At 47.9% G+C, this 142697-nt stretch overlaps 1 protein-coding gene and 2 long non-coding RNA genes across 5 annotated transcripts; 2 read left to right on the top strand and 1 right to left on the bottom strand.

Annotated features, from left to right (window-relative positions):
- Positions 1 to 53287: 53287 nt before the first annotated feature.
- On the top strand, positions 53288 to 142433 carry Igsf3 (immunoglobulin superfamily member 3). 3 transcript variants are annotated; one of them, XM_078027083.1, is made up of 12 exons: positions 53288 to 53446; positions 54127 to 54792; positions 102110 to 102487; positions 105022 to 105432; positions 110311 to 110700; positions 112133 to 112189; positions 114581 to 114982; positions 118122 to 118526; positions 128973 to 129383; positions 132195 to 132602; positions 136947 to 137432; positions 139289 to 142433. In XM_078027083.1, the coding sequence occupies exons 2-12, from the start codon at positions 54750 to 54752 to the stop codon at positions 139537 to 139539; spliced, it is 3642 nt and encodes a 1213-aa protein (XP_077883209.1). In that variant the 5' UTR covers positions 53288 to 53446; positions 54127 to 54749; the 3' UTR covers positions 139540 to 142433. The 3 variants fall into 3 exon arrangements, with proteins under 3 accessions (XP_077883209.1, XP_077883208.1, XP_077883210.1); XM_078027082.1 differs by having other exon boundaries at positions 112130 to 112189; XM_078027084.1 differs by lacking the exon at positions 112133 to 112189.
- LOC144368282 (uncharacterized) lies at positions 90466 to 93791 on the top strand. Its single transcript, XR_013428087.1, has 2 exons — positions 90466 to 91878; positions 93238 to 93791. It is a non-coding gene; the product is annotated as an uncharacterized LOC144368282 (long non-coding RNA).
- On the bottom strand, positions 127838 to 128976 carry LOC144368283 (uncharacterized). Its single transcript, XR_013428088.1, has 2 exons — positions 128823 to 128976; positions 127838 to 128262 (listed from the first exon to the last, which is right to left on the bottom strand). It is a non-coding gene; the product is annotated as an uncharacterized LOC144368283 (long non-coding RNA).
- Positions 142434 to 142697: the final 264 nt, after the last annotated feature.

Below are 142697 nucleotides of genomic sequence, written 5' to 3'. Positions count from 1 at the left end.
ACCTGTCTGTGGAAGTGGGCAGTGACCAGAGAAAGCCGAGGGGTATAGGGGCTCTGCCACAGTCACAGCACAAGAACAGCCTGGTTGGAGTGCCACTGGACCAAACCCACCTGGACCCACCACTTCTGCTGCAGGATGCTTCTGCCCAGCGGGATGAATTCCAAACCACGGCTGCTTCTTTGACTCCAAGAGCAAAACCATCCAGTTGGCAAAGCTCAAGTTTTGTGTGCTGATGTCCAGCTGCTGGAGGACATGGACAGTATTAATCTTCAGAGACTTCAGATTATTAGGAAAATTCCCCCAAAGACATGAAGAGACTCACCTACTGGTCAGCCCCCCAGGTAAAAAATGTCTACCATGGTTGTTACATGTTTTTCATGAGAAGAAAACTGGTAGAATTTAATTGGTGATGGAAAAACTTGTTTTTAAACATGGGATCCATGGAAGAAAAAAATAAATAAAGCATTGGCTCCATTAAAAAAAAAAAAAAAAGACCAGAATAGATGATCAAATGATCTCTTTTGTCTTCCTGGCTTCAGCGCCCCCTGCAGGCAGGGTGGAGAAACAAGGACTGATTTTTCTCAAAAGTCTTTCATGCAATTTATGCCTTAATAACCTGGAATTGTAGAATTAATCACTGCTCAGGAATAATTAGCTCACGACTGCTACATGAAGAGAAAACAACACGATTTACACCTTAACCATGCAATGGAGGTTGCTTTTACATAAAATAAATGAGGAGGGCAGACCCAGGCTGGTCTGGAAGTTTCCTGGTGTTCACAGCCTAGAGCTCTTTATTTTTTTTCCTGCTTTGTCATCCTTAGTAGTAGTACAAGGCTCCCACCCTCAAGGACACCTTCTCAAAGCTGCCAGATCTCCAGCCATCACGTTTTCATCCCAGATAGGAAGTCAGGAGAAAAGTGAACGGACAAAAGGCAAAAGGGCACATATCAACTGTGTGGCCCTTATAAAGGATCCCACAAAGTCTGGAAACCCACATTCAGATTTCCCAATGTTGGCAAACATCTTACTGACCATCCCTACCTATAAGACAGCCTGGAAAATGGTCATTTTGCAAGGCACAATGCTCTCTCATGCCGTTCTCCCAACTGCTCCATGATGCAGGTGCAGTGGGGTCCATCTGTAATGCCAGATTCGTGGGACCCCAATAGACCTCCAGGAGTGGAATCTGATGCAATCACCCAGGAGTCTTTATTGCAAGCTCGAGCCTGGACTCACAACCGTTCCTGATGCAGTGGTCCCAGGGAGTGAGTCCTGGTCCTTTGTTCAGTGAGATTTTATAGGTTTTGGGGGATACTCTATGTGTCACAACATCACACAGCAAATCATTCCACACCACGGGAAAGTCAAACAACTCTTAACATTGATAGCACATTCACTTGCGGGAATAAGTTGGGGATGGGTGATTGGTTAGTACAAGAGGGGAGTTCCTTTGAACTGATTGGTTTAAATTTCGAGGGGTGTACATGCTGAACTACATGATTTCCCAACATGTTATCAACCACCATAAACTACTGGCATCCCAGGTATTTTCCCTGTCTCATTCTGATTAGTGGTTGCTAGGGGGTTGCTACGGGTCCTCACCTAGCCTAACTGAGTCAGGGACACCTGGCTCCGCAGACCTCTCCTGTTATTTCCAGACAAACAACTAGCAGGGTGGGTATGTGCCTAGGAGGGCTCTGTGGATTTTTCCAAGGACGAGGGTCACGCCCCCTTCCTTGAACAGGCTTTGCTCTGAGGTAGAGGCTGGTTTCTCAAAAATGGAGTCACATCGGGCTGGGGATGTGGCTCAAGTGGTAGCTTGCTCCCCTGGCATGCGTGCGGCCCAGGTTTGATCCTCAGCACCACATACAAACAAAGATGTTGTGCCAGGCGATAACTAAAAATAACTAAAAATAAATGTTAAAATTTTCTCTCTCTCTCTCTCTACCTCTCTCTCTTTAAAAAAAAAAAAATTGGAGTCACATCAGTTTCTCACATCCTGAAACTGAGAGGCCGAGGATTTCCAGCAATAAGTAACTCTCGTGGTCACAGTTTGTAGGTAGAATCCAGGGTGGAGGCCCAGGACTGTCTGACTCCTGAGCTGAGCCTCCAGCCTCCTGCAGCTGCACCATCCTACACAGAGTCATTGGCCACAGGTAACTATGAACATTTAGACCCAAATTAATTGAGGTGAAATTAATGAAAAATTCAGCTCCTTGGCCTTCCGTAGCCTCATGGCAGTTACCATAATGAACAGCAAAGATGGAGAAGGTCACCAACGCTGCCAAACGTTCTGTCGGCCAACACTGTGACAAGGTGGGGAGACGGTCTTGTTGAGAGCCACAGCCGAGTTGGGATGGCGCCCGGCATTTTGCCAGAAGGCGTGGTTGAGAGGTGATGGCCAGCGAGCCATTAAGATGATGATAATTAAGTTAAGCTGTGTATAATTGCTGTGACTGGATGATGCTGGATTGAAACAGGCTGTGCTTTCAGTTGTATATAGACCCCTGCTGTCCGGCAATAGGGCGGCTCCTGTGCCCGCTACTTTTGAGTTCTCATGGAAATTCCCGTTGAGTTCCCCTTGAGTTCTTGCGGAGCCCTGTGGAAGGCTGAGAGCATGTGGAGTGCTGGTGAGAGTTTGGGCAATAAAGGAGTTCCTGTTTGAACCAACAAGTACCTCGTGGCGGCTTGGTTATTTGTGCTCAGCCAGACTGCGGCACAGTCTCTTCATTCTCTGGCCTCATGTTCTGTTTTCCAGGCGCCATGTCTTGTTCTACCACCAGCCCCAGCTTGCAAAGAGAGGGAAGGAATTCTGAAAAGGAAAGTACTGATGAAATTTGAAAGCAGCAGCTTGTGATAGTTCTGCTGCTGTGATGCTGTTATGGTTTAGATGTGAGGTGTCCCCCAAAAGCTCATGTGTGAGACAATTCAAGAAGGCTAAGAGGAGACATGATTGGGTCTGGTCAGCCTTAACCCAATCATTGATACCTCCATAGGGATTAAGGAGTGGTGACAGACGGGCATTGGGGGCGTGGCTTTGGTGTATCTATTTGGTATCTGGCAAGTGGAGATCCTCCCTCTCTGCTTCCTGATCATCAGGCGAGCCACTTCTCTCCACCACACTCATCCACCAGGATGTTCTGCCTCGACTGCCAAGGAATGGAGCCAGCTGTCTATGGACTGAGACCTCTGCAACTGTGAGCCCTCAAATAAACTTTTCCCCCTATAAAGTTGTTCTTGTCAGGTCTTTTGGTCATAGCAGCAAAAAAGCTGACTGAAACAGATACTTTTAGCTTCAGGGCAGGGGCCACCAGGGAGGGCAGCCTACCCAGTTGTAGGGCCAAGATGCCTCCTGGTGTTTGCAGTCAGCTCAGCTCAGGGTGAATCCTAAACCAGCTGAATTCCTCAACATGAAGGCACCAGCCCTCTTATCTTTCAATTCCTTTCTTTAGGTCTTATTCTCTCATTGTCCCATTTCGGTACATGCCAAATGTGTTTCAGTTTAAACCTGCTCTTTTAAAAGGTCGCAAGGCCCCAGCTGCTGCGAAGTCGATTTTTAAAAACACATTTGCATCTTTTCTCAGTTGCTGCCTTAATTACACATAATAAAGGTATTTAGTTATAGAAGAATAGCTGATGAGCCTGGAGTATAATGAAAAGGTCTTGCCAAGAGCCATTTCCTTTGTCAAGAGAGAACTTGCTCCCAGACAGGAGGAAGCTGTGATTCATTCTTATGCCACAAGTGTTTTCTATAAGAAAATTGGTTCCTTGGGAGTGGATATCATGCAAACTTGAAGCAGTGACAACATTCAGAGTTCTCGGTCATCTTCTTCAACCACCTCCAAGCCTTGGCTAGAAGTATGTCCTGAGAGAAGACCTTGGGGCTGTTTAGACAGAGACCAGCAACCTTCGCGGAGTGTGAACTTCCTGTTTTTATAAATAAAGTTTTATTGGAATGCATCCGTGCTCATCCATTTACATTTTTTTTCTATGACTACTTTTGCATTTCAAGAGCACAGTCGTGGGCTGGGGTTGTGGCTCAGCGGTAGAGCGCTTGCCTAGCACGTGCAAGGCCCTGGGTTTGATCCTCAGCACATAAAAATAAATAAAAAGAGCACAGTCGTGTTTTTGGCAGACACCATATGGGCTGCAAAATCTAAAATGCTCATCATCTGACCCTTTGTAGACAAAGCATGCCAGCCCCTGGCTTAGCAGTCAGGAGTGGGAAAGATAGGGGGGTCTCAGCCCTGTCCATTGTGCATCTGTGTGACAGGGCTTGAGTTGGCCACCAGCAGCCACCAGCAGCTCCATGCATGACAGTCCTCTCCCCTTCCTGCTCACCTCAGTCTCCTTTTGGCCTCATGCAGGCTACTCTCACCATGGCTGGAGGGCCCCATTGAAACCTAGGCCATTTCACGTCCCTCCATTGCTCAAAGCATTCAAGTGTGGCCACGTCCCCAAGTCTCACCAATGAACCGTAACAAGACGTCACGCTCATGGGGGTGAGGAGAGTCTTAAAGTGTCTTAGTCTTAGAGTGTTTTCTTTACTCCCCACTTTCCCACTTACTGGAAAAGACTTCAGGTTGCTTGGAAATGGGGAAGCTACCCAATAGAAGGCATTTGGGTCTCTGGACAATGTAACACTGGGCCGAAGCATGAGCAAAGAAGTAAACATTCACTCAACAAGCTTTATTGGGAAGCTTTGGGCTTTGTCCACAATTATTTTTACTCTGACCCACGCAATACCTTTGCACATGCTGTTTTCTTTGCCTAGAAAGTTCTTCCCCAAATATCAGTGTGACTCTTCCCTTTAGATCTATGTTCTAATGTCATATTGGAGTCTGGACGGGTGGCTCAGTGGTAGAGCACTTGCCCAGCACACGTGACGTCCTGGGTTCCATCCCCAGCACTGCAAAACAAAAGCCTAAAGAAACTCCGATACATTTTACCTAAGAGGCTTTCCCACGCTGCCCCAAATAAAATAATCACGGACCCCAGCATCCCCATCTGCCTTGCACTCTTGATTTCTTGACAGCACACATCATATGACATGGGCTGAACTTAACAGCTGATGGCCCAGGTGCCCAAGTTGTTTGCTGCCTTTCTCTCTCTGTTAGCAGGTAGGTTCCGTGGAGACCCAAGCTCGTCCAGCCTGCTTCCCTCAGTCCCCGCCATGAGGCGTGGTGGCTGGTGTGATGGATGAATGAGTGAATGAGCAGCCTGGAGATTCTTTCTAGGCATAAACACAGGGACCCGTGGGAAAAAATAACAATGGTGGGGAGGAGAGAAGAAGACGGAATGACACAAGAGGGATGATTATTTTTTGCAATTTTTAATAGTAATTATTATTTGATGCTGGAGACAATATGTACCACGGGCACAGGGCACCGGGCCCTGCCCTCAGGTGCTCCTTGGTGGATGGGAAGATAAGTGGGAACAGGTGGCATCTCATGAGAGAACTGGTGCGTCACAGGGAGCCCCAGGTGCTCTGAAGCTCAGGGGTGGATCTCAAGATGAACGTGAGGGGTCAGGGGTGCCAAAGGTGACCCCCAGGAGGGGTTGACTGGAGAAGAATCTAAAGGGGAGTTCTTGGCCTAAGCAAGAGCCGGTGACACACTACGGCCTGGGGGGTGAGTAGCGTGGGTGCACCGTGAACTGAGGGGCAGGAGGGAGTGGCGGGGCAGAAAGGCCTGTGCAGCCCTGGTCATGAACAGACTTGCCGGTTATGCTAAGGAACTTGAACTGTATCCTGGCAGCAATGGGCACCGTGCAAGGGAGGTCTAAGCAGGCCCGTGGCCTAATCACATGTGCGATTTATGAATCTCTTTCTGGCAGCAGCTTGTAAACCAGGTTGCACGGAGGTGAGATTAGAGGCCAGGAGAGGCAAAACCAGAAAGTGGTGCGCCCAGGGGGGGTCCCAGACAGACCTCAGCCCCTGACTGCTGGAGGACAACGTGAACTACGTGGACAGGGGCTAGCCAGCGGAAGCCTGGGGAGCTGTTTGCACTTTCTTCTCCGGGTACCAGGTGAGGGCGTGGAGCCTTCAAGGTAGAGCTCCGGAAGGCAGTGGTGTCCAGCTGTGAGCCTTGAAACTCTGTGCTCCGTGTTCTGTCTGCTCTCACATTCCAGAAGGGACGGTGGCACACCCGTGCTGCTACAAGCTGGTGCTTTTGACCGTGCCTAAAAACTTGGGTCCAGTTGAAATGGAGGTTGCTTGGGAAGCCCCAACATCAGGTGTGTCCATTGTCAGCTAAGTGTTGAGGGGATTAGCATCTAAGAGGGGACCAGAGAGGGGACATTTAAGGTGTGAGTGCAACAGCATTTCAGATGATTGGGGTTAGCATTCTCCAGTTAGGAAAGGCCAAGGAAGGTGGGGAGATGTTGGCAGTGGACGTTTGTAGCTACCCATATGTTAGCAGTAGATCTTTCAAGATTCTTGGTTTGCTCTAGATACTTGGTAGCTTCCTCGTGGCACGGTCCACACAGCAGCAGAACCCTCGATACTTTCCTTTCCATCATCCCCCACCCACTCACCCACCTGTGGCGCACTTGCTGAGGATTCTGGGTATGAATGGGAGGGAGGGTAGACTGATGTCTCTCAGGGTGTGCAGAAAATGCTCAGAGCAGAGTCACAGGTGAACTGTAGGGGTCTGGCTTTCAGCAATGCATGGTGAAAACTGGAAGAAGATCAAGACAGCCCTTGTTTTTCATGTGGTTGGTGCAAAGCCACCGTGCTATGAAAGAACATCTTGCAATCATAGAACCTACAGGAGTCTAGAGGGATCGAGGGAGAAGTCCAAGGGGGTGGATGTGTGAGAGAGGCTGGAAGCAGATGAGACACAGAGAGACACAGCCTGATAAGCCAGATCAAGGAGCCCGAGACAGAGGGTGTTATTGCCCACGACTGGCTTTTACAGGCTCTCTGTGGCTCTTGTTATATGAGTGGCAAGGAGGTTTGATGTAGAAGCTTAGAAGGACCAGGCAAGCCAGGTTGTTGAGTGGGATGGACAGAAGGAGACTGGCCTTCACTTCCAGCCACATGTGTGGCATGGACCACAGGGCCTGTGTCACTGGCTCTTCTGATTTGTGGAGAGAAGTAGAAGAGCCAGACTTATGTGATAGCTCCTCCTATCAGTCTGGTTTTTTTTTTTGTTTTTTTTTTTTTGAGGCTGTGACAAGAAACAGCCCCCAAAATCGGTTTATACACACAAAGGTTCATTTCTGATCCTACTACGCATTGGCAACTGTGGTTCTGCTCTGCCGGTCTTCTCGCTCCAGGATTCAGGCTGAAGAGGAGACACAGTGTTGGACATGCCTTCTCATGGCAGGAGGGAAAGAGGACTCAGACCCACACGATGTCTCTCCCAGCCAAGCCACTCTTCCCAGATGCCACATTCGATTCATAGGGCCAGTCACCTGGCCAAGCCAGAGTAAGGGGGAAGGTGGAGCACTCCTGACTCTTACCCAGCTGGGAGGCATTGACACTCATATGCCCCCTGGTGGGAAAGCAGGGGACACCTGGGGACAAGAGTACAACCTCGGATTCAAGGAATCAGAGGTGCCGTGAGCAATCTCACACTCTCCTTGAAACACACGTATGGTCTCAGAATCCCCTGAGTATAATAGTCTTTTCAAAAAAGGGGAAAATGGTGATTTTACCTTAGTATTATGAATTATCTATACTGGCTCCTAGCAATCACTACTTCCTTTTGTAGGTACCCATAAATCCCCTTTCAAATAATGCATTTACGAATATGCTGCAAAATGTATGCAGTCTGCCTTCCTGTATTTTGAGAACCCACCTGCTTTCATTTTTGCACTCTCTTTGCCTGGATCTAGTCTTACTTGGAAGGACTGTTGATCACAGTCCCTCCAGGATTACTGGCAGAACTCAGCAACCACATGTGTGAGATCTCTTTGTACCCAAGAAACTTGACCTCACTTCCAAAAGCAGGAAGATCTTTTCTATCTCTCAAGCTAGTCCTTAAATTGGATGTGTCCTGGGCCTTATCATTTTCTTGCGGGAACAGCATGGGTTGCATCTAAAAAAAACTGCCATTCAAAACGGCATCAATCTTTGTTCAGAAGGAAGGCAGTATCTTAAATCCATCCAGACAGTACCCTGGGGTCACACTTCATGGGTCTTTTTGTTTATGCACATACATAAAACATGAAGAAAGTGCCCAGTGTGCTCTTTGGAAGACTTATAAAGTCATCTTTAATCTGGAAGGCAATTTCACATTTGGAAGATAAACGTTTTGTTTTGGTAGTGTGTGTGTTTTTTGTAAATGTTTGAGCCTTGGCTACATTCTGTGATTCTCTTGCATTCCAAGAAGGGGAGAGAGATTTTTAACTCTGTAGGAATGTAGTGAATTACAGTGTTTGCTTGTTCTTGCAGAGTCAAGATGGCTTTTACCTGAGCAATTGTTTGCAAGACCCAAGAGCCCAGAGGACTGTGGAAGGACGGCGTTCAGGCAGAATGTTCGCCTCTTTCCGGAAGAAGGTCGATAAAAGAGAAATAAGGACACTGGGAGCAGTGTAACTGGGAGGGGCCGTTTCTGTCCTTTGTGCGGCGTTATTGAAGACTCATGAATCCAAAGCCCTCGGGACTATTGTGTTCTGATGAGACTGTTGTGTTGGGTGCCACAGAATGAGGTCACAGGCTAAGCTGAGAACTGGGTTTTCCTGGGGGAATGGTCCCATCACCAATCACCGGAGAGCAGCAGGTGCTTCGGCAGGAGAACCATAGAACCACATCTCGGAAAAAGAGGCCTGAGATCTCTTTGCAATGAGGTGAGGCAGGGGCTCTATGCAGAGGGGCCTTTGCCTTGAGGGAACTTGCCATTGGCTACTTGTGTTGGTTCATGTCACACGGTGGCAGGATGAGAGCCCTGGATAGAGACACTGTCGCCTGTACATGGAACGAAGGCACTTGGCCAAGGGTGTACCAGCAAACCATGTGTCCAAGTCCAGGATCACATCCACACTGGTGAGACCTGGCCCTGCGGAGAGCTAGGCATACCTTTTTCTTTACACAAGGACCCCACCTATTAACCAAATCTGCCACCATAGGGACGTGCCCACCAAGTAGGATCTCCTTCTAATGCACCTGCCGATGTGAGGGGTTGGGGAACAGGATGCATACTTCCATTTTGACAGCCCAGTGAAACTCTTATGGCCATGACGGAAGAAGTCACCTTCTACATGCAAAACCCTGGGTCCACTTAAGGGAGGTGCTTTTGTGTAGCGGATACAAAGAAATTCCTAAACCTGACTCTGAAGATCCTCTGATTTGCAACCTTTTAGCTGTTGTTAGTTATTCTCTGTTTTCTTCTTCTTTTACTTTTGAAGGTTTAATAGAGAGAGCTCCTGGATCTGCCAGGAACTGCTTCTGGTGATAGGTAAGTGGGGAGGGGGTGGGCAGACAAAAATCCCTGCCCCCCCCCAGCAGCTTGTGTTCAGGGGGAAGGATCAGCTAACCTCAGTTGTACCCTGGGCTAGAATGGGAAGACAGTGGACCCAGCATCTCTCTTCCCAAGTTTCAGCTGACCTGGCAGCACTAAAGCCACCAGCTGTGGCCTGAGGAGGGCCAGTCTCCTAGCTTTATTAGTAGTGAGGGAAGATTCGGGGTGGCGGAGACACATTCAGAGCCTGACACCCTGGAAGAACCCCTGGAATATCTGAGGAGTGCTTGGAGGGGGTTAAATCTTACTGGGTCATTTAAGTATGTAATGGGTGTTTAACATCTGCTCATAGCAATTATCTATGGCTTCAGTTCCCCCGAGAGACATTAAATCTGCCTTTTCCAGTGTGAAAATCAGTCTTCTGGATGGAGAATTTGCAAGTAAAGCGCAGTAAAAGGAAACTTCTTTCTTGCTACCACCTGCCAAGGAAATGCGACGAATCCCATCAGCCAGCCTCCTCTTCCTCTTAAGCCGAACCCTTATGGAGACTGTCTGCTAGGGGAGTCCTCCTAACTCTTCCTTACGCCCTTCCTAAAACTTGTTTTCCAAATGGTGCAGGGCCCTCCTCTGGTCAAGCCCTGGATGTCACCAACTTCACAAAGGCCAGCTCTTCTTGGGTCCCCGTCACTTCCATTTTTGCAGAGCGGAACGCGCAGAGTGATCTCAGCCCTTCTCGTGTCTTTCTTTCAGCGATGAAGGATGAAGCTGTCAGCAGGAGGAGAACTTACCAGACACCCCGTGTCTAGGAGAATGAGATTCCCAGCTATCACCACTCTATCTTGCTGCCGTGCCAGCATGGACAGATGTGTCATCAGAAGGGATGCTCATGCCTCGGAGCCCCGAGGGCAGAGCCACCGGGTTGAGGACAAGCAGGAAGATAAATGACGGCTCTGTGGCCAACGACCATCTGGTGAAGTTCCAGGAGGGCTTGCAACCATGCGCCCCAGCTGACCTGGCTTCAGGTGGCTGGCACCTGCTCCTGGGTGCCTCCCTCGACCTGTGTCTGTCTTCTCTCTCCAGATTTGACTCACTCATGTCACCTGACTTCTGCTCTTTGGTTGACCTTAAACTAGTATTTCTCTGCTCTTGAATCATCAGTTTTGCTTCTACACAGTCCCTGTCCCCAGACGTGTCTTGCTTGGCTGCCCGCCACTCGGATCAGCCAATTGATGCTGCCTGGACCTTGGTTTTCTAAGCTCCCTGACCTCACTCCCAGTAACCTCGATGTCACTCCAGCCCGCACGGCATGCGGTCTGTGACACTTCTCAGGAACGTGTTTCTGTGTCTTACAGCTAACAGCACGACCTAATATTCCTGCCACAGTCTCATCTCCTTTCTCTCCTGACCTTGTCCTCCTGGTTACTCTGTCTTCCACCTCATGGTGTGGATTTCAGTGCAAGGGTTCTCATCTGACACATGGTCTCTCTTCTACCATCTCCGTCTTTTGATAAAGAATACTCCTTATTGCTGCCTCTGACCCCACCACCACTCAGTGAAACCGGCATGGCCACCTGGGTCTTCCACAGCTAAAACCTCGAGGTCACTTTGTTTGAGTAGCTGAACTCTGTGCCCTGGGGTACAATATCCAAGAGGCGGGTTTTTATTCTCCCTGGTTATTTTGTTCTGTGAATGATCAGACATTTCCTCCATCTATTTGTGGTTTGCAGGTTTTGGTATTTTCTATAATTTGGCTCCCTTTGGTTGGTACATGGTTTAGGACAGTTTGAGCTTTTTAAAAAAATGACAGAAAAGCTGGATGTGGTGGCACATGCCTGTAATCCCAGAGACTCAGGAGGCTGAGGCAGGACAATTACAAGGGGCCAGCCTCAGCCACTTCGAGAGGCCCCTAAACAATATAGTGAGACCTTGTCTCTAAAAAAAAAAAAAAAAATGTAAAAGGGTTGGGGTTGTAGCTCAGAGGTGAACTTCCCCTGGGTTCAATCCCTGGTACCAAAATAAAAATAAATAAATCAAAATAGCCACACACACACAAAAAAAAAACAAAGACAGAAATACAATTCTAACAAGCTCCTGCAACAGAGAGATTTGTGGACTCATGAAACCATCCCTAGAAGTGCTGGAACAGGTTTGGGCATCAGTGAGGACTAGCACCATAACCTGGAGGCTCCCTCCCAGGCACGTCCTCACCCCTCTCCCCTGCTCTCTACAGGGCAGCTCTGTGCTCTCCCACTGGCTCTGCTCTCAAGGTTAAAACAAGGGCACCAGCCGCTCCACCTGCACAAGCTCCAGTTTCACCATCCAACAGGCCAAGACTTGCTTCTCAGTTCCTGGCACCATTGGAGACATTGGTGTCTTGAGGGACTGGGTCATCTCTGAGATTAAGAGGAAAATGGAAGAAGCACTTATAGAACCTCAATACCAGACAGGGTGAGAAAATGTCCCTTAAGGAGTGGATGCCTGGTGTCAAAACAGGAGGGGATATTGGTGCATAGTAAATGTCACCTATAGATAGGACTGAGTGTGTTCTGCCTCAAACCATCCCTCCTCGGTTCCTCTCTAAGTCCTCTTCCCCAAACTGAGAGATGTCTTCTAGCCCACAATTCTACCTTGGCAACTTGGCTATGAAGAGGTAAACCTCAAGGGACAGATTTTTCTGGATAAAATGTGGCGGAGCGGACATTGACCACAGTGGTGATGGGAAGGGAAGTGGGAGGAGGATCAGATGACATCGCCATTTTCATGCCAGCTCCTCAGACCTAGACCAAGTTTCCAGCAACGTTTTCACCGGCATCAATTTCACTTGAGCTAACTCAAGCTGGACCTTCCCTATCACGCAGAGTGGACCCTGGCCATAGACAGAAGTGGTTAGTGCTGAAGCAATGGTACTAGAGCCAGAGGTTTGAATGCAGCAGATCCCCCTGGATATATCACAAAGAACCCAATGTGTAGGACAGAGCAGAGCAGAGCTGCTGTAGTTGAAGCCCCTCATGCCCCCCTCCACGGATACCCTGGGCTCAGTAGATTCAATGTAAAAGCAATAACAGAAGAGACAACTATGTTACATTCTCCATAATTTACTTTGAAATGTTTCAGCTTTGGTGGTAGGATTTTTTTCTTTTGTTATGAGTTATTTAGATTTCCCTGCATGCAGAGGACAGTCACTTGCTGTAATTGGAAATGCATACCCCAGGGATGCTTAGGTCACATTTACCCCAAAAGCAGAACTGTAGAGGCCAGTCTGAGTCCTTTAGCTTCTCCAATCACCAGTAGAATCTTGTTAACTGTCGTAATGGATGTTAGAATTTTTTCCCACTGGTGATGTGAGTGTTGGTCAAGGTAAGCAGATTAAATAAAATATTATAAACAGGGCTCCCCACCCTCACAGGAACAAGACATGAGAATCCAGCCTGTGTTCCCCACCACACACACACACACACACACACACACACACACACACACACACACTGCTTGCTTGGATTCCTAAACAATACTGAGTGCAGGGGATGGAGAGCACTTGTTTGCTTAACTTTGACCAGGTGGGCAGCAGAATCTTCCCCTTAGAATATGCCACACAATGCCCTGTCAGACCACACAGAGCTGCATCCACATTGAGATTTCACAGCAGATTTTATAATTGTTCTTCTGCCTGCTTGATGATAGATGTTTGTTATATGAGTCAGAATTTCAACAGAATTTAATCTGACACTTGTCTTTGCTGAGACCTGATAGTCAGGTTAGGAAGGGTAAAAACTGACCATCCAACTTTCTGGGGCCTTACTTATATATCTCGAGAAAAAAAATTATTTAAAATTGCAAACATAAAATAGGCATAAAAGTGAATATTCATGCAAAATGAGAAAATCATGACAGATTTCAAATTTTTTTTAAAAGAGAGAGCTGAGAGAGAGAGAGAGACAGAGAGAATTTTTTTTTATATTTATTTTTTAGTTTTCAGCAGACACAACATCTTTGTATGTGGTGCTGAGGATCGAACCCGGGCCGCACGCATGCCAGGCGAGCGCACTACCGCTTGAGCCACATCCCCAGCCTACAGATTTCAAATTTCAAAAAGTTAATCAATGCCACAAAAAGGCACAGATATTATCAAATTTTTATTAGTTAATGGTTGACATGGCTCTAAATAAATATTCTTACAGTTTTGGGCTGTGCACCCTTTGATGCCTTCTTCATGTGACAACTGTCTTATAATAATTTCTGTAAAGAGAATAAACTAATTTAGGCTTACTCAAACTTGGTTGATCAAAAATTTTTTTGCTATCAATTTTTAAAATTCATGCAACTTTGGTAGTCAAGTTTACTATATCTAGTCCTTCCACAGGTTTGGGCCCTCTGCACAGAAAAAATCCTGATAAGTTTACTTCTGCATAATCTCTTCAAAAAGAAACACAAGCATGGAATATTTATAATTGTACAAGCTGCATATCTAGTTCTGACAGAATATCATTTTCTAGGAATTGAAGAGAACTGAATCCTCCACTTACCATTTGATATGTCTCGATTAAAAGACAGTTCCACAGATTAGTTTCTGTCTTTGCACAATTAAAATCTTGTTTCTCTTCCTCTACCTACATATACCCAATGCTGTGTGGCATGGAAGAGGGCCACGTTGCACAGACCCTAAGGGTCCTGAATCTCTCCATCATGTCCCTAGGTAAGCTTGCCCATTGAATTGTAGGAATAGTCCTGCAAGGGACAGCTAGGTAATTATACAAGGAAATGCCTGCAAATCACATAAATACCTCCCACCAAGAGGCTGGGGCTGTAGCTCAGCGGTAGACCATTGTCTAGCGTGTGTGAGGAGTTGGGTTCAATCACTGCAAAAACAAAACAAACAAACAAAAAGAGACCATTGTCATTCAGCTTCGTTTGTTTCATGGTACATTTCCTCAGCACTAAACTTCTATTGAGGGTCACCAATATTTATCTAATTGAGAACAGCCTAATTGGCTTAGGTAGATTTGCAACAAAGGGAATAAATAGAAGACTGGCTTTTCCCATTTCTAAACTCTTGCTTATGATCATCCGCAAAAGTTAGATATTCAAAAAAGAAGCCAAACATTTTTACAAAACTGCATGGCCCAAAGCAAAATTTAATGTAGTAAAACTAAGCACTCAACACAACAAAGGATGGATGAATGAAGAGGATTAATGACAGGAGGGTTTCAGGAAAATGGGAGTTTTAAGAGAGCATTTGTAACAGGTGAGGTATGGAAAGAAAGAGAAAGGCATGAGAGGTCTAAATATTCTGACCAGCATAAAATTGTGTATAGGGAACAAACTAAAGTTGACTAGGCGAGAATGTTCATGAAAGAGAGCAAGAAAATTAAATTTTAATAGGACTATTTCATAATGGAGTAACCAACCGGTACACGACCAGTTCACCAACTGTCAACAACTAGAAAAAGTGCACACGAGGAGTGAATGTTATTTGCAGGTGGTGAGTAACAGGCGTTTCAGAACTGAGGTTCCTAAGAGAAGAGAGGTGAGCCCTGCCATAGCCCTGGCCTTTACTTCAATGCTTTTTCTGCACCGAGATGCATGAAAGGGGAATCCAAGCAGAGTAAGGCATTTCATGAGCTAAAGAGGCAGAGAGGAGAATTTTGGAGGCTGAGGCCACTGGAACTTGTCAGGCAGAGCACCAGAGTGGAAGAGCAGCACTAAAAGAACTCCAAAATCCGCAGAGGACTCCCTTGGATCCTTAGCCCAATAATAAGATGCACATGTTTGAGGCGAAGCTCCCTAAGCCCAGGGAAATTATAAGAAAGAAAGAAAGAAAGAAGGACCATAGGAAGATATAAGCTGAACAACTACCAGAGCTTGTTCAGAGTCAGAAGATGAATATTGAGTCCACACCAGGCAGGATGGAAAACCTCAAAGAGATCAAGCTGATCTGAAATTAAATGGACTTTGTACCAGAACAAAATGCAATAATCTTTAAAGGGATAAAAGAATATTTAGACTAAGGATGTAACACTCACAATATCTAGCACCCAATCAAAATAATTAAATATGCCCAAAACAAGAAATCTAACCCATAATGAAAAGGGAAATCAGTCAATAGAAGCAGATCTAGAAATGACAAAGATGAAAATTAGCAGAGGAGGACTCTAAAACAATCATTATAAATGTGCTCAGTAAATTAAGGGGAAAACATGACCATAATGAACAAGGACATGAAAATTATTAAAGGAAACAAATAAACCATCTGGAGCTAAAAACAACAAGCAAGCAAAAAAACCTGCAATCTGAAATGAGAAACCACTAGTCAGGCTCAACAGATTACACATTACTGAAGATCAGTCCATTTGAAGTAAAATACAAAATATTTTAATTAAAGCACATGGTGGGAAGAGAATTAAGCAGATTAAAAAAAATAAACAAAATAAATGAACAGAGTCTTCGTGGCCTATGGGACAGAATTAACAGAAGGAAAGGAGAGACATGAGGTTCAGTAGCCCCCCCAAAAAATAGCATATAAAACAAAGAATATGATCTTACAAATTTAGTAAAAAAGATAAACTCAACAGATGTAAGAAGCTCAATGAACCTTAAGCACAATAAACTCCATAGAAACTATACAAGAAAGGGAAAAGGAAAGTAAGCTTTTACAAGAAAGGGAAAAGGAAAGTAAGCTTTCACATTATATGTAAAGTGGTATGATGCTTAAAGAAAATCCATGATAAGTTAAAGACACATTCTGTAAATCCTTGAAAACACTCTTTTGACAATTGGACCATATATGAATATAATGATGGGAATAAAATAAAATACTAAGAAGTTTTCAATCCCAAAACATAAAGAGAAAGAGGAAAGTAAGCAAAAAATAGGACAAACATTAATTGACTTAACATAGCCATATTAATAATCACATTAAATATAAATGGACTAATTTGTCTATTAAAAGGCAGACTCTGTTATACTTGGTAGAAAGAAAGACACAACTATATGCTTTCTGTAAGATTTATTCTTTTAATGTAAGGATACCCTCTGTTGTTTAGGCATGGCTTGTCCCCACCAAAAGTTATGTTGAAATTTGATCTCTGGTTTCACCGGGTTAGGAGTTGGTAGGGTCTTTAAGAGGTAAATAGTTCACAGAGGCTCCACTACCGTGAAGTAATTAATGTCATTCTCATGAAAGTGGGTTTCGAAGTCATGAGAGTGAGTTATTATGAGGAGAGTTCACAGTCCTTGGCTCACTCTCTTGCTTCTTCTCTCTATCTATGTCATCTTTCTCACATGAACTGCCATGTGAGAATCTTTCTGCCATGAGGTTTTCATCAGAAGCCAAGCAGATAACAGTAAAATGCTTTTGGACTGTCAGACCTGTGAGTTAAATAAACCTTTTTTCTCAGGTATTTTGTTATAATGCTAGAAAATGAACTAAGAAGATACCATACAGATAAAAAAGTAAAAATTTAAAAAGAAGCTGGGCAGGGCACCGTGGTGCATGTCTATAATCCCAGTGGTTCGGAAGGCTGAGGCAGGAAGATCATGAGTTGGAAGTCAGCCTCAGGAAAAGTGAGGTGCTAAGCAACTCAATGAGACCCTGTCTCTAAAAATAAAATACAAAATAGGGCTAGGAATGTGGTTCAGTGGTCAAGTGACTCTGAGTTCAACTGTGGTTCAAAAAAAAAAAAAAAAAAAAACAAGAAGCTGGGCACATCACATGCCCCAAATCCTAATTGGGAGCCTGAGGCAGGAAGATTGAGAGTTCAAGGCCTGCCTGGCCTACTCAAAAAGTAAAAAGAAAAGAAGTTTTGGGTGTGGCTCAGTGGTAGAGCACTTGTCTAGCATGCACAAGGCCCTGGCAACACACACAGACACATACACAAATATTGTAAAAAAAGGGCGGGGGCATAGGTCAGTGATAGAGCACTTCCTTAGCATGTGTAAGTCTTGAGTTCAATCCCAAGTAGTAGGGAAAAAAGATACATCAGGCAGATACTAGTTATAAGAAAGCAAGAATGTGTACTCTGAGATCAGATGAAGTAGATTTTGGGACAAGAGTATTTTCATGCATAAAGAGGAATATTTCATCACAACAAAAAGATGAACTCATCAAGAATTCCTGCCATATTCAGTGAGTATACACTTAGCAACAAAGAGTCCAAGTACCTGAAGAAAAACAGATGGACTGAAAAGAGGAACACACAAATACTAAAATACAGCTGGACGTTGCAACATTTTTTATGGCAGAAATTGGCAGAAATCAAAGAGACAGAAAATCACTAATGGAACCAAGTGTTTGAATGACATGACCAACCCAACAATCCTAATTGATATTTCTAGAGCATTCCACACAGCAACTGCAAAATACACACTCTTTTCAAATGCACGCACAGCTTCTCTTAGAGGACACAGAAGAGCACATGCTGGGTCATAAATCAAGATTCAATAAGTTTTCAAATCACACAGATCAGAGTCCTTGACCAGACTTACATTGGAATTAAATTAGAAATGAGTAAAAAAAATTCTGTAAAATCCACAAATATTTGAAAATTAAGCAACACTTCTAAATAGCCTATGGGCCAAATTAAGATATATTTTGGGAAATTAGAAAACATGTTGTCTTAAATTATACGGCAGATGGCTAGATATATAGATTAAAAAAATATGTGGAGACACATAAAGTGGTGCCTAGAGGGAAATTTGTAACTTTAATGCTAACATTAGAAAAAGAAGAAAAATCAATGATCTAAGCTTCTCCCTGATGAAACTAGAATAAAACTAGTAAGTCAAACCTCAAGTAAATAGAAGAAAGGAAAATAGAAGAAAGGAAAAAAGCGAATCTATGTGATAGAAAACAAGGAAGCAATAAAGAAAACTCGTAAACCTGGAAGTTCATCTTTTGAAAAAAAAAAGGATAATGAAACCAATAAACTTCTAGCAAGATGGATGAAGATTAAAAAAGCAAAAACTCAAAAATAAATGTCAATAATAAAATAAAGGCCATCACTACAACTCTTACTGGCATCAGAAACTCATAATGAAAGTTAGGAACCATGTTATGCCAAGAAATCCTAGATGAAACAGAAGCTTCCTTTCAATACAAAAAGAATCAAAGCTGACATAAGAAGAAATAGAAAATCTGAATAAGTGTGATGTATTGAGGAAACTGGAGTCAGAGTGTGAAATCTTCTGGAAAAGCAAACTCAAGGCCCAGATGGGTTAAAAAAATGTATTTTGTTGAACATTAAAGAAAGAAAAAGTACCAATCTCAATCAACATCTTTCAGGATTCCATTGTGTATATATGCCACATTTTTTTTTTTGAAAAATGGAACAGCTCCCAACTAATTTTATGAGGTCGTCATTACTGTCATATGAAGACCAGACAAAGATGTCAGTTACAGACTAACATTCCCCATGAACACAGATCAACAATCCTTGACAAAATCTTACCAAATAGAATCCAGTGATTTAATGGAAGTGCCACTACATCAGGATGGAATGAAGTCTACTCCAAGAATGGTTCATCTAACATTTGAAAATCAATCAACGCAATTCCACACATTAAAAGAAAACAATATGGTCATTTAAATCAACGCAGAAAAAATCATTTGGTGAAATTCAATGCCCAGTCATGTTTTTTTAAAAAATGCACCAAACTAGGAATAAAAGAATACTGTCTAACCTCATAAAGAATCTATGAAAAACCCGAACAAAATCTTCTTCCCTCCTTTCCTTCCATCCCTCTTTCTTCCTTTATTCTTTTTAGTTTTATAGGAATTACAGGAAATAAAATGTATCATAATTTTTGTTTTGGAGCTTACATCTATAGCATTACCAAGGACAGTCTAGCCTTTTGCCTAGATGGTGAGTATGCTTGTGTGGAGAGATCACATGACATGAATCCCAGTACCAATAAAACCAAGAAATTTTGGTCAAATACACTGAAGGAGCGAATGAAGTGTCTTTCTATTCTTGCTATAGAAAATATTTAAAAGTCATTGGTTTAGAAACTGGCTGTCAATGAGCCAACAGTCAAAATGTGAAGGAAAAAATATTATAGAGGAATATTAATAAAAATTTAATAAAAACTATTTTCTTTTTTTTTTAACATTTCCCCCTTTTGTTTAATTTAAATAAGGACCATAGTGGTTTTTACAGAAACACCATAAATAACCTGCTACAAACAGAAAGGGAGGATACAAAATGTCACAATATTAAGCCACTTGATGGCTCCATGCAAGAAGCCCTTGGAAAAATTATACCAGCAATGACACCATTTGCAAAGATACCAAGTTACAATTTGTTGCAAATTAGTTTGTTGTCTCAGTCCAGATAAAGCAGTGTCTCAATAGATTAACTCACAGTCCAGGTAAATCACAGTCCAGGTAAGTTCTGCAGGCAGCTAGCTTAAATCACAGTCCAGGTAAGTTCTGCAGGCAGCTAGCTTGATCTGAAGTCGAAGTCTCGTCCGGTTCTCAGCCGAAGTTTCGAAGTTTCGTCTGGTTTTCAGCAACACTGGAAATTCTTTCATCCTTGTTTTCACCGGCACTGGGACGAAGGCGGGAACTCTGCAACGCTGGCTAAAGAAAATCCTGTAGTATTCCACTAAGAAAACAACCTTCTGAACAATTTAGTACATTATCTCAAGGTTTTCTACATTTGAAATAAGCCTTAATAGTGCTCATTACTCATTAGCTTCCAGGTGTGGGAGAACCATTGTAGTTTAGTTATTGGCATTGAAAATGACCAAACTTCAGGGACGCTGGTAGCCTCTTTTGCCGGCCATAGCGTCCAGGGCAGCCCCAGATGGCCCTGGAGAGAGTCCGGGAGCGTCCAGGACTCAAACTGCCACCGGGCACAGGGAGCAAGAGCCTGCGGGACTGTGTCTCCGGGTCAGGTCTAGATTTGGGCTCCCAGCAGTGGAAGAGCCAGCTGCCGCCTCTTGGAAAGTACTTGCTGCACCGTGATTCACTCCTGCACGTGGCAGCTGCTGCACTGATTCACGCACCCTCCGGCAACGAAAAGTATTTAGTAATAGCCTTTCGCTGCAACTTTTTTTCTGATAATCCTTCCTCCTCTGAACTTTCTTCTTCTTTTTCTTTCTGACTAGAGTTCCTGGGCTTTTATCAACACATGCCCTAACTATTCTTGGTTCCACTGGGGTGTCTCTTTCCTTTATCAATTTACTTCTCACCCCTTCCATATTTTCATCACAAAGACAATACAACATTTGAAGACAAAACAAGACACAAACATACTGTATCAATCTTCTCCATTTTCTTGAAATGGTCATTTTTCCTCTCGCCCTATCTGCCTAGGGACGAGCAGATTGCTCCCGTCCTATCTATGGACAGGCAGCTTTTTTTCGTCACTTATCCCCGAGTGTCCCGGGGCTCCCCATACGGGCCACCATCTGCCAGAGGGTGACGAACAACTTGTGTAGATGGATACAGCAGGAGAGGGAGCCCAAAAACTATTTTCTTAATAAAAACCTATTTTCTGTATTTCATGATGTTTGTGATATTTGTCATCTCTTTCAGATTTGAATTTCCTGTTACTCTAAAATAATACCCATACTATGTTAATTTTTGCTTTTGTAGCAAAATTTCCAAAACTATGTAGCCTCAGAGTCCACAAACCCTAGAACTACTTGGGGAATAAGAATAAAAACAGGACTGGGACTATAGCTCAGGGGTAGAGCACTTGCCTAGCACATGTGAGGCACTGGGTTTAATTCTCAGACCACATAAAAATAAATAAATAAATAAATAAATAAATAAATAAATAAATAAATAAAGGTATTGTGTCCATCTACAACTAAGAATTTTTTTTTTAAAAAAAAGAAGCAACTGGAGTAAAAATGAAGTCATAAGAACATGTTTAATGAAATAAATAAATGTGTTCCATTTGCGTAAAATGAATCAAAATGCATTCTGCTGTCATGTATAACTAATTAGAACAAATAAAAAATATTTTCTAATAAGACTCTCATAGCATAAGAATTAAAACCAAGTATCAATAAATGAGATGGAATCAATCTAAAAAGTTTTTTCTCAGCAAAAGAAACTATCTGTGAGGTGAATAGAGAGCCTACAAATTTTTACCCTTCACATATCAGATAGATCACTAATCTCTAGGGTATATAAAGAACTCAAAAAGCTAAACACCTAAAAAGCAAATAACCCAATCAACAAATGGGCCAAGGACACTTCTCAGAAGAGGACATACAATCAATCAACAAATATATGAGAAAATGCTCACCATCTCTAGCAATCAGAAAAATGCAAATTAAAACCACTGTTGCAATGCAAAAATAAATAAATAAAAATAAATAAATAAATAAAACTACTGTACGATATTATCTCACTCCAGTCAGAATGGCAGCTATTATGAAGACAAACAACAACAAGTGTTGGCGAGGATTTGGGGAAAAGGGTACACTCATACACTGCTGGTGGGACTGCAAATTGGTGCAGCCAATTTGGAAAGCAGTATGGAGATTCCTTGGAAATCTGGGAATAGAACCACCATTTGACCCAGCTATTCCTCTCCTCGAACTATACCCAAAGGACTTAAAAACAGCATACTACAGGGACACAGCCACATCAATGTTTATAGTAGCACAATTCACAATAGCTAAACTGTGGAGCCAACCTAGATGCCCTTCAGTAGATGAATGGATAAAGAAAATGTGATGTATATACACAATGGAATATTACTCAGCAATAAAAAAGAACAAAATCATGGCATTTGCAGGTAAATGGATGGCGTTGGAGAAGATAATGCTAAGTGAAGTTAGCCAATGCCAGGAAAAAAAAGAAATGGTGAATGTTTTCTTTGATATAAGGAGGTTGACTCTTAGTGGGGTAGAGAGGGAGAGCATGGGAGGAGTAGATGAATTCTATATAGGGAAGTGGGGTGGGAGGGAATGGGAGGGGGCAGGGGATTAGCAAGGATGGTGGAATGTGATGGACATCATTATACAAAGTACCTGTATGAAGACACAAATTGGGTGTCAACCTACTTTATATACAAAAGAGATATGAAAAATTTTGGTATATATGTTGTATTAAGAATTGTGATGTATTCCACTGCTGTCATGTATTTTTAAAAATCAATAAAATATTAAAAAATTTCATAAAAAGAACATGTTTAATAAAATAGTAACTGATATTTTAATATTTTAAATAATATTTTAATCCCAATATTAAAAAGTGGTAAACTTTTGATAATGCATAACAAAAAAATCCTATTGTTTGTCCATTTTCTTAAATTTTTAAGAAAAGCAAATTTCTGTGTCTGTATTGCTAATTATATCTGTATCGTTCATATGTAGATTTGAACACTCTGTTTAACACTGAAAAACTTTCCCATCAATATGGAGATGATGTTGAGAATGTTTACTATTTCCTTCCATTTACCATTGTAATGGTGTCCCAGCCACTGAACTGTGACATGAAAAAATAAATAAATAAACAAATAAGACATTACAAAAATAAATAAAGACTTATAGATTGGGCAAAAAGAAGCTTTTTTTTTTTAAATTCACACAGGACAACATTGTGTACTTACAAAATACTAACAAATTTACCCAAAAATGGATGTTTCATGAATAAATGTCTTTAGCAAGATTACAGATACAAGATCAATCTACAAAATCAATCGAATTTCTGTACACTGGCAACAAACAAGAGGAAAATAAATTTTAAAATGCCATTTACAATAGCATTAAAACATAACATACAGTACATTGGAATGAATTTAACAAAGCATGCATAAGACCTCTATGCTAAAAATGACCAAAAAAAAAAAAACTGCTGAAAGAAATTAAAGAGAACTTCAAAATGGGGAGATATTCCATGCTTGTGAATTGGAAGACTCATCATGGTGTGCTCCAAACAGATCTATAGATTCAATGTGTTCCCAGTAGATGTCTCAGCAGGCTTTTTTAAAAACTATTATTATGCAGAACTAAAATTTATAAGAAATGCAAAGAAACCTATGATAGCCAAAACAATTTTGATTAAAATGTTCAAAATTAGTCTGATTCCAAGACTAACTTTAAAGCTATAGCAATCTAAGTGTTTGTAACTGCCTTCTCACCTTAATGGCAGAGCTGAGCAGTTAGCAAAGAACCATGTGGCCCACAAGGTCTGAAATATTTAGTATCTCACCTTTTTACAGAAGAGTTTGCTGACCCCTATGATAAATGATGCTTGTACTTAAGAAACACTCCTACAATTAATTCCTGGTCCACTTTCTCTCCTACTCACTGTAGCATAATGGAAGGCAGGTTAAGTGAAAGTAATTTTAGAAATCATTTTAATCCCTTATAATTTATTCAAAAATTTAAATTGTTCATAAATGAGGGCACTTTACAATTAATAATATGTTACCAGCAATATCTCCTTTACAACTGCTCAGCAAGCCATGGTTGAAAACTGGTCCTACTAGGATGAAGATAATCACATGTTAAATTTGTATAGTGTGTAAATATGTAAATAATGCATTGTGTCACTTGACCTATTTTGTGAATGAGGAGGCTCCTTGGTAAGGGCATCTATTAGAGCCTGCTAGAAATGGGGAGGGCATAGTTAGGAAATGTGGACCAATGGAGCAGTAGGATGAGTAGCTGCATCCTGGTAATGGATTGGCTAGACACAATGAAGACAAGAAAGTAGTGAAAAAATAATTCTAAAGGTTGTTGAGCCTGGGATTTTAGACACAGTTACCTTTGACTGGTGAGAAAAATTCAGAAAAAAAAATATTGATTTAGTCATCAAAAGCAGAAAGTCTCTGAGCTCCATCTGCAATTGCTTAAAGCAGTACTTTTCAAACTAATGAACTCTAAAATTACCTAGTTACGTTAGTCCATTTTGTGCAGCTAAGACAAAATACCTGATGCTGGGTAATATATAAAGGAAAAAAGCTCACAATTCTGGTAGCTGGAAAGCCCATGATGTTGGTGTCTGGCTATGTCACCACACAGCGGAGAAATGGCGAGAGAATTCTCTGTATACAGAAAATAAAAGTGTCAGCAAGAAAGCCAGGGACTGGGGGAAGGCACAGCTTACTCCTTCATAATAACCCATTCTCTTGGAAACTAATCCACTTCTATGAGAACTGCATTAATCCCTTCCAAGGGTGGTGCCTCCATGATCTAATTATCTCTTTAAGTTCCCATCACCTCAGTATCTTTAGGACCAAGCTTCAGGCACATGCATCTGCGGAGAGTGGGATGTCCAAACCATAGCACTAGCCGTTTCAAATTCTAGTTCAGTAGTTTTGAGGATGAGACCTCAGATTCTGCATTTCCAAAAAGTTCCCAGGTGACTCTGATATGATTAACTCAAGAACCACACTTTAAGTAGAAAGGTATTAAAAGTGACTATTGGAAATCCAAGTGTAGACTTCCTCTAGAAGTTAAGGGAAGGTGGTCTCTTGAAGAGACTATTAGGGCCCTTCCTTGTAGAGAGAAGAGTCTGCTTCTTGGCCATCACGTGCTTCCTGCCATGACGTACTGCTTCCCCACAGGCCCCAGATCAACAGGCCAGCTGACCACAAACCGGAGCCACTGAAATCAGGAACAAAATAAACCTTCCCTCCTTATAAGTTGATTGTCCTCACGCATTTCACTAACAGCAATGGAAAGCCGACTAACACAAGGCAAGACGGCAAAGAGTCTGCAATCAAGGGGATTTCCAATGTGGAGAAGGATCCAGAACAATCAAAGAGACGGGGAAAAAAGCTGCCAGAAAAAAAAAAGGAGACCAGAATCCAGGGTCATTAAGAGATCCTCGGGCATCCTGAGTTTCAAGGATGAGCTCACTGAATTCAACATGCAGCCCATTTGTCACACCAGCTCCCCTGGCCCCTCATCATTGCCACATTTGACCTCTCTCCCACTCTCTGTAGGCAGCAGTAACTGGGTGGTATGCAGAGTTTCCAGAGCTCCTCTGCTAGAAAGGCCTCTGTTATGGTTTTAAATCAGGAATCGCCCCCCAAAACTCATGTGTTTGGTGATGGGCTTTTAGGAAAAAAATAGATCATGAGGGCTCCAGTCTCATGGATGGATCCATCTATTTTGATGGACCAATACTTGGAATAAATTATTTGGGAGGTTGACAGAAAACTAACAGGTGGGGTGTGGGGGGTGGCCCTAGAAGAGTTTATCTTCTCCCTGCCCTCCTCCTCCTCCTCCTCCCTCCTTCCTCCTCTTCCTCCTCCTCCTCTTCCTCCTCCTCCTCTTCCTCCTCCTCCTGTCCTCCTCCTCCTCCTCCTCTTCCTCCTCCTCTTCTCCTCCTCCTCCTCCTCTTCTCCTCCTCCTCCTCTCCTCCTCCCCTTCCTCCTCCTCCTCTTCCTCCTCCTCCTCCTCCTCCTGTCCCTTCCTCCTCCTCCTCCTCTTCCTCCTCCTCCTTCTCCTCCCTCCTCCTCCTCTTCTCCTCCCTCCTCCTCTCCTCCTCCCCTTCCTTCCTCCCCTCCTCTCTCCTCCTCCTCCTCCTCCGGTCCTCCTCCTCCTCCCCTTCTCCTCCTCTCCTCTCCTCCTCCTCCTCCTCCTTCTCCTCCTCCTCCTCCTCCTCTCCTCCTCCTCCTCTCTTCTCCTCCTCCTCCTCTTCTCCTCCTCCTCCTCCTCTTCCTCCTCCTCCTCTTTCTCCTCCTCTCCTCCTCCTCCTCCTCTCTCTCCCTCCTCCTCCTCCTCCTCCTCCTCCCCTTCCTCCTCCTCTTCTCCTCCTCCTCCTCTTCCTCCTCCTCTTCTCCTCCTCCTCCTCTTCCCTCCTCCTCCTCTCCTCCTCCTCCTCTTCTCCTCTTCCTCCTTTTCTCCTCCTCCTCCTCTTCTCCTCTTCCTCCTTTTCTCCTCCTCCTCCTCTTCTCCTCCTCCTCCCTCCTCTTCCTCCTCTCCTCCTCCTCCTCTTCCTCCTCTCCTCCTCCTCCTCTTCCTCCCCTCCTCCTCCTCTCCTCCTCCTCCTCCTCCTCCTCTTCTCCTCCTCCTCCTCCTCCTCTCCCTCCTCTTCCTCCTCTCCTCCTCCTCCTCTTCCTCCCCTCCTCCTCCTCTCCTCCTCCTCCTCCTCTCCTCCTCCTCCTCCTCCTCTCCTCCTCTTCCTCCTCTCCTCCTCCTCCTCTTCCTCCCCTCCTCCTCCTCTCCTCCTCTCCTCCTCTCCTCCTCCTCCTTCCTCCTCTCCTCCTCTTCCTCCTCCTCTCCTCCTCTTCCTCCTCCTCTCTCCTCCTCCTCCTCTTCCTCCTCCTCTTCTCCTCCTCCTCCTCTTCTCCTCTTCCTCTTTTTCTCCTCCTCTTCCTCTTCTCCTCTTCCTCCTTTTCTCCTCCTCCTCCTCCTCTTCTCCTCCTCCTCCTCTTCCTCCTCTTCTCCTCTTCCTCCCCTCCTCCTCCTCCTCTTCCTCCTCTCCTCCTCCTCCTCTTCCTCCCCTCCTCCTCCTCTCCTCCTCCTCCTCCTCTTCCTTCCCTCCTCCTCCTCCTCCTCTCCTCCTCCTCCTCTTCCTTCCCTCCTCCTCCTCCTCCTCCTCTCCTGCTCCTCCTCTTCTCCTCCTCCCCCTCCTCCTCCTCTCCTCCTCTTCCTCCCCTCCTCCTCCTTCTCCTCTCCTCCTCCTCCTCCTCCTCCTCCTCCTCTTCCTTCTCCTCCTCCTCCTCTCTCCTCCTCCTCCTCCTCCTCCTCCTCCTCCTCCTCCTCCTCCTCCTCCTCCCCTCCTCCTCCTCCTCCCTCTGCCTCCTGGTTGCTGTAAGTGGGGTGGCCTTCCTCTTCCACCCATGATATTCTACCTCACCTCAGGCCACAGCAACGAAGTCAGCTGACCAATGACTGAAAACTCTGAAACCTGTGAACCAAAATAAATCTTTCACCTTTTATGTTGTTCTTGTCGGGTATCTTGGTCACAGCCATGAAAAGCTGACGAGTACACCCTGCCTTCCCCTATGAGACAACCTGGAGAGCTACCACGTCTTAATAGGACCCTGGGCCTTCCCCCTGCTGTCGACTGACCCAGGCGTAGGCAGCCGGTCCCAGCTGAGCCCAACAGATCTCTTCCCTGGGGTCCTTCCAAGTAGCACTACATAGTGGCACAAGTTGTCAGGTGCGAAATCTGCCAGTTATTGGCAATGATGTCAGAAACCGGCACAGAGATAAATTAAAGACAGGTGATGGAAGAGAGCCCTGGCAGCGGTCCAGGCCTTGTCCCAGCTGTTTCCCAGCTCAGCTACATCCCTTCCTTTCCCATGATTTGGTGATTCAACCCTCCCTTCCCTGACCCAGAAAATTCCCCCTATTGCCTAAGAGAGTTTAAGTCACTTGCCACAGAACCCTGACTAATACCTGGCAAACCGCTTCCCAGCACAGTTTCTCTTCTGTGCGACCTTCCCTGGAGCCTCTGCACCCTGGTGACTGTAGCCTTCCCCAGCCACGTATTGCCTGGATGACACCAGGCCAAAACCAGTTGGTGGCAAGGCCCATAAACCCCAATGTGGGTCTTGGAGGGTGTTAATGTGTCACCGAACACCCATGTACCAAATCCATGTGCTCATGGCAACAGCCGAAAAGAGGCCACAGAGTCTAATCTTTGGCACACTGGGGCCTCCACTGGCAGATTGTTAAGACCCTGGGGGCCAAACTTAATTTGCATAGCTATTTGCAATGCACGATTTCTTTTTATTCATTTAGGCTAAATTAAATTCATTTTGGAATTCTCAAAGTCATTGTTTGTTGACTTCTTCCCCTTACTTCACATTCTAGGTATATATATCCCTCAAACGGAAAGCCACTTCCATCTCTAGTTCCCTGGATGCCTCACATCCAAGGTGAGGTTTTTGCTCTCCACACTCTCCACAGTTCTTTTAGAGCAGCCAAATAAATTAACTCCTTAACTGCTAGGAAATTACCAAAGCAAAAAAAAAAAAAATTAAATCTGTTGTTATGCAGAGTGCAAATATTGTTAGAATGTCCCTTTCTCTCTCCTCCACCTTCAACACACACACACACATACACACACATGCACGCATTCATGCACACACACATACATGCATGCATTCATGCTCACACACACACACATGCACGCATTCATGCACACACACACATACATGCATGCATTCATGCACACACACACACATACATGCATGCACTCATGCACACACACACATACATGCATGCACTCATGCACACACACACACACACACACACACACACACACACACACACACACACGCCAGGCCTAGCTACACATGAGAAGCCCACCCCACCACCCTTTCTGCAGGCATTCGTAAGCTGTCACTCTGAGGAAGACAGCAGCTGTGTTATTCTATGATTTATAGAACAGATTTGCATTTCCTTGCCTTTGAAGCTTGCCTATAATCTGCCACATAAATATTTGAAAGACAGGATGGTGGAAACAGACCTAAGCAGCTTAATCGAACACTTGGCAGGTAGAGGACTTGGGCTGGTGTTCATTTCAAACACCCCCATGGCCCCGGGCCTCTCAGGGTCTGTGTACAAAATTGAAATGCAATGTTTAAACCCAATCCTCCAGTCAGAAATCCCACTTGAAGGGCAAGCCGGCAGAATGCCCGCCGGAAAACAGGTTTGTGTTTCATGTCTGGTCTCTTGGGCCGAAAGCCTGGCTGGCTTCCTCACTCTCTGCACCAAAAAAAGTGGGGAGCAGAGAGCACAAGGCACTCCAGATGCCCCCAGTGTACTCAGGGGTGACCTGAGCTCTGCCTGCCCCGTAGCCACCTGTCCCTGAGACTGATTGAGCTCTGGCTGCCCCCAGAGCACCAGAAGTCCTCACAGGGAAGCAGAGAAGCCTTGGATTCTTACATCCCCATTCAGCTTCTCAAAAATGTGGCACAGAAAACACTTCCAAAGTCCTTATAGGCTCCTGGGTAGCCACAATCACAGTGCTCTTTAGCCAACGGCGAGCTCTAGATCCTGCTCTAAAACACCCATCTGGGCTGGTTCAACCTCATTATTCATCTGTAGTATATTAATTCTGTGAATATGCTACAGAATAAGTAGAAAGTGGGAAATTATGCCCTTCTTGGATTCAGTAATTATGTATTGATATCCCCTTCTATGCTTAAAGAGGGCGTGACTAAGGTGTCTTCATCCTAAAGATAAACCAAGAACGCCACTTATGGCCTAGGTCCCTCATCAGGGGTCATACAAGGTGGGGGATGTGGTGGACAGAGGAGGAGGATGTGTCCTTAATCTCAACACCTTTCATAAGCTCAGAAGGACTCAGCCACTCTGTGGGCAACCAGACCTACCTCCCAGCCCCTGGATGCCAGCCAACCCTGGCACCCTGAAATACTGCCACACGGGGGGCCTCTTCCTTAGACTGCCCTTGCAGGGTGCCGAGAGCAGAAGTCCAGGAAGACCAAGCAGTGTGCAGGCGTGAGAAAGACATCTCGAGGGATTTCTGGGGAAACGGTGTGGGGAGAGGTGTGGGATGCACTGAGCAGGTTGGAATCCAAAGGCAGGGAACCAAGGAGAGGGTCCCGATGTTGATGTGGCCTCGCTGGGACCCTCCATGAGCTAAATTCATTTTCCAAACACTTCAGAGGAAAACGAGATTTATAAATCTATCGATAGACATGGTGACCCAGGCCTGAAGTCCAAGTTCCCTTGGCACTCAGTCTGCCAATCAAGCCTAGGCCCATCCAGGAAATAAGTTGCCAAGATCTGGTATAGTTGACGACAGTCCTCAGACCCTAACTAACCGAGCTGTGACGCGTGGCAGCAATGTTGTCCTACCTCCAGTTGAAGCAGAAGCCACTGGGACCACTCTGTCACAACAGAGAAGCTGGGAGGCTTATAAGACCATGGCAGGAGGTGTCGACACCCACCTTACACCAGTATTTTTTATATTTCCAGGTAGATGTGGCCCAAGAAATTGCTACACAAAGTAGGCAGTGCCCAAGAAGCCTTGACCTGTTCCTGGGTTCATTGTCAGAACCACGATGGTTTTTCCCTCCCCTCCCTTCCCAGGGCTGAGCCCATTGTTCTGTGGGTTCACAGCTGTGCCCCTGCCCTGGGTGGAGCTGCAAGTCTGGGCAGGAGAGGCTCAGGAAGCTAGAGTTGTGATCTGTTTCCAGCCTGGGGCAGGAGCAGGGCTGAGTGCCAGAAGCAACTTTTGATCAATCGTTAGGCGTGCAGTCTTTGCTCCAACCACACCAACCACCATGATTCCTGCCTCAGGGCCTTTGAACTTATATTCTGCCTGCCTGGAAAACTCTGCCTCTTGATCTTCAACTGACTTGATGCTCTCTCCTACTCCATTAAATATTACCTTCCCAGAAAGACCTTCGGCAACCACTTCTGGAATAGTCCCTGATCACTCTCTGCTATGCTACACCGTGGATTTCCTTTTTGATGCTTATAGCAATCTGTATTAATCAGCTTTCTGTCACTACAACAAAATACCTGAGATAATCCACTTAAAAAGAAGAAAGGTTTATTTTGGTCATGGTTTCAGAGGTTTCAATCCTTGACCAATTGTCCTCATTGCTTTAGACCTGTGATGAGGCAGTATATCAAAGCAGGGAGTGTAGGCAAAACTATTCACCTCATGGCCAGGACATGAAAGAGAAAGAGACCAGGATCTCACAGTCCTCTTCAAAGACCCACTCCCTCCCCAAAATGCCAAGCTGGGGACTAAGTCTTTTAACACTTTGGCCTCTGGGGGACATTCTGGGTCCAAATCACAGGGCAACCTATAATTATCTTGTTTATTTGTTTACATGTTCACTGTCTCTATTCCCAGGGAAGGTAAGCTCCTGCAGAGAGACGTCTTGTCTCTCTTGTTCACAGTTGTATGAGCCCAAAGCCTGGGACATGGTGGGTCCTTAAGAAGTATCTGTGGAAGGAACAAAAAGTGGGTGAATGCACACAGCAGGAGTCACAAGGTCGCTTCTCCAGAACTCCTTGACTCCCGGGCTCTTCCTCACCTAACAGAACCCCAGTGTGCTTCAGTACCATGTCCTACTCCTGGAACATGTGTCACCAAGCTGCTCACCATCTTCCCTTTCCTGGTGCTCATAACTGATCCCAGAAAGGAACCGTGACTTACTTCATTCTGGCCAGAACAATGAGCAGAAGTCTACTGGGCAGGGTGGAGCTTCTGAAGGAGGTTCCCCCCTTCGTGGAAGGAGAAAGCCATCATGGCCACTGATCTACACACCCTGCTTACCCAGCTGTGCCCAGCGCCTCCTTGAGGAGTTACCAGGAGGAAAAACGCAACCTGCTAAAGACAGCGAGGCTGCAGATATGAAGTGACTGGGTCCTCTGTGATGTTCTGAAGAACTGAACTCACCATCCCTGGAGCATGGGGACCTCTGCTGTGGAGCAAAACACATTTTCTTGTTTTTAAGCCATGGTGAGTTGCAACTTCTGTTATAGCCACAGGCATTGGAACCATAGAGATTATGGTATACGCGGTCCCCTGTGGCTGTCACTGGTCTGATAGACTGAAGCCCTGGCTTTTATCCCCTAGGTGTAATGTCAGATAGATATGAATTCATGAACCAGCTCCTTCTTTACTTCATTCTTGTATCCGACAGACTTTACTGAAAACCTGTGTCTTGGGCACTGCACTATAAAGAGGAATTGGAAACGGGAGGTCCCTCCTTGAAGGATCCCGGTGTTCCGGGGGAGGAAAACGTGGAAACAGACCGAGAATCCAGAGTGGCCACACTGCAATCGCGGGGTTCTACATGTGTCACGGCAGCAGCCGAGAGCAAGAGGAGCCGGTGCCCACCAGCAGGTGGGAGGTGACTGAGCTGGTTTCTCAAAGGAGGTTGTATCCGATCTGAGTCTTGAATGAAAAATAAGAACTTCCCAGGTGGACAAGCTGGCCAAGAGTCTCTCAGGAAGAGGGGACAACAATGTTCGATGTCCCAGAGTCGACAGGACCACATTTGAAGCACCTATGATGAGCGGGACATTGTGCCAAGTGACTTCACCTACACCCCCCACAATCCTTATGATACTGTTGACCCCATTTATAACACTGAAACCGAGGCTCCAAAGGCTCAAGTGACTTGTCTCAGGTCGAAAGAGCCAGAAAGTGGCAGAACCAGACTTAGAGCCCAGGCAGTCTGCTCTGCAGCCCGGGCTTTTCCTATGGCCCGGCACTCCCAGGCAAGCGGACCATGCTGAGAAGCACAGGCTTGCAGACTGAATCAGTGACCTATGCAACAAAGGAGCACACACCTCTGTGGGCAGGAGGGAGAAGGGTGAGAAGACAGGTAGGAAAAGGTGTGTCCTGGGAGAGGGAGTGTGGAGATGAGTGAGTGACGAGGGCAGTGGGCGGAGAAGAGATGGTGCAGGTGACCTGAAAAGACGTCTCTCTTCCACCACGTCTATTGCAGATTGAACGAGTCTACTCAGGGCTGCCATCTCCTAGCCTTTCCCTTTTCAATCACCTTGACGGTTAAATATCATCTTAAAAAAAATGTATCAGCTCACAAATTTTTTTGTTCACCTACCTGCTACGACTATCATCCAGATGGCAAAATAAATAGAATCCACTGGTAGTTACAACTAGCCTCCCTGACATGGTAACTGGCCTTGGGCTCACAGGGGCTCAGCTTTGCAAAGACAGCCTTAATAGATGAACCGGCAGATGAAACAAAGGGTTGGTGTCCGGGCACCACGGGGCACTGCAAGTTGGCCCCCCTAGATCCTGCAGACACCCTTGGTCTGCAAGCTCTCCTTTTCAGGAAATGGTGGGGCGGGACGACGACAGACACCCATCATCATAATAAAATAACAGTACCAGCTAATTTCCTGAGGCTTCCATCTCAGCGGGGAAGGATATAATATTGCAAGCCAGCAGAAGCCAAGCAAGTGGTGATACAGTAGTTCTGTTTTACATTACATTAAATGTTACTATTTCTGAAGGGAATATCTGCGGAGCGCTGGTGTAACCCATAGCAACCAGCTAATAAATTGTAACTTACACTGGCTCAGCTTATTGTAGGGGTGGAGAACAGCAAAGGAAAAAATAAAAAAGGCAAATGTTGGCAAAAAAAAATGCCACATTTTTTTTCCCCCCTCTCACCACCCCACCTCCTCACGCACACTCTACAAACACAGGCTGTGTCAGCCTTCTCTAGCAAAATTACTTAAGGTGAAGTGGGACAATTAGCAGCCGAGGGTTTAGAATTCTTGACCTTTGTGTTGATTTATATGTGTATATATATATATGAGGCCTCTTTTAAAACCCAGAAGGTGTACTTTAAATGTTTCCGGCTCTATGCCCTGGCCTGTCCAAGGGTACCTCTTGGCATCATTTCGCAGCCTCTATTGAGGGTGACAGTGCTCAGCCTTCAGCCTGCACATGGCACTGAGAGGCTCAGCTCACCTTTCTTCCTTCTGTCTGCAAATAGCTCATGCCTAATTGCCCCCATACTTCAAATTCACAGCAGGCTGGTGAGCCTTGCTCTTTACCACACTGAGTCTACTCTTTGGCCTCAACCCGGATAGATTCCTCCCATCCATTAACTTCTGTTCCCTGAGCCATTCAGTCTTTTTGCGTTCAGTCAGTCCCTGTGAAACTTGGAGACCGGATCGGTATTTACAGGGAATTATTCATGGGCACTTTGTGGCCTTCAGACAGAATGCGCATCTGTTGGGTTGATGAGCTGTGCACACCTACCCTCTGACCCTGGGAACAGCACTGAACTTAATGAAACTGCTCCGTGGTGTCTTAAAATGACTGTCACCAGCCATTTAGGGGAAGTGACCAGAACTCATACTATCAGAGTTTCACTGACAGCATCTCCCTTCTGTCTAGCCCTCTCTGCTCTGCCTATTAAAGAGGAGAGGCAGGGAGTACGCTGGGTCTCCAGTTGTAGAGGTTCCCCTGTCTCTTTCTCAAGGAGACCAACCTGGGTTCAGAGAACAAGGAGGGCCTTGCGTCAAGCACTTGGTGTCAAGGGCCACCTAGGACACTTACTAAACCGAGTGTCATGTGGCCAGGTCATTTTGTTTCTGGGGCCTTAATTCCCTCACGTGTATCGTGAGGACATTGAGAGTATCATCTGGGATGCATTTGGCTGCAGGTAACAGAACCCAGCTCACAGTTCTATAAGAAGGAGGCAATAAATAGCCTTTCTCACGACAGGGAGTAGGGTGGCTGGAGGCTCCTCTTCCGCTTCAGTGTGATTGCCTTCTCAGTTAGTTCCTTTTATCCCCATTCCCCCACGCCAGGGCTTCTTTCTCCACTGCAGTGCCTGCTGCACAGCTTTGGAAGAGTTTCACCTTGGTCTCCTCACCTGCATCTGGCCTCCTCACTCACCTACGAAGGCTCCTGCTTCTAGCCCAGTGGCTGGTACGTGGTGGGTAAATGGGTGGGTGAGTGAGTGAATGATTCTAAGCAGGCTCCCTTCTTAGACAATGACGAGGAAATTGGCAGGGGGGAGGGCACAGAAGCTAAGGCAATATGTGTGAAATGCTGTGTAAGCTGTAAAATATGATTACTTTTACTATTACAAATCTTCATGCCACAGAAGGAGCCTCTTGTTTGTTTGTTTGCTTTGGTACTAGGGATTGAACCCAGGTCTTTGTGCATGCTAGTTTGAGACAGGGTCTTTCTCTCTTTCTTTCTTTATTTTTTTTTAGTTGTCAATGGATCTTTATTTTATTTATGTACATGTGGTGCTGAGACTCAAACCCAGGGCCTCACACATACTAGGTAAGCGCTCTATCACTGAGCCACAACCCAGCCCATGAGTCACAACCCCAGCCCCAGACAGGGTCTTGTTAAGTTACCCAGGTTGGCCTCAAACTTGCAACCTCCTACCTCAACCTACTGAGTAACTGAGATTACAGGTGAGCGCCACTGTACCCAGCTCAAGAGCAGCCTCTGCATCCCGGGTGCACTCTAAAGCACACCACCTTGGAAGTGGGATTTTTTTTTTTTTTTGGAAGGAAAATGGAAGAAAGAGAATTTCCCAAAGGAAAAGTAAATGACTTTTGCCCCTTAAAAAAAAAATTAACACCCACAATGTAGTTATTAAATTACAAAAATCAAAACATATGACACACACACACTCCCTAACCAAATCATTGAGCCTAGCATCATAAGCATGAGAGAAAGAACTTACTAGGTCTTCTGATGTGGTTAGCCTCACTACACAGTATATCACCTGTTTTGTTTTTTGATCCTCCTGCCTCAGCCTCTGGGATAGCTGGGACTTTGGCTGTGTGCCACCAATCCCCTGTTTTGTTTTGTTTTATGGTGTTTTATTTGTGTGTTTTGGTGCTGGGGATGGAAGGCAGGGCACCACACTGGTTAAGCACGCTCTCTACCACTGCGCCCCACCCCCAGCCCACCTGTGTAGTATTCACCCCTCAAACATTTAGCTGTACTTAATCACAAAATAAAGTTGTAGGACATTCAACAAGGCAGCTAGTAAATTCTTAAAAATGCCAATGTTATTAGCACGAGATAAATAAAGGGGCAGGACAACTCTTCTAGATTAAAAGAGACTAAGAAGATACAGCAAAAAAAAATAAAAATGATAGTGAGCCGGGCGTGGTGGCGCAGGCCTGTAATCCCAGTGGCTCAGAAGGCTGAGACAGGAGGATGGCAAGTTCAAAGCCAGCCTCAAGAAAAGCGAGGCACTGAGCAATGCAGTGAGACCCTGTCTCTAAATAAGTCCAAAATAGGGTTGGGGATGTGGCTCAGAAATTGAGTGTTCAATCCCCAGTACCCTCCACCGCACCCCTCCAAAAAAAATCATAGTGAGTGAAGCTGATCAGATTCTGGATTATAAAAATGCTATAAAATACATTTTTTAGATACTTGGACTACATTTGAAAGATTATTACATTGTTAAATTTCTTTTATTTTAGGAGTGTCCTTGTCTTTCTTAGTAGTTACGTTGTGGCTGTAATTTACTTTGAAATACTCTAGCAAAAAAAAAAATCTGTACACGTATGATTATACACACACACACACACACAGACACACACACACACACACTATCCAGATGCACACAGAGAAGAAAATGTGGCCAAATATTGAGTAGTGAGCCTCAGGAAGGAATACTTAGATATTTTCTTAAATACTGTTCTTTCAAATTTTCTGTGACCTTGAACTTTCACATTATTAAAAATCGGGGCACAGGGAGACCTTTGCCGACCACACAAAAGCCATGCTTGCCCCTTGACACATGTGGTCCATTTTGATTCTATCTTTATTACTATGCAGCTATCTCTAGGCTTCTACCTGGGCTAACGGGGGGACCCAGAGCACTGTCCCAGAGTTCACATATTTATGAGGACGCATCATTCTTTCAAAAGATTCACTGGGCTCCTGTTGTCCTATTGAGTCTCCTTCCTGCCCCCTCCACTCCTCCATCCTCCTCCCTTTCTCCCTCTTTTCCTCCCTGGGCTCCTTCCTCTTCTCTTCCCTCTTTCCTGCCCTCTCCTATCTTCCGGCCAGTGATCCCAAATGCCCTGAGCATTTGCCCTGAAGCTCTGCACACCCTGGTTAAGACCTCCTTTGAGCAGAAGCAGAGAGGCCACTTCCTGGGCCACAAACACACCTGAAGCAGGAACGAGAAAGGACAGACTAAAACGCATCCTTAGTTGATCAAGTCCACATTCCAGGCAGCATTTGGGGTAAGGTCTCGATGCGGGTGGGGGGCTCTGTCATGGAAGGCTTGGTCTGGCCCTGTCTCATAAACTGCAGATCAGGCCAAGTCCAGAATGCTGGACCATCTGGCAGAATTTCCAGACGGCAAGTCCTTCCTGCTTTCAGTCCCTGAGGCCCAGAGCGGGCAGCCGTTGGCAAGGGGCGCTTTGCCCTGTGGAGCACCAGTCTTGGCTATGCTCATCTCCAGATTCTCAGGCCTCTGTGGTATTTGGCCATCTTTGTGAAGTCATTCCTCAGCTTTCTAACTCGCCCCTCGCACCCCACACAGGGCCAGACGGCTCTGTAGGCCAAATGGGTAACAAGGTCATGGTACACAGAAACCTTCTGGCACGGCACCCCACCCTGCCGGCTGGCGCCTGAAATCTAGAACGGTTAGGCCTGACATCCGTCAGGCACAGCAGGCAAAGAGCTGCAGGCCCACCACACTTTGCAGGGCCCACACAAATGTTTTCACTTCTAATGTCAGAAGGAAAATAATGGTCTTTTAATGTTGAAGATCACCTTCTCCCTTACAACCAATCATAAAGCATGATTTTCAATATTTTTAATGGACAAAGCCCAGGTCATCCCACTCGGTGCCCTCCAATGCACACAAAGTGTCTAGCGTGGGAGGTCATCGTGCGGCTCTGGGGGCAGTAGGCTGGCTTCACTCCCCAGCCCTCCTTCCCAAACCGAGAGTACTAGAAGGGGAGTCCCAGAAACAAAGGCAGCCCTCAGGACCTTCGCGCATGTCCCCTTGGTTTGACTGTGACACCTTCCTCAGTTTCTCTCCCTGCCACAGCTCCATGGCTCATGTTTTCAAGAATCTGCAGCAAAATGAGAGAAATGAGGTCAGTGTGATGTGTTTTTCATAAAGCTACATGTAGACCAATTATTTTTCCTGAAATTATGTCCACCTTATTTTTTTAAAATTTTTTCTCCCTTTTTTGGCATTGTTAAAATAAAAATCACAGGGGCTGGGGTTGTGGCTCAGTGGCAGAGCGCTCGATTAGCACGTGAAAGGCCCTGGGTTCGATTCTCAGCACCACGAAAAATACAAATAAATAAAATAAAGGTATTGTGTTTATCTACAACTAAAAGCATCTTAAAAAACAAATGAATAAAAATCACAGGAGGACATTGTTTTTGCAGTAAGCTCTTGCACCAGGCCCCAACAGACCAGGCTAAAAGATAAATATGGAGTTACTTATACTACAGTTTTACTTCACCAAACCACGACTAAGCCGTTTATCTGAACTTCTCAGAAATCAGGAGAGATGATAGCCAAATTTCCTACATGGGCCAGTTCACTCAGCATGATAATGAAGTTTTCTCTAAATTAATCCTTACCAGAAAAAAAAAGAAACCTGAAGTTAACCAATCAGTAATTTTACTATGGTTCTATCTTCCTGCCCCTGCCTTACAAGGAACATAACTTTGAAACAACCAATCTGCTTTTTTTTTTCCCTTTGTTTTTGCTTTCCTGGGTCTTTCTCTATAAAACCAGCCTCCTGCGCTCCTCCTGCTATTGGAGCACACTCTGTTTTATGGAATGAAGGATCACCTGATTCTAGAATCGCCAATAAAACCAGCTAAGGTTTTTAAATGTCTTGTAATTTTGTCTTTTGACAATTCTAAAATGTCATTTTTTTTCTATAAAATCATGATAACAGCAGATGACCATCGTCTGAATAAATGTTATTTTACAAAAAAAAATGTAAAAGTTGATAACTCTTTATTGGTCCTGACAGGTCCCCTATCGTCCACCCACCCCCAATTCCAAAGTCAGCTTCCTGGTCTCTGAAGTCCCACACTCTGAGAAGTGCTGGCTTAGACAACCTGAGTTCATCTTCAAGATTTAACCTCTCACCAGATTGTAATCCCCGAGACTTGGAGGATCAAAAGTTGAAGACCAGCCTCAGCAACTCAGCGAGACCCTGTCTCAAAATTGAAAATAAAAAGGGCTAGGAATATGACTCAGTGGTTAATTGCTCCTGGGTTTAGTTCCCAGTACAAAAAAAAAAAAAAAAAAAGACATCTCCTGAGTCATCTGCTCTCTAACCCCAGGCTCTAAGTTCTTCAGGCCCCCTTCTCTTTTTAACATTTTGCAGCACCCACTTCCTGTGGTCCTGTGACCCTCCTCTCCCCTAGACATCTTCTGGAAGCCAGTACTGAGTCTTATTTCTTTGTGTCTCCTCTGTTTGGCATAGTGCCTGGCACCCAGTAACTGCTCAATCAATCTCTGTTGAATGAATAAATATATTAATTCCCAGAAAAAATTAAGTTAATGGATAGAATTTCTCAGCTTTTACTTTTTTTTTTCCCCCTCTCTACATTTTTATTAAATCTTTGGCACCTGTTATTGCTTGTCCACTGCCCGGTGCTAGCAGATGACAGAAAGAATTAGCAAGTAGCAAATGAATATTAATGGAACCAGACATAGCCAACGGTGCTTAGTTTGACAGATTGTTTTTTTTCTATGGACAGGTGTTTGGGCTTATGGTTGTGGTTTTATATTGTGTGTGAGTGTCTGTAAATTTAATTAAATTTAACATTTTTAAGCAACTTAAGCTTAATGGTGCTAAATATGTAATTTTGTGCTAATTCATAGGCTGCATTTTAGACTTAAATCTATCAATATTTCATGGTGTTCTGCAAAGGCTACCATGACTGATTGGAGGAGGCCCAGGGTATGAAACGTTTGAGCCTAGAGAATGAAGAGCCGCTGCCCTAGTGCACATTTAGGCTCTGGGGGCAGATTTTAATTGGAATGCCTAAAAGGGGAAGCCCAAAAGAAGCCAGTAGAATGCAGAGAAAAGGCTTGGAGAAGTTTGTGCAAGGCCCCGCAATCCCCGCCCCCCCCCACCCATCTTTTCCTCTTATTGCTGCTTTCCCTTGTTTGGGTCCGAGAATCTCCTTCTCTCTCGTTCATTTTGTACCAAGGATTGAACTCAGGGGCACTTGACCACTGAGCCACACCCCCAGCCCTATTTTGTATTTTATTGAGAGACAGGGTCTCCCTGGGTTGTTCAGCGCCTCGCTTTTGCTGTGGCTGGCTTTGAACTCACCATCCTCCTGCCTCAGCTTTCTGAGCCTCTGGGATTACAGGCGTGTGCCACTGGCCTGGCTCTCTCGTTCATTGTTACTGAGGCTTTAAGTGTATCTTTATGAGACATCTGCGTACAGTGAGGGTGTGGTAAATGTCAAAAACAATTAGTTATTATTGGATAAAGGAGAAAGGCTTTCCGTTTCCCTGCTAAACATGAGTCTTCCCACACTCAGCTTACTTTTATTACCTGCCTATTAAAACAATCTCCAGGGGTCACCACTTCCCATGAAGCAATCCCTGATTTCTTGAGCTGGTCTCCATTCTGACCCCATGTCCCTCTCCAGCAGAGTTTCTACTGCTCGCCTGCCCACCGGCTGTGAGCCTGCCAAATTGAACTGACCACCTGATCTTCCAAACCAGTCCCCTTTCCCAGTCTCTAAGCTTCTTATTCACATTCCCTGTTTTCTGGATCTTGCGTCTTTGATAGAGATTGTCCAATTTCCCCAAATGGATGTCATCACTATCTTCTTTGACCTCCTATATTGCTTTCAAGGCACTTAACAAATTCTGCTTTCTAAGAAGAGCTATTTCTATATTTTATTATCCCCAGTCCACAATACAGGCACACATACATTTGTTGTAAGATGCTCGCTGTAAGGGAGTTTTATTCATCTGTGTCTAATACTGTGTCTGGCATGTTGTTCTCATTTTATCTATATTGCACTGAACAGAATTTGTGTCCTCAATCATGCTAAGCTGAATTCTGTATTTATTTTGCTGATGTTCTGTGTGTCATAATTCTTCCAATTGCAAATCTCAGAAGAATCAACACAAAAGAGCATAGTCAGTGAGGAAAAGATACGACAATATGTCAGCCGCTGAGAAGTCTGGGGGTAGAAAGGCTTCCAGGGTTCAATCTGCGGTAAGTAAGGTCATTTAAAATTTGCCTTCTTCAGCTTGTAGGTCAGCATTGGTCCCGGTCATACTGTGGGTGCTACAGCCCAGTTTCTACATACTCATAAATATTGGGGATCAAAGAAAAGAAGCCAGTTCCTTTGTGATTCTCTTTTTATCATAAAGGAAAATCTTTACTAAGAGGCTACCAGTGGATCTCCTCTCATGCATCATTAGTTAGAATTGCAGCACATACCTGCGCCTAAAATGATCACTGGCAAAGGAAATAGAACTCTTTTGGCTGGTGCATACTATTCAAGATTGGCCCCCTGGATCAGGGAAAAGACTTAGATTCCCTAAGGGCTTGATCATCACATTTCTAAACCACATGGGGTTCTGTGTCCAAAAGGAAGTAAGAAGTGACTTTGTTTAGACAGGATAGTCCCAGTCACAATCAATCTATATTATGGATGTCATCACTCTCTTCTTTGACCTCCTGCATTGCTTTCAAGGTCTTGAGCTCTTGGACACTAATGATTGGGATGGGAAACTTTGCCTCTTACAAAGATGTAATATCAATGGATACTATTCATTTCTCAGCCAGAATTTCTCTTCTCCTCAGCTTTCCAATATACCTTCACCCATCCTCAACTCAGCCAGTGACCTTGCTGAGAAAAGACAAGCAAAGTGATTCCGTATTTCTCTACCTACGTCTACCAGTTAACGTAGGTCGGCAGGCATATGGCACCTTTCCTTCCACGTCCCATGTGATATACGGGAAGTCCCATCCCACCCATCTCCTCCAGCACCTCATCCAGCAGATCTCCTGTCTCCTGATTCTCCTTTCTCCTGTTGTAACTGTTTGGTCCTTGTATCATGCTTGCAGATTCTTCCTTCTTTTCAAATGTTATGACACCCCTGAACTCCACCCTTATACCTCTCTACTTCTACTCACTCCCTTGGTGTTTTTTTTTTAATCAACCTCATGCTTTAATCATCCTCTATATGCTGATGACTCCCAACATATGTCTTTTGGGCCCAGATATCGTCCTTTGATTGGAAACTCAGACATCCAACTGCCTGTTTGACATGCTAATTTGAATACCCTCAAAGGTATCTCAAACTGAGCATGATCGTACCAGTTACCTATGGCCACAAAATGGAGCTTAGTGGTGATTTAGGCTGGGTTCAGTCGGATGGTTCTTTTGCCTTTGCCTGGGGCCACCAATGCATCTGAGTCCTCCAAAGCTTTACTAGGACTCAATGGTTCAAGATGCCCTCACTTACATGTCTGGCCATTAGCTGAGGCTATTGACCAGGTCACTTTGGTTGTTCTCCATATGGCACTCCAGCAGGGTCACTTGGGTCTCTTTAATGACTAAGGGGGCATTCCAAGAAAGCAAGCTCCACTGTATAAGCCCCAGTCATGATTCATTGGGGGATTTAAGGCAATAATCTCTCAAAATGTCAAAAATAGAATTTACACTGTCTCATAACATCTACCAGCCTTCACTCTACCCCCGAATCTGCTCCACCCACAGTCTTTCTCACCTCAGTATATTTTCAGTTGCTCAGCCAACAACCTCCAAGACATTCTCGAACTCCCCTCTTGTTTCCACTCTTCCTATTAAATCCATCATCAAACTCTGTCAGCTCTTCCTTAAAAAAAAAAAAAAAAACCATATCCTGAATCCAGTATGCCTCACCACCTCCTTTTCTACCACCTGGTCCAAGCCACTACCATCTTTCACCTAGAGGATTGCATCGAACTTTAACTGGTTTCCCTTCTTCCACTTTTGACCCCCCACACTCTACATCAACACAGCAGCCTGAACCATCATGAAAACATTAGTCAGAGTCCATCACTCTTCTCCTTAAAACTCGCCCAAGTTTTTAATGGCCAACAGGTCCCCACATGACTGCACTCCTGCTACCACCCTGCCCGCTAGCACGCAGATTAGCTTTTTGACCTCATTTCCTACTGTTCTCCCTCTCTCTCACTGAGCTCCAGCCATACCTGGGCTGAGCTTCTGGATATTTCTTAGTTATAACTGGTACACTCTTGGCTCAGGATGCACTTCTGAGCAAGGTCTGCTTGCTTGGCTCCTTCACCTCCTTCAGGTCTACAGAAAAAGGTCACATTCACAGGGAGTCTCTGTGGATCTTCTTTTAAGAAAATCTGACATTAAAGAAATTATAGCCTTGCCCCCCCCCAAAAAAAAAGTCCCTCTTCCCTGGGCTCATCCTTATTCCCTTCTTGACTTTATTTATTTTTTCATAACATGTTTCACTGTCTGATGTACTATATACATTGTATTTCCTTTGCTCTGTATTTTACTTCTTTGTTTATTTTCTTTTTCCTCACCCTTCTAACATGTTAACTTCATGAAAGCAAGATTCTTTTTGCCTCCTTTTCACACTCAGCACCTAGGACACAGCATGGCACTTAGTAGGTGTCTCATCATATTTTTAAATGAAAAAATTCTCTGAATCCTTACTGCGTGCTATGTATTTCACCCAGTGTATTATCCCTGTGGCCACCTGGCTAACCTTACGCAAAAAAGCACTACAATGTCTGAAGCAGATGCTATGGTTTCCACTTACAGATGAGGAAACATTCACAGATGAGATTGACAAAATGATCTGAGGTTGCATAACCAGTATTGGGAAAAGAAAATGATACTTCAAAGACTCACCTTTTAACAGGTCAAAAGGCCTTAGATCTGCCTCAGAATTTAGCTTCTTCTAACCTTGTTTCGTTCCCTCCTCTCCCACCAAGGCAGGGACTCTCTTTGGAATTCTCTTGTATGACTAGGGAAAGCTGTTTCCAAACAGGAGAGACTAAAAACCCAGAGAACACCTGGCATGGTGGCTCTCACCTGTAATCCCAGTGACTCTGGAGGCTGAGGCAGGAGAATCAAGAGTTCAAAGCCAGCCTCAGCAACTTAGTGAGGCCCTATGCAACTTAGTGAGACCCTGTTTTTAAATAATATTTATATTATATATAATATATATATTATATTATACATATAATTGCATATAAATATATATGTAAAAGAGGGGCAGTGGATGCAGCTCCATTGTTAAATGCCCCTGGGTTTGATCTCCAATACCAAATAAATAAATAAATAAATAAAATAAGAATTAAAACACAGAGAAAGAAGAGACTAAAAGTCTCCCACCCAGACACCTGCCTGGACAGACTTTTCATTTATTCTTCTGAGGGCAGCTGAGAGAGATTACTTAAGAGACTCTATCTACCTAATAAGACAACCTCTCCTCTACTGTGCATTCTCTGAAGTTGCTTAAGCCTCAACCATCTGGCCCTCAGGGAGACACATACTTGGTGTAATGACTCTCAAAAATACTTTTTTTTTTTTTTTGGCACATGGTAATAAATTTGCATATATTTTTCTCCTATTAATCTGCCAATTGTTGATCAATTTCAGCAAAACTCTAAAAGCCAAAAAGCAGTCTTCTTTTGCCCCTTCGCAAAGAGGAAGTATGATACTTGAGTTTTGAACCATAGAGCCGAATTTTTCATTGGTCTCCTTTATGTTCATTTGCATTCCAGTGGTGAGGCTGGAACTCACGGCCAAGCTCAGGGCCCTCCAAGAAGCCTATTGTAGGGTGTGACTTCTCACCACCCTGCTGTGGCTCTTTTACTGCTGCCAATCAGTAGTTACGGAAGAAGAGGAGGAGAAAGAGAAAAAGACTTGGAAGAAAAAAGATGGAGGAGGTGCTAGAAGCGATGGTGTCAGGAACCACCCAGGTTCTGGTCTACAGTGGCTGACAGCACCACACACCAGCGCCCAGGGAAGGAGTACTGTGTGCTCGGCCCCATGAACCCCAGCCTACGGTGCTCCTCCTCCGAGCTAAAAAGAGGCCTGTTAATAAGCAGCAGTTGTTGAACTTTGGGAACAAATCTACCCAGCCCCGCTCCACTCCCAGGGGGCTTTGCTTGTATCCTTCCCCACAACTGGCCTCAGGCAAGATCAGGCTTCACTCAGACCTGGGGTGGGGCTCAGAAACAGCTGTGAACCATCCCCCACCACTCCACAGGCTAAATGGCTCTGTGGTGGGTGAGAATGAAAGGGGATTGCCGACCGCCTGACATCTGGAGGCCAGGCGCAGGCTGGGGGAGAAGCATCCCACTCCACAAGTCGGCCATTGTTGCAACGGAGGTCACTCTGGTCCCCTCACTGATACACACATACACACACACACACACACACACACACACACAGTTTTTGAACAGGCTTCGACCATCTAGGCAGATGGCTGTGGTCTGGAGACAAACACCATCTTCTGCATTTGGGTTATCACAGGACAAAGAAGCTCACAAAAGAAAGGAGCTTTGTTCTATCCCTGGATTCTCTGGGCAATCAAATGCTTCATATCTGCCGCGAGCTTCCTGCTGTTGAAGTAGAAATACTTCATATACATTTCATAGACACGTGTGGTTCCTGAGAAGGTTCTCCTTCTTTCTTGGGTATGTCTGACTGTATGCTGGAGATTTGATTTTGAAATCATTCAAGGCTCAGGCTCACCTGAAAGGATGGCCATTTACTTCTCCAGGTATCTGGCTCTCCTCCCAACGTGGAACGACTTTGACCTCAGGTCTAGGTTCAAGATCTCTATCCGGGTGTAAGTCAGGTTGCAAGAGTGAGTAAGGATGGACTTACTTCCGATTCTCATTTATCCTAAGGACAGAGCTCCTGGGTGTCACTTTCTTCCTGGGCTTCCACGTTTGTCACCTTTGCCTTATGAGGACAACAAAAATTTGCAAATTTGCTCCATTTGCAGATTTTTGTTCTACATGCACCGATGAAGGCCACAGTGGCTTTGAGCCAGGGTCCTCTTCTTCTCCTAGATTTTGCCTGCTAATTTCTTATGGCTTTGGTAATTTCTTTTGCATTTTAATACTTTATAAACAACATGTAAGTCTTGTCCAAGCATTCGAGTTGAGCTCAGAAGGAACATCAACCCAATCTCCTGGTGTGGTATTATGAAAACTGGGACTCTTTCTTCCTCCAGATCTTCCATGACTTTACCCTTCATTCATCTCTCTATGCGAATAGCATTCCTTCTTTTCTTTTCTTTTGCACTGTTAGGAATTGAACCCAGGGATTTACATAGGCGCTAGCAAGTACTCTAATACTGAGATACACTTCCAGACTCAAATATACTATCTTCAAGCCTTTCCTGACCAGCCCATTGAAAATAACCATCTCCATCTCTGAATCCTCTGATTCTTCATAGCACTGAGCACTTTCTAATATTTAATCACATATTGATTTGATTTCTTGTGTGTTGTCTGTGTCCCCAACACAGACAACACACAAGAAATTATCATTCATTCAACAAATATTTATTGAGTACGTGCTATATGCTAGGCATTAATCTAGGCATTGAGTACACACTGAAAAACAAAGAAGACCAGATTCCAGATCACTGTGAGCTTACACACTCCTGCAGAAGTCAGACAATAAACTGAAAACCAAATATAGAATGTAATCCCATAAGGACAGAAAACTTGCCTGCATGCTTTACCACCCCAGGGCATGTAAGAGCACCTTAAGGTAACTGAATATTTGTTTGTTTTTTTTTAAAGGACAAAATTTTTGTTCCACTGTTATTTTTAAGTATGATTGAATCCCTGGTATTTCAACGATATTGTTGGCTCACCGCTTTTTTCCTCTTAAATAGATAGCATTTCAGGTGCATTAAGGGTTAAACACACTTGCATGTCAGTCTGGAAATACAGTCAGCATTTATTATACTACTGTTATGGGAAAATATGTTCTGAGTTCCAAATAATTAACTGCCGAGTGAACTTTTAGAAACCATCAGCCAGGCTTGTGTGTATTTGGGTGAGATTTGCCAATGTCTTTGCACTCTTTTATGGGAGAGGCAACATGCCAGGTAGATCAGGCCAGACAGCCCTGGTGATCGGTGGGGTAACAGATGTCTTAGAAAAAGCACCTCATCCAAAGGCTCTGTTCTGCTTTAGGCTTATATTTTTTGGGGAATCTTAGAATCTCAGATCCACAGTGACACACCTCTCCCCGTGTAAGGACAGACACTCTGTGATTAAACCAACATTCCCCCCCACCCCCAGCAGAGGGCCCAAGACAAATTCTTAAAGAGTCTTCCACCTGGACCCCAGCATGGTTGAAAGTGGCAGCCAGCCTGGGCACACAGCCCAGATGCCCTGGGACATTGAGAGGGAGAAAGATTGGGGGTCAGCCAATTTAACACAGAGAAGTCACTCCAATGTGACAAGCATCATGGCATCCAGCCTCCCCACAAGAATTTTTTCAATTCTTTAGCAAAGGGAGGAATCCCATAGAAGGAAGAACTCAAGCCATGAGCCAGAGCTGGGTGTAAAAAGAAGCAGACCAAAGTCTATTCAATTTAAAAAAAAAATGTTCTAAGATTTTTGGAAAAGAGAAATGGAGAGCAAATATTCAAGGTTTGGAATGGGGGAAGAATGGGGAGCCTCTTGATGACTGCCAGGACTAATTGCAGAATGAATATTGATTTAATACAAAGGTGAACTTTTTGGATTCTTTTGATCTCATTATGTGGTGGAGGACTTCTAGATCAAAACCAGAATTGGACGGGAACAAAGGGGAGGTGATCCTGGACTTGTGAAGATCTTGGTCAGTTTTTTTTGTTGTTGTTGTTGTTGCTATAACATAATATACAAGACTGGGTGATTTACACAGAAAAGAGCTCTATTTAGCTCACGGTTCTAGAGGTTTAAGAACACGGTGCTGGTATCTGCTCAGCTTCCGGGCAGGGACTCATGCTGTTATCAACTCATGATGGAAAAGTGGAAGGAAAGCAAAGGTGCATGGAAGAGCATGGGTGGAGAGAGGAAAGAGCCAGAACAGGAAGCTGAACTCACTTTTTAAAAGTCTGCTCTCACCATAACTAACCTACTCTTTCGAGATCCACATTGACTTCTTCACGATGGTTGAGGCCTCACGACTTAATAACCTCTTATAGGTTCTACCATCTCTCAACCCTGTTACCTTGAAAACCCAAATTTCAACATAAGTTTTGGTGGGGACAAACCATAGCAGATATGTCATAAGATTTAAGAATGCTTGAAAGTCATCTGGCTCCAGTTTTCAAACAAATTGTTCAGTCACAAAATCTGGGCAGGCCTGGGAATCTGAATTTTAGAGTGCTTCTGCTATAACTCATGCAGAGCAAGAGGAGGGTCTTGTGACGAGTTCAAGAACCTCATTTTACAGAAGAAACGACGTACATCAAGAGAAGTCAAGACACAGCATAAGCAGTGAAGCCTGGGTTGGAAGCTGAAACTTCTGGTTGCTGGTTCCTTGCTCCCTGTACCATATGAAGTACACAATTATGAAGAGAATAACTAATGAGTACTGAGAACTAAGTACCAGGCATTTTGCTACATGCTTTCCATATATAAAACCATTTAATCCCTGTGTAATTCAGGTTTTTCTTGTCTTGGTTGTTGTTGTTATTGTTTTTGCTGCTGCTGTGACTGAAATACATGACAAGAACAACTTAGAGGAGGAAAAGTTTATTATGGCTCAGGATTTCAGAGGTTCAGCCCATGGGGAGCTGACTTCATTGCTCTGGGTCCCAGGTGAGGTAGAACATCATGGAGGAAGGACAGGACTGAGGAGTGATGCTTTGCTCCGGGCAGCAAGGAAACAGAGGGGGTGGGTAGGGAGGAGACAGGGTGACAAATCATCACCCCCAGGGGCAAACTTTCAGTGAATTGTCTCCTCTAGCCACACCCCACTTCCTATGGTCACTTCTTAGTAGATTATCCAATCTAATCAAGTGGATTAATCCACTGATTCGGTTACAGCTTTCATAATCTCATAATTTCACCCCTGAACATCCCCACAACACAGGAGTTTTGGGGGGACAACTCATATCTAAACCATAACAATCTCTTTGAGGCCAGGAGCTACTGCCACTCCCTTTTACAAATGAGGAACAAGATCTGAGCTGGGCAGCTTCGGGGGTGGGGAGGGCGCTGAGGCAGGAAGATTGAGAATTCAAAGGCAGCCTGGTAATTTAGCGACCCAGTGAGACCTTGTCCCTAAGTAAAATACAGACAGGGCGGGGATGTGGCTCAGTGTTTAAGTGCCCCTAGGTTCAATCCCCAGTACCCACCCCCCGCCCCCCAAAAAAAGTTCATATCTGGGACACAAACCCAGGCATTCTCCTTCAGACCCATTGTCCTCTGTTGGTCAAGAAAAGAATGAGCAGAGCCGTGGGGGTTTTGTGGGGAAAGGAGAACCTTAGCTGAATAGAATCTAATTTCCCCTCTGGATAAACTGGTCATCAGTGCTCCACCAGGGCAAACCCAGGCCCTTCTCTGACACTAGATGGCACATCTCAAGTTCTGAGCACCCACGTCCGGGAAAGCCTTCAGGGGCTACCCAGGCGCCACTTTGGTCTTGAGATGTAATAGTCTTCTTTCTCTATTTCTAAAGCCCCGTGGTATCCTGTAGAAGCTCTTCCTAGTCTTGGGCTCTGGGGATTCTCCCCTGGAGGAGGGTAAGCAGCAGGAAGGAGGCTGGCGATGAGGACTGATGAGTGGCTGACTTTAGCTCTGCCTTGGCTGTTCTGTGGTGGGCAGGGGGAGGGTCTGCTGCTCTTCACTTGGCATTTTCAGAGCAATTAACATAATTAACACTGGTTGCTTGTGAGCACATAGCTAGTGCCTGGCTACCTTTAGACAGAATTTCTTGCCCCCGACTTGACTTTGGGTGATGTAAGACAACTTGGCTAACCCCCTTTTTTTCCCTTCCAAATATAACTTGAGGCTGTTTTGGTTTATAGCTAAACCTTGTGATGAAAGCACCCATGGGTGTAGAGGTTTGAAACTGATGGTACCATTTGTCGCTCTCTTAGTCAAAAAGCAAATTTTGTGTTGGGACTTAAACCCTATTTTCTAAAATTAGGAAAACTTAAAGGAAGTCTGGATTTCTCAATTTTCTCGAAAAGTAGGGAAATCAGGCACCAGGGACTTTTCCTCCCAGCAGCGGTGCTGGTCTGGAGCTGCACTGTGCTCTCAGTCCACAGGACCCCACTGCTTCCTGTCACTGTGCCGCAGCCTGGATGCTGCAGGCTTCTGGGTTTGACTCTCGTGCAGAAGATCAAGAAGTCTTCTAAAATGTCTAAAAGATCCACTTGATTCCAGGCCAATTCAGGAGAGGTTTCAAAATTCAAATGTAAAATGTTCCAAAGCAAACTGCTCATGTTCAGCTGGGGCCCCAGACAGATTTGCTGACTGGGGACTTGTGTGCCCTCCTCTCCTTTGATCTCTCTCCTTCCCTGAGGATTCTTTCCAATTTGATTCTCTGTTTGCTGATGATTCCTGAAGGGGCCAGCATCATGCCCCTGTTCATCCCTCCTTCCCCGAATTGATTCTATGTCTGGAGGGCAGAGGCGTTCTTTTAATTGGACTGTTCTCTCCCTCCCTCTCCAGCAGTTAGCACTGTTCTTTGCATCTTGTCAATGCTCCATAAACGTGGAAATTAGAAAGAATGCTACAGTGCGAACCAACCAGAACAGATCTGCTGGGGTCATGGAAGCCAAGGATGTGAAAGACCATTCAGAAGGGATTCAAGGCTTCTAGGAGGAGGGTAGAAAGGACATAATTAAGAACTGAGAAAGGTTTATTGAGTGCAGGGGTTCGAGAATGGAGCCTCAGGCAGAGGCCTCAGGAAGCATAAAAGTCTTGGAGAATGGTTTGGGCAGCTTTGGGGCTCAGAGAGCTCCTGAGTAGATTGAGGTGGACCTTCTAGAAGATTCTTTGAATCCTCTCTTTCTCCATATTTAATTCTTCAGCGAATTTCATTGGATTGACTTTGAAAATGCTTCCAGTCTCCACCCACGTTTCATCACTAGCACCTCCAGTTGCTCTCGATCAAGTCATGATCGCCTCTCACCTGTGTGCCTCCACGCCCACTCCTGACTCTCCACTCTTCTCCAGCAGCCGGGATGAACCAAAACTCTCCTGAGTTTTTAAGGTCCTACATGATTTGGCCTCTGTGATCACATCTCCTCTTCTTTTACATGCTATTTCAGACCTAGTAGCATAACTGTTATTTTCAGAATACTTACATTTGCTGTTTGCTAAACTTGGGATACCCTTCCTTCAGAAATTTCCAAGGCTTCCTCTTCCTTCTAATCAGGGCTTTGCTCAAATGTCACCCTTTCTGAGAGGTCTTCCCCGAACACCCACCAGAAGCTGAATCCCTCTCCTTATCCCCCTCTTTCCCACATGCACACGCTATTCTCTTACTTGACTTTTCTTTAGGACATATGTCCCATTGTGTTATACATTTGTTTCATTGCCTGTTTCACACTACAGTATAAACTGCATGAAGGCAGAGACTTTTCTTGATACATAGTAGATGCTCAATAAATAAATAAAGGCGTCTAGCAAAAAACGAGAACAGAGAGATGCCAGAGTCACAGTTTTCTTGGGGAAAAGAGATAATATTAACACAAGAGGAGATTTTTAATACTTTACATATGTGGTAAATAGTCAATTCAATTCAATTGAAGTGTTTATAATGCAATTACACACACAGATCAAATATCAAGAGTTATTTGGGATAAATGATAATTAAAGGGCAGATCCTGCCTGCAAGGAATTTACAGCCAAGGGAGAGGAGAGAGAACATAGGACTCTCCAGTTATCTTTGAATTCCCCATAGCATGATCTTCATTGTCCTGCTATGGGACAATGAATAATAATACTGGGGGTATTAAACTATTTTTTTTTGGTATAAATGAATTTTCAGTATATCCTTCCATTAAATTCTTTTACTGTCCTATAGTCTGATAGGATGAAAATCACTTTACAAACCCATAACCCTTTTTGAGTTTTTGACTTCACCCACTACCCACCACTGATTACTTCTTTGGACACTGTCACCTGGCTGCTTCTTGGGCATTTCACATGCAATATATCCAACCTTTTCCTTTGTCTCCTGATCTCCACTGAAGCTGAAATAATTGTTTCTGCCCATTCCTCACATTCTCTTGCATGCTATGGGGCCTACCTCCTGGCACCAGGGGACCTATGGATTCCTCTTTTTCTGTTGCTGCTTCTGTGATCTTGGTCATCATCATGTTTTTCTAGATTATCAGCAATGCCACCCCACCCCTGTCCCAACCTCTCTCCCATCCACTCTCCAAGGTGAGGACAGAGTGGTCTTTCTAAAATTCCAATCTGATAACCACACTCCCTACTTAAGAACTCCAGGGTCTTCCTGATGGCCCCAGGCTAAGGGCCAGACCCCTTAACACATCATACAAAGGCCCCTAGCTTCTGGCATCTAAGAATTGGTTCTTCCAATTGTTTCTCACAGTCTAGTCTGGGTCCCACAGAGACTTCTGGTTCTCTAACGTGGCTACTCTCACCTTCCTCCTCTCTCTTCCTCTGGACCCTCCTTCTTGCTTCAGTTTCTACCTAGTTTTCCTATGACCAGTACTTGGCTCCTTAGCCCCCATAATGGATTGTGGGGGATGTGCTTCCTGGACACTGTTCTTGTCATGCCTGTTTTATGGCCTGTATCCTCACTAGACTGCAAGCTCCAAGAGGAACCTTGTCCTGTTCTTCAGTAATGTTGAATGAATGAAAAAAGCACTTGCTTGGATAAGGCGATTAGCCATAAAAGATTAATAGTTTATATTTACTGAGTGGCTATGATGTATGGGACACTGTTCTAAGTGCTTTCTAAGTATGACTTAGCCATCTCACATAACTAAATGGGTTTCTCTCCCCATATAACAGAGGGGGGGGAAACTGAGGCACAGAGAGATTTAGATGACCTGGTTAAGGTCCCCCATTAGGTCGTGGAGAAACCAGGCTGTTTTCAGAGTCCAGATGGCATCAGAGAGTGAAGCCACAGTCTGGGGGGTACCTTACATGAACAGATTCAAGTCCCCAAGGAAGGGCTTTGTTTTTGTTTTCCAGGGAGGGGACGCGCTCTGGAGCCGCCCTCTTCACGCCCCTGAGTCCCTCGCTGGGCTTGGGGAAGGGCCTGTGCATCTCGCCAGCGGGCAGGGGTCTGCGTGGGAACCGCTGATTAACTTTCGGGGCCGCTCGGTCCACTCGCAGCTCTACCCAGGTCCTCCGGTGCCTCCCCGCACCACCTCGCGCCGGGCGAGTCCCCCAGGCCCCCGCCGCCCGCGGGTCTCCGGGCGGGGAAGGGGCGGGTCCGGGGCGGGGCCGCTCACCGAGGCCACCGCCCTCGCCCGCGCGGCCTCTCCGGGTGCCGCGGGCCGGGCTGGAGCGGGAGGGCGGGGCCTCGGGAGGGGCCGGAGCGCGGCGGCTGGTGCGGTGGCAGGCGGAGAGGAGGAAGCGGCGCGTCCCCCGAGGCGTGCGCCGGCCGACCCACCGACAGACAGACGGACGCGTGGAGGGAGAGGCCGGAGGGCCAGGTCAGGCTCCGGCGGGGTTGCGGGCGGCGCCGGGGCGGGGGCCGGGAGGGGGCGCCCGGAGCCGGGCGGGGGGAGGCGCGGAGGCTGGCGGCGGCGCGCTCCGGGTCGGCCCGGGCCCGAGCCCCTTCCCCGGGGCTGGCTGACCGCGCAGGGAGCGCGCTTCGGCAGCGGAAAGTGCAGCCGCCGGCTCCCTTCTTCCCGGGTCTCTTTTCTTTTCCCATCAGCGAAAAATAACCCCCCGCCAAGGTACAACAATAGCGGGGCCACCTGGGACGCGGCGCGCACCGGGCTCCCACGGTCGGTCCGGGCGGGGGCCGGCGTGGAGCCCGGGAGCCGTGCTCCCTCCTCGGAGCCCCGGACCGATTTGCCCCGGTGGTGGGTGGGGCCACCCGCGGCGCCGGACTCGGTAGGAGGCGACGGGAAACCTCAGGAGTGAAGCCGAGGGTGGAGGGTGAAAGTATTTCAGGAACAATCAGCCGGGCTTTCTACCGTGGCTCTGTCTTGGGGAGGGAAACTGAGGCGGAGGGAAAGGTAGCGACATGCCCAAGGTCAGAAATGCACAGATGGGTCGTCCTCGACGAGGGACGGGACCCAGGTGTCCGGAGCAGCCCAGGGCTTGGCCCCTGTGGGTGTTGCAGCGGCGGGATTTGCTTTTAATGAATCTGTTCTGTTTGTTCTAGAGATCTGGTCTTGGGGGACCGCTTCGGGGCGTCCGGATGCCCTCCTGCTTCGTGTGCCCTGGGCAGGTGTGGGGCAGGTGACAGCTCCGTAACCACCATGGATGGAGAGGGACTTTTTGATGAGGAGATCCAAACTGTCGATACAAGCCAGGCTGATATGGCTGTCCAAGGTCTCCCTTTTGGGGAATCCGAATGAGGGAGATCACAGACACCTTCACTGCGAAGCCAAGGACATTCCTGTATAATCAGTGGATGAAAGGATTTTCTCAGACTCTCCTCCTCGCTTTTTATTGAGGATTAATCCACCACCATCTACGGTTCCAGTGGAAATGACAAGGCACACCATGTGGCAGAAGCCTAGAGCGCCCTCCGTATTGCTCTGGACCCTTCCTTTAGCCTAAGGGACTTTTCACACTTGCCACTCCCCCCACCCCCCACCCCCCAGAGCCCTTCTTCTGATTGCCATCCTCAACCCCGTGGTCATTCTCCCCAGTTAAGTTCTATTTCCAAAACTGTTCTCTGGAGCTATAAGTGGATTGCCAGAAATGAGAGATTAGGTGTTGGGAGAAGAGGAAGCCTTCGCCCTGTGTTGTGTCCTCTCAACTGCTGCTGCGGCTGCCGACATGAAGTGCTTTCTCCCGGTGCTGAGCTGTCTGGCTGTGCTGGGTAAGTGGCTGTGCTTATCAGTGCAATCGATGTGAAAGTTTAACCTGCTCTTGATTCCTGTAATTCCTGTGTTTCTTTCCCATCCAATCTCCACTTCAGGCAACACCAGGAAGGAGTTGGTGTGTCACAGATTGAAGTAGAGACCTAGAGGCCCATTTCTGACCCTGGAGGAGTGGTGGCATATTGTGTTTGTGTTTAAGCAAGAACATTTTTGCTGGTCTTCAAGTGTCTGTCCTGGGCCTTGGGGTGAGGTCTGTCATCTGCACATCCAAGGTGTAGGGCTGCATGTGGATTGTGACTAGCTTCCTGGAGTAGGACGGTCATGGATGCTGCGGCGTGTTTTCACGTGTGTGTTGGTCTGCATTCGTTCCTAATTGGAAGTGGCAATGTAATTTCTACTCTGTCGGGAAAGTCTATTTGGTGATAATGAATTTTTTTTCCCTTTTTTTTTTTTTTTTGGAGGGGAAGTGAGTGGGATGGGGTTGAGAGGATGTTTTTCCTACCTAAGTGGTCTGCAGGCTAAGTGTTTGAGGATGTTAGTCCTGTGTCTCCTCACCAAGGAATCTCAGCATGGGCTCCGAAGAAGAGGAGAGATTGGAGAAGTGGAAACTGCCTGGTAAGGGGTGTGCTAGGTTTGGTTTTTGTTCCCTCAGAGAAGGTCTGAATGTTTCCAGTGGGAGGAATACACTGTGGTCCCAAGTGGTGAGCCTCTGATCCACCCCCAGGAAGCGCACACCCCCACCAACACTTGTTCATGCTTTTCATGCCACCCCGCAAGACTTGAGTTTGGTGTCTTAGAACATATGTTGGGTTTAGAGTGAACTCACTAGCCAGGACCTGGTGCGTTCTCCCCCTATCTCCTCAAACCTCAACCGCGGACACACCCCTTGCCCTTTACTATGGTTCTCTTCGCTTCATTTAAAGGGCACCTATCACTGCTGCCTGTGGTGTTTGCCTCTCTAAATCTAGGTATTTTGCACTTACGTAATTTATTCGCAATCTTTTGGCACCGGAATTTGCTTTCCTGCATTGCCCACACTTTTCTGAGAGTTAACAGGTGTGTGGAAGGAGAATGGACTTTGGAATCAGAGCGCCCCAGCTCCAGGCACAGTCTCACCGTGATTGACATCTGAGTCTCAATAAAACATCCAAGGGCTGCCGTGGCAAGTCAAGCACATGAGATAGTCTAAACATCTTGACTGCCCTGAGTAGTCTGAAAACTCCTAACGATAAACATGTTCCATCGGTGACTCTCCAAGTTGGATCCATGTTGATATCATTGAGGGAACTTTAAAAAAAATCTTAAGGCAACCGCTCCAGACCAGTGGAAGCAGATGCTGTGGGTTGGGGCCCAGGCATTAGTCTTTGGGCTCTCCCAGCTAGTCCCACGCGTGGCTCAGTGAGGGAGCTAGTATGTGAGTTCAGTAGAGCCAGCCCGACTGCTGGGTGCACACGCACATCCCAGCCTGGCAGCTCGTTTAGCCCTTGGCTGCCCATCTGTGAGTCAGGATGCCGTCTCTGCGCCTCCTGTCTGCAAGGAGAGGCAAGGAGGCAGGTAGCCCTCCCTTTGCCAGCCTCTGAGTGCCGCGTTTGTGTTTGTTCTCCTGTATGTGTCACTCACTTAGTATCTGGATCTGAATCAGCAATTAGTGATTCATGTGGATTCGAAAGGACACAAACAAGGAAAGCCCTTAGAGAGTTCTTGGGTGTGGAGTGGGGTGTGTGGCTGGAGTGGGAAAGAGGACTGAGTGGAAGGGTTGGACCCCAGGGCAGGAGAAGGAACCACCAATGGGAACAAGGAAATGTGACATTTGTGCCTTTTGTTTCTTTTGGCTGCTCAAGAAAATGTAAGGCAGCCTGCTGCTCTCCCTGCTGTTCGCTCTCTGGGCCGCCGTGGAGTGGAGCTGGGCCCTTGGCACTGGGTGGGTGCAGTCATTTTTCCCTCCACCCCCACCCTCCTGTGCCAAGAGGTGCCGTGGAGGAAAAGGAGCATCAAGGTGGTTTTAATGGGGAACAATGACAGAAGGCCAGACGTGGGTGAGAGGGGGGACGTTTGGAACCATGGTCGCACTTGGTAATCTCTGCTTGATTTTGAGCCTTACCGGTGGCACCTGTCACTCCCTAACACCCGATAACTGTGGGCAAGGCAGGGGAGAAGGCCTGGCTCCGGCTTCACCTGGGAGAAGGGAAGGTGTTTGGGGAGGGATCACAAAGCCTCCTTGGGCTTTTATTTCCTGCTTGCAGTCTGGAGCAGTTTGATTCATGCGTCAGCATTCTTGCCGCGTAATGTGAATTAACATGTAACGTGAACTAATGTACAGTGTGAATTTAAAACAGCCAAGAATCCCAAGGTTCTGAGCCCATGTGGAATCAAATTCTGTTCGCAAAAAGTTGGGTAAGGCCGAGTGCTCTTCAGTGTGAGACGTCTGGGTGCCAGTCTCCAGAAAACAGCAATTTGAGTTTAGGAATCCTGTGATCCTATGTGCAGGGGTACACAGGGCAAAATCTCCTGAGATGCTTGTGACTCTCGCTTGGCATCAGTCGCCCTGTGCTTTTCTGCTTTTTTCTTTTGCCGGTGTCGAGGATTTGGGTCAGGCTCATCTTCTACTCCTTGTTGGGATACTGGTCCTGTTCATGTCTTTGTCCCATTGAAGATACTTGGCTGAGGCTTGCCCTCTGAATGCTGTATCTTGTTGCCTGCCGTTGCAGCCCTGGGTGACCCACCTCCCTTGGAACCATTGGCTGCTGCCACAGTCCTTGTTTCAGTTCCAAAACCACCTTCAACCTGGGCGAGCCAGGGGCACAGTAACATCTCCACTACTGAAAGGAGGTGGAGCCAGAGGAGCAGGAGTCGGGAGTGGTAGTAAGGGCTGGTTTGAGTAGGAAGAAGAGGGAACGAGGAGGGAGGAGGGAGGAAGAGGGTGATTGGTGCTCTGTCAGTGCCTGGGAGCAGCCGACGTGGGTGACAGTGACAGGGAAAAATGACAACAGTGTGGGAGAAGAGAATAGGATGTGTATCTGCACGAACAGGAAGAGAATAATCAGGAGAGATGAATGTGAGCTTTAGACACAGAAATTTTGATTTTTGCATACCATGAAGAGTCCCAACTCCCAGACCTGTGCTGATGGAGACAAAGCCTGTAACACATGGGTTTTGGAAGGCATCTAAGATCCAAACAAGTTGAAATGACTGAAAGTGTTAGCCACGACAAACGAAGGGGATGGGCTGTCCTTGGATCAACACAGGAGAACCTGTCGATGACGAGTGATCACTTATGTTTTCCTCCAGGGGAAAGAAGTTCTTCTGCAGAGTTTGGAAAGCCTCTAGTTTCAAAAGGATGGGAGTAAGAGATCACTTACTTCCCAGTTAGTTAGGGGGGAGGCCAGAGGGTGCTTCCAAAACAGACTGAAAGAAACTTTGATCTACTGATGGGTCTGGGCTGAGAGGCAGGACTGTGGAGATCAAAAACAGAAGAGGAGGAGGAGGAGGCAGAGGAGAGAAGGGAGGTAGTTTGGGTATTCAAGGAGAGGTTCTCAAGGAAGGGATGAGGATGGTGATTTGTGGGCAGACAAACACCACTGTCCTAACACTGTCCCAGAGATAGTACACTTTGCCTTTCTAAGGATCATCTGATGAAATGCCAAAGAAGGGAATTCTTGTCAAGGAGGACTCAACTGGCTAGGATGCTTTTTGTGTTAGTCAGCTTTCTGTTACTATAACCAAATACCTGCCACAATTAACTTAGAGAAGAAAGGTTTACTTGGCTCTCAGTTTTTGAGGTTCTACTCCGTGACTGATTGGCCATGTTGCTTTTGAGCTTGTGACAAGACAGCACATCATGGCAGAAGGGTGAGGTAGAAAAAAAAAAAAAATACATGCACTTCAGTTCCAGAAAATGGAGGAAGAGGAAGGGGCCTGGTTCCACTATCTCTTCTTTTCTTCTATCCACCTCTCAAAAGTTCTGTCACCTCTCAATGCCACCACCTGGAGACAAAGCCTGTAACACATGGGTTTTGGAAGGCATCTAAGATCCAAACCTATAGCATCTTTTCAGCTATGAGCATCATGGAATCACCTGTAGGCACTCAGGACTGTTAAGATGCTCCATTTGCTACATTTTTCACTGCAGCAAGATGACTGTTGCTATTCCAACAGCAGTAAACCAGCTCTCTTCACGCTGGCCTATTCTGTGAACCAAGCCCTCAAAACAACTGCAAGATAGATACCTTGTATTATCATTTTTTTTTTATAGGTGGGCATATTGAAGTCCAGGGGGATTCAGTAACTTGACTAAGATGTATTACTGATCAGGTTGATATAGGGCCTCATAGTGTTAGGGACCCAGACTCTTCTGACTCGTCACCTGTGCATGCCCCCACTCTCAAGATCAGCTCAGAATCCAAGATGGCCATTCAAGCCCCAGCCATCAGGAATGAGGAAAGGGTTGGTGAAGGGCAAGCGCTGTTGAGTTAAGGATACTTCCTGGAAGTCGTGCACACCACTTTTGCTTGTGTTCCTCTTGGCTAGAATTTGGTCATGTGGTCAGACTTAGCTGCAAGGGAGTCTGGAAAGAATCGTCCTAAGTGTCCATGGGATCTGTCAAAAACTCGAGGACCTGTTACTTTAAGGAAAGGAGAACGTAGATTTGGGGGTCAATTACTGGTCTCTGCCATGTCCACAACCTTAGAAGGGACAGAGTGGAATTTTGAAGCCAGGACTGTTTGGTGTCAAATCCTTTGTTCTATCATTTAACAAGCAGCCTCATCTGTGAGAAAAGGTCTGGCCTCAGCCTCTAAGAAACCCAGTGGGAGAAACATAGGCTCAGGGGACCACGAGTTGTTACCTAAAAGCAACATAAATAGGCATATATTAAACACTCCATGTGCCATGTTAGCAGTGAGTACTGAAATGTTATGGGATGCTTGTGTGTTGGCCACTGTGCTGTTTTACATAGTATGGCTTTCTGGATGACCGCTCACGGGCCATCTCTGTCATGTTTAGTTCAACACTGTAGCCTTAGAAACTTGGCCTTGGGGCTGGGATTGTGGCTCAGTGGTAGAGCGCTCGCCTAGCATATGCGTGGCCCTGGGTTCGATCCTCAGCACCATATAAAGAAATAAAGATTGTGTCCAACTACAATTAAAAAACAAAATAAAAGAAAAAAAAAACTTGGCCTTGCGCCAGGCAAAAAGTAAGTAGGTGCTCAGTTAAATTTTTTAAATGAGTGAATGGTTTTACAAGACAAATGCATCTTTCTCTTTTGTTTTGTGGTGCTGGGATGGAAGCAGGGTCTCTTGCATATGAGGCAACTGCTTGACCAATGAATTATACCTCCAGCCTTCAGAAGATAAATGCTGTCTTTATGTTGGCTCTGTTGATCATGATGAGGACTTTCAAGGCTAAGGAGACTAAGTAATTTTGTTCGAAGGAAAAAGCTAGAAATTGGCAGAGCCTGAATTTGAATCCAACTTTTACAAAGTTTATTCCATCGAGTTAGGGGTTTTTCACATTTTTGTGCCATGAATTCTTTTGGCAGTCTGGTGAATCTTATGGACCTTGTCTGACATAACATTTAAAAATGAATAAACTTGGGTAGGGGTTGTGGTTCAGTGGTAGAGCACTCGCCTAGCATGCGTGAAATACAGATATTTTGTGTCCATCTACAACTAAAAAATATTTAAAAAAATGAATAAACTTAAAAATGCATGGGATAACAAAGGAAATAATTTTTACTGAAATATAGCTATCAAAATGTGAAAAATTAAATTTATGATATAGCAATATACCTCTTTAAGAACACATTAAACTAAATAATTTCTACCAGCAGGCCTAACCCTTGTTATGATTCTGGTGTTGTGATAAGTATAAATGGTATTTTGGGGTATATGTATTCACTGTGATATGAAAGGATGTGATTTCTATTGTGACAAATCACAGGCGCTGGAGATGTTACGATGTTGGTCGTTCCCATGCATAATCAAAGGAATTGTGAAGTTCACTTGGAGGCCAGCAAAAATAGAGAGATAATTTTTCCTCCATTTAAGTTCACATACCTCTTGAATTCTCTCCGTAGACTCCCGCAGAGTTCAAAGTATAGTTCAGTGTAGGTGGTGATGGCTCAGGAAGACAGTGTATTAGCAGACGCAGGATGAATGTTCAGAAATGGGTAGGATTTGGACAGGAAGTGCATGCGATTTCCAATCAAATCCATCGTGTATTAGTTTTTGTCTTTGCTTGGTGAGCAGTCATGGTGGTGGTTGGAATGGCCTTTGGGGGACTGAAGAATTGACCAGTGGCCATAAGGACCAGTTCAGGTTGGATGATGCTGGATAGAAAAATTGATTTAGATTTAAGTGAGTTTGGGGTTGGGGTTTGGAATGGGTCCCTAGTGCTCAGACCCTTTCCACGGAGCCCAGGCCTGGGAGTGAAGGAAGGGGTTCCCGTTGCTGGATTGTCTTGGGGACCTTGTGCCTGCTGGAATTGTGGCTCCTTGATTAATACTTGTAGGTTCCTTTAGGAGTTTCTGACCTGCCGGGAGCAGACACCTGTTTCTTTGCTGCTTCAAAGTAAGCACAGCTATTCCTTGTAAAAGGTTGGCTTTTAATTTGCAGAAATTCAGGACACCTGTGTGTGAATGCCCCTGATTTCTCAAAGAAAGGAGTGGTTACATCAAAATCAAGCTTATAGTTGTAGAAAATCACATGCTGCTGAATTCCCTCATCAAGAACCCTTTATTAAGTGACTAATTGTGAGCCACAGTGGTAGGCACTGCACAAAGACCTTGGCCCTGGAGCTCCCTCAACCCAAATCCTCAGTTAAGTGGGATTTTGTTTTGATTTTTTAAAAACTCCACATTCAGAAAGGTAAAAAAAAAAAAAAAATCACAAGATGCAGTAGGAAGGATTTATTCTACAAATTAGCTTCCAAGCAATCATCGGCCCAGCCCCTACATCTTCTGCATCTATAATTATAGTAGCAGAAGGGAATGATGGGCCCGGGGCCTTGCAAGGTTTTAAATCAAAGGTTAAATTATATTAACTCTACCCAGGCTGGAAAGTGGTCAGATATATTTTAAAAACCTTTATAATAGGCTTTTATACAAATGAGCATTCCAGCCAAGTTTCTGCCTCAACCTCTATTAGCCCTCTAATTAAATTTACCAGAACACCCTCTCTTCCCCTCATGGAGTTGGCTGCTCACCACTCTGCCCCTGCCCTCTAGGAGATGGTCATCCAGGGCCACCAGAGAAACAGACGGAAAATGGCTTTGCCGACGGATGGGAAGACACTGACAGTCTGTGCTCTCTGAGGATCGGTGTCTCCTGGGGAGAGGCAAGTTTGGTCTTGTTTCCAGTTTATTAGGGGGAGTGGAGTTTTCTGTGGAGGAGAGGGATGGAGCTGGAGGAGTCAGCCAGTGGTCAGTTTGGAGAGGCTGTCTGGTAGAGCTGGGATTTGGGGCTATTTTTTTAAGTACTAGGAGAGTCATATCCTAGTAGAATTATGGGGTAGTGGACCATCTGGGCTCACTTTGAGAAGACTTGTAGAAGGGTGAAGACGCATAAAAGTCTGAAGATGCTGGGGACGGGAGAGGCAGTGCTTGGTATGCATAAAAGTCTGAAGATGCTGGGGACGGGAGAGGCAGTGCTTGGTAAGGTCAGAGCAGTCAGTTGGCCTGAGGACTAGGTGTGGAAGTAGGTGGAAAATAGCAGAAAGCTCCAAGTGGGTATCCTGGAGGGGCCCTGGGAGAAGTGGCCAGGGTCCCCTGGGCGTTCCTGGAAGTGGGAGTGAAGGTTGGCCTGTCCCTCTATGCACCAGAGATAATCAGATGGAAGACATTCTCACAAAACTGAACTCAGAGAAATCAGTGTCCAGTCTCCTAGGGGTGCCCAGCTTCCCCTCAGGATCCTCCCCTTTGATAAAACAGAAACAAAGAAAAAAAATCTGATAATGGTTGTGTGTCTTTTCTGACAACAATTCTTTGAGGCCTTGAAGTCTGCCCAGGCCTGTCCTAAGTCCTTGTTAATCTTTGTGCATTGATTCTTGTCTTGCTTGGGACTCACCGTCCCATACTCCAGAGTGCAGCCTGCTACCACCTCTGGCACGGCAACCTCTGAGACCGGCTCTGTGCCCAGTCTGGCCCTGGTACACCTGTGGCAGCGCTGCTGGCCAGGTTGTGGTGTTAGGCAGGCTTCCAGTTCCTACTTCTCAAGGACCCATTTCCTTACTCCCCTGCGCCCAGGACCTCACATTTTGAAATCTGTTTCCCAGACAGACAGCATTTACCAAGAAGTAATTAATCATGTGATAACTAGTATGCTCGCTCACGCTTGAGATAATCCAGCTGTGAAGCAAAAACCTAGGTTTGCACTCTGGGTTGCTGATGGCCAAAGAACGCATGTGCCTGGCCCTTTTAGCTACTGAGTCCTGCATCCGCCATCTGGGAAAGTGGTGTTACTGCTTGGTGCTTTTGAAAATCTCCAGTGTGGCCAGCTTCTGGACTCCCAAGTGCTGCTTTGGGCCTTAGAGACCTCGGACCACCTAGGCGGTGTTTGCAGGTGAATTGTTTGCATTAGTGACCTTGATTGACTTTGCCAGAAAGCACTTTCAGGAGGGAGAGGGAGGGGACCTGGAGTTGAGCAACCTTCTGTGTTACATTCAAAACACACCCACCTTGTCCTGGCCTGGGCCAGGGACAATCAACTCCTTTTTATTTTGTTTTATTTTTTTAAAAGACTTCCAGAGAATGTACGCATTGTGTAATTGAAACAGCACATTGTAAATCACAAACATAGACAACTATTATGTATCGGTTCTCAAAAAAGGGGGAAAAAGGAGAGTATGAAGTTTTGTAGCCTCTTAGGTATAACTCCCCAACAGGAAATCTAGATTTTTACTGAATATTTGACTTGAATTAAGTCATAGTTTACGACAGCTAACAAAATGCTTTAGGGCAAAATGCTTTATAAAAGTAAGATGATGTGATACTGGTTTTAACTTTGTGTGGTAGGTTGTATTCATATATATATATATAAACATTTTAACAGAGGTAGCAGTGAATAAAATTCTGTTGTAAGAACTATAGAAAGTAAAATGTGAAAGTTCCCCTCTTTGTCCCATGACCCTTATTGCATTTGATACATATTCATGATGATTTAATGTATATTCTTCAAGATCCTTTGCTATGCATGTATTCAAGCAGATACAGATTTTTTTATGACACAAATGGAATTATATAGAATATATTGTTCAACAACATGATTCTTAAGGGGTGATTTACTTCATTGTTTTTTTCAGGCTTAATTTTATGGCCACATCAGAACTGATTTGGTTATTTTATAGCTAGTTGAAGCTGTAATTTGTGAAATCATTGGGGAGTAGTGAACCTCATTCAGTAGCTCTATAACAATAATTTTGTCTTTCTGTATGAGGAGCGCAAGAGTCATAATAAAAATCCCACCCTTAAATTTTGATGTATCTAATGAGAATCATTGGCTCATTTATTCTGAATATTTTCTGTAAAAAAATGTATAAATTCAACAAATTAAGCACATTTATATTTTATTGACCATTTTGTCATAATGTTGAAATTGTGTTAAATTAAAACGATGCCTGTAACATAAAACTTGTTAAGAAGACAACCAGATACACTGCACTCTGTGTCTGATCCAATCAAGTGTGTGTTCATAGACTAGAATAAAATGAGACGCTGTCTACATTTTCGATTCTCAGATGCTTCCTCCATTTAGAATGAAGGGACTAGAATAACCTCTTAGGTCTCTGGCTACCAGCTCAACAGTAAGACTTTAACCCAAAGAAAGAGACCTTTCCCCTCCAGCCTTGCAGAGCAGCTACTGCTGGGAAGAGATTATCCTCTCAAGGTGATGGGTTACTTTTTAAATTCACTAGTATGACTTTCCCTAAGACCCTGAGAGAAGGAGGAGGCTCCTTGGTTGGTTCACCTTTAGACCTGAGTTTTTGAATAGTTGCTATTTTTGGAAGTTGTTGGATTCACACATCCTAGTCAATGCCTGTAGACATCAGAGATTGACCTGCTACTGCCCTTCCAGGGATCACCGAAGACAGCCCCTCTTCTGCTAGAATCGACTTATGAGATTTTTCCTTAAAAAGACTTTTTTATGCATTCCTTCAATAAATATTTGAGTGCCTGTGACAAGCGCTCATTGTTATCTGTGATCTCAAAAAACCACAGAATTAAGTTAAAATCATGATGCACATTTTTAAATAGTCACCTGATATGTATTTTTTAATCTTTAATAAATAGAGTGATTAATTAAAAATACTCTGACACCAGGGAACTCTTTTTCTTTTTTAAATCCCTGAGTCTTTCTTCTTGCTGTCACTTCAATATCCTTTTTTCTTAGCTCTTCTTGAGCAGCCATGAATTACCAATACCCTGGGTACCCCAGAGAAAGGGACCTCTAGGAGTAGGAAGATGGATTCCAATGATGCAGGCGGGTTACGATGGGCTGGTGGGGGGGTGGGTAAAGGGAAACTGCTTTCTCCAGAAAACACACAAACATCCCAAGTCCTAAATATATGGAATGTCCTTATTAACGGCTGGGGATGTTGTCTGTCTGGGGGAATTGGGGAATTTCATACTTAGCTCTGAATTTCTAGGAAGCCAGAACAAAAGAGAAATAGAAATAGAAAAATTGCATCCTTCCCATTGGATAGGGTAGTTAGCAGCCGCACCAGGGGGTTTAGTCAGCTTTTTTTTGCTGCTGCTGTGACCAAAGGATCTGACAAGAGCCATTTTAGAGAAGGAAAAGTTTTTTGGAACGTGTGGTTTCCGAGGTCTAGAGAGCCTGGTGGAAATCACCATGGTCCAGAGCAGCTGGCCGCTGCCCTGGAGGCCTGGGTAGTGTCCTCCTCCCTGTGAGCTGCCCTTCTCCAGGCCTTTCTGGTTCTCCTCATCAGTTTTATGGGGCAGCGGTGTCCTGCGGGTCTGGAGAGGGGAGGTCAGCTGGGAATTGTGCCTCACAGGTGGAGACATTATTAGAGGGCTGGTGGCCCTGAGAGTTGGCTCATCCCCAAACCGGACAACCCTTGACCATACTCTTGAGAGGTGATTTGCTGAACAGTTTTGTGATGTCTTGGGGTGTCTCAGGACCAAAGTGAGCTCGCTCAACAGCTCTGCAGTCTGTCTTCTGGCGTTTCACTACTTAAAAAAGATAAATAAATAACAAAGCAAGGTCCCATTCCGAGCACTCTGACCAGCTCTTTCTCCTTCCGTCGGACTGGATGGGTGATGGCCTTGAACGGGGAGTCTTCAGAACATGACTTTTGAGACGGGGGAAAGTAGATCGGGAACTAATGTGTCCCCAGACTTGAATTTATTTTAGAAGACTCTTCACAGGTCTCACGTTCAATCCTTCCATTTTAAAGGTGATTTCTTCTAGAGGTGAGGGAAAGACTCTGGTTGCCTGCAGCCAAGGGGACCGAGGAGTGGGAGGAAGACTGGGAAATGCCCCTCACGGAGACTTGGAGACTCTGCTGCATGTGGCCTTTGTTTTAATTAACACATGACACAATCCGAATGTTGCCTTTCCACCCTTACCCCCACAACCACCACAGAGGAGCTGTAATTTCCCATATTTGGAATTTAGGGAGAGCTGCGCCTCCTCTGAGGATTAAGGCCAGATTGAATCTCTGCTTTGGGGGGACGTCGGTGACTATGGGAGCCTTGAGGGCTGCGGCGTTTCTGGTGAAGATGTGATTAGGAAATGTGCCTCCCAGTCATCGTTATTCAGCAGCCCCTCCTGTCCTGGAGCCAGGGCCCTGCCCGTCTGTAAGCTGACTCTTGTTTTCTTGTGCATATTTTCCCTTCTGCAAACGTATCGGCATTCAGCTTTAATCAAGGAGGCTTTTACTCTGTGATCTGTAGCAGGGATGACTGAAGTCATGTGGAGGATTTTAAGTAACTAATCTCTTAAGACATTCAGAGCATAATCTCTCCTCGCCCGTGATCATCCTGCCTGCATCTGGGAGATTGGGGAGGTTCTGCAAAGACGGCGGGATGGGGACTGGCATCCTTCAGGGAGACCAGGGGTCCTCCTGTTTGCTTTTGGCATGAGGACAAGGCCTGCTGTTCACTTGCCGTGTCGAGAGAGTTCAAGACGCCCGGTGAATGTGACCAGCGTGTTACTCAATCTCCAAGCTGGTGCGACAACAGTGACGGGCCAGAGTCACCTGGAGATCGCATCCAGACTCCTCCTTGTCTCTCTGGTGCTTGTCCAGGGCTGTGGAACAGATTCAGAGGCCTGGCCCTTGCTGGCATTTATTCATATTTTTCATTAAACTCCATCAGGCTAATCAAAAGATCAGGGGTGCAAGATCTGGAGTTTTCCTATACTTTGCTTATAATTTAAACTCGACTTCATAGGTATGTGGTCTGTTGGACTAAATTAGATTACAGTTGCTCTTTGAATGGTCACTTCCTTTTCTATTTCCACCCACCTTCTGATGTTCGCTCAGGTGCCTGCTAGCAGAGGTGTTCTTCCAGTGAATCTGGTGAATATTACTTAAAGTGCTGCCTTTGGTTCTTCTCTCTTATTAGAATGATAAAATCCCTAACAATGTAGACTAATGAGGAAGATTAGTTTGAATTAGGAAAATGCCTGAATTACCAAATATTTTTCAAGAACTTCACTGTTATTACTTTTAAGTAAATACTGTAACTCAAACTACACTAATAGAGTGCCTAATAAAGATCCTTGGGGGATCCTGCTTTAGGAGAGAAATAAGAATGATTTGCAATTAGCGTACCGATTGTTTATGTAAATGGAGTTTCTGAAATACTGGGCTGTGCTTGAAAATCGTTTGTTCTCTTAAGTATTTTAAATAGTCCCTGTGAAACCCTGAGCACGCTGGAAGTTTATATGTTGTATAAAGACCTGTTTTGTGAGGACCTAACTCAACCCCATCAGCAATATCAGAAATTCCAAATTATTGATGCCCCTCGGTGCTTTCTTCCCAAGATTAGGTTTGCTCTCTTTGCCAGATGCTGCCACCGTACTTGGCATTTGTCTGATGTAACACAGATCAATAAATTTAGCAAATACAGAATGTGTTCTCCCGTGTGCTTGGCAGTATGTGAGATGGAGGAGACAAAACCGTCTTTGCGAGCCTGGAGACGGCAGACATCCTGAGGTGTCCTCAAGGAGGTAGTTTATAGGCTAACAGTGAAGTCAAGCAGTAAACGAGTAAGTGCACATAGAGTTGATTACAGCAGTGAAGCTAGACTGTGCGTTACTTGAGTAATTAACAGTTTAATACACTGGATTGTATGTCCCATCAGGACAGGGATTGTGTCTTCGTTGTTTGTCATGGTATATCCCAAGCCTCTCTAGCCTTTGCCTGGCATTGAGTCAATCCTAGATTGAGGTGAATGACATCACCCAAAAGGGTCAACTATCAGCAGTGTCATAGGGTTCAACCTGATAGTTGCTCGGTCAATATGCGTTGAATATTGAATGTGTGCTGTAATCAATGAGGTCTTACAGGAGGCTGCGGTGAATGCACTTTTCTCTAGCCAAGGAAATGGCCAGCTAGGGTATTTGAAAAGAAATTCCAAGATGTCAAATAGCTAGAACTTGTGGTCCTCTGATGCAGACATGGGGTGTCAGTGGGGCTGGGGAGCCTGGTGTCCAGGATATTAGTACATTTTCCAGCCCCAGGTGGAGGCTTGTGTGTCTGGGCCTAGAGTGCTGTCAGCAGCCCTGGGAACCTGAGGGATGACAGGCAGGGAGGGGAGCCGGTTGGTCTCTGGAGGAAAGAGGGAGGAGGAGAGGATTGGCAGAGCTGGAGGAGCTGTGTCTGCGCCTGAGCACAGGAAACACTTTTGCAGACAGCTCATGCCTCCGTGTGTTTCCTTGATGGATCTGTGTGTGCCCACAGTGGTGGAGTCTGGATCTTAATGTCTCCCAAGGCTCATTAGCTATAGGCGCAGTTACCAGCCCGTGGTGCCATTGGGGCTGGTGGAAGCTTGAGATCAAGTGGACAGAAGTTAGGTCATTGGGAGAGCACCCTGGCCTCTCCCTGTTTCCCGGCTACCACGGGATGAGCAGCTTTGCTCTATCACACACTCCTTGCCATGATGTGTGCCTCACCATGGGCCTAAAGGTGACAGAGCCAAGTGACCATGGCTGAAACCTCTGAAACCATGAACCATAATAAAACCTTTCCTTCTTTAAGTTGATCATCTCGGGTATTTTGTTACAGTAATGGAAAGGTGACTGACAAACGCAGTGTGCTCGGTTACTTGCTAAGCACTAACATTCCTCATGGTGAGCCTCTTTTGGGCCTGGAATTTCTGCATGATGAATTGTGGGCTGGACGGTAGACCATTGGCCCATCAGAGGCAAGAGTTGAACTAAGGAGAAGGCCCCAGCTGGGCTTTCTGGGAGAAGCTCAGTACTCTGGCCTGGGGCCTGCTCCCTATCTATGGAACTGGGAGTTGGGCCCAGGCTAGGGCTTGGATCAGAGCTACCCGGACCTTCTGTATAAGAACTTTTTTTTTTTTTTTGCATCTGTTTAGATTTCATGGCTCTCTCTCCAATTTCTGTGCACAAATGTCCAATTGTGCTACCATATTATAATGCTCGGTATTTTCTCACACCCACAGGATAATTTCCAGTTCAGCTCAATTCCACAGCTATTTGTCGAGCATACTTATGTGCCAGCCAGAATGGGGGTGGCAAGTGGGAGAAACACACATACGGGACCCTGGCCCCTGCCTGTGGCAGACACAATTAATAGCCCATGCAACAGCCATTTTTTCCTCTTCCTGCAGGCAGAGCCCAGTTTTGTTTGGGTGCTACACCTTCCACACACCATTCCTGGAAAGGTGACCCTGCTTCTGACTCCAGGGTAAATGCTGCTGGATAAGCCAAACATGCAATCCATAGTTCAGATGCAGGCATGTGGTACAGAGTTGAGAGGTCTAACTGGAGGATTCTGGGAAAGACAGCTTCTCTCCTGAAAAGAAGCACTTTTTTTTTTCCCCCTTTTACTAGATTCGTGGAAATGAGGCAGGCGTATTGTCACCTTGAGAAAAGCAAGTTTGTTGAGGCTGTCAGAGGGAAAACACAGGAAGAACCAGGGTCCTAGTTGACTGAGCCCCTGGAGACCGAGAAGTCCAGCCTTCGTACTCTCCGTCCTGTTTAAGTCATTTGTGTTGGTATTTTCATAGCTGAAGGCAACCCATATCAGACACTCCCTCAAAAGAGCACGGAACAGGGCTTCTTTCCTATAGAACACTGTGATTCAGATTATCATCAGAAACTGTCCAGTTCAGAGCCCATGTTTCGCCGTGGGGTAAGCCAGAGAGGAGAGAGGGAAATATGTTGGCGAGAGAAGGGCTTCTAGGAGGAGATTGTGTTTGGAGTGGATCCTGAAACAGGATCAGGCTTCCAGGAGGAAGAGCAGAAGGGAATTCTGGGGAGGGGATGGCATGAGCCCGCCCATGGAGACAGGATGAATGTGGCACTGTCTGGGAACAGTGGGGTTGTTTCCTGGTTCTCCAGGCAGATGCCACCAGAGCCCCTCAAAGGGCAGGTGTCGAAGTTGAGACCTGATTTTTGCAGTGGGGGAAGGGCTGTGTGTGGGCAGGGAAGAAACCTCGCAAAGGATCCTGGTGGGGGAGGACTGGGGAACCGGGTACCAGATTGATGGAGAAGGGGAAGGAAGTAAAAACCGAGTGACCCGTTGAAGCTTCTGGAATAATTTAGTTGTAGGTGGTGAGACTTTGGTTGGTAGCAGTAGGAAATGGGGGTGGAGCTGAAGATATCAAAGGAACATGGTGACGGAATATAAACTGATGAAAGGAGGGTTGGTTGAAGGTGGAGGGAGGGCAGAGTCTGTAGGTGGTTCCAGAAGGTGAGCATGAAGACGGTGGGCATTTGAGAAAAGGGGTGGATTTTTGCCACTGGGATTTTGAAGTAGTGATAGAAGATCTAAGTACTGAGACCTTGAATTCAAAGAAAATACGGGCTAGACTTTGGGAATGAGAGCTCAGGCCTTAGGATGATGTTGCACAGACCACGGGCGTAATAGACATGCCCATGGGGTGGTGGGTGGGGCCCCGTCTGTCGGCTCAGGTGGGTGGGGTCTGCGGGCTGCCCTTGTCCTCTTGGCTTGGTCTGCAGGGAGGGGCTAGAGCTCGCTGCCCAACTTCACTTGTCTCCAGGACTCTCTTCTTGGAAGGCAGGTTTACACCCTGGCTCCCCAGGCCCCTCCAGCTCTCCACGGAATGGGATCCCTGTTCATGAGTGAGATACTGCCTTCTCCATGGGTCACCAGATGGTTAAGCAGCTTGCAGAGGACAGTGAACCAGGTGGAGCATCTCAATTATCTGCTTCAATGTGCAGCTTCAGGAAAAGTCTCAAGACGCCCAGACGAGGCTCAAGATGAGGTGCAGGGCCCGTCCTTTTCATCTTTTCCTACTCTTAAAAGATTTAAAATGTGCCTGAAAAGGCTCAGGGTCCAGAGCTGAGCACTGGTCTGCATACTCTTTGTTATGGCGCTGTAGTCCTTGGGTCTGGCTGACTCACATTATTTTCCTAAGGGCAGAGGGCCCTGGTGTGTGCTGGGAGGCATTTGGCATCTGGTTCTCGTCAGGCAGCAAGGAAAAGTGCAGACGCGGAATCTGATCTTGCTGTAAACAAAGCAAAGTTGGACGCGAGGGAAAGGCGTCTGTGAGCCCCACTCCGGCTCTGTGGGTGATCTCCCGAGCCACCGATGTCTCCTCCAGCTAAACACCTTGACTCCAGAAACACCCGGAGGAAAACGCTTCAGGCTTGGGAGACAGCAGGCGCTGCCCACTCTGGGGCTTTTCTTTCTGTTTTTGGAGATTCGGACAGCAATGGCACCGTTTCTCTGTCTGATGGAGAGCTCAGATTCTTATTTTTCCTCCACTTTAGCATAGCTCTGGGGTGTCGTGAGTATTTGTTGATGACATTCAATCGTGCACACTGCCTTGTCTTTTCTGACCAAAGAGCCCTAAGAAGGTCCAGGTTTAATCCCAGGAAGCAGATGTCACTGTGGAGCCATCTGACAGCCTGGCCTTTTCCTTGGATGGCCTTTCTAGTCAGGCGTCCATCTGTCTGTGCAGCCAGCGTTCCTCAACATTTGCTATGGAACCAGCAGGATGGTTTTGGGCAAGTTCTTCAACCTTTCTAGGCTTTCCATTTCCCCATCCGTAAAATAGTAAGAGCTATTTAGTGGAGTGATCGTGAGGTTAAGTGGGTTCACAGGGAAAGGACCCAGGAGTGTAGATGGTAGCTGCCTTTACTGTTGGCAGGGTTGCCAGCTTGGTCAGCTGACTGGCCACAGGTTGCCTTAGGTATGGTGTGGCCGTTTGGAGATTGGATTCATGCCTCCGTATCTAGTTTGCAAGCCATAAAGGCCTGACCTTTGGACAACATTGTCACCTCCCTTGGGATTGCTTCTTGTTCTTATTTCAGTGTTTTTTTTTTACATTTTTATTTTATTTTATTTTGTTGTTGTTGTTTGTTTTCTTTTCAGTGCTGGGATTTTACCCAGGGCCTTGTGCAATTGGAGCACTGTACCCTTGCACTATATCCCCAGCCCTTCCTGTTTCAGTCTCCATGAGGCCATTGTAACTGAACTCCAAAAATCCATGAGCCACTGGCCCAGAGTGTGCACCAGCCTGGACTTTGTCGATTGCAGCGGGCACTTTGGAGTGATTCCTCAGCCTCATTGTTTGGGTGTTGCTGCCTGAGCCCCCTCTGCCCTTCCTTGTCACTTTTTTTTTTTTTTTTTGCCATCTGCTATATTGTTGTCTCTCAATGTCCCCCCAATATTTAAACGTTTTTGCTTCTACCTTTCTCCATCTGCTCAAGCTTCTATTTCTGTCAGTGCATCTCTTCTGTGGCCTGCTCTTTAGGGTTTCCTTTGTTTGGCTTCTTCCCTGTGTTTTCTGAGAGTGGTGTTGATGTCATCTGGTGTCCTATGCTGTGTCTAAGGGAGGAACCTGCATGAGCCCTTTGAGTGTCAGGTCATGGCAGAGTATCTAATGAGAGGACTCCTGGGGGAGGGGGGGTGATTTGTCACTGGGTGGTGGGTCGGGGAGGGTTTGGGGAGAGGGCTGCATTACCTGATTTGGTACCACCTGACACACGGGCATCGAACAGGCACAGTCATGCTGGCCAGCCAGCACGCTGTCTTGGTGATGATGGTGGCCTAGGACCTGAGGGATGCAGGGTCCCTCGCTCAGCCGCCGTTGTTACCTTGGCTTCGCTCTCTGCTTCTTCTGCATCCTGTCACCGCTGACAGCTCGCTTGCACCAGCCTGTGGTTACCTGGATGCTCATCCGTGCACCTTCTGCCTGGCTCCCGCTCTCCTCCAGTGAATGGAGGAAATTCTGTCCTTAGCTGTTGGTGAGCCAAAAGAACTCGCCCTGTCTTGGCCGGGAACGGCGTATTTACTTTTGAAGTAAAATTAGACGTGATCAAGAACCGGCACCGTGAACTCCCAGCCTTTCCAAGTTCCTAGAAGTGTTTTGAATCCATCCTCTTTTCGCTTCTCCCCACCCCCCACAGAAGTCTCCCTTCTTCCTAAAAATAATGATGTTAGTGTTTCACCCGGCCAAGGCATGTCGTGTCGGTCCTGGGGGAAGTGGCAGAGAGGCCTGAGGGTTCAAAGTCACAGTGAGTCATAAAGGAGACTTTGTCCTTGTGGGCTCAGCCCTGGGTTGGAGCCCACGTGGGCCGGAGGCGCTGCGGTCGTGGAAAGGCACCTCCGTGACCCCTCGTGATGGTGGAGAAAGGAGGGGCCTGCAGCCCCCACCCTTTGTGCCTCTCCAGTCTCCCGGCCTCCCCACCAGCAGCCACGTCCTCCACTGCCCCCCCACCACGGCCCCGCCCAGCTGCCCTTCAGGTCTGGCTCTTCTCAGCCACTGTCCCTTGTCCTCTCTCCTGAGTGTTCAGTCCCTCATCGAGCCCTAGCTCTTCCCTGGCCCCGCTGGTCGGAAGGTTTATGGGTCACTAGGAGGAGGAGCAGAGGTGGGCCACTATGAACCCCCACGTTGTTTCTGGCTCTCTGCATGTGGCCCTGGCGGAGGGGGGGGATGTTACGCAGCCCCCTGGGTACATGAGGCGGCGGCGGAGGCCTAGCAAGGTTGTGCGATTTCACCAAGTCGCCGCTCGACGCGACATGGCTGTGTCTTACTACTACTACTGTCTACTATGTGAACTACAGCTAAGGAAAAGGAACCCAGTGTTTTTAAATACGGTTTATTTGTGATGCAATTTGCATACAACAGAACTCACCGATTTTAAGTGTATGTAGTTCTTTGTTGATAAATGTGAACAGTTGTGCAAATGCCATCAGAATGGAATATGGAGTACTCTAGTCACCCCAAAAAAGTTCCCTTGTGCCTCATGAGGTCAACCCCCTTTCCCATTGCCAGGCCCACGGCAGCAAGGGATCTTAATCTTCTCCTCTGTCTTGTCCAGACTGGGATGCACATGGAATCCTGCAGCACAGCCCTCTGACTCTGGCTTCTTTCATTTAGCACGATGCTCCTGAGAGTCCTTCCTGTTGCCGTGGGTAGTTTGTGCTTTTTATGGCTGAGCCGTGTTCCATTGTGTGGATACACCTTGGACATTGGGGTGTTTTTGGTTTGTGGCTCTTAGGATAAAGCTGCAACAACACGTGTACGTTTGTGTTGACTGGGTTGTCGTCTCTCTGCGTTAATACCTACAAGTGGGATTGCTGGGTCGTCTGCCAACTTTATGTTTAACCTTTTGAAAAACTTCCAAACCTTTTTTAAAGCAGTTGCATCGTGCGACATGCCTGCTGGTCACGTATGAAGGGGACCTGGTCCTCCTGACTCACGACCTAGAACCCTTCTGTTGAATTACAGTCACTAGCTGTTGAGGTGTTGGTGTGCCCTGAGCCTGCCCTTTAGTGAAATACCTGGGAGAGTTTGACACCGTGAGACTCAGTTGATGGTGGAGAAGGTTTCCTTGGGGAAGTCCCTTGACACACAGGGCTTCCTTCTTGGATGGCCGCCACCATCCACATATCCCCCCTCTGCTGCCTCCCGTTGACTTGGTTCACAAGTAAAACTCACCTGTGGAGCTCCCACTGCTGTAACTGAGACCCACTTACAGTCTGTGCACACTGGAACAACCCACTTGGATGCAGCTCACTTTCCCAGCTTTCACAAGCTCCTATTATGCTGGCTCGCGGCCAGAGCTGGAGTCCGAAATGCACTCTCTCAGATGAACCTGAGTGCAGAAGCCGCAGGGGTGTGGGGACGCTGCCCCAGTGCTGTTGCGGTTGCCAAGCTGGTGGACTGATTTGCTGGTGTGGGGGGCCGCACAGGGCGGTCCCAGCTCTGTCTGGGTCTGGAGCTCACTACTGCTCAGGGCTGTCTTTAGCAGGGGACCAGATGGAGGACTGTAGTTTCCTGCAGTGCTTTCCTGTTAGGTCTCTGGTGTTTAGAAAGAGCCCAAACCAGACAGGGGTGCTATCAGGTTACAGTTCTGCCCAGTGTGGTGCCTGTGACTGGAGCGAAGGATGTCAGGAACATGTGGTTGGATTTCCTTGATTTGCGACGGCATTTCCTGAGTGGGGACCACTGATTATTAGGTATTCCTTGGACCAGGGACCTGTAGGAAGGAAAAGCACAGGTGCCCTTTTCTAAAGGATTGTTGTCACCGCCAGAGTGCTGAGTGTGGAAGCTGGTCCCACAGCATACGTGCTGGGTGAGCTGCCTCACTAAACTTGTGCACATGATTTATAAGGGCATAGAGGGCCTGGGGAACTCCCCTGGTGACTGGAGAGTCCTGGCCTTGGAATTGGAAGCTCTGTTTCTTGTCCTCCCCCTGACTCCTGATAACTTTATGACCTTGGATTAATCACCTGGCCTTTCAGGACTTCATCTTCCTCACTGCAGGGTACCGACAACATCCCTGTTACACGGGGGACTGGACGAGGTGCTGCACACAGAAGCCCTTCTACATAGGTGACAATATGAGACCCGGATGTGGCCACTGCCCTGTGTGTGTGCTGTGGTTGGGGAGGCAAAGCGAGCACCCAGGCAGCTACTTGCCATTCCTCTCCTTACCCTGGTAGTCACTATGCCTGCATCCTCAGGAGGATGTGCACGGCTTGGAGCAAGGGACAGGCTGGCCCCTGCTAGCCCCTGAGCATCCGCCTGGAACCTTCTTGCCGGCTCCTCAGGCTGACAGTAATAAATGCACAGAGCTGCTGAGGAGCGGCTGGGAGTCAGGACACAGAGAACTGTTGGGGGCGGGTGGTGTCAGAGCTCCTGAAGGTTACTCCAAAGGGAACACTCAGTAACCCAAGGTGAATGAAAAAGTAGCGGGCAATTCAGTACCCAGGAGGGAGGTGGCATGGGAGGGACAGGAGTATGGATCTGAGAATTCGGAGACCCATATTCTTCAAGCCACTGTCAGGAACTAGCCGTGAGCCTTTGGGGAGTGTCCTTTTCAGTAAGATGAGGGTACAGGACCCGAGGACCAATTAGAGCTTCCACCTTGCACTAGGGAGTGAGGCTCATGAGAGCCTATTCGCTGTGCTTTTGGGGTGAGACACGCAGGCACAGATGAGCCTTGCAGCCCCTTTGTTGGTAAATCCCTGTGGTTAGTGAATAATTGCTTCAGGGGCAGAGGTGGGCGGTGGATAGGCTGCAGGCAACACTGTGCCTCAGAGCCACCTGAGAAGGACCCCACTAAGCAGTTTTGCCCAGGGCTTGCTGGCAGGTGGCCCTGGTGGCCCCTGCTGACATCTGCCAGTGGAGCTCCCGAGGCCCAGCATGGGACAGTGATGGATGACACTGTGACAGAGCCGCCACCCGAGAGCAGCTCGGCCCCTGCTGCCCACCACGCCCCTGGGTTCAGGACGCCAGCTGACAGCCTCAAGTTCCCAGTTCCAAACCATTGATTTAAATTCTGGTTGAGGCTTTTCCTTTGCCACGTTTTCTTGTGCTGTGGAGTCAGTGTGCTTTCTTCCTACTGGTGAGACAGGAGATTTGACTCCCTTCCAGGTCCATGTTCGCTGGGTCCGCATCCCATGCTGAGTGTGTTTCTTCCTTCTGGAGGCCCTGACCCACACCCGCCACCTGGGCCCCTTTCCCTTAAGCCAGGGCTCCATCTCAGCTCCCTGCTGCGGCTGCCCGGAGGTATCCAGGATTCTCATGTTGTTGATCATGATTGCACTTCACTTGGAAGCATGCAGTTTGACCTCTTCTCCTAATTCATCCCAGACTTAAATTCCCAGTGAACCCCAAGGACCAGTTTTTTTTTTTAAAGTAAAACATTTTTGTGTTTTTAAAAATAATAAGTAATTCATGTACATGTTGAGAAAACAGAAGTGAGGTGTTATGAAAACATGAAATGTTCTGGTCGTCAAAGTAAAATTTTAGGAATAAAAGCTTGAGTGCTTTTTTTTTAAAATGGTGCTCGACATGCAAATTTGATAAATAGTGTTCTTCTCACTTAAATCATAAAGAGGCTCGTAGCCTCCTTTCCTGGTTTTCTATTCGTCGTCCGTTCCTGCCGCTCTACCTCTGCTCTTGGAACAACCCCCCTCTGCAGTTTCCCCTGCTTTGCTTTGAGCAGTCCTTGCTTGGATGCTTCACAGCTTTTTCTCCTTTTAATTTTCTACTGTGAAAATTTCCAAATAAACTCGAAGGGGGAAGGAGTAAGGTCATGAACCCTCACGCACCCCACCACCCAGTTCCAACAATTAGCAGCTCATGGCTGATCTTGTTTTATCTGTATCTCCAAGTGCTTCCCTACCCTCCAAGAAAATCCAAGGGATGCTTATTGAATTCCTTCGTGTTGTTGAAAACTCTTTGTTTGCTAAGCTGCCTTTAATAGAAATTTATTTTCCCTTTTTTGGGGGTAGGTTACCGGGGATTGAACTCAAAGGCACTCGACCACCAAGCCACATCCCCAGCCCTATTTTGTGTGTGTGTGTGTGTGTGTGTGTGTGTGTGTGTGTGTATATATATATATAATTTCAGAGACAGGGTCTCACTGAGTTGCTTAGCACTTTGATTTTACTGAGACTGGCTTTGAACTTGCGATCCTCCTGTCTCAGCCTTCCAAGCTGCTGGAATGATAGGTGTATGCTACCATGTCTGGCAAATTTTTTCTTTTAAAATAATGTTTTTAGAGTAACATGAAGGTAAAATTTTGCCCCCATCAGTTTGGTGAAAAGGTGGTGGTCAAACAATACCAGGAGCTGACCAAGACATGAAACAGCAGGAACACTGAATCACTGATCTGAGGAATATAAATTGGTGTGATGACATTGCAGAGCAATTTGGGCCTTGCCCAGTGTGGGTAAAGACACCCTGGATGAATGTTTACAAGGATGTTTTTTTGCAGGGAAAAGTTAGAAACCACTTTAAAAGTTCATCAATAGGAAAGTAAGTGAACTGTGCCACATATGTTGCATATTTGTACAATGGGTTATGACATACAGTAGTTGAAATGAGCGCACTGGAGTGACATATGTCAACAAGGATTACCCTCAAACATGTTTTGTCAAGTCATAATAAGGATGCAAGAAGGTGCATATAGGGTGATGTCATTTTAAACAGTTCTAAAACATGCAAAATGATATTGTGTATGGCTACATCTATATGTAGTAAAATATAAAAATGTGAGAGTCGGGAATACCATTTCTGGGGTGGGTGAGGCTGATGGGGTTGAGAAGCAGGTGGAATAGAAACTTGAGCAGAATCCATCATGCTTTTTTTCTTGGGAAAAAAATCTAAAGCGAACCTGGTGAAATGTTAGGATTCGGCAGATCTTGGAAACACAGATATTTATCTTTTCTGTATGTTTTAAATACTTTTCTTATTTAAAAATTAGCTTACAAAATGGCTGATGGTCCTTTCCCTTCTGATGAGCACGACACAGTCCCTGTTGCCTCTCGATGTCGCCGTCTTGACTGACGCTCAGAAACTTGACGTTTCTGGTTATCTAATCCTGAAAAAAAAAATGATATTTACTTTATCATCTAGTGACAGTAGCTCATGGATCCCCCAAACTTAATGGATTCCTAGAGGCTCATGGCTCTAGGTGATTTCCAGACACATATATTAATGGATAGAAAAAGCAAAGTAACAAAGCCCTAATGATTTGACTTGACAAGTTTAAAGGGCAACATGGCACTATCATCTTTTTTCCCTTTTGGAGGAGGGGAGAACAGTGGGAAGGGAGAAGGCGGAGGGGGGGAGCGAGCTTTCTTTGCCTCTATGTGGACTCATCCAAGATGCAGCCTCCCTTCTGTCATCTGCAGTTGGTCCACACCTGTCACCACACCTGTGGTTTGCACAAAGTAGGGAGGATGGGTGCAGAGGAGACTGGACTGGGTCGTGCAAAGGAACTGCAGGATTTAGAGGAGATGAGTGGCTAAATAGATGGCATAGGATGAAGGGCCCCAAGACACATACCCTTTATGTCCCTACCTCTGGTGCTCCCCACCCTGTTCACTGTCCCTTTCCAGTAGACCCACACCAGGCCCCTCAGTGGGTACCCCGTTGCCGTTTAGCAACGGGGTTTTGCATGTGCCCTGATCTCTCTGGTGGAATGGAAGGGGTGCCTTCCCCTTACCTGTCCTGGGCTGCCTGCCAGACTCTGGCTCACTTCCCAGACTCTGGTCAAGGTGATGTCCAGGTGAGCGCTCCTCAATGCCACCGGACTCCCTGGGCTGTCTCCACCCTCCCGCTGTGGATAAGATCGGCAGGTTATTATTTGCTTCCATCCTTAACTCCACGCTGGTCTTTCTACCTAGGACTTCCTCTGCTCAGGGATGCCAGTGGAATGATTCAGAATGCAGACTTTGAGTACGACCAAGGGCAGAGAGCCACCTGCCGCTGAGGCTGAGAGTGGTGCCTGCTTCAGATGGTCCCTGGGGGGCTTGAGTGTTGTCACATGGGTAAAGGCCTTAGTGGAGGGCTTGGCCAGCCTCAGCTGTCATCTGCTGCACCTGTTGCCGACTACCCCATTTCTTCCTTCCTCTCTCCTGTCCCGGCTTTTCCTATTCACTTTCTTCTTCCCTTGTTCTTCACGTTTCTTGTTCTCTCACCAACACAGAATGGATGGCTGTCCGTGTAAGGGTGTGGGTGACAATGGTGGACTTGGGAGCAATGGCACCAACCTGTCACACCACAGGGATGTGTTGGGAAGGGACCCCGGGAGAGTGAAGCTGGAGAAGTGGGCGGGGTCCAGAAGAGAGGAGGAGTTTGGACCCCACGTGATTGGTGTTGGGGGGTCACTAGGCCATGGTTCACATGCTGACAGACTTTGTGGGGAGACTTCCTAGCAGTGGCTTGTTAATTTCCAAATATGTTAACGACCTTGAAGATGGAAGAGCAGAACTTTTGGTTAGGTTGGTGAGAGTGGCAGTGAGCAGGACAGCTGCGGGTGAGAAAGGAGCAGGCTCACTGGCTAGAGGAAGGGACATAAGGGAGGTGTCATCTTGGCCCTGAGATTTCTAGCCATCCCAGATTGCAGGAAACCACAGGAAGAATAAGGGCCGCATGGGTAATGTTGTTATTTTTTATTTTTTTTATATGTGTGGGATAGCTTAGGATTTGGCCTCCATTGGCATATTTATCGAGTATACCTACTGTGGATGCCAGCAGGAGGGTCTGCCACGTGATATGCTTATAGGCAGAACTAGAGCAGAAGGGAAATAATGTGCCTGAGCTTTGCCTGCAGAGTTTTCTGGCGGTGTTGGGGTGTTGCAGGATTCTGTCCTTGACCTTCCTTGAGTTTTCCTAGTGCGTTTAAGGAAAGTAGAGTTCATACTCATCTAAGTCATTTAAAATCATCTGTGATTTTATGATTTTTTAAAACAAGAAGGGACAGCAAGTGTGTGGTTTGGCAACCAACCTGTTAGGATAGGACCGGGGTAAATGCAAAGTTCTGAGTCCAGTGCATGAAGAGTAGGAGGAGAGGCTATGGCAGGAAGGTGGTTTTAATTGGCAGACATCAACCATGTGATGTGGCTTCCAAACAAAGCTGTCCTTCTGTCCAGGAGGAGAGTGGTCTGCTTGCCCTGTCCTGGTTAGCCCCAAACGAGGGGAGCAGTGTGCATTTCTGGTCAGTACACAGGGATGGAGACACACTAGAGCCCTTTGTAAGAAATGGGGACAGGAACTAATGCATAGAACAGAAGCTCCCTGAGGGTGCAGATTGTCCCCATGCACCTATCCGAAGCTTTATGGCCAGCTTCAGTGTCCGGTTCCTAGTGTGTGCTCAGCTGCTGTCCATTGAATAGATAAATAAGATTGGGCTTGTCCTGTATCCAAGATAGCTGAGCCCAGTTTCAGTTCCAAGTCAAGGAGGACTTTCTAATCGAGCTTCGTCACATGGGCTGCCCTCTGCAGAGATGTGCACCTGCATGCAAGGTGTCCACAGGTCCAGGGGAGCGGCGTGGTTCGTTGAGTGGGCCCCCAAGATTCCATCGTTCTCCAGATGATCGGGACTTTTTGGCTGGGGAGAGGAAGGGAGAGTGGGGTACCAATCTGTGATCGGTGATGGCAGCCATGAGCTAGTAGATTTGTAGATGAATCGGCTGGCAAACTTACAAGCACACCCCCTGCCACCAAACAATGCTTTTTTGTAATTTCTCGATAAAATGCCCTAATTTGAAACAGCATCGAATGGAATTTAAGTTAATGGTGTGAATTGCAGTCCCATCTGCTCGGCTCCATGGCCCACTAGATCTGTGGAGCCATTTGTCACAATTTGTTTTAAAGCCTGGAAGAAAAATACTCCTGGATGCTGTCCAGAGCCTCTCGTGGAGATGCTGCCTTTGGAATGTGGAAGGAGTGGGCGGTGAGAAAGCTGGGGCTGGACAGAGGCGGGCATGTGCTGTGAGGCAGAAGATGGCTCCAGTCTGCCCTCCAGGGTGTGCCAGTGACTTTGGGTGAGCTCTGCAGCCATTTAGGGCTTGGGGCCCAGTGTCTAGAGAGTCTCTCCAGGGTGGGGGTGGGCCAGGTGACTATTCATTCTTTCATTCATTCAAAAAATTAACTTTTTAAAATTTTGGGGGCACCAAAGCTTGAACCCAGAGATGCTTAACTGCTGAGCTACATCCGCAGCCCTTTTTTAGTTTTTATTTTGAGAAAGGATCTCACTAAATTGATTAAGGTCTTGCTAAGTTGCTGAGGCTGGCCTCAAAGCCGGGAGCCTGCTGTCTCAGCCTCCCAAGTTGCTGGGATTATAGGCGTGAGCCACGTTGCCTGGCTCAGCTAACTTTTTTGAGCTCCTCTTATGTGCCACACTTCATCCTAGGACCTGGGGATTTAGCAATGCTAATATTTTTTCCCGGGTTTAAGATCAAGAGTACTTAAGACTATTGCTGTCCATTTCATTGTTATTGGAGGGCAGCATTTCTTCAGGCTTAAGGACCATCTATGCATGAAAACTGTCCTGAACTCAGGACGAGTTGTCACTAGCCTTCCTCTTGACATGCTTGGGGCCTCAGCAGGGTAAGAGGGCCATCTTGCAGGGCAAGGAAGCAAGCCATGAGGGTGAGGGCAGCTGAGCAGATGTGTACAAAGCACCTTTGGTCACCAGGGGAAGGGTGAAGCTGGTGGAGGATCCTTCCCAGGAAAGCTGATTGTGGAGTGGGACTCTCGGGGGGAAAGGAGGCTTGATGGATGAGGGTGATGCGAGGCACCTGTGGAAGGAGCGTTAGGTTTTGGAGTGGAGGTACACTGGGAATGGGGCTGCAGGAGAATGTCCAGATGATTCAGCCCTAGGCATCTGTGGGGCACCTCCTGTGTGAAGCAGAGGCACACACACAGATGGGTTAAGACGAGGCTCTGGCTGAAGGTGCCCCGAGTCTCAGGAGGCAGGCAGGTCTGGAGATCAGTTTCAGGGGGGTGCAGGCACAGAAGGAGAGCATGGCCACCCAAAGGAGGTGGTCACTGTAATGGAGGATGAGAATTTTTTTGTGTGTGTGTGCTTGAGCTGCCTTAAGTCTTTTCTGGAACATTGTGGGTGTGAAATTTAAAAAAAAAAAATAGTCCTTGCAGTTGTGTGTGGGGAGTTGGGAAGGGTGGTGCATTGGGAGCTACTGGGAGGCGATGATGCAGCCCGGGGTGCAGAGGCCTGGCGATGTGTGCAGGCTGTGCCGGTAGGAGGGTGTTTGGTATTGGGGGTCACCCCTTAGGTAATCTTCCCGTTTCCCCTCTAGGGCCAAATCCCCCACAGCTGCCAGCTGGGGCTAACAGGTGTTGGGAACAAGCAGAAGATGAGGGTAACTCTGTGAGTGAGGGTCAAATTAGGAAAGGAGGGAAGGGGAACAGACTCCTGTATTCCAGGAAGAGAAAGCCCGAGGCCCGCCACAGCAGGATCGTTGGGAGGGACAGTGTGGACAGACTCAGGGAATTTATCTAAATGGATATCTGGAATTGGTGGCTCACGGGCTTGGTCAAGCTTAGAGCCTTCAAACCAGTTAAGAGGACAGCGTTTATTTAGGCTGAAGGACCCCATGCGTGAAAACTGGCCTGAACTGGGCAACACACAGGGGTGGAGACACACTAGACACCCTTTGTCAGAAAGGATTGTGTCCTTGACCTTTTTTGAGTTTTCCTAGTGAGTTTAAGGAAAGTAGAGTTCCTCCTCATCTAAGTGGCCGGGTATAGTGGCACCCACCTGTGATCCTAGCCACTGGGGAGGCTGAGGCAGGAGGATTGTAAGTTTAAAGTCAGCCTCAGCAATTTAGTGAGGCCCTCAGCAACTTAGGGAGACTCTGTCTCAAAATTAAAAATCTAAATGAAAAGGGCTGCGGATGGGTCTCAGGGGATAAGTACCCCTGGGTTCAATCCCTGGTATCGCTCCCCCCATCGAAAGGGATGAAGTAGGGCTGGGGATGTGGCTCAAGCCATAGCGCGCTCGCCTGTCATGCGTGCGGCCCGGGTTCGATCCTCAGCACCACATACCAACAAAGATGTTGTGTCCGCCGATAACTAAAAAATAAATATTAAAAATTCTCTCTCTCTCTCTCTCTCTCTCTCTCTCTCTCTCTCTCTCTCTCTCTCTCTCTCCCCCCCCCCCCTCCCTCTCTCTTTAAAAAAAAAAAAAAAGGGATGAAGTAAAGTGAGTCAGTAAAGTTGTGCTGTTTAGAGGTGCGTGTTCCAGTCGTCTATAGCTGTGTGTCCAACCGATCTAACTCTTAGTAGATTAAAACACAAGTCATTTAACCTCTTTCATGCATCCTGTGATTTGGGACTTCAGGAGGGACTTGGCTGGTGGCTCTGGCTCAGTGAGCAGCAGTCAGATGGTGGCGGGAGTCGGGGCGCAGGGAGCTGGAATCTGGAGGGTGGGCATCTTGTTCTGTTCTCGGGGTCTGTCCTGAAGGCTGGCTTGGGCTTCCTCTTTGTGTGTGGCCTCAGAGCCAGGAAAGGGCTTGCAGGGTGACTCGGGGCTCCCAGGGAGTGTCCCACAGAGATGGCCGTGGGGTTTTGATGTCCCAGGAGGGTCAGAGCCACTTGTCAAGCAGAGCAGGCTGGGAGGGGCCGTGGCCGCCAGCTTTTGGAAATCCACTTGTGCAGGTGGGACCGTAGCCGATGAGCTGCCTCTGTGGGTGACCGTGGGTGGGGGAGGGCGGTGGGCAACCCAAGCACCAGGCACGAGCCTGGAGAGCAGGCAGCAGATGACTGGGGATCGGTGCACAGGGAGGGAGGAGGGGAACCTCGCCAGCCTTGCCGTGGGTGCTCGAGGGCAGATGTGAGCGAGTGAGGACGGGAGCGGGTTGGGTTTGGCCAGGACCATGTGTTCTTGTTTTCTAGCTGTCTTCACTCACTCGAACCCCCCGCCCCCGTTTCGTTCCCTGAGCTTTTTAGACAACGTTTTATTAGGAAATTTAAAATTATCTCCGTCTTTTTTGCTGTCTCCGATCTTCCTTCAGCTGGTATTTTTGTTCCTGCGGTTTTGAGTAGGCAGGGCTCGTGCGTGTGTTCAGTGAGAAGGGAGAGCCGTGTGGACGGTGCGCCTAAGTCTGTTCCCCACCCTGTCCCCCAGAGCCCACCACTGTTCTGCTTGGTGTGTGTCCTTCAGAATCTGTTCTCCACCAACTTTGCCTGGTTGGAGGGGACGGCATGTAGCGGGGCCGGTGTCCTGCTCCCTGGCCTCTGGTTTTGTCGAGCGAAGGCCCCTCCAGGGTCCTGAGAAGGAGGCCTGCCCACTCAGCGCTGCCTCAGCCCTGGACTCGGCTCCAGCCTTTTCTGAACCCGTCATTTTCAGTTCTGCTTCTGATTCCCGTCAGAGTCATTCATGTTGGTTCTTCATTTTGTTTTCTGTGGTTTCTGAGTGTTTCTTTTTAAACCTAAGATCATGATTCTGATTTTTGTGTGTGTGTTTGTGTGTGTGTGTGTGTACACGTGTGTACCTTTGACTCGTGCATATCTTTCTCTTGAATAGGGTATGATATAGAATTGCGGGGTCTAGGTGTTCTGGATATTAGTATCACAGAATGACTCAGTGATGGAGCTGAGAGGGGCTTGTAAGAATTACCTTTTTCCCCTATCTTTTTACAAAAACTTGAGTTTTTTTTTTTTCATATAGGGAATTTAGTCCTGGAGAAGAAATTAGGGCTATCTCACGTCTCCCCACCACAAATGCAAAACACTGGAAAAAAAACCAAACTTTCCCGAACTTTCTGGGGTGGATGGTGACCTGCAGTCACCTCCTAACACCTTTGGCTCCCTGAAGCAGGAGCTGAGAAGCACTTGACCCAGCAGTGACGGGATTTGAACCCACATCCCAAGTGCAAGGAGTGTGGGGCGGTAGTGCCATGCCCACGCCTGGGGCTGGCTTTCCAAGAGACCGATGCAGCTGAACTCCCAGTCCTCCCAGCTGCAGCCCCGTAGAAGCCGGAGGCTGTGTCTCTGCAGTGCGCAGCCTCATCGATCCCTAGCATTTGAGGCTATTTTTCTCTGTGAGTGTCCACAAAATTCATTATTTTACAGTGAGCCTGGGAGGGGGAGAGCTGTGGTGGAGAAACTCTGCTCAGATCCCAGGGTCTCTTACTTCTGGGATTTTGCCTGAGCAAGTAAATCAAATGCTCAGTAAATACACTCACGTCATCGCCCCCTAACCATGGGATTTGGAACTTTCCTGAAGCCGCATTCTGTCTCTTGCCTTATCTGTCCCTCATTGCAGCCTTTTGTTGTCCTGGAGCTGGCCCACGTCTGTCCTGCTCACACGGGGGCCGGGCGCTGTGGGCTGCACACGTGTGGCCCGTTCATCCTGCCGGGCAAGGTCGGCTATGGGTTCATAAGCACCATCTCTCTCTTTTTTCCTCCCTAGAATACGAATCCCTTTAATGTCCTTCCTGTGTTTGGGGAGATAGCAATACACGGCTGGAAAAGGATTGCGGGGAAGAGTTAAAACCGAGTCCTTCAGCACCCGCGTGCCCGTTTGCTGTCTGGCAGGGTTGCTTTCTTACCCGCCTCTGAGGGCGCCTCATTCCGTATGCTGGGCCATCATCCCGCAGTTATCTCAGAGGTGGTGTCTGAGTTGCAGTGTCGATCCTAGAGAACACGTCACCATGTGATGGCCGTCCGCCGCGGAGCCGTGCTGGCACCCCCCGCCCCACACAGATTGGTATCTCACCTGGCTGGACGGAAAAAGGCCACTGTCAAGTCTGGTTGTCAGCACTCGGTAGACGGGTGGACCTCTGGGATGGTCAGCCTTCTCCGGGTTCGATGACCATGTAGGTATTTTAAACGTGAAGCTCTAGCAAAGTGACAGCCTTCCCTGCTCTGCCACCAGAGCCCTCATGAATGGGATCATTTTCTTCTTCTTTTTTTTTTTTTTTTTTGGTGTGTGTGACGGTGGGGATTGAACTCAGGGCTTTGTGCATGCTAAGCACGTGCTTCACCCCCAGCCCAGGGGGATTATTTTCTAATAGGACATCTTGTTTGTCCTTTTTTTTTTTTCTCAGTAAGCTCAGTAGAGTCTCCCCGAGCCCTTCCTTGGCTGAGCTGTGTAAGTTTTTGTAGCATCTTGTTTTCCAGGAATGGGCTCTGCCCTCGGTGACTTTTGCTCCGTCTGAACCTTTGTGGTGAGCACAGCTCACTTGGGAGTTAATGGGGTCCGCAGCCGATGGAGACTTTGAGGAGGACCGGCTGCCAGGTCTTTTAAAGTGGCCCTCAATTAACCATCTTCTGACATCTCGCTCCCATCGATCCATGGGTTATCACGGCCCGTGGAGGCAAATCCTGTCTGGATGCTTGCCATCTGTCAGCCATGGGAAGGCTGGTCTCTGCTCCCTTGGTCCTGCTGAGGGCGGGCTGCAGGAGATGGGTTTTTAGGGTGCATGACAGGGTGGTTTAGAGAGTCGGCTGGGCCTGGAGAGTAGATTCTCTGTCCGGTGGAGACCCCACCGTCTTCTCCCCAGCAGTTGTCCAAGGCCTGGGATTGGCTCTGGACTGCCCCCTGTTCTCGCCTCGTGATCGAATTTCCTTGGCATGGGCCCTTCCAGACTTCCCCCTCTGCCCACGTTATTTGCTCTATGGGGGGGGGGTCCTCAGTGGCTCTCATGTATGTCACTTCAGGAATTTTCTGTTAGGACTCCTTTTGCCATCTCTCCTGCTAGAACCGTCTCCCCGAGACACCATTCAGAATGTTTGCTTTCTTCTTTACGCTCTTCAGGGATTGTCACCCTGCCCAGGGGCAGAAGCCCAAGCTCTTCAACATGGCACCTGAGCCTGGCCCTGGCCTGGCCACTTTCTGCTGCATTGTCTTGGTCATTCCTTACCCCTCTGCGCCACCACCTGCTGCATTTCTCTGGACCTCCAGCTCCCCGGGTCACTCTTCATGTCCTCAAGCTGCTCTGTGTTGACACCCTGCATTACACCTGAACCTCCGCCCAGAAAGACCCACTCCTCCTGTTGAACACCTGGCCCAGGAGACCTCTCTTCTGTGGGTCTGACCCGTCCCCCATGGTTAGAAGGGACCCTTGGCTCCATTCTCCGTGTCCTTCACAGCACCATTAATATTATCTGTCTCCCCCTCCTCCACTGTGAGGATGTGGGTCTTGTCACCTGGCCCTTTGACACTGTGGCCATCAAAGAAGAGGCACCGTAAATATTCGTGAATGAATACGTGGAAGGAGCCTGGAGTCAGAGATGGTGGGTGATGCTTGCTCTGCATCTCTCTCTGACAGTTTCTTGGGACCTTCAGTTTGCGCGAATCTGTGACGAGGAGACAGCGCACCTTTCTCACAAGATGGTGATAACGTTAAAATGAGAAGACACCACCGGGTTTGGTGGCGCAAGCCTGTAATCCCAGTGACTCGGGAGACAGGAGGATGGCGAGTTCAAAGCCAGCCTCAGCGTCTTAGCGAGGGTCTAAGCAACTTAATGAGACCCTGTCTGAAAATAAAATATGGAAAGAACTGGAGTGTGGCTCAGTGGTTAAGCACCCCTGGGTTCAATTGCTGGTACACAAGAGAGGGTGGGGGAGGGAGAGAGAAGACACCTGTGGAAGAGCTAGGATTGTGCAGACTTGGGCAGTGCCTGCGATAGCAGGTACAGAGTCCTTTCTCCTTTCATGTCTATTTCAGGATAATGCGTTTCCTTGTGTCTTTTGTCTTCTTTCGAAGACAGCTTCTTAAACATTGCCCCCAAATAAGAGGGTGCACCCAGGGAGCTTCTTACAGAATCTGAACTAGGTTGGCCACCAGGGGCAGAGGCTTTGAACCCTTGCTGCGTTGTCAGGCCCTGCAGCAAAGGTTCAAAGCCCAAATCCTGAAATCTCAGTTCCTGCAGGGCCTGGCGCTGGATGGGGGTTTAGAAACAGCCCCGCACCGCGTGTCTCGTCCTTGGCCCCGTGTAAGTCAGCGTAAGCCTGGATGTTGATGCCTTCACTTGTGCTTTCTCAGGATCCTCACACCATCTGTCATTCAGGTGCCTTCACTGTGCCCCAGAAGTATGGTTTTCATCAGGCCTGTGGTATCTGTTAACGCTGCGTCTGCGTCGAGGCATCCGATTGGAAGAGGCAAGAGTAGAGACCCAGTGGAAGGCTCAGAAGGGATCAACGTGGAATTGAAAGTTTAATAATTCAGAAAATAAGGAGTTTTTAGGGAAGTCACTAAACAGCTTAAAAAACTTAAGTAGATGGGATTAAACCTGTTCGACCAGGCCCTAGGCAGTCAGCGTCTATGTAGAGGGCAACTGCAGAACCCTCGACCCCTCGCTCGCTCACCTGCCGGGTTCACCTGCCAGCCTGGCCCCGGCCAGTTTTGCCATCGCTTCCGCTCAACCCCTTCCCTATCTCGCATGGGCTCCCTCTCCCACCCGAGGCCCTTGGCCACCACTCCTGTCCTATCACACAGCCCGGGAGTCATCTGCACCAACATTCTGATCTCTGACTCCTTTTGGGGGTGGTTAAGGCAGACGATCTGGGGAATGGCTGACGATCGTTTGCCCTAATCATGAAGGCAGTCCATTCAGGGTGCAGGGTACTTAGAAAACTCAAAACACAGAGGGGGAAGAACCTTGAACCTCCACCGGCTTTTAACATCTTATTTATCCTTAAAAAAAAGGAAGTACCCTCCCCCCGAAAAAAAAGAACACAAATCTGTGGGCGGGTTATTTTTCTTTACAAAATATTTTCAAACCCTTTATAGCCTTTTCCCCCTTATACTTGATAACATGCTGCCAGCACTTTTAGGTGTTTATGAATATTAGCCTCTGTGATTCTTATGGTGTTATTGGTGCATTATAATTATACCTAATAATGGGATTCGCTGTGACATATTCACACGTGCACATAATTTGATCCGTTTAATTCCCCAGGTCCTCCCTTTGACTCCCCCTTATTCCCTTCCTCTATCAGTCTCCTTTTTAAATTTTTTTTTAAAATTCATCCATTAGTTGTTTACCAAAGTGGAATATTGGTGTGCGTGGACCTGGCATGATTGGTCAGTTTTATTTCCCAGCGCCTTCCTTAGCCTCCCCCTCCTCCGTCCCTCTTGGTCATTTTGTTCTTTTCTGTTGGTCTCTGTTTTCATGAAATCCCTTTCTTATTCCCTTTTTTCCCCCCTCTCTCATTTTCACATGCGAGAGTTTTTCTCTGTGATCTTTAGTGGCTACATAATACTCACTGCCTGGGGAAGTGCTGTCATTTACTTAATCCGTTCTTCCTCCGTGGACCTTTTTTCTGCTTTTGTGAACTCCCCCATGGGGTGGTGCTCCTTCTTCCCTGCACTTCTCCTGTGGGGGCTGCTGCTGGTTCATCCTGACCCCCAGGGTTCTGCTTCCTGTGTTTGTGATGCCGACTCACCTATGCCCTGGTCAGGACCCACTACCTGTCCATTGTCATGCTTAAAGCACGTAACCTTGAATTAGAAAAGGTGCAACCCCACGGCTGCCCACAGGTGAGGGCAAAGGGCAAGAGCCCAGAGCACCAACAATGAAAGTCAAAGTCAAGGAGGAAGGAGTGGCCATGGGTCGCTGTCATAAGTGACAGGTACTGGGGAAAACCCCAGAAGCAGTGTCAGTGCTCCCAGTTGAGTGTAGACAATGCTCTGTGAGGGTGCTCTCTGTATTTCCAAGGTCCCTGGCTGCCCACACTCACTGCAGGGGGAGGTGGTTGTATGCTGAGTGATGGAATACAGACGCTCAGATGGGCACAGCTGGCTAGGGTGAAATGCATGTCATCAAAGGCCCTCAAATCTACAGTTTTGGAAAGTTGGTTAACAAAAAAAGTTCCTTGGCCATTGCAATTGCTGTCTGGGGAATTTGCACCTAGAGCCGTGTGAGTCCGGCATGGGCAATAGACATGTGTGGGCTGAATGTTTGGAGCCCAGGTCTGTGGCCAGGAGAATAAAGGGGATCCCTGGAGAGCAGAGGGACAAGGGGACTGTCCTGAGGAGCATGGTTGGAGTGACAAGGCTTTCCAGTTCTGGTCTTCTGAGACTTCACGGTGCCCTGAGCTGTACCCTTGGGCTGCTTTGAAGTCCCATGTGCTTTTTGAACCCTCTTTGCCCTCTCTGCCTCCTCTACTCTGTGATTATCCAGTTGACATCCAAGAGGACATGCTGTGGGCTCATTGCTAGTGATTCTGCCATAAAGTGTCACCAGAGTTCTTCCAAGAGACCAAGGGGTGTCACTGAGAAGGCTCTGGCCGGCCGGTGGGGTCCCACTTGGTTTGGGGAGAAACGCATATCATCAATGGCCCTCAGATCTACAATTGAGTATTGGTGGTGTGTGCAGGGGTGCTTCCAGGGGTGGGTGCTGGAGGGCTGCTCCTGGAGCAGGCTCCTCTGAAGACCCCCAACTCAAAAGGCTACAGGTTCCTTGTCGGCTCAGCAGCCCTGTTTTCTGTGTCCATGGGGTGGTGGGAGACGGAAGGAAGGGACACTGTGTTGAGGGATGTGCTGTGCTGACTCCTCGTGGCTTCAGGGAGCTGTGGGCACATCTTCATATCCAGGTCTGTGCCCCACGCCACTTGAGAAGGTCCTCTGCCTTGTTTACCCCTTGCCCACCAACGCTGTCCCTGTCTGTCGTCATCGAGGTGAGTGACATCCTGATGCTGCTGAAAGAAACCCTCTGCCGTGATTTCAGAAAGGGCAGGCTTAGCAGTCCTCTTCCTGGGGCCCCAGGAGTGTCCAGGGAGGCAGGGGTGGAGGGAGGGAGCACACAGAGATGGACCTTGACAGGGCACAGAGGAGGAGTTATGCCAGGCCTCATGCCAGCCGGGCTGCAGCGGGGGCCAGTCCAGAGACTGTTTTGAAATCTAGCAGCCACCTTTCTCCCAGACTGAAAATCTGCAGAAACTCAGGGCACCCTAGGTCCAGAAATGAAGCCTACAGCAGCTGTGAAGGGGAGCGAGCCACGGTCCCTGCCGTGAGGGGGCGTGAGCCCGTCCCTTCCTGGAACTCACTGTGAGCTTGAGGTTCTGCAGGCCACTGGGCTTGGCAGAGCAGGCGGGGCCCCAAGGCTGCCCTCCTCAAAGGAGGAGCCTGTTTCCGCTATCTTCGAAACCAGATGGAAAGGAAAAGTGGTCAGGGTAATTACAGGGAGAGCATTTACAGGCAAGTAATCGGATCCCGTCTCTTAAGTTTTTTTTTTTTTCTCCTCCAGAAAATAGCAGGCAGATACTGGCACTCGTCGCCAACTAGCAGGGTTTGGATTGGGTGCTGGTTGAGTCCAGGTGGAGACGAGGAAAAGGCCTACCCTGTGGCCGTGGGCCTATCCTGCTGCCTCTCTTTCCAGATGCTTCTTCCATGCCACCCTTAGGAAGGCCAGGAGGCGGGATGCAGAAGATGAATAGAAGTGGAGGGCAGGACTCTGGGCAGCGCCCCCACCTTCTCTGGAGAGGAGTTGGGGGTCATGGCAAGAGGCGAGTGATAGGAGAGAGGGGGCAGAGTTAGAAGAGCAGGAGGTATATGGTCGGTGGGGACATCCTGATGCCACATATGTTATGGGATGGAAGAGTTAGGGGCTTCCAAGTGATGGCCCTTGTACTAGGACTCACTCTAAGCATATGGTGCATGGAGATATTTTTATATCTCTTCCCCATGGTTTAAATGATTATGGAGAGAAAGGCTGGGAAAATTTCCCAGGACAAGAGGTAGAAGGTGGGTGTGCAAAGAGAGAAGAGCTCATTGATATAGGGGGAAAAAAAAACAGAGAGAGGGTGAGAGAGAAAAGAAAGACATAACCTAAATATTCACCAATGTGGTATAATCCTATGATAGAATACTATATAGCTATCCAAAAGGAAAGAACTTGAATTTTATTTGATTTTTAAAAAAAAATTGAGGAGGAAAACCAAGAAGTGTTAAAACAGTATATAAGGGATGATGATATTCATGTAAAAATGCTGGATGATACTATATGTTATCAATGGCTAAAAGTTATTTTTTTTTTTAAATTCCGGGTTCAGGAGTGTAGCTCAGTGGTAGATGGCTTGCTTAGCATATATGCAAGGCCCTGAGTTCTACTTCTAGCACAAGAACAATTCCAGAGAGCTGTATCCCTAGGTTAGAGTTGTGGTATTCGAAGAAAACGAAGAGGAAGCAAGATGACCAGTGGTGGTAGTCCAAAGAGATCGAAGGCTTGTTAGAGTCTAATAGCTAAACATTTCTAAGTAAATATCTCTAACCTAAGTAAATGTTAGATTATGTAAAAATTTTCCGGAGTCATAGCTTAGCAATCCACTCAAGAGGCAGCTTCTGCATTTAGTAATGAGACCATTAGGCAACGGCAGAGCAGCAGCCCCGGGCTCACCAGCTGAATGCCTTGATCTAGGACAATCTGGCAGCCTGGTGACTCAGCAGTGTGGATGTCAGGGAGATGGAAGTCGGTTGGGGTGAAGTGAATCATTGGTAGTCACACCCGAGAGGTGGCATCAATAATTTAACATTGATTAATCATTGTCTTTACACCAGCTCTATTTTAGGCACCACTGGAGATTCAGATAAAAGAAAGAAGAGAGAGATGAATGAAGAGTATTTTTGCCCTTGGACTTCATACCCGGCCAGGCCCCATCTTGTGTCCCTTGACTGTTCATTTGGTCTCCTGCTCCCATTCTTGCCGTCTCTCCACCATCCTCCAGCTCCACCAGACATTCGGAGACCGGAACCTGAGCTGTCTCTGTGTGGACCTCTGGTAGTCTCTTTCGAAGCATCCCTGGCTCCAAAGGAGCTGCTTCACGTTATTGATGTGCCTCTCAGTGATCTCTTCCTCCTGTGCTGATGCGCCCTCCAGTCGCCTGGCAGACCTGGGCCAACCTCTGCTAATCCGCGGCCGTTCTCCATGTTCACACGTGGCCTGGGCTTCCCTGGCCTCACCGGTCCACTGCTTTCATGAAGGCTTTTGGACCTACTTTCTCCCTCTCAGAGGCTCAGCCTTGCCCTTTGTACCTGCCTCACTGTTGGCATATCCTGTCGTACAATAAGAGTTATGCCTATTATCACCCCCGATTAAAACTCTACCTCATTCATCTCTGCCTTCCACTTTTATTCTAGGTATCCATTGAAAAATAGGTTCTGAAAAAATCTTGATTGAAAATGTAGTGCATGGATCAGTTATCTTTGCTGTGTAACAAACCATTCCCAAACTCAGTAGCTTAAAACAATCATTTTGTTATGCTCCCAGAATTTGAGGGTCAGGGAGTTGGGTGGGGCCCCGGGGGTAAGACTGGAGCTTTAGCCTGGGAGATTGCAAGGCTGGGAGGTAGAGGGGTGTATACTCATGTGGCTGGCAGGCACTGTTGGCAGTTGCTTGGAAGCTCTGCTGGGGCTCTGGACCATGGCTTCTTGAGGAACCTCCAGACCACGTGACTAGCCAAGTGGAAGTTGTGTTGCTGTTCCTGGGCCAGCCTTGGAAGTCACACAGTCACAAGCCTGCCCAGATCCAAAGAAAAGGGAATTAAGTTCCACTACTAATTACTACTATTACTACTACTACTTCTTCTTTTCTTCCTTCTTCTCCTCCTCCTCCTCCTCTTCTCTTCCTCCCCCTCCCCCGCCCAGTTCTGGGGATGTAGTTCTGGGCCTCATGCCTGCTAGGCAAGTACCATACCATCAAACTATGTCCCTGGCCCCAAACTCTACCTCTTGATGGGAGTGTGGATGGGGACATTGCAGAAGAGACCATGGGACAGGAGATACTTTTATTTTCATGTTTGGAAACTGCAACCTATCATAATGTTTGAGCGAATCACTTCCACATCTAGAGTTAATATCTCTCTCTCTCTCTCTCTCTCTCTCTCTCTCTCTCTCTCTCGCTCTCGCTCTTTGGGGGGGGGGACTGAGGATTGAACCCAAGGATGCTTAACCACTGAGCCACATCCTCAACCCTTTTTTTTTTTTTTTTTTTTTTAGGTGGTGCTGGGGATTGAACCCAGGGCCTTGTGCATGCAAGGCAAGCACTCTGCCAACTGAGCTGTATCCCCAGCCTTCCCAACCCTTTTTAATATTTTATTTAGAGACAGGGCCTAATTGAGTTGCTAAGTGTCTTGCTAATCTGCTGAGGCTGGCTTTGAACTCATGATCCTCCTGCCTCAGTACCCCCCAAGTTGCTGGGATTACAGGCGTGCACCACTGTGCCTGGCTGGAGCTAATATTTTATACTACAACTGCTGCTGCTAAAGTTGCTGGCTTAACATTTGTTGAGCATATACTATATTCCAGGAATTAAGTTTTAAATATAGCAAGGGCTATGAAGATTAGACCATTTTACAGATGGAGGAACTGAGTCTCTGGGAGGCTATGTAATCAGTTCAAGATCTCACAGCTATTGCCTGTGATGTGGGAAGTCAGCAAGGCGGGGGTGGGAGGATTTAGGAATTGGCTCCATCCTTCAGGTTTGCTGTTGAGTTGTATAGAACTGCACTTACGATGTGGGAGTTGGTGGCTATTTCAAGGGACATTGGATTTGAGATGGGACACTGTGTTGCCCAAGCTAGTCTTGAACTCCTGGGCTCAAGGGATCCTCTTGCCTCAGCCTCTCAAGTAGCTGAGACCACAGGGGTACACCATTGCACCCAGCTCCAGGGACAGCTTTGATGAGAGTAAGAACCCAGAGGCAGGTCCCTGCGCCTGAGGTCTTGTGAAGCTGAGCCTCCAGTTGTCTTGGTTTTGTGGCTCCCCCTGTGCCCTCTGAACTTTGACAATATTATCCCTAGAGGTGGTGACATTAACCTGGCCCTGGCCTTCTTTGTTAATGTGCTTTTCATAATGCTGGTATATTTAGCTCTGTCTTATTCACTCCCCAACTTCTTGCCTCAGGTTCAGTATCTGTGCAGGAAAGTCACTGAGAGTGTCTGTCTCAGGGGGTCTCTGTGAGGGTTAAAATTAGTTAATGCACAGTTGACACGTGCACAGAACTTGGAATAGTGCCAGATACCTGGCGGGGACTCCGTAAGTCCTGGCTCTGGTTCTTGGTAAGGCCCAAGCTTTATGTTTGTCTGTTCCCTAATCTGGAATGGGGTCAAACAGAGGATCTTTTAGCTTATGTTACTTCTTGTCCTCCTGTAGCTGAGGCTGAAAAACAGGAATCCTCAGATGTTGACTCTGGTGTTCTGGCTGATGCTGCTTTCCGGAGCTCCTCTCCTTGAAGCCTTTTAGTCATGTGAAGCACTTATTGGCCTGGTCTCCACCTCTCCATCATGCTGCACGTAGCTGTTCCCAATTTTAACTTGAGGTTACAAGGTTCCCCACTGTGTCCTCTAAGCCCAGGTGGGCAAGAAGAGGCAGTTGGCGGTCTATCACTTATCACTGATGCTCTCAGAGCATGTTCAGTACGAGCCGTGGACTCCGAGAACCATTAGTCATGTTCTGTGTCATGGAGAAAGTTATTTAACCTTGAAGACCGTTTCCTCCTCTGGTAAATGTGGCTGTAATGAAATCGACCTCGTTCAGTTGCCGTGAGGATTCAATGAGATGATGTATGCAGAGCCGTGAGGACGGTGTCTGGCTCACTGAAGTGTTGATCATTATAGCCATCTATCTTCATCGTCGGGGTACCATGTACTTGCTTATTTAAAAAATGGAGCCAGGCGCAGTGGTGCATGCCTGTAATCCCAAAGGATTTCAGAGGCTGAGACAGGAGGATCCCAAGTTCAAAGCCAGCCTCAGCAATTTAAAGCCACCCTAAGCAACGAAGTGAGACCCTTTCTCAAAATGAAGGGCGGGGTGCTGGGGATGTAGCTCAGTGGCTAAGCACCCCTGGGTTTAATCCCAGTACCAAAATAAATAAATAAATTAAAAAGCAAACAGAGAAATAAATATTAAAAAAATGGGACCGAGTGTGGTGCGTACCTGTCATCCCAGCTGCTCAGGAGGCTGATCACATGTTTGAGGCCAGCCTCAGCAACTTAGTGAGACCTTGTCTCCAAATAAAAAATAAAAAGGGCTGGGGATGTAACTCAACGATAAAGCACGTCTAAGTTTCGTCCTTAGTACCAAACATAAATAAGCAGGAAAATTGGGGGAAAATAGAGAATAGGAGACATTGATATTCCTGCAAAGGGTGAGGGGGAAATCAGTCATATTCACATCTCTGTCATTCAGCCCAATATAGTGTTTTGTGTGATCATTTTCTAGGTATAGAGTTTTTTTTTTTCAATTTATTGCAAATGTAATGTTAACCCAAAGTTAACAGTAATGTTCTTTTTAATACTTTTATGTTTATAAAAGTTTTTTTTTCCTGTTTTTAGATTGATATCTCATTGGTAGAAATGAGGTGAGATTTTAAAATATTCATTTGCTGACTTACACAGTATTATTTGATCTGTCGGGTTCCCTGTGAGATTGCTACATTATCTATTACATTGTTTCCATATTACAGACAAAGAAATATACTAGTGGGACTGAGTCCCATGCAGAATTTGGGACAAGCGGGTGGTGGATGAACTTTGGTGATAAGGTAGGCTTCCACTGGAAGAGTAGACGTGAGATGGCGAGGTGAGTCCTCCTGACGCTGTGACGTGCCCCGTCATGCATCTTGATCCTATAAATTGGATCCTGTGCTTAGAGATGTAGGTCCCTGAGCCAAGAATGGGTTACAAAAAAAAAAAAAAAAAAATGCATGAGAAGCACAGTGTCCTCTCCCTGCTGAATCAAAATGCCCCTAGCCAGGATCATCTAGGACTTGGCCACAAAGCAAAAGTTGGAGCATCCTTGGGCAAGCAATATCTTGAGAAACTATTTAAGTGATAGTATATGTTTGCCAGGGACTGTCAAACTCCATCTGAAAAGAACATGGCCTTGTGCACTCATCATGATTCTTAATCTTTTTGGGGGGTTGTAAATCCCTTTCGGGGGTCTTTCGAAATTTGTGGACCCTTTTTCCAAAAGAACTCACATGCACTTGCATCATTGTTTTTCACTTGTTGTAACTAATGAAAATGCTAAAGGTATATTTTGGTGCAAGTTGAATTACCCCCAAAGGCTTAAAGCCACAGTGAACATTTATTATCTCAGACTTCGTGACTCAGGAATTCAGTAGCCTCTGAACTGGGCAATTCTGAGCAGTCTCCCTGGAGGTCCTCTGGGCCCACTATCATCTGAAGGCTTGCCTGGTGCTGAAGAATCCACTCCCAGGTTTCTCAGTCTCACATTGGCTAGGTTGGTGCTGGCTGTTGGCAAAAGTCCCCATGTGGTCCTCCCCATCAGGTAGCTTTGATGCCCCACTCCATGGCCTTTGGTTCTTCTTCAGAGTATGTGCTCTGAGAGAGCAAGGAGAGACCCCAGTGTTGTCTTATGACCCATGAAGTCACGAGCCATCCATTCATCGTTCATTTCCTGTTGGATACACGGGTAGCCCCATCCAGTGCATGGGGCAGGGTTTGGGGGTGGAGGGTGATAGAGCTTCAGTGCCTCTCCAGCTGGACCACTTTCCTAGCATCTCAGGGTGCTCACTAACCTGTACATGAGGGTCTAGGGTTTCATCACTTGGGCATGATTGGTTAAATCATTGGCTTGGTGACTGGACTCCATCCCCAGCCCCACTTCTGTCCCTGAGGTCTGGCGGTGGTGGTGGTGGTGGTGGTGGTGGTGGTGGTGGTGGGGTGAGGGGAAGGGGAGGTGATGAAATTTCCAACCCTGTAAGCATGACCAGCTCCTCTCTGGGAACTCTCTAAGGGCCCACCTGGCGTTGCTTCATTAGCATAAACTCTTGTATGGCCCAAATCAGCTCATCATGAATATGGAGAGACTCCTATGATTCTGCCAGTTCCAAAGGGTCAAGGAGTTGAAGGCCAGGAACTGGGGCCAAAGACCAAACACCCCCCCCCCACACACACACACACCGCCACCACCATTGCACACATTTTACTGCAACAGTGAATACAGAAAAATACTTAGGCAGCAATCATACATCATTTTTATTTTTTATTAAAAAAGTCTTCCTAGTTATAAAAGTAGTTCACGCTCATTGCGGAGGATTGGGGGAGGAAGTAAAAAAAAAAATAAAGAAGGAAAAAAAAACCCTTTGCCACCCTCTAACCCAGTATTTTCTCTCTAGTCCTCTTTATATAGTTATGTGTAACACTTTGATCTTTCTTTTTGCTTTACGAAAGTGATATTTGCTTATTGCAAAGGAATCCAAAGAGTATAGAATGTCTGAGGTTTAAGTTATTTTTTCAAAAAGCGATTCTTGCCTGGGAGGAGCCTTCTGTTGTCGACTGGAAATGGAATTGGGCCCCGAGGCTGGAGGATGTAGGGAAGGGCAAGGGACTAGGGTCTGTGTGAGGGCGGCAGGGACAGTAGCAGAAGGGCGTTGTGAGGGTGCAGTGTGGAAGGGGAACTAAACTCTCCAGAAGAAGGAGTTAATTTTTATTTCTATGCTAAGACCCACTTCCTAGGTACAGCACTGTTTTCCGGGATCAAAGGCCCTTCATGGGGTGGGAGGGAAATTAAGGAGACATTTAATAAATGGGTACAGCTGAGCATGTGTGGTTGCAGTACAATCCCAGATTTATCGGTCAGATGGTTTATATATCTTTTCCGGCCGGGACAAGTTGTTTTGACCCTGCTGCCCTGGCTCATTCAATGGCCACTTAACACTATTCACCTTGTGCGCAGCGGGTGTGTATGATCCGCTTACCCTGGAACGGTCTGTGGGTAGAATGCACTCTGGCTCAACTCCTGTTTGCAACATCATGGGCCGGGTCTGGTGGGTCTCAGCTGCTTTCTTTGGACAGGGAAAGACAAGAGGAGAATGGAACTTTTCTTGAATGAACTCACCGTACAATCTCTAGAAGGAAGGAACTTAAAACCACTGAGAGCCTGAACTTAGGATAGGTTCATGTGAGCATCTGGCTGGCACCGTCTCGAGAGAGACGTGTTAAAGCAACCTTTCTTGACCCTGGGAGAGCTTTAAGATATCCTGATGCCCAGGCCGCGATCCAAATCCGTCACATTGGACAGGTAGAGCTCGCCCTGTGCCCTGTGATTCCCTTGTGGATCCAGGGTTGAGGAGTAGTCCTTAGAGGAAGGTGCTACCTGCTGCCTTGTTTGCAACGTGTGGGGCCTGATTCTTGCTGCTGTGTCATGGAAGGCTGAAATGAAGGAGACCCGAGTGTTATGATTGTCGTGAAGTTGTTTTCAAAGTGTCAGCGTTTCAGAATGACTACAAACATTTGATTCAACTGTCACAATGTGTATGTGGGTGGGTGTGTATTTAAAATTGTCATTAAGAGAGTACATAGAACCAACGTTATGTGCCAGATTTCAACATTCTGAAAATTACGGATGAGTTCTCTTCTCCACGGTTTTAAATATAGTCATGAATGTCATCAGCCGGAATGTATCACAGTCGCTCAGCACTTTGCTCCTGTATCCCCCTCCTCTCGCTCCACCCCTCTTTTCTGTTTTTTTCCCTACTTCTCCTGGAGCCAAGACGGTGTTCTGTTGTAAGACGTGGGGAGAAACGGTTCTGTGTGAATTGGGTTAGAAGCCACCGACCTTTCCTTGTATAGCCAGTGGTTTTGAGGTCTCTCATCTTGCAGATGTCAGCTTGCTTTGAGGCACATCCAGCTGGGCTGGGCTGAGAGCTGCCTTCCACTAGGCTTTGAGCATTCCCCCAGTCCCCCCACCAGCTGGGTCCACTTTTGATAGGTTTATGCTGGGGCAGCTGCCCTTCCCATTTAGGGATAGAAGGGAAACTGCCATGGGAGTGAGCCGTAGCTAGGAGTGAAGGTAGGCACTGAAGTGTTCTTGAGCAGTCGTTGGCCAGAGCCTGTCATCTGTGGATCCAGAGCCACAGAATGTCCAGTCAATTTGGGTCCTAGTAGCAGCTCTTTATTGAGAACTCATTGTGTGCCAGGCACTGTGCTAGGGACTTTATTGACATAGCCAGTTGTGATCCACAGCTACTTCTATGAATAGAACTTGTGTGCTTTTTCTACCAAGCTGCTATGCCTGGCTACTGCTGAGTGAGGTACAAAAGGGAATGCCTCCTCCCACCTTTCGAGTAGCTCAGATACGGTGTGCTTGTGTTGGTGTATTAGTCGGTTTTCCATTGCTATAACAAAAAGCCTGAGGCCGAGCACTGTGTTTTGAAAAAGGTTTATTTAGCTCACAGTTTTAAAGGCTGCAACTCTAAGTCTGTTGGCCCTATGAGTTCTGCCTCTATGATATTGCTCCATTACAACATGGTGGATGGCATCATGGCAAAAGCCTGTGCAAGAGGTCACATGGCGAGACAGGAGCCCAGAGACAAGGGAGAGGTTGATCTTGCTTTTTTCTTTATAAGGACCCACTCTTGTGGAACCAGTATTCACCCTTCTTGGACATTATCTCGCACTAGGCCCTGTCTCTTAACGGTTCCACCACCCCTCACGTCACCACACCGAGGACCAAGCTTCTAGCACATGGACCCTGGCGGGGTGGCCGAGGGACGGGACCACAGTCAAACATATCCAAACTAGAGCAGTTGGCATGTAGTGAGAAGTTCAGTTCACCATATTTTATCTGTGTCCCTGTGAAGGGATGCCATGTGACAGAGAACACGCAGAAGGCAGGCAGAAGTGACCTTGGAGAGCCATATCTCTGCCAGGAGGCCAGGGTCCCGGGCGAGTCGGAGCTGAGCGCGGTGGGGCGGCCTGTGCACGTTTCGCCGGGCACCGTCTGCTTCCCCCCCTTGGCCAGTTGGTGGGAATCTGGGCGGCAGGGATCTGCCTGGCGCTTCACGTTGGTATCAGCGTGTGCTCAGCTCCAGCTGGCAGCAGCGTGTAGGAGCTCCGCTCCGCTCCCATTTATGGAGGGAAAGGAAGGAAGGAATGCTCCTTGGGATGGTGGCGGGGAGTAGTTACGTTTGAAAATGTAGAGCGTAGCCCCCCAGAAAGGGCCTCTCTCCGGGCCGCCTTCTAATTAAGGAAGAAACGTTCAATTTCAGCGAGATGGTGTGAGAAGGTTGCTTTCGTTTGTTTTCATCTGAATCTGTGCCAAGGGTTCAACTTTTCCTGCTCGTTTTGTTTAAAACTTTGTAAAACAGCCATTAATAATTAGATATAAAACTGCTGCCTAAATGACAGAGGGACTAAATGAAATTCACCAGGGTCAGCCGCCGAATAAGTAACAGGACCACGTCCTTGCACGATCAAATTCCCATATATGCAAATTAGAGACAGTGCTTTAACCACAGAGTGTTTTAATTACTATTTATAAATCACACAGAGCCTCTGAAAGGGCCAGTAAGCTATTTATATTATCATCGTGTCACACAAATGACAAACCCTCTGGAGATGGCGGCCTGCGTTTGGTCTGAAAAGTAATCGAATGCATTGTGTGTGTGTGTCTGCCCCTCCTGCAGGTGTGGTGTCAGCACAGCGGCAGGTCACAGTCCAGGAAGGACCCTTGTACCGAACAGAGGGCTCCCACATCACCATCTGGTGCAACGTGAGTGGCTACCAGGGACCCTCCGAGCAGAACTTCCAGTGGTCCATTTACCTGCCATCCGCCCCAGAGCGGGAGGTGCAGATCGTCAGCACCGTGGACTCTTCTTTCCCCTACGCCATCTATACCCAGCGTGTCCGAGGTGGAAAGATCTACGTGGAGAGAGTCCAGGGGCACTCGGCTTTATTGCACATCACAGATCTCCAGGCCCGGGACGCGGGGGAGTATGAATGCCACACGCCCAACACCGACGAGCGCTACTTTGGGAGTTACAGTGCCAAGATGAACCTAGTGGGTAAGGAGATGCTGTTTTCACGTGGCCAGTGTTAGGCCCGAGTCCCCGCGTCTTGTACCGCGTGTTTGACTCTATCAGGACTCCCAGGATGTTTTAGAGGTCGACAGGTGGCCTACGTGAACAGAATTTCTGTGCTCGCTTGTAAATAATAGAATGCTGGTGCTAAAACTTAAAAGAGAGCTCGTGCAAAGGTCATGCACTTCAGAGGCTGACCAGTCCTCCAGCTGGTGAAAGGGGTTATGGAAAAATACAAGGCAAGGACTTTATAGGTGATGATGATATAGAAATGAGATAGAAGATAGAAGATATTACATCAGCCAGAAGGGAGGTAAAACCCCTCTAGGGACAAAAGAGAAACTTCCCTTGCCCCCTCCAACAGGCAGATGAGTAGAATAGTTTTAGGAGGAGGTATTCATGGGGATGAGGGTAAACTGGAGGAGAGTGACCACCCAGATAACCCAGGGAGGCCCAGATGCTTATGGGTCCCGCTTCACAGGGAAGAAGGAGATGGGGAATGAGGTCATTTTGAGGGGTCATAAGTGATTTTAGGTGAATGAACTGGCCAGCATTCAGACAATAGTTTGTAAATCATTCTCCCTGGGAAGTGAGTGGGCCAAGAAGATGGACAGTACCTTGTGACAGAATCTGCCCAGGTGTGGGTGCATTCTTCCGACTTCCTCCCTGTGGATATGAGTTTAGTTCATGAAAACCCAGGGCAGGGACCAGAGGTAATTGCTTTCTTCTTTGGCAGGTCTGGTCTTGATGCAGATAAGGGAATATCAGGGTATCACCTCTTGCAGCAGATACTGCTTTCCCAGGGCCTTTCACTGAAAATAACCAGCCCAGGAGGTGGCCCTATTTGGAGGGGGAATTCCCTGGACTCTTTCAACTGTCAGAAAGGATGGCCCCTTTGCACAGGCTCTGAGATGCCTGGGTGCCGCTGAGTTAGGAAGAGAAAGCGGCTGCAGGTCCTTGCTCAGCCCTCTGGCTGCCCGAGTGAGGAGTGGTGAACCAGCCTTCTCCCTCCACGTGTGTTGAGTGACGGGGAGGAGCCGAGTTGTGGGGGGGGCTTTCCACGTTGATGGCCCTGGCCACGGTTTTACAAAGCTAGACTGAAAGGTTAACAAGATCAAGGCTGTTATTTCTCTGCTCAGGTCTTTAAATCTCTGTTTTTTTATTATCACAGTGAAGCAGGAGTGTTGATGGTTCTTTGATTAACAGCAATGCGGAGTTTTGCTTATTTTTTTTCCTTCCTCAAATAACAGGAGGACTTTAAGACCCAGTTCTGAGATATACAGGGAGAAGATGCCACCCTGGTTGCGACTGGAGTGCCCTCATCAGAGAGAGAGGGGTATTGAATCTCCAGCAAGATGTAAGGATCAGGGTCAAATTCCCACCAAGGGACCGCAGGGCAGTCTCCTCACTTGCCTGCGTTCTCCCACACTGAGGCTTCCTTCCAGTGTGGACCATTTGGGCTGAAAAATTATATGTGTTAAAAGTAGGGCCCGGGCGTGTCGGCGCAAGCCTGTAATCCCAGGGGCTTGGGAAGCTCAGGCAGGAGGATCGATAGTTCAAAGCCAGCCCCAACAAAAGCGAGGCGCTAAGCAACTCGGTGAGACCCTGTCTCTTTATAAAATACTAGATAGGGCTGGGGATGGGGCTCAGTGGTTAAGTGTCCCAGAAATAGGGATGGTGAGGATTTTCTCTACAAAAATCAAAACAAAACCAAAGCTTTCCAAGGACAATGCGTTGTTGATTAAGTTGTGGAAGAGAGAGGACAGTGAGTTGAGGAATAGGGAAAATGAGGCCAGCCTTTGCAATTTCGCCAGGCCCTAGGCAAATTAGCAAGACCCTGTCTCAAAATAAAAAGAGTGAGGGATGTGGCTCAGTGGTAAAACACTGCCAGGTTCAATCCCCAGTACTAATGAGTGAATGGATAAAGGAAGGATATCAAAGCAATATGGAAATCAACAAGAAGTCTTAGCAGTCTTATCAGCTAGGTGTGTGGTGGTACACACCTGTAATCCCAGTGATTCAGGAGGCTGAGACAGGAGGATTGCAAGTTCAAAGCCAGCCTCAGCAATTTCGTGAGGCCCTAAGCAACTTAGTGAGACTCCCTTTCAAAATAAAGTAAATAAAAGGGGGGATGCAGCTCAGTGGTTGAGTGCCCCTGGGTTCAATTCCTAGTAACCCCCACCCCCGCCAAAAAAAAGCCTTATTAGACTTAAAAGAAAACTATTTTGACACATTATGTTTAGAAGAGTTAATTTATTACAGTTAATTAAACTGTTAAAGGTAAATGTGATGTCCCCCTGCCCCCTGAGTGTGTTTCACAGCGAAACAGAAAACTCTTCCTGTGTATCGCCTTTCAGGGTTGTCTGTGGCCTTGGGACAACTGTCAGAGGCCGACTCTGTTGGGAACAGAGGAACAGTTGTGCCTGTGTACACAGAGCAGAAGCAGGGACCTTGCTTCCAGTGAGTCCCAGATGCTGTGGCTCTGTGTTGGCTCACTATTGGGATGTTTTGTGTTGCAGTGATCCCAGACTCCCTGCAGACCACTGCCGTGCCCCAGACCCTGCACAAAGTGGAGCAGGATCCGCTGGAGCTCAGCTGCGAGGTGGCCACAGAGACGGTCCAGCACAGCCACCTGTCTGTGACCTGGCTCCGGCAGAAGGGTGGCGAGAAGCCGGTGGAGGTCATTTCCCTGAGCCGGGACTTCATACTGCACTCCAGCAGCGAATACGCCCAGAGGCAGAGCCTGGGGGAGGTGCGGCTGGACAAGCTGGGGAGGACCACCTTCCGCCTCACCATCTTCCACCTGCAGCCTTCGGACCAGGGCGAGTTCTACTGCGAGGCCGCCGAGTGGATCCAGGATCCCGATGGGTCATGGTATGCCATGACCCGGAAGCGCTCCGAGGGAGCCGTGGTCAACGTCCAGCCCACTGGTCAGTTTCTCTGAGCCTCTTGTCCCTGTTTGTCACCTGGTAGTGAGGGTGGTCAGACACTGGGAGGGTGCGGGGACATCTTTGCTTCTCATGTGAAGTTAGAGATGATCTTGCCTGCAGCCGGAAGACACAGGGACATAGGTCTCCTGAGACCTGGTTTTCCAACAGGACGTCCCAGACAGGTACTGCCCAGGCTGAATCCTGCCTCTTGTCCTGGTTTCTTTACCTACACGCTATTGTACATTTTTTTAAAAAAAATATGCAATTCATTTTAAAAATTGAGAAATCTCCCAGAAAGCAATTCTACCTCATGACTCTGGCTCCCATTCCTGTTTAGCCACGCTCGATGCCCTTTTCTTCAGGTACCAATTCATAGAAGACCTTGTGGTTATGAGCCTTTCATTGGAGAATTATGAACTATAGAAATGTTGGCCTGACGTTATTACTTTTTATATGAATCTTTCTTTAGTGGTGGTGTTTTACCATTCCCAAACGGCTTTGTCATTTGTTGTCACGATCCCTCAACAGTTCTGTCAGGTGATTAGGTAGGAGCATTTCCATTCCAGAGGTGAGGATGTGGAGTACAGATTACTTTATGGGGAGGGGAGGGACCCCAGGAAGAGGCCACGGGTGTGTTGATGAGGCCCGTCCAAAGAGCACCGTGTCCCACCATAGATGCGTTCTCAAGGAAGACCTGGGTAGGGCCCCTCAGGAAGGTGGGTGATGTGTTGAAGACTGTGGCAAAGTGATGGTGGCCTGGTGAGCTGTACTGATCTCCGGCTTCTCTTGGTGTCTACCACTCTAGGCTCCTGAGGCTGCTAAGCTCCAGGTCAGAGCCAACAGCTATTGCTATGCCTGTTCGGGGCTGGGAGCCAGGATCTCATATGGGCCACCAGCCCCTGGCTTTGGTTGGAGGATGATCGTTAGGTATCCTGAAAGTGACAGTGGCCTGTGAGCCTTTCCTGGTGTTGACCCTCACCACTGGTGAGGACTTTGGTGGTCCTGGTGAGGGAGTGGAGATTTGGGTTATAGATGGGCTTCTCTCATCGAGACCGTCTCTGGACCTCCTTTCCCATTTGTTAGAGTCAGCTGTCTTGGTCCTGTGTGGTTCCTCTGACATTCAAGAGCAGTGCTTCACACTCACCAAATTGGACCCTTTATGGGCCTCATCCCAGAATCCTGAACCAGGCCACCCTTGAGAGGGACCTGGGAAGCTGGGTTTCTGGTGCACTTCTCAGATGATCCCTTGATTGTTTACAGTTTGTCAAGTACAGCTCTAGAGGGAATGGGGCGGAAGGGCTTCTCTGTACATTTATTTAGTGGGTTTGAAGACTTTTACCAAGGGGTTGGTTTCCAAGATATGGAGCAGTTGATTCGCTCTGTAGCACCCAGGACTTTTAGCCTCTTCTGGATCTTCTGAAGTTAAGAAGTCTACCAAAGGGGCTTTATTTCCTATTTTGAATCTTAATGCTTTGAAATTAGGTTGCATCAGTTAATCTTCTTTATTTTAATCTTACCAATTTGGAATTAGGACTTTTTGAATTTGCCCTGCAAATATATCTGGACTAAGCCAGCAAGGGGAAAATTAACACCACCAAAAGTCGATGACTTTGTGTTCCTGTTCAGGCTCCGTGGTTGCATGACTAACTTTGTCCTTTGCTTTGTTCACTTTAGTAAACACCAGTCAGTCTCTACGGCCCTGAAGTCGTGGTGCAAGGCCATAGGGGATGCAGAGATGAATAACACTTAGTCTCTGTACTTAGAGTACTTGCAGACCTGGGAACCAGTGGCCAAGGAGAAGGTGCTGAGTGCTCGATAGCATTTGCAGAGTGCTCTGGAAACACAGTAAATGCAAAGATTTTTGCTGCTGTGATTTTTCCCTGGATGGAATATTGGTTAAGAAAAATCCAGTAAATTTGGTGACTTGATCTGTCTCAAAGCTTGAGGAGAAGACGGAAAGAGGAAGAATCTGAAGGCACAGAATGATTTGTTTGGCAAGTGGAGAAAAGCCATGCATGACTAGATGTTGAGTCGTAGGTATGAGTGGTGGGAGAAGAAAGGAAAGGTCACCCAGGGCCCTAAATGCTGTGGTGTGGAACTTGGACTTGACTCTGTGGACCAGGAGTTTCCAAGCCTGGTTCTTTCTTCTGGGAACTTCCAAGGGGAAGACACCAAGGAACCCCTGGGAGGTGCCTGAGAAGGTCTACTTAGTGTAGGCACATGTCCCGATGCATGTGTGTGCATCCTGGGGCTCAGCGGGGAGGTGTGGGAGGGCCTGAGTCTTCTCCTCTTGCTTCAACCATGTTGGGCAGCCAAAAGATTTTATATGAAGAAAGGAGTTCCCCTTCCACTGCCTCCTCCTGATAAAATTTGAAAAGGGCGGGATAGAGATTAGTGAACCGATTAGGGGTTTGGAAGGAAGGACTCCCGGGGCCCACCTGGAGGCTGCTCAGACAGGTTGGGTCTGAAGTCCAGAGACCTAGTAGAAAAGAGTTGTTACAGCTAGAGCCGTGGCAGTGGCCTGGAAGGGACGCCGTGACCAGAGGCAGAAGGATGGAGGACTTGATGGAGGGAGCCCTGGGGCTGGGCCTGGGGCTCCTGTGGTTCTGGGCACCGTGGGGGGAGGTAGGAGGAGGAAGCCAGGGTGATGAGACCTGCAGAGTCCTGCCTGAAAGTCAGTTGGGGTGACGCTGGCTGTTCTTTAGACAAGGAGTCCATCCCTCAAACTCTCGGAGAGATGCTCAAAATGTAGAAGGAGGCCTGGGAGCGAGGAGGGCCCAGGGAAAGCCCATGTGGCCACAGGAGGGAGAGGCTCAGGAGACCTGTAGAGGGGTCCCTGGGGGGTCAAGGCTCGTTCCGGTGAGAGAGAAGACCAGAGTGTTCCGGCAAGCAGGAGGAGAAGCCGAGGGGGAGACGCCAAGGATCCCAAGGGACTCGGGGGTGGGGGGGCTCCAGAGGCTGCAGCACACTTGAGAAGAGCCTTTGCTTAGGGTGGGGTGGGATGGGGTGAACCACGGGGGCCGTTGGCTAGGTCAGTTACTTGTGGGAGAAGGGCCAGAAGCCAAATTTCAGTGACCGGGACTCGAAAAAGCCTAAATTCATTACTGTCCATTTACTTGACTGGACATAACCAAAATCCAATTGCTCTTCCGAAAGCGGGCCGGTTTTATGTATCTTCAACCCCTGAGCCAGGCAGGCATTCCCCTGGGATGCAAAGTCTTTGGCTGGCAAAAGAAGAAAGCCAGTTGCAGCCAGCCTGACCCAGGGCAAATGGAAATCTCTGAGGTCTAGGGACATGACCAGTGTGTCATGTCCACACTGGCGTTTATGTGGAAGGAGGGCTTTTTTTAGCATTCGGGTTATGAATCACTGTACTTGGGTTGACCAGAGGGCTAATAACAGAGCAGACAGCATGGACACAGTCCCACGTGGGTGTGCTCATGCGGGCAGACGGTGACAGAGTAGCCACGTCTTTTAATACTGGTTTCTTGGGAAGGGGACGCATTGGCCGGCACCGACATATCGGAGGTGAGCCCTGGAGTTGTGGAGTACAGTTTGCTCTGTCAGGAGGTTTGAGTAAAGGCAGGAAGGAGTTAAGTCACTGGAGAGAAGGGATGTGCGGGGCAAGACACTGTCCCATACGGCAGGGGAGTGGGGATGGGGAACGGGCGGGTGCAGAGCTGAGCTGAAGGAACACTGAAGTGTTTGGGTCACGATTCCTGTGTTTTCTCAGGGAAATGGGACTCTCTTCTGCTGAAAGAGTGGGTGGGATCAGGGACGAGTGAGGCAAGGGTCCTAAAGGTAGATGGTGGTTAAGACTGAACGCCATAGAGGGAGGGCAGTTCATGTGGAGACTATAAAGTCTACAGGGAGTTCAAACAGCTGTGCGATGGGACTTCCCTTTGATGTTCTCTTTTGGAGGAAGGAGGGGAATTGGGGAAGTGGTCCCAGCCAGGGCTCTGTGACTCCATGTCCAAGGACAGAAGTCTCCTCCATCCCTCAACTCCTATGTCTTTCCTGTTACTTCTGTGTGGGTGCCTCTGAGATTGGATAGCAGCCTCATGAGTTCACAACTCACTGTGCACCATCATGTAGAACGTGGTCCCCTTGCATCTCTCCCCCGTGCCTGGTTGGACACCCAGCCCTTTGGAGAGTGCCTGGGTTCCTTGGCTACTTGGAAGGTGGTCTGGCTGTCAGTGGAAATGGGCACAGCCCACATTTAATCTGGCAGGTGATAGGCCAGCGAGAAGATGTTAGTTTTCATTTTCCCTGAGCCGTGCTGTTGGGGCTTGTCTTATCCACGTCTTAATTCCAGTATTCACATGGGGGTTGAGAGAGAATTTCAGTAGATTCATTTTTTTTTTTTGAGTATTTATTGGGATCGGGGTCAGCACCTAGGCCGCTATAATTTTTTTTTCTCACCGACTTGTGAGGTGAATCCTACAATATCTGCTGAAAATACTTGCAGTGGCGTTGCTTCTGTGGATATTCAAGGCAAGACCTTTACAATCTGCCATTTAAGTGATATAGGAGCTCCTATTGGGTTCCGGGGAGTCTAATCTAGGGCAGTGTAAGCTTTGAACAGAGCCTCATTGGTCTTCACGGAGATAACTCCTTGGAGTGTCTGGGTCTAGGGGGGACTCTGTGATATTCATGAGTTTCTTTGGGCCTCAGGTAACCTGGGTCTGAATTGACTTTTCTCTCAAGACAAGTGCCGGGGCCCTCGTGCACCATCATGTAGAATGTGATATCATACAGATAACCCTGTGGTTAGCATTAAGAAGGGCCAAGGGAGTAGGGTTTTTCCAATGCAGTTTATCTGCAACCCTCGTTCTCCTAGAACAGTTCAGTCTTTTTTATTGTTATTTGTTTTCTCAGACAAAGAGTTCACCGTTCGGCTGGAAACGGACAAGCGCCTGCACACGGTGGGTGAGCCCGTGGAGTTCCGGTGCATCCTGGAGGCCCAGAACATTCCCGACCGTTACTTTGCTGTCTCCTGGGCCTTCAACAGCTCCCTCATCGCCAGCATGGGGCCCAACGCCGTGCCCATCCTCAACAGTGAATTTGCCCACCGGGAAGCCAGGGGCCAGCTGAAAGTGGCCAAAGAGAGTGACAGCGTCTTTGTGCTGAAGATCTACCACCTCCGCCAGGAAGACAGCGGGAAATACAACTGTCGTGTGACCGAGCGGGAGAAGACGGTCACTGGGGAGTTTATTGACAAGGAGAGCAAGCGTCCCAAGAACATTCCCATCATAGTCCTCCCGCTCAGTAAGTAGAGAGAGCTCTCTGTGCTTGTTCCCGTTGGCCCCTGGTTCCGTGCCTAGAGCCACTTAGCAGGAGAGAGAATACAGCAGGGGTGGGGGAGCGCGGGGAGGGTGGACTGCAGCGTTAGAGCAGAGCAGGAGAGAGCCCCTCGGAGACCCTCTGCAGCCTCCTGCCCACCTGCCACGCCCAGCAGGCCCCCAGGTCCACAGGCATCAGGCGTGTGTCTCAGCTGGAGATGGGCACCAGCAGACCCGAGCTGGAGCAACTCAGTGTAAACACCAGCCGTGCCAGCTCTGCTTGGAGAAGGACCAGGAATCCTGGAGAGCTGATAGCTCCTGAGTGGGAATGGCGTCCCGGAAGAAGTGGGTTGAGGCCTGTCTTGAAATCTCACCGAAGGAGAGTTGGTCTTTTAGGGGAGGATTTTGAATGATGAAGTGCATTCTTAAGAAGGATTCGCTGTCTGGGTTCTTCTAAGTATAAAGGTGGGCATTTCCCACTTGTTTCCTCCCTGGGTTGGAAATTGCTCTGATCAAAGTCAGCGGGTGGCGGAGGTGTCATTGCCAGCGCAAAGGAAAGGAGCAGTCAGCGGACGGGGTCTCCCACGTCCTCCTGGAGCAGGCCTCGGAAAGCTCAGCCTCTGTGCAGGCCCTGCCTCCGTGTAAGCTGGCATTGTCCGGGTGGGGTGCAGACCTTGCTGGGGACCCCGGAGACCATCCAGTGTCTGGGCGTGTTGTGTTCCAGTGTCCATAGCGTCAGGTGGTTCTTATTAATCTCCTGTCTCTCGTAATTCTGTTTAGTAGAAAGATAATAAAAACTTAACAATGCTCTGATTGTAAACAAGAGGATGAAGTGTTAAAAACTAACCTTTAACCTTTCCTTAGCTGCTCAAACTGTTCTTTCAGTCTTCTAATGATTTCCTTTATATTTTTATTTATACCTTCACATATTTAAAATATTTCTCTTCAAGTGGAAAGTCAAAAATAGACTTGGGATTTGCGATTTTTTTTTCCTTCTCCTCAACAGGGTTATTTTCTTTCATGTTTGTTGTGTTTTTAAAAAACACACAGGTACATACACACACACACACACACACACACACACACACACACCTAATTACCTTGAAATTCTTCTGTTTGACCTTTTCCCTTGTAATGCCTAGCATGGTGCTTTGCATAGAGTAGGTGCTTGCTGAATATTTGTATGTTTGAAACTGTGGAATTGAATGCCCACTCTTCTTTACCATTTTCCTGTCTGTCTGTGCTTGCCTTAACCACGGACTCTCTAAAATCTACGACTAATTCCTTCCTTATTAAGGATCCAGCGAAGGGCAGCCACACTGTTTACTTCCTGTATCTTTTGTACTGAAAGATTTCCCCCCACCCTTTCCAAGAACCTGTTTGATGATCTGTGGCCTGCTATATTGCTTTTCCAGCAGATAACTGGGTAGTTAAAGTCCCCCAGCACCACCAGATCCTGCCCCAAGGCCACTTGGGTAAGTCTACCAAAGAACAACAACAATCACATCGGTAATGGTGATGATACCTTGGATTTGAATGGCGCTTTTCCTCCCAAGAGTCCAACGTGATTCTGCTTAAATTATCTCCCTCTTTGCTCCCACCTCTTAAATCCCTGTGGAGGCCGATATTCTATCCATCCTGTGATACAAAGAAGTCAGAGCAGCACACAGAGAAGGGACCGAGCCCATTGTCCACTCAGGGGTTAAGCTTGCATTGCGTTAGAGACGTTCGCTTCTAACTCCAGATCCACCGCTCTGCGCTTGGCCTGTGCTACACCGTCAGCCTCCTGTTTTGAAGTTTCATTTTTGAACCTGCACTCAGATCCTCATTAGTTCTGTCCTAGTTTTCACTTAATCCAGAGAGTTTTAACTTGTCGGTTGCCTTTTTATAGGCCTTGGAGTCCTTGTAAACAGTCAGAACAGGCATCACGGCAACAGGTCTGTGCTCACCTTTGCCTCGCCTGCCAGAGTGGTTTTCCTCCACCAAACCGTGTGGTTTTCCAGCCTTGCTCCACACAATAGCCAGAACTTGAACCAGAGTCCACTGGGGTGACAGTAGGGTTAAGAGTGACATCCTGCAAACCATTCTTCTGCATGAGACGAACAAAAGGATGTTCCCCCTCGATGCTGAAGATGACCTTCCGTCCCTTACTTTGAATCAACAACAGTGGGGATGAGCTTTGAACCTAAAAAGGAATATTGTTATCATTAATGATGATGAAAAATAAGTACCTCTTCTCCCTCTCAGCATCTTGACCCCAAGAAGTAGGCACAATTAGCATCTTCACTGTGTACATGAGAAATCGGAGTTTGAGTGGGTTATGAAATGACACCCGGCTCAGGAATTCGTGAGCTTAGCCAGATCCATGCTTTTAACCACCAGTGCTGTGGCTCTGCAGGAGCCTCCTCATCTCCAGGAATTGAATCTGCAAGACCCTCGAGGGAAGTTGCCCTCCTGGGAAATTGCTATACTCCCCACCTGTCCAGCACCCCTCACCACACCCCCCTCCCATGTAAAACAAGCAAATCCAGAATAGGTAGCAAGCACACGCACTGTAACAGGAGCGCAACGCTGAGCCTCTGTGCTCATCTTTGTCTTTTTCTGCCTATGGGAGACATAAAGAGGAGAAAAGATTGATTCAAATGCATTGTTATGGGTACGTGTGTGTGTTTCCCTCGGTAATTGGGTGCGCTTCTTAATCGGGGATTTGATTGAATTGATTGGTTTAAAATCACTGTACATATTTTGTGTGAGTGGTCTCCAGAAAACTGGAGCCAAATTAGTTGCACTGCACTTTGTGTTCCTTAATACTTACAGGCCTTTTGAACTCACTGTAGATAATCGTATAAAATAGCGTACGCACCATTCACGTAGATGAAAATGTGCATGCTGTTTACGAAAACAAGGAGTTTTTGCAAAGGAGTAAAATTAATCACGGACATGGTGGGCACTTTTGAAAAGCTGCTCTGTTAGGTGATCCATAGGCCTTGTCTCATTTACTTTTTACTGTTTAAAAATTCGACAATTACAGGTAGCATTCTGCCTGTCTTACCAAAGAAGTGCTGGAGGCAGGTAGAGTCTAAGTTATTCAGCTGAGTGAGGTCGGCTGGCTAAGTGAGTCACTAGACTGAGGTGGGAAGGGAATGGGATTGTCTTCCCAACTTAGATTGGCCGAGTCTTTCCAGGTAGGGAGCAGAGGAACCCCAGGGCTGAATGAGGACAGGGAAGAGAACAGTAGATGACAAGCCCCTGGCTTTGGTTTATCCCTCTGTGTTGATGCAAGTACGAAAGCTCACCCCCGTACACTCTGTTAAACTAGACCATCTGTGCTCCGTTATCATCCACCCTCAAGCACATGCCGTCTTCCAGATACTTCCTGACATTTTTTTTTCCACTTCCTAATATCATCCTGAAGGACTCAAAATGGCACATTATGGATATTTAACTTTGATTTGACTGCTGTAGCACAGGTTGGTGGGGAGACCGAAGTGCAGCACGATTTGGGACTTCCTCATCTTGCTAAAAATTCAAGTTCAAAGTCCTAAACTCCAGCTGAAGAGGTTACCCCCCATACATTGTTTTATGCCTTACATGTCATGCCTTTGTACTGCGATTCCGTCTCAGGTCCTAGAAACCCATCATCCCAGTTCTCTGTATGTAGCAAAGAGCCCCCTGAGTCATCAGATCTAGAGTCACAGGAGCAGTACCCAGAAAGAGCCAGGTTATATAGCAGCGAGTGTCACACAGTATTTTTACTCCCCGTCAACCAGCATGATTGCCTTTGCCCCTCTCCTCCGGTGGCATCTGTGGGGAGGGCACCGTGGAGACCATAAAGCCCCCAGTGTGGCACTCTCTCCTCTCCACAGAGAGCAGCATCTCCTTGGAGGTGGCCAGCAACGCCAGCATCGTCCTTGAGGGCGAGGACCTGCACTTCTCCTGCAGTGTCCGCACAGCCGGCAAGCTGCAGGGCCGCTTCTCTGTCATCTGGCAGCTCGTGGACAGGCAGAACCGCCGCAGCAACATCATGTGGCTGGACCGCGATGGCACCGTGCAGCCAGGCTCGTCCTACTGGGAGCGCAGCAGCTTTGGGGGCATCCAGATGGAGCAGGTGCAGCCCAACTCCTTCAGCCTGGGCATCTTCAACAGCAGGAAGGAGGACGAGGGCCAGTATGAGTGCCACGTGACCGAATGGGTGCGGGCGGTGGACGGCGAGTGGCAGATCGTGGGGGAGCGCCGAGCCAGCACCCTGGTCTCCATCACTGCTCTCGGTAAGCGAGTCCCGGGCGGTTATGGAGGCTGCTCTGCTGTTCAGAACTTCACCTCGACTTTTATCGGTCTGGAGTTCTCGTAGGGAGGCAATGGCACTTCAAGAGTCCTTGATTGAAGGGAGTCTTTGGGGTGGTAGTGGCAAGGTTGAGAGGACCAGCAATGGGTGGGGGAGCTCCTGGGGCCCGCAGTTGCTGGGAGCAACTGGGTGGTGAGGAGGGGTGTTATCAGTGTTCTAGCCAGGTGAGTGTCACCACCCAAGAGGAACATGGCCACTGCCTAAACTGGCCTTGCAGAGGAGAGGAGCGCTCAAAGTGGTAGAGCTGGGCAGAAAACCCCACTTCGCCCTTTATTTGGCATTTTACTCTGTGTATGGCTGAGTCTAGGCATTTGAACTTCACTGTCCCCCTGAATCCTCACCTAGCCAAAGGGGGACATGTTCATTTTACAAGGAAATGGAGGGGAAGACAAGCTCGTTTGCCCAAGCTGGTGGCTTTTCGATGACCAACCCCCAGTCTGAACTCAGGAAACAAACAATTCTGTCTTAATATTTTTCAAGGTCTGTGGTTTTTTTTTTTTTTTTTATCTATTCCTCTCTCTGGCCCCTACTTAAGAAAGCCATTTCCTCATTGCACGAAAAGATATCTTGAGATTTGCTAAAACCAAAGGATATTAGATTTGCTTCTCAGGGGGTGGTTAAAGAGCACTTCTGTCAACTTTGATCTGTCAAAGCCAATCAGCATATTAAATTTTAAAAGACCAGCCTGCTCCTTTGCCGGGAAGAGAACGTGGCGTGGCACATCTTCTGTTTACCAGGAAGCTGGCCTCAGTTATCCTCAGCCCCTTTACGTGCCACTTCTGGGGACCATGTCACTGCGTTCCCACAGGGAGGGCTGGTGGCACTGTCGGAACATCCACCAGTAAAGAGCAGCCCCAGTGGATTAGCCTGATACCAAGTCCTCCACTTTCTCTTCCCTCTGAGATTAGGATTACATTTGTTTTTATAAGCTTAATTCCAAAGGTGGACCTGCTGTCTGTAATAACCAAACAGCTCGGATTTCTGCCTCCCGGAACTCCTCTAGTGACCGAGTTTCCTAGTCATTGCTGCCCTAGGCTCAGCACTAGTGTGGACCTTTGGAGACAGAACTTTGGGTAAAGCTCCAGGCATCAGTACTGATGTTTCTCCCCACCCACGGTCCTGTGAGGTTTACATGTCTGAGGAGTGGTTGGAGTTAGGACTAGAGGTCATTTCACGGTATCAGGTCACGCCCAGAGTGATTTCAAACTCACCACGTGTCTGGCCAGTCCCACAGCCAGGTCATACTGAGCAGCCTGCCCTGGGCTCTGGTGCCTCAAGATGCCTCTGGCTAAAGCCACATCAGTGCAGACCAAAGAGGTGGATTAGAAAAGTGCAGGAGGGGTCCCCTGGACTAAGGTTGTCTCTTTAGTCTAAAATAAACAATGACCCACACACAGATTTTCACATTGGTGCAACTAGGGTGTGGATCTGCTCAGCCGGGAGGTGGCAGCCGCAAGGTTGTGGATGAGGTTGTAAACGGGGCAGCTTCCCCACACCTGCGGGCCTCAAGACTGCTCAGGTAGGGTGGCTTGGATGCTGTGGCACTGTGACCATGGTGTGCCAAGCAGATCTTGTCCCCCAAGGTCCTGTTCTACATCACTCTTGGGGTGATAACATGCAACACACAGGTTATAACCATTTAGTGTTTAAGGATGGGCCTCTGAGACTTGAAATCTTTCTTTTAAGAATATATAGTAGGAAATCCAAATTGAAGATCCAGAGTTCTCAGCAAACTTTGCCTCGTTATTCACTGATGATCACCCATAGAAAGCCCAAAGGCTCATTCTGTATGTCCACTTTCACCTATGGATTTTAAAGTACTTGACTTGCTATCTGTTTTGTTTCCTGAACAAAACACATATTTAACAAAATATGTACCCTGTGTCAGAAACTATCCAATTATTTTACAAATACTTCTTTGTTTAACTTTCACGAACCCATTTTACGTATGAGGAAACAGAGGCAGAGAGAAGCTAAGTGACTTGTGTAATGTCACACAGCAGGGAGGTCTCACAGTCAGAAGGCTGGCCCCAGAGTCTGTGCGTTTAACTACTGTGTTATGCTTCCCATGGGTACAGCAACCTCAAAAGGCCCCCGGAATCAGTACAGTCAGGTCTGCAGCCTGATGGTGCTATTTACTAGCATTTTAACTTTGGGCAGTTTAATTTCACTGTGCCCTGCAAACAGGGACAGTAAGCCTACCTGTCCTGCAAGGTTGATTCAGTGAAATGTGTGAGCAAAGCACTGGGCACTGTGCCTGGCATGTAGATGGTGCTCGATACATACCGGAGGCTCTTAGATCCATGATTTCAATGGTACCCTAATAGGAACCAGTATTTCCAAACTGAAGGGACTGTGAAGATCTTGATCGAGGTGTGACCATTAGGGATTAGTCATGCTCCCTCATTCTGTAGGGAGTGTCCAGACTCACCATCTTACTGAGATTGCAAACCCTGAATTCAGGACCATTGTCACCACCTGTTGAAGATCATTCCCTCCTGCTGGGCATCCCTTACTGCCTCCCTGCTCCTGGACTTTGTGGGGGAAGTGGAGCAGGAGCTGGGGGCCTCTGTCTGCTTCCCTTCCAGGCCACCCATGCACTAGGGGGCTAGGGAAAGATGTCCAGGTGGGTGGGTGTGCACTTCTTGCCAGCAATGAAGAAAATTGGCTTTGGAGCTTTTTTTTCTCCTATTTTTGCATACAATTCTGGGATTTCGAGGAATGGCCCTGGCTACATGGAATCAGCACCTCCCCCCCGCCCCCCAGCGAATGATAGGATCCAACTCTAGAGGAAGGTCTAATGCAAATCCATGTGACAGTCTCCGGAAAGGGTCTGGGCTCTAGAGTTTCTCCAGGAATTGCCTAGACCTCTTTCTGTGAGGTGTGGTAAATTGTCAGTTTGTGCCTCCGTAGGACAGAGAGTTCTATAAACCCTCACGTGAAAAGAATGTTCCAAAGAGAGCTGGTGAGCCCCGTCTTTGCCAGGCGCGCCACTGCTGAGGTCACACTGCCCCAGGAAAGCCAGGCGCCTCCTCTGGCTGATTCTCTGTTGTCTTCTCCAGAAACGGGCTTTGCGGTCACGGCCATCTCCCGGACGCCAGGGGTGACCTACAGCGACTCCTTTGACTTGCAGTGCATCATCAAACCCCACTACCCGGCCCGGGTCCCCGTGTCGGTGACGTGGCGGTTCCAGCCCGTGGGCACTGTTGAGTTCCATGACCTGGTGACCTTCACACGGGATGGAGGGGTCCAGTGGGGGGACAGGTCCTCCAGCTTCCGAACCCGGACCGCCATCGAGAAGGCCGAGTCCAGCAACAACGTCCGCCTGAGCATCAGCCGGGCCAGTGACACAGAGGCGGGCAAGTACCAGTGCGTGGCTGAACTGTGGAGGAGGAACTACAATAACACGTGGACGCGGCTGGCGGAGAGGACCTCCAACCTGCTGGAGATCCGCGTGCTGCAGCCAGGTGGGTGCTGCCTGCCCTGGGCGTCCCTGTTATAGGACCTGTGGGATATGCACTTGCACCATGTGTGAGACTTTTGTTCTTGGAAAACACATTGTTACTTTTTGATTTGTTCTTTTTAGATACTCATGTCAGTGGGGGGTATTTTGACATACAGACTTGGGACTATCCCTTCCCGTTCTCGTGGTTATGCATGATGTGGAGTTACACTGGTCGTCTGTTCACACATGAACATAGGAAAGCGAACAACGTGAGATTTGAGGACCTGAGCTTGCATGACGCAGGAGACCCGTGAGGAGGGACAGTACGTGTGGGTTGAGCCCTGCCATAGCTTCAGTTTCCCAACTCAGAGAAATTTCAAGTCAATAAGAAGTTGCAAGAATTGTGCAAGGAACCCTAATCTTCTCTTTCCTTGATGGCCAGTTCATGATGTCCCACCACACTTGTGTTGTCCCTCTTAGTATATTTTGGTTGTTTCTGAACCATTTGAGGGTAAGTAGTAGATATCAGGACACGTCCCCCTGAATACTCAGGCATGTAACTCTAAGAACAAGACGTCGTCCTACCCAACCACAACACCACTGCCACACGGTGGTTATTGAGCGTTAGAGAGTGGTTCCTTACTTACCTTTCTCCAGTTGTCCCAATATATATTGCCCTTTGGGATGTGTGTGTGTGTGTGTGTGTGTGTGTGTGTGTGTGTTGTGTGTGTGTTTTCTTGCAAACAAAGGATTCAGAGAGCATGCATCACATTTAGTTGTCCTGTCTCTTTAGACTCTTAATCTAGACCAATTCCCCTTCTTGTGTGTGTGTGTGTGTGTGTGTGTGTGTGTGTGTGATGATATTGACCTTTGTGGAGTCTGCAGGCCAGTTGTTTTCTGGAAATCTCCATCTCTTTACTCAACCTTATCTCCTATAGTCTTTGCAATAATTGTGTAAATGAGATATCATCGTCCCCCTTAGTAGACAAGGAACTCAGAGGGAAGGGGAAAGGAAAGGGGATGGGCTCTTTCTGAGCATCTGCTTCATGCTAGGTGTAGTCATCAGTTACTTTCTGAGAATTTCACAACCTTGGGAAGGATGCATTAGCCTAAGGTCTCCTAGCTGGTCAGTGGTGGAGGTGGGATTGAACTCCTGTGGTCTTTTGTCTGTAATGTTTCCTTAACCCAGGCCCTCTCGGTGAGTTCCTTATTCCATGGAGTGTGAGACCTCTCAAAGCAGAGATAAGCAGAGTTTGGGGGTTTCTGCCATCTCCCACCTTGGGGCCTTCCGTGAACATGGGGTGGTAGCTCAGTGTGTCCTGCCCTGTGGGCTTTCCCCGTCCTCCTGGTGGCCTGCCAGGTTCGAGGCTGGTGGAGGGGGAGCCCAGGCTGCAGGCTCCTGCATGTCTCCCGTTGTCCAGCCCGTACGCAGGGTAGAACAGGCACCCACACACTGAAGGGTGAGAGCGGACCTTGGCAAAGACTTTTTTTGTGACTTTCTGCCCTGACCATTTTGCAAAGATGATTTAAATGCCTTGGAAAAAAAAAAAAAAAAGGATTTTTATTTTTTTTTCTGCCCACTAAGAGCTGCGATTAGTGCCCTACCTGATCTGCTGGCTGACTTTGGATAGCCACAGGGTTGTTTTCAGCCGTGCGAGGTTAAATAATGGTGATGTCTGCGTTTTTCCTTCCCCATCTTCTGTCGCCATAACAGAGGCCTATTCTGTACCGGTCTTGTAACAAGTGAGTTGTCTAGATGATGATGAGATGTTCCTGGGTCAATTAGAGCCTGAGGCTGGGCTGAGAAGGGCCGGGGAGAGGATGTTCTTAAGTGGCGTCGCAGGTTAATGGCAGGTTAAGCGGGACACGTTTGATGTGCACCCTTGTTGAGGAAGCTCTGAGGCCCCCACTTGCCTGCCCTATCGAGGAGAACATTGGGATCATAATTGTGCCTTTTGTTGTCTCCCCTGTCACTCAAGGTCTATGTTCTGAGCAGCAGTGGCTGTCACATGGTCCTGTAGCTGTGGAAGGTAGAGCTGAGGCTCCCAAGACCTTGCCTGTCATGGCCTCTCTGAATAAGCCCCTGATATTTGCTCCTTTCTGTTGCGACTGGGACTCTTAAGTCTGAGTGCCTCAGGGATAAATATAGCGTTGGGTCATGGAAGGCTCTCATCATTTGGATTCTGATTAATTCACAGTAGCGCCAAAAATAGAAAGGGGGCAGAAATGAATGAAGTTCCACCTGGGCGCCAGGCTCTGTGCTAAATACTTACACTTTCTTTTTAAACTCATCCCACAGGCTGATCGTGTGGAGGTCTGGGTCCCCCATTTTGCTAGAGAGGAAACCCAGGGGTTCGGAGCCCTGATGGAGCCACCACCTCCTTAAATGGCAGAACCGAGAGGCTTGAACTGAGATGGGAGCCCGGGTTCCCTCTGGTTTGTGCACATTTGCATTTTCCATCATAACCGTTCCATCGCCTCCTAACAGTAAAGTAGCTGGAGATGCAGAGGCCCAGCCTCTGCTCCCAGGACTGCCCTGAGTCTTGTATCTGTCAGGGTGGCTTCTGTTTGTGTTTTCACTGTACGGTGAGGACCCGCAGTGGCTGGCCCAGGGGACTTTTGAGCATCCCTGGGCTCATAATGCTGCGAGCCCTCTGCTTTTCTAAAGGTGCGCCACATAGTTCACTTTCCTGACCCTCTGGAGGCCGGGAAGAGCAAAGGTAGGAGCTCCAGGCCCCTCTTGACTCCCAGCGTGGCCGAGGCACCAGGGAGAGTGCGGGCCCTTAAGTGTTGCTGTCTCTCCTTATCAAATATTTATACAGTTAGCACTTAATATTTTCCAAAGAGCTTCATATCCATTTCTCCTCTTTTTCCTAAATATGCTGGTTGGTACTGGTGTTTTTATGTTTTGGGGACATAAAAGTGGAAATGGACGTGAAGGCTGACTGTGTGCCGGAGACAGTACTGAACGCTTGGTGTGTATTATCTCACTGAGTCTTCACAGCCAGCGTGAAGATCCTGTATGATAAACGAAGTAGCAGAGGCTCAGAGAGATTCTCATTTTCCTAAGTCAGATAAGCAGTGGGTGGGGAGGCTAGGGTTTGAATGTGGGTGTGTCTTATTAAGAGCACTCAGGGTGGGAAGAGTCGGACATCTCCTGAAGCCTTATAATCACACGTTATGTCTTCTGCATTCAGCTGGTGGCACTCTTTATAGAAGAGGCTTCCCCTCTTCTATTGGGGTCGCTAGTGCAGAAGAGTCTTGTCACCGGTGAGGCCAGCGGTCACAACAGCAGTGGCACCAACAGCAAATGATGACTTTCACCGTTTCTTGTGTGGCCATCACCATCCTGAGTGCTTTGCATGCAGTATCTTACTTAATTCTTTCTTACTCTGTGCACGGCCGCCGGGGATACTGCCTCACCATTTTACAGAAGAGGACGGTGCAATAGGGGTTAAATAAATAACCCAGTGATTCATAATAACGGGCAGAGCCAGGATTCCAATCTGGACAGGCAGTCTGGAATCCAAGTGCTTCATTTTATTATTTTATGGACTTTCTAGACAAAGTGCCATATATTTATTTAATTATTTTAGGAATCCTTTGGCACCACGTACTCTGTGTGTGAGTGTGTGTGAGTGAGTGTGTGTGTGAGTGTGTGTGTGTGCGCGTGCCTGAGAGCACACATGCTGGGGAGGGAACCCAGGGCTGTGTGAGTGCTAGGCATGCCCCCCCACCACTGAGCTACACCCTAGCACCATGTACTTCTTTTTACTATCTCCTCTCTCTGGTTTACCATCTTGATCCCCCCCCCTTAAATTTGTTTTGTAGAAGTTGGGGTCACACAGCACTCAGAGAGCTTCCTCAGGAGACAGGTTGCTAATGGCAGAGAAGTTTCATCTGTGCCCCTGCACGCTCGCTCCCTTGTTTCTTCTAACTTCTGCCACAAGGTGGCTCTAAGGCTTGGCCATATGGGAGTCCCCGAACAGTGCCAGCCTCCCTTCCCTCCACCATCCCTGCATACCGTGCTCCCCAAAACATGAATTCTTGGCCCTGCTCTGACATCTTCTATAGAAATGTCTCCTGTCCTTTGTCCCCCACCTTTAAAAGAATACTCTGTCGAATACTTTTATTCTGAGAGAATCAGTAGAAACCCAGGGGCTGGTGAGTGACTCAGGTTGGTCCATTTGTCATTGGCTTTGCTGCTATGATGTCATTGCCCCTGGCAAGCCTCTGTGTGGCCTGTGCCCCGCTGGTCCCTGCCAGGCCACCTGCTGATCCTGACCACATCGCTGGTATTTGATTCTTCAGAACCTGGGGTGGGTCGACTTGCTGTGGCTCTTTTACCGCCTGCCCCTTGGCATTGCTGATCCCTGGACACATCCTCAGAGAAGTCTTCAGGGAGCGAAGGCCTCCCTCTCTCTTTTTGTTGCTGATTAAGCTCAGGCTTACTTGCCTTGATCTGCGTAGTGTGACCCCCACGGGGCATGTAGGCAAGACTTTTAGCCAGGTTAGCATACTCTTATTCTTAATTCTTAATCAGTTCTTTTCTCTTTTAATTGTGAAGCATCACCTTGCTTCCTTCTGATTTTCTTTCGTTCCAAAAACCACCCTCCAATTACACACGGCTAAATACAGAAGCAATAAGGGAAATGTCAGCCCTCATTTTTCCAAATGTTTACGACCGTACCTTGGCCTGGCTATTAAACATTGCACATTAAAATCGACAAAGCAATAAACAGGCTTCCAGGAGGACAGCCTCCGGTGGTAGAAAGCCGACTTGTCGGTGGGTATACTCTGCTGGGATTTTACTGATGGGTAGTCGGGATGAATATTTAATACCCTCTGGATGTTGCCAGATCCTTTTCCTTCTGTTTCTTATTGCTGACCTGGCAGATGAGGTTAGCGGAGGGCCTTTTCTTTGACTTCCAGGAGTCCAGGCCACTTGAACACTGGCTCTCATTATCACAGTGCAGTAGGGGCTGGCTGCCCCGTCCCTCCCCAGAGTGGCCCCTGCTTTCTTTCAGGGAAGCCTGGGGTTCTCCTTCCGTTCCCTGTGGCTTGTGCCTGTCGTCTGCATAGAGACAGACTGAGCCTGAGGACAGGAGCCCTGGCCCTCTCCCTGTGCCTCACGTATTGACACCAGGTCCGCTTGCTACTGGTGTCAACCAGATCACTGGTCCCCTCTGCAGACAGGTAAGGCAAGGAAGGGTGTGTCTGGATTTCTCCCAATGAACTCTCTTTCCGACCTTGCTCCTTTCCCTTTATTCAGCTCTGCCTCCTACCTCGCCAAGCATCTGTGCACTTTCCCTGCTGGGTGCCAAGGCTGCAAAGACCCATGAGCTGCTGCCCTTCAGGAGTGCAGTAAGGAGTGCAGTAGGGCCCATGGATGTGGTGGCAGAGCCAGCACAGGGAACACTGGAGCCTAGAGGTCGCATGTGTAATAGTTAAAAGAAAATGCGAACCAGGTGGCCTGGGCTGGAGTTGCAGTTCGGCCACATAACTGGCTGTGTGACCTTGGGCAAATGTCTTTGTAAGAGGATGACAATATGTATTTCATAGGACTGGAAAGTACGTTCTATTTGTAACACGCTTAGAATACTGCTGAGCACAAAGTAAGAGGGGACTCTATGAAAGTATGTTAAATAAATAAGAATACACTGAACTGAGGGATTAGGACTCTAGATCTTACGCAGATCATATCCTCCTTTTCAACAACAATTTGTGATATTCTCTTTTCTGCCCTGGAATGAAACTCATAGACAATATAAAATTCCTAATCACATAACCTTTAGAAATTGTTTTATCACCCTAATAGTGGGATAAAGGAGAATTTTTTTTTTTTTTTTAAGAAGCTCATAGTAAAACAATGTGCTTCACTATGTAACTGCTCAGGGACAGTGACACTAGGAGACACACTAACCCTCACTGCTACAGCTGGCAGAGGCGCTGTGAATGTCGCCCTGAAATGCAGAGCGACAGTCACTACCACAGATCTGCGCCCCAGGCAGCACTGCCCACTGGGACCGACTTTCTGAATCCCCAACCAATTCTGAAGGAAACAGGAAAAAAACTCTCATTTATTGAAACCGTGAAAAACAAAAACAAAAAAAATTGTGCTTATGATAAAATCAAAGTTAGGTTCTAGGCTTAGGGACACACCTTTCACCCCTGTGTCATTTGAAAGTCATATAGGATGCAAGGCAGAGCTTTATCGTGTAGTTTTCCCCGAACATCTACGATTGGCTTCTGACCATCAGATATTTCCAAATCAATTTGACAACCAAAGACAGGCCTCCAGATTTTCATGATGTCTGGGGGCTTTGGCCACCCTGTTGAGAAGTGCCTGGCTGTGGGTGGTGAGTGGAGGCAGGCTCCTTGCTGGGGAGTGACTGTTTCTGCTTGCCACTTAGGAAGACCTGCCTGACTATAGCTAAGACTGGGGGACCACAGGTTGCTGGGCCCCATCCTGAGTTTCTTTCTGACCCAGTGGGTTCTAACAAGTTCCAGATAATCCGTGCTAATCTGTGTTGATCTGTGCCACAGATGCAGGGATCTTGGCCCGGGAGCCACAAGTAGTCAGGATCGAGTGCCAGATCTGGGTCCCTCACAGCCTGGCTGCAGCTCACCCTTCTGACTGACTCACCGTGCCTGAGCACTTGCCCTTCCCTGATCACAGTGCACAGAGGGGTCATCTTTTTCTCAGGTGCCCTTTCACTTTCCTTCTCCACTTGTTGAACACCTGCTCATCCGTTTCTCAGAACCAAAGCAGCTGAGGTCACAAGCTTTTGAAAGGCTCTCTCCCTCCCATCACAGTCAACATTCATAATCCTTCTTTAAAAGATGAATCCCATTTCCCTTCAATCACCCGTTTGTTAATTTGTTTAGCAGTGACTGAGTCATGTACTCCTTGCCCTTTAGACCGAGAGAAGACAAGACCTTTAAAAAATTACCTTCAGAGCAAGGCATCGTGGGACTGAAGTGGAGTGGGGTTTATGGGTGGAAGGAGTGAATTGTATGTGGGGAGAGCACTCACAAAACAGAAGTGGGTGGGGAAGCTGGCCGGAAGGCAGCTGCTGTTTCTTGCTGCCCGTTTCTCCTCTCTCCTGTCTGTCCCCTTGATACCACCCATCCTGGCTCATCACACATGTCTCCACGCTCTGATCCCAAGCCTGGGAAGGAAATGTCCAGCTTCAGAAAGCAAGGGCCATTCCTGCAAATGATGGGAGCTGTTCAACTCCTGGAATGAGCTGGAGTGTTCTCTCGTGGATGGGGCATCGCTGCAAGCTACCCTGGCCCTTCTTCCTGCCTCTGGTTGGGTTCTTTTTTTGCCTCCTACTTAATCACTGTCGGGGATTAATCAAGTTTCAGTCCTGGGCATCTTTCACCTCTGCATTTATTGCTTCACGAAAGCCATACACGGACACAGCCAAGTCCGGGGTTTCTCAGGCTTTCACACCTGTCTGAATCACTGGGGCATCTTGTTAAAAATGCAGATTCTGACTTAGCGGGCTTACGGGTCTGCCTTTGTGACAAGCTCCTACTTGATTTCACGCTGCTGCTCTGTAGCAGCACTTTCAGAGGCACAGGTGCCACTGAGGTTGGACAGTTTCCATCTAGTGTGGAGCTCTGGACTTGGCACCAGGCACAGAAACCAAAGGGAATGAGCATACCTAAAAATTCACTGTTTTTATACACCAGGACTTAGGCTCAACTCTTTCTGTGGACTTATTGCTTTGAACCTGTACAGTGCTCCTCAGGAGCCAGACTGCTGTTATTGCTCTTGTTTTGCAGAAGGAAACACCTCCAGGCCTTCACGGGGCTGGGCTCTCCTAACCGTGGAGGGAGGTGAGGCACAGATGCTCACTGCCCAGGGCAGTGCTGTGACAGGGCCCAGGAGTGTTTGCTAATTAGCTGTGGAGCCTCCAGTCTCCCCTGGGCCTTAGGAAAGGTCCTCCCTGCCCTTGAGAAGTGGGAGCAAATTCCAAAGTGTAGGCTAAGAGCAGCCCCCTTGCCCACCTGTCAGGCACGCGCCCAATTTCAAAAGTGCCTCTCTTTTCCAAGCCTCTCAACACTTCACAATATTTTGACATGGGAAGGGGGGAAAAAAATGGAAATGCTTTGAAACACTTCTCTTCCTTGGATTCTCGATCTCAGGCCATGTGACCAAATTGAAGTTGAGTCGTAGGATTCCAGTTTAACATATGCAGTTACTATGGCAATGAAGGTTTCCTTAGTAACAGTTGCAAAAAATAATCTGGCCCCAATTAATAATACATTTTAAAGCTCTTTCTACTCTACCCTGAAGAACCCACCTTTTTTTTTTTTTTTTTTTGGCCAAGAACCAGATAATTCAGGTGGTGTCATTTGCACGGATAGAGATATCATTGGCGTGCGGTGAATTGGGTTGGAAAGGAAAGAAAAGGGAGCTGGTTGCATCAAGCACTATGGGAATCCCCTCTGAAAAGTCGACTGGTGAGCCAGTGCAAGTCGGGTGTCCAAGGCTGGGGAGCTTGGTGGTAAACCCTTCCCTGAACTCCTAGCATGCCCTTAGGGGACTTAGGAAGAAGGGAGAAGGCCGAAGACTGGACTTGTTAGCAAAAATGATGAAACCAGAAGGTGGGGCCATGGGTTGAGGGATTTCTCTCAAGTTACTGTGTTCTGGGTGTGAATCCCACCTCTCTGCATAAAGAGAAAGTCTGACGTAGCACCAGGAGGCATGTCCTCAGAGGTGCTGTTGTAGTAATGGTGCTGGGGTTGGGGGACTGCCGCACCTTGGCTTGTTAAAACTTTCCACCCATTCAGGACCTTGCCTGTGTGGTACCAGGGGACCAAGTGGCCATCTGAGGCCTTTGATTCCTTTACACAAGGCACTCAATCCTTGCCACTGTCTTTGCATACTTAGAGCTGACTGGAGCTGGCAGAGGGTCCCAGGGTCCCGCCCGGTCAGTCCCGTGTCTGGTTGTGCTTGCTGCTCCTGCAGCGGGACTCTGGCCTGAGGAAACAAGAGCCTGCCCAGCAAAGTACTGGAGACCGGCCAGGGCAGATCTGCCCTGCTCCTTCCCTCCCGGCTAAGCAGCCCAGTTGGAGGAAGCCCTCTCTACTTTTTCCCTGTGTGGGGTCTGTACCTTGCCCCGGGTTTTTCTCTCAGCTGGCAAGTGGCCAAAACTCAAAGCGTAAAGAAGTGTAAAGAGAGGAGCCGGGTAGAAGGCGGCTCTTACTCCCGGTTCCCGAAGACAAACTTGGGATTGTTTCTTCTCAGGAGGGAGGAGGAAGGTGGGTAGGAGGAATCAGAGCCAAGTGTAATCATGAGGGAGTGGGTGAGAGCTCGCATTACTTTCATAAGATATATTTGGTTAGACAATTGGCTTCGTGCCACCGAAAAGGTGAACATGGTTGATCATTAGCAGCCGGGGTGGCACTCTGGAGTCTGGCCTTCCTGCTGTTTTTGGAACAGGGGAAGGGGACACCGGAGTCAGCTCCGCTCTCCCTTGCTGCCGTCATCTTCCCAGCCTTCTCCCCTCCCCCCGCCCCACGGTGGTCCCTACAGCACATGGGCATCGTGTGCCGCCTCCATTCCCCAGAACGCGCTCCTTCTCTCGCCCACCTGCACACGTTTCAGCGAACACTCCGAGCGCTCTCTGAAGGCTGGGCATTGTGCTAGGCCCTGGGCTGTGGCCATGAGGACGTCCACTAGCAGAACTCTATGGGGCTGGGACTCTGTCTTGTCCCTCAGGGCGTCCCCAGGACTTGGCAGCCTGTGGGAAACGGTGGGTGCTCTGGAACATCGGCTGGTTGAGTGAAAAAGGACTTGGTCGGTCCCTTCAGATGCCCACAGTCTAGGATCAAAGAAAGATGGAAGGAAAAAAGAGCCTGGGGTCTTTATAAGGGCTGAGCAAGGGCACCTGACCAGGTGGAGGGACAGGAAGGAGGAAGGAGGGCCAGAAGGTGAGTGGAGAAGGGTCAGGGTGGGGAGGTGGCGGAGGAGCTAGGCAGAGAGGACAGAGGCCAGAGCTCAGGGGGAAACCGCCCGGGACCATGGAGGGTGTTCGGGGCCAAGTTGTGGAGGTGAGTCAGGACAGCTGGACAGAGGCCAGGTCTCAAAGAGGCTCTGCGCTGGGCAAAGGAATGGTTTTCTTTAGAACCCCTAGGCAGCTGGGAGCCGTTAAACTTCATCACGAGAGGCCGGATGGGGTCAGGTTTGTGTTTTAGCTACAGGGTCCTGGAGGGCAGGGAAGACAGCGGGGACCGGGGGAGGTGGTGAATGTCTAGTTCAGGGGTGTGGCAAGGAGAAGTGGATGGAGGGGTGTCCTCATACCGAGCCACGTCTTGGAGGAAGCCTGTTCGTGTCTGCTAGGAGCAGTGCCGGACAGAGGCAGGCCCTGAGCCCGCACCTGAGGTTTAGAGTGGGCCACGTTTCCAGGAGGGGGTGTGGCGGTTTTCCTGAACTGCTCCCTCTCCTTCACAGTGACAAAGCTGCAGGTGAGCAAATCCAAGAGAACCCTCACCCTGGTGGAGAACAGGCCCATTCAGCTGAACTGCTCAGTCAAGTCTCAGACCAGCCAGAACTCGCACTTCGCCGTGCTCTGGTACGTCCACAAGCCCTCCGACGCCGACGGCAAGCTCATCCTCAAGACCACCCACAGCTCCGCCTTCGAGTACGGCACCTATGCCGAGGAGGAGGGCCTGCGAGCCCGGCTGCAGTTCGAGAGGCACGTGTCTGGGGGCCTGTTCAGCCTCACTGTCCAGAGAGCGGAGGTCAGTGACAGCGGCAGCTACTACTGCCACGTCGAGGAGTGGCTGCTGAGCCCCAACTACGCCTGGTACAAGCTGGCCGAGGAGGTGTCAGGACGCACAGAAGTCACCGTGAAGCAGCCAGGTGAGGGCGGACGGTGTGACCTTCCTGGGCCAGTGGGTTTCCAGCACAGGCTGCCCGGGGCCAGCCAGGGCTCTGCGGGGCCCTGGGGAGAGGTCATCCAGAGTGGGCACTGCTACACAGACCATAATGCTGGTGCCCGGAGGTCCTTCTGCTCTGCTCAGTGGGTCCTGTTTTTGGTGCAGACTCACAGAGAATCCTCAGCTCTGCTCCTGCAGGTGCCATCTTCACCGGAGGTGCTGAGGGGTGGCTGGGTCTGGTCCATAGAATAAGGCTGCAGTTTCTAGGGCAGGTGCTGGATCTCTTTCTGCATTTGCAGTCTGCACCTTGGATCTTGGGCTAGCAATGGCTCCCCCTGCCCACTTCCTGCCTTGAAGCGTTCCCTGGGCTCCCTCAGCTGCCTCCCCTTCTCCCTGACCTCCTATCTCAGCCCAGGCAGGACCTTGCCATCTCAGCCCCAGGGTGGAGCCCTTAGCCTGCCCCCTGCCGCACGCCCAGGAGAGGGGGCTGCCTGCCTTGGCAAGCCTGGGCTCCACTTTGGGGCAGCCTCGATGGTTAAAAGGACTGCTTCCCTGTCGTTTCCCTCTCAGGTTTTAGATCTGTCCCTGGAACAACCCAAGGTAAGCCAGGGTCAACTCCTCCTGCAGGAAGGCTGCACCTTGCCGTCTCCCTTCTCTTGGTTAAGGAGCCCCTTCAACTCTCTGCAGGGCCTTTGCTGAGGCCGTTCCTCAGCACCTCCTCCATGAAATCTACTCTGATTTCTCCTGTATTGCTAAGAGTGCCTTAACACGTGGTATAATGATCACCCGCATTTCTTCTGTACTAGAATATACATATTAAGGAAGGGCTCTTGTGATATCTTTAGCCACCAGCATGGCATCCTTCGCGAAGACTGGTTCAATCAGGAACAAATGGTTGATTTAATCCTTGAACACCACAGGGCTTTGTTCCACCCTTCCTCTGCAAGGTGTCTCTGGCTCATTTTAAGTTAAAGAGCACCCTAGAAGTCTTTCCCATTCCCTTTATAGTACATTTCAGCACCTGGCATTCCACTCGCTGACTTCTTCTCAGGTAAGTAATCATGAAGCACTTACTCGTGTTTGTGCTCGTATTCACTCATTCCAGCTGCTGTGTATTACTTATTTATTATTTACATATCCACCTACACCATATACATTTGTTGTGTGTATTCATATATATTTGTTGGAGCTCCCTGAATGAGCCCAGGGACTTGGTTTTCTTCCGCTGGCTTGACTCCCAGGAGGCCTCAGTGCATATTGTGGAGTGGAAGCCAGGGGGCCCAGACGCCTGGTCCCCATGTGGCCCAGCCAGTGCTGAGTACAGTGGTGGCCGTGGTGCGTCCTCTGCTAGCCTTGTGCTGATGCGCTACCAGGAAGCCCTGCTCTGCGGCGGCTCCAGTGACCTGCATCCCGACTGCAGACGGTCCTTGGGCCGCCAGTGCGTTCTGGGTTCCTATCCTCTCCACTCCCTTTCTCTGTACTTTCTCAGCTGGGAGAATGTCACCCCTGTCCCCTGCCCTTCCACTCCAGCCACCATGTCCTTTCCCTTTCCTCATTTATTCTGAAACCAAGAGACCCTCGATGCCTCCTAAATTTATCAAGGGAATACCCCCAGCTGAGGCTGCCGTCAAGCTAAGCAGGGCACTGCCAAAGGACAGCATGGATCCCTGTCCACACGTTTAGTGTCAGCTCTGTCACAGGGAGTTTCAAATCTGTAAGCAGAAATCTCACAGGACACACATTGAAGCAGCTTCCCCCCCTTATATCAATTGAGATTTGGGGTCCGTTTCTATTTCTTTTTTTCCTGTTTAGAAAGTATATACTTACAGAGCTTTTGGGAAATACAAGTAAAAAAACAAAAATCCCACCATGAAAAAAATAATAACCTTGCAACCCAAAAGATGACCAGAGGTGACTTCTTCTTACGTGTATGTTTTGGGAAGCTGGCTATTTCAAGTGTATGTTGGGTTTTTAAAACTTTTAAATTGAAACAGCAATCCTGAGCACTGTAAAACATTCAGGCCACACCGAAGTGTGACGTACTGAGTCCCAGGGCGAGGCCCCCTTCCCGTCCCCTCCTGTCACCCCGGGGTTGCTCCCCAGGTGCCTCTGTGTGTTTACAGTACTGTAGCTTTTAGATCCCTCTGGTCCAGGGAGGCTCATTAGGGCCCTTTATGAAATAACAGGCCTGCTATCAGTGTGTGCCATTGTTAATGACACTCTTTCACCGGAGCGTCTCGTTAGTGAGCTTTCAAACCATCGGGTCCCACCCATCACGATCATTCTTTTCTTTACTGATGTCAGATCCGTTCTCTTCCCACCTTGAGAGGGAGGTGATTATGAGGGAGCTCGTGAGCTTATTATACTGGGCGTCCTCTGCAGTCTTTTATGATTGACACCCAGCCTTGTCCAGCCATCATCTGGTCAGTTTCCGAGGTTGACTCTTGTGCAAGAGGGGTTCTCCCCGTGCCCTTGCCTTCCCCTTCCCGGGCACCCCATCAGGCAGCCGCACCCCTTGTGATCTGTCGTCCTGTGGATGTGTAGTCTCCTGCACCTTGTGTCGCCCTCCCGAAAGCCTCTGAACCCGTGAGGGTGATGTACTGGGGGCAGTAGCTTCTAGAACACTGGGGAACTGGAAATCCAGGTCCTCTGTTCACATGATCCAGAAGCTCAGTGTTTGAGAACGGTGTCTGCCGAGCCAGCCTGAGCTGCTCTCCTGTACTTGGAGGGCACCCGTTCACCTCTCCTTGGAGAGGGTGCCTGTGTGGTGACATCTTTTTCCTCTCTGATCCAGACAGCCGCCTGAGGCTCAGCCAAGCCCATGGGAATCTGTCGGTTCTGGAGACCCGGCAGGTGCAGCTGGAGTGCGTCGTCCTGAACCGCACCAGCATGGCCTCGCAGCTGGTGGTGGAGTGGTTTGTGTGGAAGCCCAATCACCCGGAGCGGGAGACCGTGGCCCGCCTGAGCCGCGAGGCCACCTTCCACTATGGAGAGCAGGCAGCCAAAAACAACCTGCAGGGGCGGCTGCACCTGGAGAGCCCCTCCCCCGGCGTGTACCGACTCTTCATCCAGAACGTGGCGGTGCAGGACAGCGGGACCTACAGCTGCCGCGTGGAGGAGTGGCTGCCCAGCCCCAGCGGCCTGTGGTACAAGAGGGCCGAGGACACTGCCGGACAGACTGCAGTTACGGTCATGAGACCAGGTGAGGGTGATGTCCCTTTGAAGTGTCCCCTTTAGGTACGATATTTCATACGATGAATAAGATTATTATCAAATTACGTTCAGTTAAGTATATGCACAGTTACATTATACGTCTGTTTTCAAGATTGTCTCAGGGTTCTTTTTCCTTGTGAGTGGAGAATTGCACATCGGCATTCGGCCTAAGGTGATTTGATTTCTTAATGAGAATGAAATGGCAATTCCTTATTGCAGGGTATGGAATCAAAAAAAAAAAACGTGCATTCAGATCTGGACAAGTGGTTGAGATCACGAAAGAATTTTTGAAACAACAGCCGTGTGGTTCAAAAAGTTAAGCTGGCCGATTTTCAGTGGAAAGGAATCGATTCTTTAAATAGAAATCTCTAACCACCTGCAGCCTCCACTCTCGCATCCTAATAATTCTGTTGGTTCTAATGACTAGTCTGTCCGTGTGACCTTTGGCTTTTCCTGTCTCTGTTGCTGTTTCTGAAACACCTAAATACTTACAATTACTGGGTGTGATAATTGTCACACACTTAAGCACACAATCAAAGCTGGGTTGTGCAGATTCCCTGTGTGTTTTTCAACATTGCACCATCATTCATCCACATCAGGGCAAAAAGTCAGCGGTTCCCAGGAGGAAATGGAGCAGAAGTGAACTCACCTCCGTCAGTGTGAGCAGCTTGTATCCTCTGGGCACTCTGCTGTTCACATTTGTGGTTTGGAAGTCTTGGTCAGGTTTTCCTGTTCGGCGGAGCTGCTCCTTCCCTTGGTGGCACATAGGAGCCTCCCGAGTCTGCTGTGCCCATTCATCATAGAACATGCTTCAGGGAGGCGAAGTGCCTTTGTTACAGGACAGGGACAGTTTCTCACTTGTCTGTGTCTTCCCGAAGTTGGAGGGGGAAATCGCCTCTACTTGAGTTCCATTTCCTTGGAGTTGTTTTGTTTTTTCTATGTAGTTTTCTGCATTTGCCCTCATCTAGAGACTAGTCTCTCCTGACGGGAAGACTGTAGAGTGTGGCAGCGGAATGCCCTTCTCCCCCAGCTCCCACCCATTTTGCAGATGGCCATCCTCACGCCCCTGCGTGGACAGGAGGAGACAGGCATTCCTGGAGTAGGAGCTGCACCCTGCCACAGTCAGGAAGCATTCAGTCCTCCCAACAACCCTGCCCTGTAGATTTTACTGACCTGGCAGAAAGGAATTGCAGCCCAGCCAGGAAGAGCAGAAGGGGTGCCCACCTGCTTCCCTCCACTGCATTGTGTGCTACCAGCACAGCCCTGATGACCCTGTGACCTGTGACCCTGTGACCCTGCAGATGGCCTTGCCTAGACCCACCTTCCTTCCTTCCCCCTGGCTGTCCCTGATTGTGTAAGTCATGCTAATTGCGAAACACACTGAAAACAGAAAGATGTAGAAAAGTCACTTGTCACCTCACTACCTGGAATACCTCCTGTTAGTAATTCGGTGTATTTTTGTTTTGGAGGGTTGGTTGGTGGGTTTTGGTCTTGTGTCTTCCTCTCCTCACCGACTCTGGCTCTGAAGGACATCAAGATCTCACTGTCCTTAAGAAGTGTTTTTTGCTACCCTCTCAACATTCTTGGGTGAGCATGTCCTAGAAAGCATTTCCTAGCCACGGGTTTTGCTGCTGTGCAGCGTTCATCATGAGGATGTTCTCCAAAGGCTTGTTTTGAGCTCTATGTTGAACATCTGGAAGGCTCAAAATAAATAGCTCTCTGAGAGCTGTGCTCACAGTGGTTTTGGTGGGGACTAGAGCCTGCCATCCTCCATGCATGGGATCTGTGAGGTGAACTCTGATCTCTGATGGATCTCTGATGGCTCCTTCCCTCAGCCAGGTGGTTGTTGAGAAGGTCAGATGCTGTGCTTGACGTGCAGAACCAGGGAGGAGGGAAGAACCACATTCATGACACACACACAGGCCAGAGGTGGAGGTCCAGGTGACAGCCAGGGAGCAGTGGGCTTGAGATGGAGGGGACGGGCTGAGATGAATCACTCTCTTGGGTCTTATCCTTGGGAACGTGTGGAAGTCAGCATGAGGGGGCAAGGGTTGGCCTGATTTAGAAGGGGACAGACACAGGGATCCAAACCGGTAAAGAAGCATGTTAAGGGGCCGGGGGGGGGGGGGGAGGTTGTGGAAAGGTCAAAGTTAACTTCATTCCAGAAACTTGTGTGGAGTCATGAACGCACGCAAGGTATTCAAAAGGACCACGCAGAAGAGAAGGGAGCAGAGGGAGGGTCAATGGGGAAGAGGACCCAGGAAACGAAATGCCTGATGGTGTCTCTCCACCTGGCCACCTGGCCGTGCTGGGCTCTATCACACGTCACCACTCCTTTGACACCACACAGTTGCCTGGAGCTTCGGAATGCCGTGTCGGATGCCGGAAGTTAAGAAGCTCCAGGGCACCCTTGGTCTTGGGGGGTAGCTTTCTAATGGCTCCGAGATGATGTTTTTGCCGTCCTCTCTGAAAAGAAGCTGCTGAGTCGTGTGAGTTTGAGTCACCTGTGGACTGATATTGTCCACCCTGACGGTGTCTGTTCTCGACCCCATTCTCCTCCTAAGATCGGGGCTGATGCGCTGTGCCCACCACCTGTAGCCATTCACGAAACCTTTGTGGGCTCACGGTGCACACTGAGATCCCAGATGGGCCCGGAAGATGTGGAGGGGCCTGGCAGAGCCCCACCAAAGCAGTCAGAAGCCCAGCTTCGTGTTCACCTGCAAGTGACATGGAGCCGATTCATCCACAGCCCAGGACAGTCTTTGGGAAGCACTCCTTTTGGTCTCTATCCAAACGCAACCTGACGTGGTGTGTCGACGTCTGCCGACGTGTGACGTCCGCCTTTTTCATGGACGTTTCATAAACCGAGCCAAAGCCGGGAAGTGAATCAGAACCTACCACAGCTAGTCAAAGGAAAAAGGAAAACGTCAACAAAACTCCCAGATGAGAGACTGGCCAGTGGTGTCCCAGGCACGGTTCACCAGCCTGGCCACCTCCGTGGGGATTCTGTGTCTCCCCCTGACCTGGAGGGCATTCCCCGTGCACGTCCTCTGTGAGCCGGTGCCCAGGAGGAGGGGCCTTTGCAGGCCGGAGGTCTGGTACTGGGCTTCAGTCCTTGGACAGGATGTTTATCTCCTTGGGGTCACTGTGGCTTTATCAGTAAGCTCCATGCACAGTTTAAATTCAAGAGTTTCTCAGTGGATGTATTCGTCTCCTAGAGTTTCTTTTGCATAAAACAAAAGAAATCCATTCTCTCACAGTTGTAGAGGCAGGGTCGTCCTCATCGCCAGGCTCCCTGGTTTCTAGGGGAGAAGATGCCCTTGTCCCTTCCGGCTTCTGGTGGCCCCGGGCATTCCTGGGTCATAGCGTAGATGTGTGTCTGTCCAGTCTGTTCCTCCATGGCCATACAGCCTTCGTCTCTGTGTCCTCTCCTGTTCTGACTAGGACGCCAGTTGGGGGTCTTGCTCTGCTACATTGTCGTAACACAGTACCATAGACTGGGTGGCTTAGACCACAGAACCGTGTGTCTCGCGGTTCTGGAGGCTGGAGTCTGAGGTTGAGGTGCAGCCTGCTCGTGTCCTGGTGAGGGCTCCCCTTCCTGCCTGGCAGATGATAGATGGCTGCCCTCTTGCTGTGTGCTCATGGGGCCCCCCATGCCGATACCTGGAAAGAGATCTCTTTCTCTTACTATAAGATCTCTTTCTGCGATAAGGCCACCCATCTTATTAGAGCGCTACCCTTGTGACCTCTTCTAACCGTGATTATCTCCCCAAAGCCCTTTTCTCCACATAGTCACGTTGAGGGTTAGAACTTCAACAGATGGATCTGGCAGGGAAGGGGATCACAGTTGAGTCCATAAGACCAGTCCCCTAGTCCAGCATGCCCTTACCTGGCTAATTACATCTGCAAAGACTCTCTTTTCAAGTCAGGTCATATGCCGAGATTCTAAGTGGACATGGATTCTGAGGGGACATTGTTCAGTCACTACAAGGGGTTACAGGGAAAATAAGTGGCCCTTCCTCTCTGGATTCCCACAGACAGCCACTTTACCAGCTTCTTAATTCTGCAAATATAAACAGAGGTGTGTGTCAGAAGGGGATATTTTTCTGCCTATGGTGATGTGTAGAGCACACAGAATCCGAGTACTCCAGCGTTTTCCTCGACTCTTGTTCCACATCTCTGTACATAGCTCTGCCAATCTGTCCTTCTAATGGGTGCACAGCACTCCGGGTGGGTATTTCCACAGTACAATGTGGTTAGCAGTGGACATTCAATCTGTTTCCAGCAAATAAACCAGCCTCTTCTTCCTTCTTTGTCCCCTGTCCCTCCACAGATGCCGCCCTGCAGGTGGACACAGTGGTCCCCAACGCCACCGTGTCGGAGAAGGCGGCTTTTCAGCTGGACTGCAGCATCGTGTCTCGCTCGAGCCAGGACTCCCGCTTTGCTGTGGCCTGGTACTCCCTGAGGACAAAAGCTGAAGGGAAAAGGGGCAGCCCTGGTCTGGAAGAACCAGAGGAGGAGGAGGAGGAGGAGGAGGAGGAGGAAGGGGAGGAGGAGGACGAACCGACAGAACGCACGGTGCTGCTGCGGGTGGGCCCCGACGCCGTCTTTGGCCCAGAGGGCAGCCCTTGGGAGGGCCGGCTTCGCTTCCAGAGGCTGTCGCCCCTGCTCTACCGGCTCACGGTGCTGCAGGCCAGCCCCCACGACACGGGCAACTACTCCTGTCACGTGGAGGAGTGGCTGCCCAGCCCTCAGAGGGAGTGGTACCGGCTGACGGAGGAGGAGTCCGCCCCCATTGGCATTCGCGTGCTGGACACTAGTGAGTTTCCCCAGTTCAGAGGAAGGATGGGGGCTGTTGGTTCCAACTGTCCCGGAGATGCACACAGAGCTCCATTATGGGTTAATAAGCAGCTTTCCTAACTGTCGTGGGTGGGTATCAGGGTTGGAGATATGGCAGGACTGGACACGTAATTGATGCGGTTGACCCTCGATTGCCCATGCAAACAAAGGGGGGAGGGGGATGAGAATTAAAGTGATGATACGCCATCTAATCTTTATAATAAACTTAATGCTCCACCAGAGTCTATTCTAGGAAGATTTCACTGTGCATGTATATTGCTAAGATATTTACTTTGTTTCACTTTGGAATACTGAACCCAGTCTCTCTTTAGTGAAACAGCAAGTGTTTCAGACTCATTAAGAGAAAGGGAAAGAAGGAAGCCTGACTTCCTCACTGTCAGTCATACTTTTTTTCTGGGTCAGTTTTATTTCAGAGGATGACTTGGAGGTTCAGGTGGATTTTTGCGTGGTTGGTAGGAAAGGAAAGCCTTTCCTAAGGCAGGGATGTGACAGGAGCGTCAGGAGAAGCAAAGCTGCAGCCTGTTGCTGCAGAATGTTCCAGAACGAAATTTTCCTCACGCAGAGGGACTTTCACGCTCAACAAAGATTTCAGAAAATTCTTGAGGGCCTGAGTTATTTGTTCTAACAAGGCACCCTTTTGATTGGCCTTCTGTCAAAACGTGGAGTATCAGACTGAAAATAGTGTTTGCTATCGTAGAATCAGCCTATCCTGCAGAAATAAAAAAAAAAAATTGGCTCGGATTTTCAACTTCTTTTCAATCAAAACATTTTACCCCATAATCTCGATGTGAGGTTTTGAGTTTTGTCAGCTCTTTCTTTGCCTCAGTCACCTCCTGTAAGCGCTGCATTAAATAGAACCCTATGAAATTGAGATTTTTTTTTTGTAGGTCAAAAGTGGTTGACGATCAGCAGTTTCATATACTTTGGAAATCCAATAAGTGTAAATATTTGTTAATGTTTCTTAATCATCCTGATGAGCAGCAGCTGTGTAATGGAAGGAGAAACCGAAAAAGACCTAAATTGGGCTTAGCCTGCCGAATGGTCCACCGAATCACCCAGTGTCCAGACGTAAAAGAGAAGATGTGTAGGCTACTTGTCATCTTTCCTTTGTGGACATCTATGATGATGAGGCTTCCTAGAGCAAAGGATCCGGTACCCTGCTTTTCCAGAGAAAGACGTAGATTTTTCTGAGGCCACCTCCCTCCGAGGTCCAATGCAATCCCTCCGCTGGGGCCCGGGTGTGCCTGGGCTCTCGCTGTTCCACGTCCAGCTGTAACTGCGTCTGTGCAGCCAGGCACACTGGGCCTTGTGAACGGTCCATAATGGCATTTTAATTGCCGACGTTAATCAAGCAGGCAATCCTCTCTGGTACAACTCTTCTCAGAAGCGGGCCGGAAAGGATCCTGTTAAATTCCCTAAGAAGGAAGTTTAGCAGGACTGAGTGCAAGGGGGACATTTAAAATAGAACCCCCCAGGAGTCAGCTTCTTTACTGACCTAGACGCCGTTGTCTGCAATCGATAAGCTCCGTTTTATGATACGGCCTTCCAAGCCGGGGTAATGGATCTCAATGGAAAGTGGAAGCCCTGCGTTATCTGAAATTGCAGCTGTGGATTGGAAGAGGCGTGGTTATGAGGAGAAGGATACAAGGGCTCTCTCCTTTGGGAGCAGACCCGTGGGGTAGCAGGGGAAAGGCAGGCGGGGGTGGGAGCTGCCCCGTAGCTCCTGCTGGGCTGGGTGAGGTCCTCGGGAGCCAAGGGGTGGACACTCCGGGCTCTCAGTGCTCACTGTCCGTCTCCGTCTCGTGTCCTTTTCAGGTTCCACCCTCCAGTCGCTCATCTGCTCCAACGACGCGCTCTTCTACTTCGTCTTCTTCTACCCTTTCCCCATCTTTGGCATCCTGGTCATCACCATCCTGCTGGTGCGCTTCAAAAGCCGGAACTCCAGCAAGAACTCGGAGGGGAAGAACGGGGTGCCTCTGTTGTGGATCAAAGAGCCACACCTCAACTACTCCCCCACCTGCCTGGAGCCCCCGGTGCTGAGCATCCACCCAGGAGCCATAGACTAAGGGGGATCCGCAGGGGACATCGGCCACAGAGGGGCTGAGGCCCGTCCTTCCTGCCTCTTGCTCTGTGATTGGACAGTCGACAGCACCCATACATGGGGGTGCCGGTGCAGAAAGCTGTCAGCCTTGGCACGTGTTCAGAGCTCCGGGTCAGTCACCGAGATGGACTGCCCCAGGCGGTGGTCTTGGTTGGTTAGCTATTTGCGCCCAAATGTCGTGATCCTGCCGTTATAGGTTTCTAGTTTTCGGTTTTGGTAATGTAGTGAGTAGCTCCAGGTGCCACATCTACTCACCGATTTATCTAGTATTCCCAGATAGATGTTACTGCGGGGAGGGGGGGTTCCGATTCTTTGTACTGTACTATTTTTAAACCACTTTGGTTTATCCCTTTTGGATTCCATAAGGTTGTGGACGAATTTCTCTTACATACAACCCATGGCAAGAGGAAAGGACCACTTTGTAGTAACAAGGAATCTCTTCCAAGACTTTTTGTTTTTTTTTTTTTGCACATTTGAAAATGCCACCCGTGGATCAAAATACAACCCAAACATTTTTTTTTACTTTCTTAATGAGACTTGAAAAATATGGGTAGCGTGGGCCCAATTTGTATCTTATCTTTTCCCTCATCTGGAGTTGTTGGAACCACTTTGTAGTCAAGATGAAAGCATTGAATTTTGCTTCAAAGAACTGCATATGTGCAAGAGAAATCCTGCACAACCCCATTAGGAGTTAGATGGTGCCCGGCCAGCCTAATCTGTCAGGGAGGCAAAAAGGCTTCATCCTATCCTTGCCAAAAAAGAAAAAAAATAAGAACACTGTCTTGGAGGATGGAAGTTCCAAACAGCACATGCTTTCTGAGCTGCAGTGGGGCAGGGCGCTGCTTTTGGCAGCTACGGACTCTCCCCTTGATCAAAGCCAGTGATTAGAGAGAAGGAAGGAAAAAGCAGCTGGCTGTTGGCTTGATCCATTCTGCATGGGCAGCTCCAGCTGATAATGGTGGCAGGTGGCTTTTGTTTGCAGGTACTTTGCCAAACTTGAGGGAAAGTTGGAAGCAGGACCACCCTGAGCTCAGCACAGAGGCTGAAGCAGCGGCCATCTGTACCCCCATGGAGGGCCCTGGGCCAGCAAGCACAGTGAGGGAGGATGGGAGGGGGCTTCCAGGGCCTGAGTCTGAAGGGCCTTGAGGAATATCTGCCTCCCTGGAGGTTTTTCTTGTTCTTCCAATGAGATTTTCCTTAGAGATATTCAAGTCTTCCTCATTCACCATTTCTGTCTCCCCATGTCACTGCTGGAAGACTGCCAGCCTTGGGGACGTCCAGACATGGCCCTTGGTAACCCTTTCCATTCACCTGGTCTCAGCAGACAGTGAGCACATGTGTTGTCTTTGCCCTCCCCCCTCCCTTTTTTGGATTTTTTTTTTTTTTGGTGGTTTTAGGTCATTTGATTGGTATGGTGATTTTTTTTATTTTAATGCTCCCAAGGGCCAGTGTCACCGTATGCTGGGCCAGTTGCCAAGGTCCCCTGGAGCATCATCCGTTGCAGATACTTCCCTGTGCTCACTCTGTGAAGATGTCTGTATACCCTGCTTCCCCATTTTATTTTTGCTGGCCAAGTGTGCCATGTCCTTTTCCCTAGGAACTTGTACCTGGAATTACAAAAGGGAGCCCCATTTGGAAGAAGGCACCTGGGATTCCAGAACTCAGTCTAACAAAAGAGATCCCTGTGAAGCCCAGTCCTGAGAATGTACCGACTCCAGGGAAGGCTGTGGGATTCCCCAGGCCACTCGGGCACGGATCCGTGCTCGGGGTCTGCAGGTGCCCAGGCAGGGTGGGCCGTTAAGTGGACGCTGGCTGGGAGCAAGATGACTGCTCCACCATTTTCTGGGAAAGGCAGACCCGTCTTTTCTCTGCCCGATGCTCCAGCTCTGTCCTCTGAGACAGGGTGTAGGCACTGCCACCTTAATCCCACGGATGCCTGCTATGCTGATTCCCACTTATTATGCTGCATCAACATGTTAGAGGTACCGAATTGGCTCAGTCATGAAGAAAGAATGTCTTTTGCCCTGTTTCTTCATTTCAGGGGGTGTGGGCTTTCCGTGGAAACTGCTGACTCCTGCTGTTTAGGCTGAGTCAACAAGGGGAGATGACTGACTTTTCCTTTGTCTGAAGGGAAAGATGCCAGAGGGCTGGCCAGGACTAAGATTTCAGTTTGAATTGGTTCATAGCGGTAGAAAAGTAGGTGCTGCACGTAATTAAATATGTGAAGCCAATGCAGGAAAATCGAAATGAAAAAAAGAAACCGAAGCCAGTATTTTAATAATTGCTTTTTCTGTGTATTTTCTACTGGGCTAGGGGATTCCATCAAAGGTTGAGCTTTTTGAGCTTTGTATGAAAAAAAAAACAAAAAAAAAACAAAAACCCAGGACCTTCTTTCTTTGGCCATTTCTATGGAAATGTGGTATCAGATAAATGGTAATGGTGCCCTCTAGTGGCTGCAAGACTTCATTGCACATTGTCCACTGGAGCTCAAGTCTTCTGAGTTCAAGAGAGGAAACCTGCTGGACTCTCTCCACTTACCTACGTCTACAATGTTGCATTTATGAAAAACTACACTGTGCTAGGCGCATCCCAGGACATGGATATAACCACACCCTCTTTCACCAGGGTGTTTCTGTAGCAAGTTTTCATATTCTTTTCAAACAATGGTTTCTCTGCGTTCATTGTTGAAGAAAAAGAAGAAAAAAAAAAAAGAGATGGGGTAAGGAAACTACCCATGCATGATGTAGAGGGCTGTTGATTTTGTTTTGTTTTTTTTTTAAAGGAAAACTATTTGTAAGATGTTGCACTAAAACATTTTATATACACTTCAGAGACCTGTAGTAAATTATGTTGACCATATGGCTGTTTACATTTTCTGGAGTTGGCTGTCTCCTTCCTCTCTCCCTTAACCAACCACTTTTTTCCCGTGGAACTGTGTGATGTGGGGACCCAGAGTTCTGCCCTTGGCATTGGCCTGCTGGGCTCAAGGTCCGTGAAGTGCAGTCTTTGTGATCGTGCTACATCCCAACCTAATTGATGCTTTTGTACAGACAATTAAAAAAAAAAAAAAGTCTCTCCCAGAAATTCCCTCAAAACACCCATTGTCATCTGCTGAAATGTATC

Source organism: Ictidomys tridecemlineatus, chromosome 11 (genome assembly GCF_052094955.1).
Source record: "Ictidomys tridecemlineatus isolate mIctTri1 chromosome 11, mIctTri1.hap1, whole genome shotgun sequence".
Classification (NCBI taxonomy): domain Eukaryota; kingdom Metazoa; phylum Chordata; class Mammalia; order Rodentia; family Sciuridae; genus Ictidomys; species Ictidomys tridecemlineatus.
This window is presented reverse-complemented; position numbering and strand designations above follow the sequence as displayed.

Coding starts and splice junctions, on each gene's coding strand:
- Igsf3 (XM_078027082.1), top strand. CDS start 54,750: ATGAAGTGCTTTCTCCCGGTGCTGAGCTGTCTGGCTGTGCTGG. Junction 110,701..112,129: donor CATCATAGTCCTCCCGCTCA/GTAAGTAGAGAG, acceptor TTGCTTTTCCAG/CAGATAACTGGGTAGTTAAA. Junction 137,433..139,288: donor CATTCGCGTGCTGGACACTA/GTGAGTTTCCCC, acceptor TGTCCTTTTCAG/GTTCCACCCTCCAGTCGCTC.